Genomic DNA, 144,179 nt, shown 5'->3' with positions numbered 1-144,179 from the left:
AGGAGAGATGGGATTGCAAGTGAGAGAGAGTGGACAGAGAGAAAGAGGGGCAAGGATACCAAGAGAGTCAAGACGATGCAATAAAGAAGGGGAGGGAGGAGAGACAGCAGGATGTGCAGAGAGATGGGCTGAGGAGTAAACCAGAGAACGGACAGGGTCTATGGCCCCTGGTCCCGGCCCATCGCAGACGGGCGCAGACGGGCTTGCCTTAGGCGCGCCTTCGGCACGCAAACGGCGCGCCCGCTGCGCCCGTCCGCTGCGCGTACGTGGAAAGCACATGTTTTTATGGGGGTGTTCAGGGCGTGGCCTCGTACAGGTGGGCGTGGCCTGAGGAGAGGCTCGCTGATGGCGGCAAGTCGGGAGAGCCTGTCCCGCGGCAGCGTTTAGCTCGGCTGCACCGGGGTCAGGGAAGCAAGCAAAAGCCCCAGGAACAAGGTAGGAATGGGCAGAAGTTAAAACAAACACGTTATCACAATTTTTAAAAAAAGATCGATTTTGTAGATTTTAAGCTATGCTCCCGGCTGTGCCTCAGGAGTGTCTGATTCAAGGGCCGGGTTCGTAGTCAGCTCGGTTAAGAAGGCGGGTGGGCGTGGCCTGGTACAGGTGAGCGTGGCCTGAGGAGAGGCTCGCTGATGGCGGCAAGTGGGGAGAGCCTGTCCCGCGGCAGCGTTTAGCTCGGCTGCGCGGGGGTCAGGGCAGCAAACAAAAGCCCCAGGAACAAGGTAGGAATGGGCAGAAGTTAAAACAAACACGTTATCACAATTTTTAAAAAAAGATCGATTTTGTAGATTTTAAGCTATGCTCCCGGCTGTGCCTCAGGAGTGTCTGATTCAAGGGCCGGGCTCGTAGTCAGCTCGGTTAAGAAGGCGGGTGGGCGTGGCCTCGTACAGGTGGGCGTGGCCTGAGGAGAGGCTCGCTGATGGCGGCAAGTGGGGAGAGCCTGTCCTGCGGCAGCGTTTAGCTCGGCTGCGCGGGGGTCAGGGAAGCAAGCAAAAGCCCCAGGAACAAGGTAGGAATGGGCGGAAGTTAAAACAAACACGTTATCACAATTTTAAAAAAAAGATCGATTTTGTAGATTTTAAGCTATGCTCCCGGCTGTGCCTCAGGAGTGTCTGATTCAAGGGCCGGGCTCGTAGTCAGCTCGGTTAAGAAGGCGGGTGGGCGTGGCCTCGTACAGGTGGGCGTGGCCTGAGGAGAGGCTCGCTGATGGCGGCAAGTGGGGAGAGCCTGTCCCGCGGCAGCGTTTAGCTCGGCTGCACGGGGGTCAGGGAAGCAAGCAAAAGCCCCAGGAACAAGGTAGGAATGGGCAGAAGTTAAAACAAACACGTTATCACAATTTTAAAAAAAAGATCGATTTTGTAAATTTTAAGCTATGCCTCAGGAGTGTCTGATTCGATAGGATTTAGGAAACAACTGGCTTGGTTGAATAATGAGAAAAACATAATCTGTAGCAATTTACTCATTTTCAAAGAGGGTGAATGACATATTTTTATTGAACCAACAGCATATTATACAATAAAATAGCACATAAAACCACATGCAATAAACAAAACCCAACACCCGGAAGCTCTGTTTCCGCACTGAGGCACCTTTGAAAGCAGTCTAACAGGCCCTCATACAAAAAAAAATATATATATATGTATATATATATATATATATATATATATATATATATATATATATATATATATATATATATATATATATATATATATATATATATATATATATATATATATATATATATTTATATATAATTGTGCAATCTCCAATTTTGCAATATAAAATGGCTGATGTAATAATAACTCAATTGAAATTAAGAAACAAACATTTAGCATTATTTCAAGGAATGCTAACTTTTGTTTCTTATATACACAATTTGACCAGTAGGTGGCAGCAATGGTCCTCTGATCTTTCTTCAGTCTGCCTGGGAACATCAATTGTTCTCTTTACTTTTTGAATATTAGTAAATTACAATTTTTTTTTAAAGTATCGAATTTAAACGGACGGGTGATACAGCAAGAAGAAGCAGAGGCGATCTGGATGGGTAGTCTTCATGCTCCAAGAGAACATTCGGGTCTTCATACAACATTGTTGTGCAGAGAATACTGAGAAAAAGAAAATCTTTATCTTGAGGCTTGAGCTGAAAGACAGATCTCAGAGGGCAGGTTTATGGAACACCATCATGAAACACAGTCCAGGTTACAGATGTACATTGCAATTCATATGGCCTAATGTGGAGGATACTGGTCTCTTTGCTGGTTGCAAGCCTTCATGGAGGCCAGGGGTGTTGGGGGAGGAAGGGAGGGGGGGGTGAATAAGGAACAACTGGGCTTTAGGAGCCACATGGTAGAAATGGGGTGGTGTCTGGCCTGAGCGCTACTGATACTGGTTGATGTTACCATCCCATTACTGGTTCACTGTGAGTTTTGGGGCTCGGAATATGATGTGACCGTCAAATTGACAAGATGGTTAAAATATGTTCTTTTTCTCAATTTCCGGGAGTTTTTCCAGTTCAATATTGCATCTGCATCCAGGGATGGGCTTATGAAAAGCAGCCGTATTGCGGTGTGAGATCCTACAGGGCGCAGGATCTCTCACATAGGGGCCCATTAGGATAGTGAGCAGATCGCCACCGCCGGGCCGTCGGTAGCCACCGCTGGCCCGGAGGGGGTGATACGCCCGGCATCCATGCCTAATTGACCCCCGCCATATTAGTATGGCTGGGATGTCCACGGTGGACAGGAAGAACGTCTGCCGCTTTTCTGCCGGTCGACTCGCTTGCCGGGTGGAAAAGGGTCACAATATGGTGGCGGTGTCTGCAAGACACCGCCCTCCATATTATGATGCATGCGGAGATTCGCCTTTCCATGGCGGCATTGCCGCCATGGAAAGGCATGCAGTGTCTGGTGTTGGGGGCCCATTGTGGGCCCCCAGGGTGTCGGGGGTGGGGCGTGCACATGGGGGGTACGCGCATACCTATTGCATTGAGGGCCGATCTGTGGCCAGCAGATCCACCCGCAATGTAATAGGCCTAGGATGCGCTGGCCAGTGTGGCGGGCGCATCATAATATGCATTGCGGGACCGCCACAACTTCAGCGGTCGGTCTCTGGCACCATTGCGATGGGGGGCCGACAAAGTCCGCCCGCCATCGAAATGGACCCCATATGGTGTCGTTCCTATGATGGAATAGGCATGAGCAGTCCCGGACTGGGGTAAAGTTCAAATGTGCCCCTGAGACAGTGTTAAGCAATGGTTTGGTTGCAGAGCATGTGACCTAGTTAATGAAAGGGAGAACTCGTGGATGTGACACAGAAACGCGCATATGCGGGAGCTCAATAGTCACTCACCACTTTCTCCGAGTCTTTTGAGCAGCATGGAGTGTCGCATGCATCAATCGCAACGTTACATTGGCGACGAGATGGGCAGCTGGATCCCACGTCTTCTCTTTGGCGGCCGGAGTGCTGCTGAAATGCACACGGTCTTTGAAGGAGGTCCTCTTGGCCGCCCTGATGAGGTGGTGGTGGTGGTTGCGGATGGCGTCCTTGTGTGCTGCGTGGCTGTCCAGAATTTGTTCCCTGTGCCATTCCTTCTCTAGTTTCCGGCACTCTTGCTTGGAGGCAAGGAGTTCTGGGGTGAACCAGCTGGCCCTCTTGCTGGTGTCTCTGTGAGGGGGTTTCTTAAGCGGGGCGAGGGTGTTGGTGAAGTCCTCGATCCAGCGTCTGAGGCTGTGGGCAGCTTCGTCAGTGTAGGAGGGTTCGGTGGGTGGGCTGAGCAAGGTTTGCATGTAGTTGGTCTTCAGTGATTTTACTTCAGCAGCGGTGGGGGATTTGTTGGGGCGGTGGTGTGAGGTTAGTTTCTGGAAGGCGAAGTGGATGCAGTGGTGGTCGGTCCAGAGGAGTTCGGTAATGTGGCTGACGGAGACATGCAGGCTTGAGGAGAAGACGGGGTTGAGCGTGTGGCCAGTGGCCAGCGGAGTGGGTGGGCATTGTGACGAGTTGCTTAAGTCCGAGGTTATCAATCAGGGTTGTGGAGTTATTGTCGTTGTTGTTCTCAAGGTGAAAGTTCAGGTCTCCGAGGAGGATGTAGTCAGTGAAGGTCAGCGCGTGCGTGCTGATGAAGTCGGCGATAGAGTCGCTGAACTGGGGAAAGGGTCTGGTGGGTCGGTAGATGAGGGTGCCTCTCAGGGTGGAGTTAGGGTCTGTGTGGATCTGGAAGTGCATGTGTTCGGCGGTGCTGAGTGCGTCGTCGGTGCTAGTCTAGACCCTGATGCTGTTCTTGTGGACGATGGCGATTCCTCCTCCGACTCCGTTGGTGCGGTCTCTGCGAGTGATCTTGTAGCCGTCTGGGATGGCTATGGCGATATCGGGTGCGAAGGAGTCGTTCAACCAGGTCTCTGTCAGGAAGGCGACGTCCGGGGATGTTGTGTTGAGCAGGTCTCAGAGCTCGACGGCGTGTTTGCGTGCGGAGCGGGTGTTCAGTAGTATGCATCGTGAGTGGTTGAGGTCTTTCTTGGCAGGTGAAGGGACCGTCTGTGTGTTTTGGGGTGGCCTTGAAGCAGGTGTGTGTTCGTCCGGAGTTGAGAGCGTGCAGAGTGCTGGCGTCGTAGTGGCAGCGGTTGTCATGGCGGGGGCAGGGGCCAGGGTTTCAGGCGCTGGGTGCGGTCCAGGCGCGGATGGGCGCAGACGGGCTTGACTTAGGTGGCCTCTCAGTGGCCTGCATATATGGGGAGGTGGTAGGGAGGAGGAGCTGGGAGGTGGGAGGCGGGGGCATCGAGTGGGCAGTCAGGGGGTGGGGCCGCAGGAGAAGCAGCTGCGGGGGCGGTGAGGGACGATGAAGGGAAGAGAAGGCAAAAGGACACAAAAAACGAGGGAAAACGAGTGCCACAGAAGGCAAGAGGGCACAGAAATACAGGAAAAAATTAGTAGCACAGAAGGCAAAAAGGGCACAGAAATACAGGAAAAACAAGTGTCACAGAAGGCAAGAGGGCACAGAAATACAGGGAAAAAACGAGTGGCACAGAAGGCAAAAAGGACACAAGAATACAGGGGCAGCTGAGAAACAGAAGGCAAAAACAGGCAGAAAGGCACGGGGGCAGCGAGGGGAACAGAAGGGAAAACCGGGCTGAGAGAGACGGGGGACAGCGAGGGGAACAGAAGGGAAAAACGGGCAGAGACATGGGGCAGCTAGGGGTACAGAAGGGAAAAACCGGGCTGAGAGACACGGCGGCAGTGAGGGGAACAGAAGGGAAAACCGGGCAAAGACACGGGGACAGCGAGGGGAACAGAGGGAGTAAAACAGGCACAGATCATGAACAGGCAGTGGGGGAAGACAGAATAACACCAGTCACAGACACAACAATGAAATACAGGCAATACAATAAAACGATAAAGCGGAAGATGGACAAACCTACGGCCTACCACTGGCCAGCAGGGATGAGGTGCAGGTGGTAGCCTGCGGGTGGAGGAGGGCCTTGAAACTCCTCAGCAGCGGCAGCTGGGGCAGGGACACACAGGCGGTGCTGTGTGGAGGGGGAGCGACCTACGTGGTGCGTTCAAGGGTCGCTTGGGAAGTTCTGGCTCAGTCAAGTGTGTCTCCTGGAGAACAATGACCCGCACATCACAATCACGCAGATATTGTAAAATCTTATCCCTTCGGGGACTGGTGCAGAGGCCTTTGATATTCCAGGAGAGAAAGTGCCAGCTATTCATAAATGGGTTACGATTCTACTACTACATTCCCTGAGCCTGTCAACTCTGAAGGGACCCCCACCAAAAACAGTAAGATCATGCCAAAGACCACTTCAAAACTAATTAACAAAATAACAGAAGCAACCAGGAAAAAAAGAGGAACTTTTTTACTTTTACCCCCAACCACACCCACCCGCTAACCCCATTCCCATTCCTACCCTATCACTCACCCTGGGAAACCCTTGCCCTATTCAACCGGAACATGTCCAGAAGATAGTGCCCCACCCTCCAGGCTCCCACAGTGTGTTTAAAAAAAAAAAAAAAAAAAAATATATATATATATATATATATATATATATATATATATATATATATATATATATATATATATATTCACTGAAAAAACCATAGGTTTCACACCAGTTATAGTTAGGAATTAGCATTTAAAAAACCTATGAAATTCACTGAAAAAACCATAGGTTTCACATCAGTTACAGTTAGCTGGAAATTTTACTGATATAAAACCATTGAAATTCCCACGTTATAGTTAGTCGGACTCACTATAACTTGCGCGTACAATGCACTGCTGATGACGTCACATATTACATCACTCATGACATGGTCAGTGACATCACTCATGACATCACTGATGACACCATCCAGTGAATATGTGTCTTTCTGAAAAATAAATATTAGTGAGTTATTTTTAAATATTTGAATACATATATTAGTGTTTCACTTTGTGTATAAGTGGCTACATGTGTTGATAAGTAGCTACATGCGTATGTATATGGGTTATTTGATATTTTTATTAGTATCAGTATGAATGTCTATATGGTTTGGTGGGGGTATTACTTAGCACATAGATGCATGAGTGACTGACTCTTTGTTTGTATGTGTTTTCAAGACAGCATATGTACAGGTCTGTATGGGTGGATGAGTGTCTATATGTGTTTGTTAGTGAGTGAATGACTGTCTCACTAGTGTCTTTATCAGTAACTACATATGTTTTAATCTAGTATATATGAATCTTGATTTATATAAGTGAGTATATGTGAGAGTAAGAGATTGTAAGATTTCCTGTTTAAATAAGTATGTGTTTCTATAAGTGATTGTTTAAGAGAATAAATATGTGTAATTTTCAATAGAAGTAAGGTGGAAGTGTGTGTATAACTCTATATTCAAATAAATGGTTGTTCAATAGTTTATTTGCACGTGTGAATATGTGTGTGAGTAACTTTTGGATGAATGTCGGTGTGTAACAGGATGTATAGGTGTATCTCTTCATATGATGAGTGAGTATATGTATGAGTGACTATATAGAACTGTTGGTGAATGAGTGGATGTGTATATAGATAGTGGAAGTACAGAATTGCTTGTTGTAACTGATATAGGTATGTCCATTTTTTAAAAATTTCAGTTTCTATTTTTGAATATGTGTCTCAAGGGTTACTTTACACTGAGAGGAGGTCTGTCACTGTGTCACAAGGATGGTGTCATCAGTGATGTCATGAGTGATGTCACTGACCATGTCATGAGTGATGTAATATGTGACGTCATCAGCAGTGCATTGTACGCGCAAGTTATAGTGAGTCCGACTAACTATAACGTGGGAATTTCAATGGTTTTATATCAGTAAAATTTCCAGCTAACTGTAACTGATGTGAAACCTATGGTTTTTTCAGTGAATTTCATAGGTTTTTTAAATGCTAATTCCTAACTATAACTGGTGTGAAACCTATGGTTTTTTCAGTGAATTTCATAGTTTTTTTAAATGCTAATTCCTTTGTATATCGAGTTTCTAACCTTTTTTTTTTTACAATTTGCTGTTTTTTTTAAAGTATTCATGATTTTTTTATATAATTTTTTTCTTTTGCGCTCTGGGTGCGCGCTCCGGGAAGCTTTCACCTAAGCTCTCCGGTAAGCTTTTCCGTGAGCTCATCTGAAAGCGCACCCAGAGCGCAACTGTCGTTCGCGAAAAAAAATATGAATGAAAAGTTAATAATAATGCAAAACATTTCGTACCATACAAATAAAATTAGTTTTTTTTAATAAGGAAAATGATTATGCATTTCTGTAAAAGTTTGATGGCGTCACTTCGGCGCGCAACGTAAGTGCCCTCGGAAGCGTCTACGTTCGCGGCGCATAAACGCACGCAAAAGCGCCTACGATCGCGTCACGTTTGCGCCCCGGAAGCGCCTACGATCACGCTGCGTAAACGCATCCCGGAAGTGCACCGGAGCGCGCAGCGTAAACGCGTCGGGTCATGTGACCCTAAAATAACACTTTTCATTGGTTGCTAACAGATTTTTTTTACAATGAATGAAATCCCCACCCATTTCCTTCACTTCTTCTTTCACTTTTGTGACTGAAAGACCTGCCTTTTTTGCTGTTACATATTTCTTGGATAATCATGGCTGCCAGACCATCCAGCAGTGAAGATGACTCCAATGATTTCATTGATGAAGAGCCTCCTCAGCCGAAGGTCAAAGAGCATTTCATCTGGAAATTTTTTAAGTTTCCAGCAGACCAGAAAAAGGTGAATGCACCAAAAGTAGAGTGCAGGATCTGCAAACAGGTCCTGTCACGGGGTAACCCCCAAAAAAAGTACTCTTTTGGGAACTTTACCATGATCCGACATGTGGAGAGGAGGCACCCCCAGAATTTTTCCCGGGAAAGTGTCAGGGCTCTGGCACAAGAGGTTCCCAGAGATGGGGCCTCGACATCAACCGGAGGAGCAACTTCTTCTGGGAGAGAGCAATCGCAGGAGCAGGTGCCAAACATACAACCTGCATTTAACCATGGGGTCGTCAGATGCAGATACTGCAATCAACTCCTCACCTATGGGGAGCAAAGTGTCCTGCTCATGGTTCGAGCATTGGAGAGCCATCGCTGCCCTTCCCACCCCTAATTTTTTTGTTTTCTTTTTGCTCCTGTTGAGCAGTTTCCATTCCCTGTTTTTGTTCCTGTTCAGTTAAAAGAAGAAAACCAAAAGTTCTTTTCAGAACTACCTCCAATTCTCATCAAAGAGCTATATTCTTAAAAAAATGAAGAATAAGTGAAATATAGTGCATTGATAATTGAAAGGAGAATGAGTAAGAAAAAACAGAAAGGTATGAGAGGTGAAAGGAAGTGAAGTAGGAGGAATGAAAGAAGGTGAGTGTTAGAAAAGAAAGTTATGACACAGTGAATAAACTGGAGGCCTCATTTCTGAAAAGTGACGCATCGCTATGTGAAAACAGCGATGCGTCACTTTTCTGGACGCACTCCTTATGACATTCCAGATATGTCATATTTAATATATGACTAATCAATTTGCAAGGAGTTACAGATATGTCAGTATTTCTGACGTATCTGTAAACACAAAAGTAAAGCATTGCTGGAGTGCGTCACAAAAGTGACGCAACTCCAGTAATGTGTCCTTTCACATGGAAAAAGCACCATGTGAAAGGTTTGCTGTGAAGCAGGCGCAAGATTTTGGCGCAACAGCATCCTAAAAGTGACGCACTGCGTCATTATTACCAAGCTTTTTGCAGGGGAACACCCCCTCTGCATGCATTATACCTAACACTATTTTTTAAAAAGTGACGCATCTAGGTACATGGGTCACTTTTTAAAACTCTGCGCCACATTATATCTGCATCAGGTATAATGTATGCAGAGGGGGCAATCCCTCGCAAAAAGCTTGGTAATAGCGACGCAGTGAAATCTATGAGATTTCTCTGCATCACTTTTAGGATGCTGTTGCGTCAAAATCTTGCGCCTGCCTCGCGTCACTTTCATGTTTACAGATATGTCAGAAATACTGACGTATCTGTAACTCCTTGCAACATGATTCATCATACATTAAATATGACACATCTGGAATGTCATAAGGACTGTGGACAGAAAAGTGACGCATCACACCAGCAGTGTAATAAAATGTGCCTCGTTGCACTATATTTAAAGGATGCAACAGCATCCTAAAAGTGACGCAGTGAAATCTCAAACATTTCACTGCGTCGCTATTACAAAGCTTTTTGTGGGGGAACACCCCCTCTGCATGCATTATACCTCACGCAGATATAATGTGGCGCTTGATTTTAAAAAGTGACCCATCTACCTAGATACGTCACTTTTTAAATATAACGCAACGAGGCACATTTTTTTACACCACTGGTGCGATGCGTCACTTTTCTGTGCGCACTCCTTATGACATTCCAAGTAACGCATTGCTGGAGTGCGTCACAAAAGTGACGCAACTCCAGTAATGCGTCCTTTCTAATGGGGAAATCAGCATGTGAAAGGTCTTGCCTCAGTCTAACACCTGCTGTAAAGCAGGCACAAGATTTTGACACAACAGCATCCTAAAAGTGACGCAGTGAAATCTCAAAGATTTCACTGCGTCACTATTACAAAGCTTTTTGCGGGAGAACACCCCCTCTGCATGCATTATACCTGACGCTATTTTTAAAAAGTGACGCATCTAGGTACATGGGTCACTTTTTAAAACTCTGCGCCACATTATATCTGCGTCAGGTATAATGTATGCAAAGGGGGCATTCCCCCGCAAAAAGCTTGGTAATAACGATGTACTGAAATCTATAAGATTTCTCTGCGTCACTTTTAGGATGCTGTTGCGTCAAAATCTTGCACCTGCCTCGCATCACTTTTATGTTTACAGATATATCAGAAATACTGACGTATCTGTAACTCCTTGCAACATGATTCGTCATACATTAAATATGACACATCTGGAATGTCATAAGGAGTGCGCACAGAAAAGTGACGCATAACACCAGCAGTGTAATAAAATGTGCCTCGTTGCACTATATTTAAAAAGTGACGCATCTAGATAGATGCGTCACTTTTTAAATATTGCATAACAATGCGCATTTTTTTACACCGCTGGTGCGTCACAAAAATTGACGCACAGGAGGCGCAAAACTAGCAGCGCAAGGCCTTCATAAATATGGTCCTGGATTCTCCCCGTGCTTCGCCGGTGCGCGTACAATGCGCTTCCCCCGCGCAAAACGAAAAAAAAAAAAAAAATGTAATGCCCTGCAGGACCCTATTTTAGCCCCTACATCAAACCTAGGGGGTCAGAGGGGGTCTACTCTTCCCCCTTATGGTCATTGGCCCCTTTTTTTTTCAAACCCATTGTGTCTCGATTTTACCGAGACACAAGATGGCGGCCGCTCCAGACTGTTTAGAATGTTTACAGACACCCAAGAGCCAATCAGCTTCCTGCGCGCAAGTCGCGTGTCGCGCCTGGAGCGCTCTCCTGTGCGCGCACCGGAGAGCGCATATAGATATATATATTTTTTTGAACCTAAATTACTCAAAATCCACTGGAGCACATATCTTGAGACATAGCAAAGGCACATCGGGCTACCAGTCCCTACAATTTTGCCAAGTTTGGTGGAAATCCATTCAGCCGTTCGGGCTAAAAGTGAAATCGACCGCCCTATGGAAATTAACATGGGGAAAACGCGTCTTGGGATCCCCCTTTTATCTCGGCCCCCGCTTGACGTATCCCCCCCAAACTATCAAGGAAGGACCGGAGCTCGACGAGGCCATTTTCAGGAAATTTTCAGGCAGATTCGTCAACCGGTGCCAAAGTTATTCCAAATAGAATTTTGAGATTTAACATTGAAAAAAATCCTAACTATAACTACCTACTGGCGACCGCCAGTAGGTAATATATATATATATATATATATATATATATATATATATATATATATATATGCTCCAAAACTCCCAGGAAATGACTCCAAAGGAAAGTAGCACACGCAGGGGAGGTTTCCACAGGTGTTTAATGAAGAAACCAACAGCAACGACGCGTTTCGCCTTGGGGCTTCGTCAAGTTGGGCACAACTCGACGAAGCCCCAAGGCGAAACGCGTCGTTGCTGTTGGTTTCTTCATTAAACACCTGTGGAAACCTCCCCTGCGTGTGCTACTTTCCTTTGGAGTCATTTTCCTGGGAGTTTTGGAGCGCTAATTAAAAAACGGGTACACCCCCGTTTTCGTGTGCACCCACTCGTGTGTGCAATTGGTTGGTGTCTGGGAGCTATTATATATATATATATATATATAAATATATATATATATATTTTTTTTAAAGAGTAACCCATGGTACACAGGAGTTAACATAATTAAAGAATGTAACCTCTTTTTGTGGTTAATACTTAAAGTGTGTAACCTACCATATTGTTTATATATATATTGCCCTTTTCTTTTTTTTCCTATCAAATCTTATCTTTATTGTGTTTTTTTTCTTTTATTATTATCATCTAACCATTCTCACTTTTCCTCTCTCTCTTTTTTTCTTTCCCCTTTTACTATTAACCCAAAAAAATTAATTGAAAGCCTACGGACACGGGTCCAAACCAACAAACCACCAAGAAAGCCCAAACTAGGGTGACGGTGCAGTCCTATTAAAGTAATGTATCGGGACCTTAGTTAACCCGACGACCCAAACTTGCCACCCAAGGTCAACACTAATTCATCTGCTGCTTGTACAGATCTAACATTGTACATTTTGTTGTTGTGCATAATCTTCAATGCAGCCGGAAACTTAAGTTGAGGATTAGCACCTAGCTGCCTGAAGGCGTCTAATCTCCTTCCCAACTCCCACTGCTTGTCTAGTGTTGACCTGGATAGATCTGACCTAACCTGGAAAGTGAAACCTTTAAACTTTAAGGACTTTTGCTTCAATACTTGTGTGAGAATCAACTCTTTAAGGCTATAGGTATGAAAATTGACAAGTATTTTCCTTGGTTTAGTTCTTTGAGGACTTTTCCTAACAGGGTCCCTATGAATCCTTTGGATATCGACACTCAGGAGTTCCTCCAATTGCTCAAGCTCCAAAGACTCTCTTAATAGCATGATTACAAATTGCTTTATGTCCGTACCCTCACTTCCTTCCGGTACGTTCAAGATTCGTAAGTTGCAGCGCCGGGCATTATTTTCCAAGGTCTCCATTCGGTCAGAAAGGACCATCTCTTCCTTTCTAATTGCTATAATGTCCACCTTGGCCTGATCCAAATCGGGTCGTGGTTCTAGAATTGAGACCATCAATTTTATTATCTAGCGACTCACAAAAGCTCCTTATTTCCGACTGGTTAGCAGCAGAGACCTCGAAACCCTTTTTTATGTCCGATGTCAGAGATAAGAACATAGATTTCAGTGAAATTTCTGAAGAAGAATAGACTCCTCCTGTACCCAATCCGATCCTGAGGCCTGATTCCCCAGAAGAGTCTCTACTGAGTTTGACCGCTCTAAAGCCACTGCTACCGCTGCTGCCTCTACTGGCAGCCGCAGTTGTTGCTGTTGTTGCTGAGGGTCACTGACATTATTTGAGACTGGGCCTTGCAAGGAAAGATGTTCTAAAGGATCAGATTCTGATTCTAATTCTAAATCTCCCTGCTCAACCCGTTCGTCAGCCTGTTCGTCAGAATTGCTCTCAACCAACATTACATTGCCTTTCACCAGCTGTAGCTCGCTGCTAGCCAACATATTGCTCGTGTCAGATGGCCTTCCCTCTGCGGAACCCTCTGAGTGTATCATGAAAGGAGAGGCCGAAACAGGAGGAGGAACAGGGGCAGGAAAAGGTGACCACTAATAGGGGGTTCCTGTGTGTATTCAACTCAACATAACCTATGATGTCAGCCCTACTGGGGCAATACATACAACCACACACAAAGAGTCAAAACAGAAAAAATGTGTGGCGGAGAGGAAGGCACCTCACGGGCGAACACCCTCGGGGAAATTGGCAGATGTTACCAATACTTTGCCCCTTTCTCATCATTGGTTGCCATTCCTTTTCCAATAGACAAACGTGTCACAACACAAAAAAATGTGAAACAGATAATGAAAGTAAAGGTGCAGAACAAGGAGCTCAGAGCATAGCTCTCTGACGTGACAGACAATACAGAGTGAAAGTAAAATCAGCAGTCACACCAACTGTACCACTTTATTACCGAATAAGGTATGCACTGCTGAGTTAAAAAGGCTGGTAGCTTACTGTTGCATACCACTACCTGTAACCAACATGTTTCACTGCCCAATAAATGTTATGGCAGATTCATCAGGGTTAACACTCTGTTGCTGCACCAGCGTTGGACATCTTTAAATCAGGAAACTGAAAAAACACACATTTAAAACCAATTAGAACCCATTATGAACCATATTTTTCTCCACATATTTCTCATAACGCGAATGAAAATTAAGGGTCACATTACCCTGAACCAGCCATGTTCACTCGTACCAGCCGGTCAGGCAATTCTCCGCCCTACTGTAGATTGTAGTATCAATCTGCAAGTAATTCAGATGTAATTAGTGCGGGAATGCCCACCCAGAAACTACCACTCACATGATGTGTACTACTGTTTTATTTAAAAACAGGGGGATCCAAATCATCATTATACTTTTAATTCTCATCGGTTTCATCCAATTTATGCCCCAAAGAAAAATTTCAACATGGGTTGTTACACACACATCCAATCCAATTACGAGATGGATTTTGTATAGATAGGCATCAGACACGGTTATGCCAGGAAATGATATCCGACACACCCACTCTCTGCCGTGGTTTGTTTGCATACAAAAACCCCTTCGTGTCACAATGCATAGCGTTGTTAAATAAAAAATTCTGCAGTACGCTTTTAACACCAATACCCTCACCGTGGTTTTTTTCATACCAAAGCACTGCGTGTCACAATGCAAAGCGATGTTGAGTAAAAGTACTGCAGTGCGCTCTTAAAAACAACAGCACCCTCGCCAAATATGTAAATACCATATGAACTTCCCCTCAATGGAAATATTATCTCAACACATGGGGAGCCTAACGTATCCACAGAATGCCCACTCCTTACCGTACAGATATCGTAACGGGACCTTAAATCATCCCAGGAACGCCTACAAACAGTTGTTCGCGCCTTTTAAAGTCTGTGCGCGATGTGCAGATTCATGGACCAACCGATCATGTGATTGGGAAAGTGGTCACATGGTCATGTAATGGGAGGAGCGCGTGACCATGGTGACCAGCTGATCCAGCTCTCTTCTCATACTCACTAATACGGGCGCCATCTTAAAGTGGGCATATATTACGTATCAACCTGCTCTTTTTCTTGGTTATAACTGTGGAGTCCCATTGTTATTAAAAGTAGAGGCAAGCAAATATGTTCGAACATCCCGCTCGAGCCTGTCACAATAGATCCCCTTTAATTTAAGAAGATGTCACAACATCCTGGAAGGCAAAACCACTGTAGTAATGCCAAATGCTATGTTTTGGTGGTCACGAAGTTCAGTGCTGAGAAAGGCGCATCACATTAACAACGAGCCGATTCTACTCTCATCCCGTATACACCAGTTCGAGTGCCATAATTGAGTAGTAATCTGGAAAGAATCTACCTACTCTCTCATGGTTATCACAGTGAAGCCCCATGACTTTAAGATACAGGCATGAAAATTTATTAAAAACAACACGCCCCGGGCACACAACATTTGTTCCCATTTACTATAAGATGGTATAATAGCAACCGTTAAAAGCACAACCAATGTTATAATGCCTAATGCTTTATTGTACCGCAAATGATGGCCCTATCTCGACCGACCTTTAATGCTCATGTCTACAGTTTTACCATTCTCATATTAGCGCCACAAAAAAGAGAAATGCATAATTGTTGGTCCTTACAGCATTATAATTTAGAGGGACAGTAAGGGTACCAGTCAGAGGTGGACATATTAGAAAGGCAAGCAAACTATTTGACTTTGTTCCATTCAATAATTTCATTTAGGCCCCGCCTGTCACTACCCTCTCTAAAAATCCATTTCGCTTCTTTTGTGATCAGGACTGATTCAATGTTATTCGGATTGCCCTTCACTGTCTCCATAACTGTCCATGTGAAGCTGTGTTTTTCTTGGTGGCAATGTTGAACCAGTTTGGTTGTCAATTTTCCTGCCCTGATAGTACTTAAATGTTCCTGTATGCGGACCTTTATTTTCCTCGTAGTGAGTCCAATATATTGTAGGCCGCAGCTACATAGTAACCCATAAACCACATTAGTGGTGTTGCAGTTACTGAATTGGTTCAAGAACCATTCCTTTCCTGTAGACAACATAACGCTACTGCATTTCTTGGTCAGGGGGCACACCGAGCACATCCCACACGGGTAATGTCCATTGGGTACGGTTGTAGATTCGTTTCTTGAAGGCACCCGGTCCCGGGTGTGGACAAGCCTATCCTTAAGATTGCCTGACCGTTTGAAGGCAAATCTAGGTGGGGGCATAGAAAACTCTTTATTACTCAGTAAATTCCAATGTTTTCTGATTGACTGCCTGATCTTGGTGGCCATGGGTTCATAAGTCATCACTACTGGTAAGCAATCCTTTTTTTCTTTATTAGTATGTTCAAGTAGGGCACTGCGGGGGGTATTGAGTGCCCTCTTCCTCATGTTCTTAACAACCTTACGAGGATAATTTCGCTGTTCCAGTTTCTTAGTAAGGTCACAGGACTGCTCAACAAACGTATCTGTGGCTGAGCAATTTCTCCGGTATCTGAGAAATTGACCCACCGGGAGATTATCCCGAAGGGCCCTCGGGTGATATGAATTGTACAGTAGGAGAGAGTTCCTGTCAGTGAGTTTTTGATGTACCCGCGTACTGAGCGACCCCTCTCCACAGGCCTCAATGTCTAAGTCTAAATAGGTAGCATTGGTGCGGCTGTAAGACCTGGGGCATAAATTGGATGAAACCGATGAGAATTAAAAGTTTAATGATGATTTGGGTCCCCCTGTTTTTAAATAAAACAGTAGTACACATCATGTGAGTGGTACTTTCTGGGTGGGGCATTCCCGCACTAATTACATATGAATTACTTGAAGATTGATACTACAATCTACAGTAGGGCGGAGAATTGCCTGACCGGCTGGTACGAGTGAACATGGCTGGTTCAGGGTAATGTGACCCTTAATTTTCATTCGCGGTTATGAGAAATATGTGGAGTAAAATATGGTTCATAATGGGTTCTAATTGGTTTTTAATGTGTGTTTTTTCAACTCAACAGTTTCCTTAAAGATGTCCAACGCTGGTGCAGCAACAGAGTGTTAACCCTGATGAATCTGCCATAACATTTATTGGACAGTGAAACATGTTGGTTACAGGTAGTGGTATGCGACAGTAAGCTACCAGCCTTTTTAACTCAGCAGTGCATACCTTATTCGGTAATAAAGTGGTACAGTTGGTGTGACTGCCTATTTTACTTTCACTCTGTATTGTCTGTCACGTCAGGGAGCTATGCTCTGAGCTCCTTGTTCTGCACCTTTACTTTCATTATCTGTTTCACATTTTTTTGTGTTGTGACACGTTTGTCTATTGGAAAAGGAATGGCAACCAATGATGAGAAAGGGGCAAAGTATTGGTAACATCTGCCAATTTCCCCGAGGGTGTTCGCCCGTGAGGTGCCTTCCTCTCCGCCACACATTTTTTCTGTTTTGACTGTTTGTGTGTGGTTGTATGTATTGCCCCAGTAGGGCTGACATCATAGGTTATGTCGAGTTGAATACACACTGGAACCCCCTATTAGTAGTCACAAACAGTGGTTTGGCATGGACAGTAGGGTATTAGAGACAATAGATACCCAATCACAGAATTAAGAGGGGGTAGATCTAGAATTTTACGATAGAAGATTCTAGTATAGGATGTTCTCATGCCTGTTAGATGATGGCTAACTAAAGTCCTGGGTACAGGGATTGCTTGTGTTTGAATTTCATTGATGTGAGGGCTTTCCCTATGGTACCCGTCTTTCCCTCTAAGCTCCCCTTGTTATTGTATTGCAGGAAAAGGTGAGGCAGGAGAGGAGATAACCTGTACCTCTTTAGCCAAATCTAAAATTTGAGGGACTACTTTAAAGTAGGATCTCAGAGAAGGTGTTATTTTCGAACCAAGAATAGCCGCCTTGAAAGCCTTGGTGGTTTTAGCTGACTTATCCCCCTTAGAGCGTTTAGCTTTGACTTCAACGCACAAAAAAGGTGACGCTTTATTATTGCTGCTATTGCGAGCGCGGCTCAAACCTTGTGTCCAGGTAACAATACTTGCATTAACGCCCTTAGGTGACTGTGGTGTAGAGAAACACCCATTTACACTCTTAACCTGGGGGTCGCCCTTACTTTAACTTTCTCCAAGGTACTTAATTCCTTGCGGCACAGTGGGTATTTTCTCTGCCAATTTACTTTTGGCCTCTCGCTTAACCCTTAATTTCCACCTCACCCCCATACCCACAAGCATAGAGTCTGAAAGGGCTGAATAAAGCTGTTCCTGCCCTTGGTCCTGCTCCTGCTGCTCCTGCAGCTGTTTTGGACCCACACTCACCTTTGCAGTGGGGGTCTCCACCCTTTGCCGCCTCCCAATAGCTGTCTGGCTCATCTCACCTCTTCCTGCAACGGAGCCGATAAAACTACCTAGCGTGTCCCGGAGAAGACTCCGGATCTTGAGCCCCCATCGGAGCTCCAGGGTGGCTGAGTTCCAGTGCAGCAGTCCGCGCTGCGATCCCGAAAGCAGCCGCGTGGGAACAAACTCTACCTCCGGCCAGCACATGGGCGAAACGGGAAAAAAAACAAAATAAAAAATGGCTAAAACACCAAAGAGACTGGCAGGACTTGCAACGGGGCACCGAGAGGCTCAGAGAACAAAAGCACCCTCAGAAAGACCCTCACAGCAGCTTAAAAAGGGTAAGCCGACTCCTTTTCATGCAACTTAGTGAAAGCTGGGCACTGATGCGGCACACTAACACTCCACAGACGCCTGGATTCCGGGACCGCCATGTTTCCCCCGCCGTTTACCCTTTTGGTTGACTTTTATATTTCCACAACACAATCTACACATAACAGGGGAGTTGCGATTTTGTTTAAAAAATCGCTAAAAGCCTGTTTAATATCTATGTTAACAGATCCAGGTGGCAGATGGGTTATCTCTACAGTTATTATTGCAGGGGCCCAAATTACTATCGTAGGATACTACGGCACCAACTTGGATGATCCCTCTGACCTGGAATCTCTTTTTCTTCACTTACTCTTTTTTTCCAGAGCCTATTATTTTTGCTGGGGATTTTAATTTAGTTCCTGATCCCTTGCTAGATAAGTCATTAAGCAGTCGAGCCATGAATCACTCGAAGTCTAGAACTCTCCTACTGGCCAATATGAAATTATATGGCTATGTAGATATATGGAGAATAAGGTCGGGGAAACAAATGGGAATCTCATTTCGCAATTATAAGTACCATCATCAATCCAGGATTGACTATGTTTTAATAAGCCGGTCACTGGAAAGTGTAGTGAAGAGCATCACTTATCTCCCCTTACATTTAATTGACTCTTCTGCCGTTTTGATGACATTGGCTATGACAGTTTTGCCTAGAGTGGCTCCCAGAAGTTGGTCCTTTGATCGTTCATTGCTTGCTATACCAGAGGAGATTTCTTTTTTGTTAAAAGAAAGTGAGAGTTTTATGAATGTTAATATTGGTTCTGCTAACTCTGTAACAATCTGGGATTCTTTTAAGGCCTTTCTTAGGGGTCAAATTACAAGCAGGGCTTCTCATTGGAGTAAGGTGTACAAAAGGGAGGTTTCCTCTAGCGAGGTCGAAATAGCTAGACTTCAAAGGGAAATAGATTTGTATTCAGCTGCCTCCCCTTTCCTCTTACAAGAATTAAAGAATAAATTGGTTCATGCAAGGGGGGAGTTATGAAATGAAATGAAATGAAATGAAAAAGAGACTTAATAAAGCGCTCTGCGGCCAAACGGCTTCCTGGCGCTGAGAAACACATCAGTATCTACAGAAGTTTTAAGAGCTTTGCGAAAGTGAGAAAAAATAGGGATGGAGCGGATAGAAAGAGGGATACTATTCCAGATCTGGGGGGCCAGCACAGAGAATCGAGTACCCCCGGTGCGTGATTTGCGGAAGCGAGGGACGTGAAGGAGAGAAAGTGATGACGAGCGAAGGGTGCGGCTAGGGGCGTGAGAAGTGATAAGAGAGTTGATGAAGTGTGGGGCAGAGCGGGCGTGCGCCCGGAAGGCCAAGCAAGCTAGTTTGAAGTGAGATCTAAGACGGACCGGAAGCCAGTGGAGGAACTTGAGGGCGGGGGTGATGTGAGAGGATTTGGGAAGGCGAAGGATAAGACGGGCCGCCTGGTTTTGGATAGCCTGGAGGCGGCGAGTTTCGTAGGCAGGGATACCTACGTACAAGCCATTTCCGTAATCCAAGCGGGATGTAATAAGGGCTGTGATGATGGTCTTGAGAGCGTCAACAGAAAAAAACCGGGAGATCTTGCGGAGTTAGAGTCAGTGTTGACCGCCCGTGTCCTACAAAAGTGGGAAGCTAGTAAAATTGCCCATTTTCAAATCAGCGAAGGCGCAGGGAAGCTTTTATCATGGAAAACGAAGACCGATTGGGTACGGAACAACATTAGTTTAATTAAGTAGGACAATGTGTCTTATTCTTCAGATGAGGATATCAGGACAATTTTCCGATCATTTTTCGAAGAAATCTATACTGAGGATAAGATTATCAGCCAGGATTCCGTTGAGGAATGGCTAAATGAGATTTCTTTGCCTTCATTGACCCTACAACAATCGATCTTCTTAGACCAAATGATCACACAGGAAGAAGCTAAAAAAGCTATTCAGAGTAGCAGGTCCGGGAAGGCGGCACGCCCGGATGGCCTTCCTGCTGAGATTTATAGGGTTCTTGAACAGGTGGTTGCGCCTCTTCTAACTATATTATTCAATCAGATCATTCAGCAAGGGATGTCACCACCAAAATCCTGGGATAACGCCTCAGTAACCTTAATCTTAAAGCAAGCCAAACCAGCATCATCATGCGGGTCATATCGACCAATTTTGATTTTAAACGCTGACTATAAGCTATTTGCTTTCATCTTGGCTTATAGGTTGGGTTCAGTTGCAGGGGGTATTTTACATCAGGACCAGAGAGGCTTTGTTAAGGGCCGACAACTCTTTGAGTTGTCTTACGACCTCATAGGGGCCATTGATATTGCCTATCATGCCTGTTTACCATTGGCTGTTCTCACACTCTATGCTACCAAGGCCTTTGACAGGGTGAATTGGTCATATCTGTCGGGGGTCTCTGCTAAGTTCAACATTGGAGAGGGTTTCCGCCGAGCAGTGAGACTACTCTATCAGAACCCCACAGCCTCTCTTTTGGTGAATGGATCATTGACTGACCCCTTCAGAATTTCGCGGGGAACACGGCAGGGCTGCCCTCTTTCCCCTCTTCCATTCGACCTGTAAATTGAGCCCTCCGCGCAGTGGTTGAGGAACGATATTAACATCAAATCTTTTAGTTACCGGGGTTGGGATAAGAGGGTGGCTCTGTACGCGGATGACATCCTGATTTTTTCTTCAGAACTTAGCTCTGCCCTGCCTGCCGTTATCAAGTTGGCTCAGAATGTTGGCAAAATCTCTGGATATGAGGTTAACGCCTCCAAAACGGAGATGATGACCTGGAACCATAAGCACTTACCAGTTGGGGCTCAACCCAGTTCACAAATGCAATACTTGGGGTTGGAAATTGTTCAGGACATTAATAAAATTGTCGACATTAACTTTTATCGCATTGCAAAGGAGTGTCAGCAACTCATGAGATCCTGGGCCTCGTTGCCATTGTCAGTCATAGGAAGGGTTAACCTCATAAAGATGACGGTCTTGCCAAAGATCCCATTTTTGTTTAATACCATCCCTCTTTATTTCAAACCTTTATTGTTTGTTAAATTACAGAGCGATATTAATTCTTTCATTTGGGCCCAGTACGCATCGAGAATAAGTTGGAAAAAGTTAAGACGCCGTAGAGAAAAGGGAGGGTTAGCAGCCCCAGACCTTCAACTATATGCATGGGCATTCCAACTTAGTCACTCTCAAATGTTACTAAAAGCACCTACTATTTGTGGGATTGGGGGTATGTTTAGTGCCATGCTCAGCGGGGAAGGTTTTGCACAGGAAGGGTTTCTTTTCAAGTTTGGAAATCCCAAATTTTTCAAAAACATTAAACTGAAGGTTCTGCAGGGCCTGGCCAGAACATGGGCCAAGGTCAATACTATTACAAAGATGGGTTACTTCTCAAGCAAGGCGCCCTTATGGGATTTACCAGGGAGCCCAGGTTTGCTCATGGACAGTCTTGCTCTGCCCTTGAGAGAGGCCGGCTTGGCAGTCTGGGGTGATTTGTTCCTTGATGGAGTACCAATCCCATGGGAATCCTTGAGTGCTACAGTCGGCCCTAATCTTTCTAGATTTTTAATTATATACTAATAGCTAGCTGGACTTGTACACAGGCCACCGCTAGGTCTAAATTCCAACTAGGTGTGGGTACTTGGTTAGAATCTCAACTTGTTGACAAAACTCCAGCTAAAAAGGAGGTATCACTTTGGTATCATTTAATCTTGGAGGAGATGGATGGCGATTTCCAACTGGCCGAAACTCTCTGGGCGACATCTTTTCCAGACCTGGAGGTGGGAAGCCTTTGAATTGACTCTTTTAAATTGTTATGGGGCATTGTCAAACCAGCCTGGCTTCGAAGAAACCATCTTTTTGTACTGCATAAGGCCTACTATTTGCCTCAAAGGCTCTCTAAATTTTCGACAGACCGTCCAGTTTCCTGTGCAAGGTGTGGCGCAATTGCAGCATCGGATTTACATATGTTTTATGAATGTCCACTCTTAACTCAATTTTGGCACTCTATAAGTATTTTACTTACAGCTAGTTTGGGTTGCCCGGTTATTTTGAATCCGGCTTTAATAATCTTTGGAGTTATGGAGGGGGTCGTGGGCCTCTCAAAAAGTCTGCTTTTTTATTCCATCCTTCTGGCCAGGATGGAAATCTGTAGGAAATGGAAGGATTCGGTACCTCCCTCTTTTTTTGACTGGCAGGTTTCAATATTGCAGGTTTCGAGACTCGATCTACTAAAATCTGGCAATCCAAATAAAAGAGCGTTTTGGCATGTGGGCATAGTTTATGACTAACTAAGTGTTTTTTTTGTTGTTTTTTTTTCCCCGGTTGGTCCAATGATTACGCTGCTTTTGGTTATCCCCTTTACCTCTGCTGGCAGAGCCCAGACCTGTTAGGTTGCGGTTACTCCCGTGCAGCAAAACATTACCCCTAAGGTCTCTGTGTGTGGGTCTGGGAGAGTTTGACCTCACTAATTGGTAGGCAGGTTCAAATCATGCCTTCCAACCAGATGTCTGAGGTAGTGTGTCACTCGCGATGGATTCTAACAACGTGACCAGGGTAGAAAATGAGGACCCAAAAAAAAAAAAAGTGTCGCTTGGGACAGTCGAGGTCCGCTACTATCATTCTGGTCCCAAAAAGGACTTCATATGGAGTGAAATCCCCTAGAGAACTTCTTGCCAGATTTTTAAGACTACATTGGACACTTATTAGATGTTTGACTTACCCATCAACCGAGCCTAATACCCTTGCTGTTATAGATTGCTTTATGTCCCGTTTTTTTTCTCTCCACAACCGCATTTCCCTCAGGATGGAATGGACTAGAGTACCGCAATGCAACGCCCAATTTGGCCATGGCCTGCTTGTAAGCTCGAGAGCTAAACGCAGGACCCTGGTCAGAATGTAGTGTGCTGACTGCATATATGCCGATAAAGATCGCAAATCTTTTATAAAAGTTCGAGCGTCAGTTGAGCACTGAGGCCACATCCAAATGAACCTTGAACACGAAATCCACTGCGACCATGATATATTTATAGTTTCCATCCCTCTGTAAGGGACCGTAGTGTTCAAGGTAAAAGCAAGCTAATGGTTTATCTGAAATTAACAGGGTCGTCTGCGCAGGACGTTTCACTGTAGAGACTTTCATCTTTTGGCAGATTTCACATTCCAAAACATAGTTTCTGGTCTATTTCCTCATGCGCGGCCACCAGTATCTCTGTTTTAATAATGATACTGTGGCGGAAACACCTACGTGTGCAGAAGCAAGCCCTTTTTGTGCTGCTAAGATTAGTCCTAATCTATGTTCCATGTTTGGAATTACTCTATCCCCCACTCCAGGAATTCGAGCAAACTGAACATTATTTGCATCAGTTATGTATGAGTATTTGAGTGAAACCCTTTTGGCAATATTTTACCACTGTCTTTGCTTGCGACATTGACAGCTTGCATTATTTCGCTGTCTATTTTTGTTTTTGAATGAGTGATTTCAGCTACGGAAGCCATTTGCACAGCTGCCTTCGCGGCTTCATCAACCAATGAATTCCCTTCAATGTGAACGTCATCATGTTGATGACTCAGCGTATGTATCACATGAGTGTTTTGTAGTCCCTGTCGTAACTGAACTACTTGTCCCCAAAGCCTTTTATGCTTGATCGTGCCTCCTTTTGCATCTTTGTAACCGTTTTGAATCCAGTTCTGCAAGTATTCATTGTAAGATTGAACACAATAATATGAATCGCACACTATGAGTGTGGGGAATTCGCGGTCCGTATTCTCAAGCGCCATCTTGAATGCTTGTAGTTCAGCTCGCTGAGCTGTACAATCTCCTAGAGATTGAGTTTTAGTGACCATTGGTCAGAATTTGCCATCGCGCCAGCAACCTTTAACAATCACGCACAGCACACTATAGGCTTCTTAACCACCCATAGCGGATTGAGCTAATCCGTCAGTATAAATTATACATTAATACTGATCTAGAGGCAGATTTTCAGTAGGTAGAGGACATTCTTTTTCGTATTGTAGAAATGCTTGTGTTTTCAAATAAGGATCAAAAACATATTCAACGTCTGTTGCAGCAAGGGAATTAACCCATTGTATCCATCCTGGATGTGCATTTGGAATGCTCGCTTTTGTCACTGCCTCTACGGCAGGTTCAGGTGTAATGACCATAATGCGCTTACCCTGTGCGAGGGCTCTCTCTTTTGCTACTGCCGTTTGAAACGTCAGAATTTTTTCTGTTGAAGTAAACTTCATTTCTGCTTGTGTGTACAAATGTGATTTGTAAACTATTGGTACCTTTCCACCTTTGTTAAAAGTTAAGTACGTAAATACGTAAGTACGTAAGTATGTAAATCTGCATTGTCCTGGAAAGATTCGGATCACTAAGTTATGTACGTTTACGCGTGTTTGCAAATGTTTTGTTGCTAACATGTCTGTTTGAAATTAACTCAGAATTTCTGTGTGTTTTTGTGTCCAATTAACTGATTTAAAATCTCGTAGAGAGGTTTAACCCTTTCTGCGTAGTTTAGAATGTATGTTCTTCCGAAATTTAGGAAACCTAGAATCAACTGTAAGTTTTTCAGTGTTTTTAGAGGTTGGAGCAGCACACATTTCTCTAGAAAGTTTGCTGCCAGGCTTTTGCCTTCACTTGAAAGTTCATATCCTAGAAAGAGGATGTTTAAATGGGCAATTCTAGAATTTTTTTAATTGAATGTGTACCCTTATGAGGCGAATCCCAATATAATTGTATTCAACCTATTCAAGTGCCTTTCCAAGTCATTGTCTATTAGATAGATGTCATCGACATATGACAATGCTTCATCATCATAAGTTTGTAGTAGCTCTGTTACCCTTGCTGAGAATAACCCCAGACTATTCTTGAATCCCTGAGGGAGACAACAGAAGGGAGGCTGTGTCCCCATAATTGAGAAAGCGGTCAAATACCTACTTTCTAGTGCAATTTTTTGACAGAAAAAAACATTAGAAATACCTAATGTGGTTTTATACTTTTTACGCATAATGTTATTCATTAATGCTGCACTGTGTGCATTTTGTACTGCAAAGGTTTTGCAATAAGAGTTTAGATGTCTGTAATCCACTACTAGATGATACGTACTGTCTGGTTTGGAGAAAGGAAACAAAGGATTGTTCATTGACGTGGTACATGTTTCAATCACCCCTTGGTATTCAAGTTGATCTAATATCTCCCTGACCTGTTTTTTAACTTCTTGCTTAACTGGGTACTGCCTTTGTGCAGTTGGTTGATTTTTCAACTGGATTTTATGGTGAGGAGAATCCTCATCCCATCCCACATGATTTTTATATAATGCAGCAGCTTGGGCCAGGGCGCAAAACTCCAGAAAAAACTCCAAAGCATCCAGAACGCATCAGCCAGACTCATACTAGACATCCAGCGTAAAGACCACATCTCCAGTCACTTGAAAAACCTCCACTGGCTTCCCGTCAATAAGAGGATCACTTTCCGCCTCCTAACCCACGCACACAAAGCACTTTACGAACTTGGACCCGAATGCCTCAACACACGACTTTCCTTCTATACCCCCTACCGTACCTAGCATCAACAAAACCACCATGGGAGGTGGATCCTTCTCCTACCTCGCAGCTAAAACCTGGAACTCACTCCCCACTCATCTTCGTCTCACTCAGAACCACCTAGCATTCAGAAAGCAACTTAAAACTTGGATATTCGACAAGTAATTCCCCACCCTCTTCAAGCGCCTTGAGACCCTACGGGTATGTAGCGCGCTATATAAATCTTTTGACTTGACTTGACTTGACTTGACTGCCCATTTCCTGGCATAAGTATACTTTAAATGAATTGGAATGTGGTTGGAGAAGGCTGGCCTAATGATGTTGTCACCATGTGGGCACTCCCTGACAAATTCTGGTGGCCAGTCTTGTTCAGCTAGAAGAATGTCATAATCCTTAGAAAGTCGCTCCCAAAAGAGTGCTCTCACTGATTAATTCATTCAAGTCCACTGTCTCTAGATGATCCTTCAAGTTCTTACGAACTATGGTGACTTCTGTTGTGCGGTCCAACATTGTCTGAGCACATTCCCCGTTCTTGAGTTGTGTCCTCAAGAACCTCGGCATGTCTGATTTTTAGACCTGCTACCTTCTTTTTGGTGAATTGAGGTTTCTTGTTTTTCTGAACGTGCTGATCGTCTTTGGACTTCACGCGTTCTTCCTTGTTGTCTGACCGTCCTCTTCTTTTGGATTTCTGTGTCGAAGTCTGAAAGGTACGAGATGAACGTGTATCAGTGTCTTGATATCTATCAGGTTTTCTAAAATGATCCCTGTTCCTGAGGTTATACCTCCTTTCAGAGGGCTCCTTTTGAGGAGACCTACCTCTGCAATGGCAACGCTTCTCTTTAGAAGTTTGTTTGCTATTTTCCCACTTCTTTTTATTAGGTGGAGAAGTGGTTTTAGTAAAGACCTTTTTAGGACTATCAGACAGGTGGGGTTTAACTGGTTTCCCACCCAAGCTGTCTCTGCCTAATTCTTCATAAGATTTTTCAATTATTCTGGCCAGTTCTTGTGGTTGCTCAGTTACATCAAATTCCCTTAACTTTTGGCGGATTGCCACGGATGCTGCTTCACCTTTAATATTAGCTAATATTATTGTTGAGACCTGTTTGAAATCTTTCAGTAATTTCATACCTAGATTTAAAGCAGGCTCTGCCCCGTATTCATTTTGAATTTGTTTCAGGACGAATGGTATTTCCCCCATAGACAGAACACCATGTGTTTTAGTGTAAATTGCAGCAAAGACTGTACCCCAAGTGTCGCAGTCCTCCAGATGTGGTGCGATCCCTATTGGTAAACAGATTGTTAAAATTCTGTGTTTCTCATGAGGGGTAGTATTAGGAAACACTGCCTTGATTTGAGTAATTTTTTTAACTATCCAGAATGGAATTTGTTCGCGTTTTGCGGGTAATTTACCAACGACCGAATGTAGAGTCTGTGGTGTAATTTTATTTGTGTTCCCCTGGTGGGGGGATGCTGTGGAATCATTATTACTGGTTGGACTGTAAGAGTCCGCATGACATAATTAACCAATTGTCTATATAGATTGTGATTAGCTCTTTGAGTTGAGCTCGTAGTTCCACATCTGTAATTTTATTAATTTCAGGATGTGGAGTATAGCTGGCTAAAACCGGCCATGTTGCTCCTGGTCTACCTAGTGGACCGAGCCTGGTAATGTGATTTAAATGTTTTAGGGCACCTTTAAACCAGATCGCATGCTCCAGGTAAGTTAGAGGAATATCAATATCCTCGAAAGGAATGAATTCCTCCGGTGGTTCATCTTCTTTGTAGAAGTGAAACACATTTGTTCTTGGATTTGCTCTGGGGAAGATTATCCATGAGTAGAATACCACTGTAAGATGATATTCATGTGCCTCTATCACAAAAACTACCCTACCACCTCTCGATGTTAGGCCATTTTTTATAAGTTTTATAGTGATGGTTTTCCTTAAATTTGGAGGAATGATTATAGCATCATTGTCGGTTTCTTGTAAACCTTGTATGTTAAAAGCTGCTGGATTAGCTGCATCTCCACCGTTCTCGGTGTTGCTATCCAACATTTTGTTGATTGAAAGTTTGCAGAGCCAGTTTCAAGGAAACAAAAATAAGGTGCACAATATTTTGGAACACTGTATCCTTCAACGTTGAACAAACCAAAAACTAATACATAGGATTTTTATCCTACTCAGCTATGGTGGATATTATCCTTTTACCCACTCCAGACGTCTATTGGAGTATTTACGGAAAAGGGGTTTCTGAGAAAAGCACAACTGAGTTACTTAGTATCTAGCATTAAAATGAGTGCCTTACCAAACATTGGGCGCCATGTAGTGTAGTTCCTATATTCCCAATAGGCTCTACGCAGAATAATATATCCTATAGATATCACGTAGGACTTAAGTCAGTAGGTCTCTATCGAATATACTAAACTTAATTGTGAGTGCCAGCTAGCTAAGAGGTCACTAGAAACGTTCTCGAATTCATAAGAAGGGATTTGTTTCTGACAACCGCATAACCATGACAACTTTGTTTCCCTAGGATTGGAATAACTATCTTCAGAGTCTTGGAAACAATAGATCAGTATTTCACTTAGTCAATTGTGCATGCTTTGTTTCTACAGAGTTTGCAGAGAAATAGTGAGACAGGCGTTTTCAATAAAAGGTTTATTGAACAGTCTTCTTTCTCATGCAAGAGAGGTGAACTGCTACAATCGTTAGACAAAATGCAAAGTATAATGTGTACAGCGAGAATAGTATTATAAAATAATACCGTAATAGCATTGTATGGTTTCTAAGCCGTATAAAAATACATACATAAGTAACACAGGCTAAAATACTCAACTGGTGCTTCTAAAATATGCCTACCCCAATGTACCTAACCTAGGTCTAGTATGAGGGAAGAAGTAATGATGGTCTTTAGCATAGGTTTAGTTTGTGCCAAGAATCTGCCAAAGGTTTATCTAGGTTCTAATCAGCTCCATACCTTAGAATGAAGGAGGTCTGGTATCTCTGTCTTGGGACTTGATTTCCCAACACCCCGCAAGGGGAGTCAGAAACACTGTAGCTGGATTTCTCAGCAGAGGAGGGCAGCTTCCGAATCAGTGCGTCAGCTGGAGAGTCGGCTTCCTTCGGCACTTGCTGTAGCGAGCTGTGTCGGGCAAGTAGGTTTTCAAACTGCTCCAAACTACCGTGCTTTACCATAGCAAGTGAAGGTATATTTAAACCTTGAAGGTGTTTAGGAATGCCATGTTTGACGTAAAGTCGGGCATATGAATGTCATGAATGAATCCCTAAGGAATAGATATTCATTGTAAAACTAACTGAGTTCTTGTAGAAATCAATATTCAAGCAAGGGGAATTCCCTAACGGCTTATGCTGGTTTTCCCAAAAATCGTTGTGACGTTTGGTGAACGGATGGAAGTAGCCATGCCTGTATTTGGGTTGCATGGGCTATGCCTAAATGGGAGCTTGATTTCTATGCCTATATAAGGGCAACGTGAACTGTACCTATATAAGGGCAAGAATCGGGAAAATCCATTCGGAATCTAAAACTCCATACAACATGGGTGTTGAAGCTGCTGTGGATGTCTGCTATCTTGCGGTTGAAGGAGGTGGGGAGGGAGTCGCACAGGGCTTGTGACGGCGGGATGTTGTTGGTGTTGGAGGTGGGTTTGGAAAGTTCCTTCACGATGTTGAAGAGCTCCTTGCTGTTGCGTGCGTTGTTGTCGAGGCGGTGTTTGTACGAGGTTCTTTTGGCGGCCCTGATGAGGTGGTGGTGGTGGTTGCGGATGGCGTCCTTGTGTGCTGCGTGGTTGTCCGGAGTTTGTTCGCTGTGCCATTTCTTACCTAGTTTCTGGCAGGCTTGCTTGGAGGCTAGGAGTTCTGGGGTGAACCTAATGGCTCTCTTGCTGGTGTCTCTGTGGGGGGTTTCTTCAGCGGCTCGAGGGTGTTGTTGCAGTCTTTGATCCAGCGTCTGAGGCTGTTGGCAGTGTCGTCGGTGTTGGAGGGTTCAGTGGGTGGGCTGAGAGCGAGGTTTGCATGTAGTTGGTCTTTGGTGATTTTGCTCCAGCAGTGGCGGGGGATCTGTTGTGTGCGGTGGTGTGTGGTGGGTTTCTGGAAGGTGAAGTGGATGCAGCGGTGGTCGGTCCAGAGGAGTTCGGTGGTGAGGCTGATGGAGACGTGCGGGCTTGAGGAGAAGACGAAGTCGAGTGTTTGGCCGGTAGAGTGGATGGGCATTGTGATGAGTTGCTTTAGTCTGAGGTTGGCAAGGTTATCGATCAGGGTTGTGGAGTTGTTGTCGTTGTTGTTCTCAAGGTGAAAGTTCAGGTCTCCAAGGAGGAGGTAGTCGGTGGAAGTCAGGGTGTGCGTACTAATGAAGTCGGCGATGGAGTCATGGAAATGGGGGCGGGGCCGGGGGAGTCAGTAGACAAGGGTGCCTCTGAGGGTGGAGTTGGGGTCTGTGTGGATCTGGAAGTGCATGTGTTCGGCGGTGCTGAGCGCGTCGTCTGTGCTAGTCGAGACCCTGATGCTGTTCTTGTGGAAGATGGCGATTCCTTCCCTGACTCCGTTTGTGGGGTCTCTGCGGGTGATCTTGTAGCCGTCTGGGATGGCTATGGAGATGTTGGCTGCGGAGGAGTTGGTCAACCAGGTCTCTGTCAGGAAGGTGACGTCAGGGGATGTTATGTTGAGCAGCTCCCAGAGCTCGACGGTGTGTTTGCGCGCAGAGCGGGTGTTCAGTAGTATGCATCGCCGGTGGGTGCGGTCATTCTTGGCGGGTGATTAATCGGTTCTGAGGCTGGTGTAGCTGCCGTTCCAGCAGGTGAAGGAACCGTGTGTGCGTTTCGGGGTGGTCTTGAAGCAGGTGTGGGTCCGTCTGGGGTTGAGTGCGTGGAGTATGCTGGCATCATAGCGGCGGCGGTCGTCGTCGCGTGGGCTAGGGGTTCTGGCTCTGGGTGCGGTCCAGGCATGGACGGACGCAGACGGGCTTGCCTTAGGCATGACTTCTGCATGCCGGCGGTGCGGACGCGCAGCTGCCGGCATATATGGGGAGGTAGGAGGGAGGAGCAGCTGGGAGGCAGGAGGAGGGGGCAGCGAATGGGCTGTGGGCAGTCCGGGGTGGGGCCGCAGGGGACAAAGTGGCGGGGGCAGTGAGGGATGATGGAGGGAACAGAAGGAAAAATGGAACAGAATAGGGCAAAAGGGCACAAAATTCAATAAAAAAACGAGTGGCACAGAAGGCAAAAGGGGCACAAACATGAGGGGGAAACGAGTGGCACAGAGAGCAAAGGGCACAGAAGTCAGTGAAAAACGAGTGGCACAAAAATGAGGGGGAAACGAGGGGCACAGAAAGCAAAGCGCATAGAAGTCAGTGAAAAATAAGTGGCACAGAAGGCAAAAAGGACACAGAAATACGGGGCAGCTGGGAAACAAAAGGGAAGAACCGGGCAGAGGGACACGGGGGCAGTGAGGGGTACAGAAAAGGAAACCTGGCAGAGACACGGGGGCAGCAAGGGGTACAGAAGGAAAGAAAACGGGCAGCACCACGTACAGGCAGCTGGGGAAGACAGACAACAGCAGTCACAGACACAACAAAGAAAATACAGGCAATGCAGTAAAACAGTAAGGCGGAGGATGAACAAACCTACGATTCCTCAGCAGCGGCAGCTGGGGCAGGAGCACACAGGCGGAGCTGTGCGGAGGGGGAGCGACCTACCTGGTGGGTCAAGGGTCGCTCTCACCACCGCGCTGCGGCCGGCATATATGGGGATGTGGGAGGGAGGAGCAGCTGGAAGGCGGGAGGTGGGGGCAGCGAATGGGCAGTAGGCAGTCAGGGGGGTGGGGCAGCAGGGAACACATCGGCGGGGGCAGTGAGGGAAGACAGAGGGAACAGAAGGAAAAAGTGCACAGAATAGGGCAAAAGGGCACAAAAATCAATAAAAAAACGAGTGGCACAGAAGGCAAAAGGGGCACAAAAACGAGGGGACCTACCTGGTGGGTCAAGGGTCGCTCTCCTCACCGCGCAGCGGCCAGCATATATGGACTATGATGGCTATGATGGAATAGGCGCAACAGGAGACTGTGCCATGAGTGGTCCCGGACTGGGGTAAAGTTCGGATGCTCCCCTGAGACACTGTTAAGCAATAGTATGGTCACGGAGAACGTGACCTAGTTAATAAAAGTGAGCTCTTGTGGATGTGACGCAGTAGCGTGCATTTGCGGGAGCACAATAGTCACTCACCACTGTCTCCGAGTCTTTTGAGCATGCCCACACCTGGAGTGTTGCATGCATCAAGCGTGACATTACACATAGCTCAAAATCCCCATATTCAGGAACCATAAGTAACGGCCTGTACATCATGTGATTAAGATCATTGCAAACTTTTACCAATAGAAGCAAAACGTCACCTTAATACGAATGCCCATGCGCTCATACTTCTTCATGTGCTCACTTGTCTCCATGCGTTCACTCGTCTCCATCAGTGACACTATCTCACGCATCACTGACCGGCAGTCTCTCTGGACCTGTTTATTTGTATTTAAAAGAGTTGATTGGGTGTTCTCCTTAACCCAGCTGTGGCGTTTCAGCAAAAGGTAGGCCGCACAGTTGAACAGTGCACTGCACAGAGGGTACACCACACAGCAGCTCGAGTCTCGGCTCAAGGTCCTGTGCGACCTGGGGCCCGCTTATTTATCCCCTTCGACCGCACCCGGTCACGAGGGGTGAAACATGCAACAATGTTGTGTGCAGGCCAAGTGGCCACTCTACATCCCTCCTTTCCTTCAGATGAAAGATCATCAGGAGGGAAAAAGGAAAACAAGAGGATAGGAACACAAGAGCAAATGTAAATCACATAATAGAGTCTTGGTCAATAATCTTCCACTGCAAACAAATCTAACGGGTGTGCATCTCGTTCAGCACTCCTAGTCCCTTAGTCTCTGGCTGGGTACCGGATTGGGTCTAAGCAGGTACCGTTGGCTTCGAGAAGGCTCTTGCTGCGAGTTCTCAGCTGTGTTTTCCAAAGACCTCACAGGCTCTCTGGGCATGGATGGACGCTCAGAGCTCTCCGGACTGGGGCCTCCTCCACACGGTACGGGGACAGGCATGTGGCCTGATGGGACACTGGTAGTATCTTCTTCTGGCAAACTTTCCAGATCAGCACTTTCCTCCTGCAATGGGTGCTCAGCAGTCGGGATACCCTGGGCTGTCTTTGAACCACAATACGTTTCTCACCACTGTGTGTCGGACTCGTTGCGCTGTGATCATGGTGCCATCCACTTGAGTGACAGTCCACACCTCTGGCTCATAAGGAGTACGAAATTTCCTGCCTGGGTGCCGATCCTTGAGGACCACCTCGGATCCTATGCCCAAACCGGAGGCTTTTGCCCCTCTACTTGAAGTCGCCTTTTCAGTAGTCATTCTCCGCTTTTGTTGTGCTCTTTCGGGATCCAACTCTGGTGGCACCCACTCTGGGTCTTCGGGGATGAGGTATTGTGGCAAACGCTTCAGCAGGAGCAAGGCTAGGGCGTATCCGGTTGTGGAGTGTGGTGTTTGCAGATAAGCAATTAGGAATTGCTACAGACATGATTCGAGATCTTGATGTTGATCTACACAAATTCGGAGAGCCCTGTTGAGGGTTATCATGAACCGCTCCACCTCACCGTTAGTTTGAGGCAACTGCGGGGTGATGCCATGGTGTTGGACGGGTCTCTTTTCCAGGAAATCATGGAATTCCTGCCCCTGGAATAGTGGCGCATTGTCTGATTTTATTAAGCTGGGCATCCCAAACATGGCGAAGATCCTTTCCAGGGCCGGTTGCACATGGATGAACTCCATGGACGGCACCAGCTCCACTACTGGGAACATTGAGAAAGAGTCCATGATGACCATGCAGTGTCTCCCATTGGGAAAGCCCCCAAAATCTACACTTATCTTCGTCCAGGGTGCACGGCTCAGTTCATCTGCGATCACCGGCGTTGGGGCATGGTCGGCTCCGGTGATGGTGCACGGGTGGTTGCATCAGACTTCTGTGTCTACCATGTCGTCCATGCTGGGGGACCAGACCTTTGCCCTCATTCTGGCTTGATCCTGGCGGTGTCTTGATGTCTTTGATGGGCGATCGCGACCATCCGCTGGCAGAGGTTCTGTGGCACGACAATTTGCTGTTCCCCGTAGGACCAGCCCAGATCCAATGACACTGAGTTCATGCCGCTCTTTCTAGAGTTAGCGGTGGGAGTTCTGTTCCTCCGCAGTTAACAGAGAGATTACGTCCAGTAAGCAATGCCACCGTCCCTTTCCCAGGGCCTCTTTGGCCCTTTTTAGTGTGTAGTCCTCGTCTGTGGCATTGCGGATGTCTTCTTTTCATCACAGCCACAGGCAGGCATTGTCTTCCACCATGTTCACGAAGGCTACAGTGGCGGTGTCCTCATCCTGCGGTGATGCACCATTCATCGCCGTGGGGTGCCGGGATAGAAAATCGGCCCGGGTCTGTATATCGGTTGAAGAGAATATGCTTGCAGATGGACCGCCCATCTCTCGATCCTCGGGAGTGCAAGCAGTGTCGACCCGCTGAACAGCGGTAGTAGGGATTTGTGGTCTGTTACCACACGGAAGGGATGACCGCACCGGTACAGGTGGAAGGGTTGGCATGCCCACCTGATGGCCAGGGCCTCCTGCTCTATTTGAGCATACCTGGTCTCGGTCAGGGACAGCGCCTGGCTGGCATATGCCACGGGGTGCAGGCTCCTTTGATGTCTTCTAGTAGGAGCACTGCCCCTAGCCCGACTGGGCTGGCGTCAATCACTAGCTCCGTCTTCCGATTGGGGTGGAAGTATGCCATGGTCATCTGATCCAGCAAGGCTTTCTTGATGTTTTGAAATGCCACTTCCTTCCCTGGCGTCCACTCCCAGGGCATGCTACCGGAGGGGTTCCACCACACTGGCGAGAATCAGGATGAATCTTCCACAGTATGTCGCCATCCTGAGGAAGCTCCTTATTTCTGTAGGATTTCTGTAGGATTCTGGCGCTCCTGATGGCGTTGAATTTGTGTGGGTCCACTCAGAGTCCGTCTCTCGAAAAGACATATCCGAAAAAGTCGATTGAACTTTTGTAGAAGGTGCACTTTTTCTTGTGGAGCCTGAGCCCACAGTCAGCCAGCCTATGTAGGGATGCTCTGAGCTGGACGTGGTGTTCTTCTTGACTTTGCTAGTAGATCAGGATGAAATCACTTAGGTTGATTACTCCTATTAGGACTGAGAGGGCTTCTTTGATGGCATTTTGAAACAACTCTGCGGCGGATGATACGCCAAAGTTGAGCCAGGTATATCTCCTGAGGCCGACATGTGTGGACAATGTGGCGATGCAGCAGCTTTCTGGTGCCAACTCAGACTGGTAGTATCCAGAGTTCAGATCGAGTTTTGAGAACCACTGTGCCCTGTTCAGGTCTGCCACAATGACGTCCATGGTCGGGTGGGGGGGGGTCACATGTCTCGCCTCCGAATGGCCTGATTTGGGAGCCTTATGTCGACACACAGTCAAATGGCGCCAGGTTATTTCGGCTGCGGCGCCACCACCAGCGGTGTCACCCACAGTTTGGGTCCAGAAAGCTTTTCTATGACACCTATGTATTCAAGGTCATGCAGCTCTTTCTCTACCATGGTGCGTAGATGAAAGGGTATGCACCTGTGCCTCAGCCCCCTCGTCTGGACAACCTTGTCAATATGCAGCTTTACTTGGCTTCCTCGCAGCTTGCCTAGCCCTCGGAAGAGCTGGGGAATCTCACTCATCACGTCTTCGGCATGGCTCTCATGAACCTGCTTGGCGAAGAACACCAATTCTAGGTCTGCCACCATGTGTCATCTCAGTAGCGTCCCTTTCTTCCCTTCTGTCACATGGAACCTCATCTTCACAGAATGTTCTGTGCTGGATGTCTCGACCTCCATCATCCCCTGGAGCGGTATAGGCTCTGTGACACCATATGTGTAGATTTTGGCCATGCTCGGTGTCTGGCACGGTTTGGGCGACAGCCGCTCATACTGGTCGGAGTCCATCACGTTAAGCAATGCGCCTCTCTCTATTACAGTTTGAACCGATGTTCCATTTACCATGATGTTGCACATCAGTGGTGGAAGTCTCCTCTGTCCTGACCTTCCTGCAAACGATATAACAAACGAGTCATCGTCGTCTTTGTAGTAGGCTGTTGCACCTTGTCCTCGGGGTGCTCCTGGGTGTTCATGATCTTCCAATGTGAGATTCCTCAGGGATGTCGAGCACCCTCTTGACACTCCCCCTTGTGCATGTCCTACTACACTGTGGCAGACACTGGTGTAGTGATTGGTCTTGCCACATTTTGAGCAGGTTTTCCCTCTCGCCGGACACCTGTCCTCCTCCTTGTGGTCGTACCCACACTGCCCACATTTGCTGTTTGGCCAATTTCATGTACCTCACCTCTGGCCTGGATCGGGTCATCTCTGCACTACCTCTACTGTCTCTTCCTTGACTTGGACTACTTTCTGAGTCGCATTGGCCGGAGTGTTCCTCACTCGGACAACCACAATCTCATAGGCACACTTGTCTGACAGTTTGTGCAAATGGGCAAGCACCAGGATTTCATCCAGTGATATCCCTGTTTGTCGGAGTTTCTGGTGCCGCAGCATGAGGGACTTACATCCCTTGATGATTTGTTGCCTGATCTGCTCATTTTGGTCAATGGTTGTGCATGATCGGGCCAACTTCCGGAGCCGGCATAGAACATGTCCAATTTCACCGCCTCTATTTGCCAGGCTTGGCATAACTTGAAACGCTCCTACTCCGGGTTTATCTGTGGGTCAAAATACCTATTGAGGGCTGCAATAGCAGCATCATATTCGTGGGCAGCTCTGGTGTTGGGCAGCGTTTCAAAGAGCTCATAGAGCTCTTACCCTCTGTAAGTGCATCAGCAGGGAGTGCTTCACTGTTCCATCCATTTTTTGGGTCCAAGTGAAATAATGATTGAGCCGCCCCATCCATAGCTTCCATCTGGGCGCGGTCAGCTAGCTGACTGAACTGGGGTATGGGTGTCACTGATGCGTGCATGTGTGGCATAGATGGTGGTGGGCCCTGTGGTGGTGGTGGAGGGTCTCCCATGACGCACGTGGTTCGATCTCTCCCTGTATGCGGTGACGCCTCTCTACTCTGGGGACGGGGTGGCCTATTGACTTTATCCCTTCTGGGACACTATGCCCCTTGACTTTGTGCGCCTGGTGTTGGCCCCTTCTGGACTCTTGACTGACCTTGACTACCATCTTCTTCGTGGTGTAGGCCTTCTTTGACTTGGTGGTTGCAGATCTCTGATGATCAGTTGTTCCTTTTTTCCTGTTTCCTGTAAAGTCCTTATTTTATTTTTGCACTGGGTATTATTTTGTTATTATTTTTTCTCTTCTTACTACTCCATGTGCAGCTGTTGCTCGCGCTCCTTCAGTACCGAGGCACTCATAGGATCCGGAGGCCTCTAAGACACCACGCAGTCTCTTCCTTGGCCCGTGTGGAGATCTGCCGATGCAGGCCCTGGAGACCAGACCTTGCGCAGGGTGATACACAGGGGCAGGTTCTTCTTTGGCAGGCAGGAGCGCCATCCGCTCGGGCACGGAGCATGGCACACCGCTGCAGGGGCTACAAACAGCGGTTGCCACAGCGTGCACTCGTGCACCACATAGACATCACAGCGATGGCAAGTGGACCGGAGGATGGTGCAGGCAGTGCGGAGTTTCCAGGCAGATACGGCTACACTCCGGCAGCCGTAGCAGCTTTCGTAGTGCAGGGGGGGAAAGACGCAAAGGTTCGTTCACCCCTCATCGCCAGTGTGGCACTGCAGCAAAAGGTAGGCCGTGCAGTTTAACAGTGCGCTGCACAGAGGGCACACCAGACAGCAGCTTGAGTCTGGGCCCAAGGGCACATGCTACCTGGGGCCCGTTTATTTATCCTCTCTGACCGAGCCGGTCATGAAGGGTGAAACATGTAACAATGTTGTGTGCAGGCCAGCTGGCCTCTCTACACCAGCGATCATGTGGTTTCTGAAAAAGATAAGAGAATCTTTAAAGCAACAAGCTGTTCTACCTTGAGTAATTCTGAGAAACAGAGCATCCACTAGAGTCTGCACCGAGGTCCTTTGGTGGGGTCAGGGCAGTGCCTCCTTGCCCACAGAGCACAGCAAGCCTCGGGTCCCAGAAGAGCTGGAAGGTATCTTGTCTCTGATCCAGCCTTTTGGGCAGTTCATGTAGCGCCTGAGGCCTTTGGCACACTTCGGCCTTTCACTTGCAGGCCTCCTTGGTTTGTCACCCAGGCGATGTCCTTGTGCTTGTTGATCAGTCTTCTTGGGGTGATTATCAGTCTTCTTGAGGGGATGTTCTTCCACATGCAGTGCGCTGTGGCTGACAACAGGGAGCTGAGCTGTCCACTGATGGTATGTTATGTTATGTAATGTTATGTTGCATTAAATGTTTTATAGAGCACATAGCCACCCAAGACAGGCTTCCTGGCACTGACAGGACAAGTACCAACCCTGGGCGTAGTTCGCGAAGTAGCGCTATGCTTAGCTACGCGAAGTGCACTTCGCGAGCTACACGTAGCACTACGCGAACTGCGGAGTGCACTGTTCGCGATGATTGCACAGTGCCGGATGCTTGTCCTCACTGTGCAACCATTGAAAACGGCATCTTGCACAGTGCGAGCTGTCTTTTACTGCAGCTCGAGTAGATTTTTACTTGAGCAGCAGCTTTCTCAACACAGACTAGTAGTTTCTCATTGCGAGCGGTCACGAGCATATGCGACCACTCGCAATGAGAAACCTGAACTCCCCAAGTTGAGAAGCTCGCCGGGAGGTTTATTTTCCACGCTCGTGATTGTCAACTTGATGTTGCCGCTCGCGAACGAAGAAAAAGTTTTCATTTTGCTTGCTCGCGGTCGCCAACTTGAGGTTGAGGACCGCAAGCAAAAAATTACCGCTGCACTACGCTACGCTATGCGTTTTTGCACTGTGCTACGTGGAATTCTCGTAGTGCGAAGTAGTGCAAACTTCGCAAACTTCACGAGCATAGAGTAGGGCTTTGCCCAGGCTTAACCATAATTCACAAAGTTATCTAAAAAGATGAGTTTTTAATCGCTTCCTAAAACTTAGCAGATTTTTGTTTGATCTGAGCTGCACAGGGATAGAATTTCAAAGTTTAGAGGATAGTTAAGCAAAGGAGTGACCCCCACTTCTCGCTCTCCTAATTCTAGCGACAGCAAGAAGGGACAGGCCGTTCTCAGGTCGAGATCTGATTCAGGTGTGGATGCTCTTTGGAGGCTGAGGTTGCTGCTTCCGCCAGAGCCCTTTTATGAATTTATCATAATTGGTGGCTTGGGACCATTGTTGGGCTGGCACTCTCTCATTGTGCCCTCCTCAATGATCTCCATGTTATTTGGAGGAAGAAGCAATCTGTTTTCCTCCTGTCCTCGCCTTTTGGGGTGCTGTTCACACAGGTATACACGAAGAAGTCTCTCAGAATGAGGGCAATGTCAAGCACATCATTTCTCCTTTGAGTCCTGGATCTCCATCCTCCTCTTCTGTCTGCTCATCTTCGAGCTACCGATGAACTAGAGCATCACAGGCAGAGACCTGCATCTTTCAGAATTCTACAACTTCTAGGATCCATCCATAACCCAATTATAAAAGAAGGGCGCGATAAGTGTCTTAAAATGTCTTTATAAATAAGGGCTATCTGGCTGTTGCCTTGCCTATTCTTGAAGTTCCATGAATGGGGGCCACGTGACAGGGGGTGCCTTGAATACCACATGGAAAAGTAATTTGTTCCCTTTTTGGATAATTTATTTGACCATTTTCGCTATTTGGGACCAGTAATCAGTTAGCGAGGAACACCTGCAAATTATATGTTGCAAGGTGCAAGCATTACCCTTACAATTCCAACAAGTTGGTGAGCGTGTTTGGTTTTGATAATATTTTGGATGTCCATGGAGCTCCCTGTTCTATTAAGGTTATTTATAAGTTCTTCTTGTCTCTTCCGAGACTTATCTGGCTAGTGCATACATATTTATTCTGAAATAGAGTTGGCAACGTCTGTTGGCTTCCATGTCGTCTATATAGGATTTTTACATGGGAGAAAGGATGAGGCTTTGTAATGTAGCTGAGCTACACAACTTAGTAAATATTTGTCAGGTGACAGGTGTTTCCCTCTTGTTCGGTCTAGTGACTTTTCCCACTTTTTACATAGGTTAAGGCCATTTCCAAAAATCTTCACGAGCAATGTTGAATTCAGTTTGGAAGGCAGACAAGAAAAGCTTATGTAGGGTTTATTAATCATCATTTGCCAAATATTAAACATTTTGCTATCAATGTCTATTTTTTATTTTTGTTGTTAAACCAAATTCAACTTTAGGCTAAGTTCACCCAAAAGCACCAGTCCTTTTTAGAATGCTTTTCAAGACGTTATGGTCTGCCCTGACAGCTTCACCTATCTGTAAACCTCATGTTTGTACACAAATTATATTATGCTACATGTATAAACAGGGAATTTAGGTCATCCTCCTTCAGCCATTTCTCGTTGTAAGCATTAACCTTTTTTGTCCAGGCCACAGCATTCTGGATCAGCTGTCTTCACCCATTGCCTTGTAGGCAATGCCAGGCACAGGTTGGTCAATGCCACAGGACAGTTAATCACTATTTTGAGTGCCAGATATTATGAGTAGTAGCATTTTGCCACTTTTACATCAGTTTCCACACAGGAATGGAGCAGCAATCTCCAGCAAAGCAGTGTAAGGTGACACCAGTCATGTTGATGGGATCAGAATATCCCCCACAGGGTGCAGCCATGTTCCCCTGCCCTCACTGCCCAATGGAAGAACATGGTATCCTGGTTTTAGATTTTGGCACCAGCCACACAATCCAGCATGTGTGTGTAGGCTCAGGACTGTCCATTGACATAACCATAGGTCCTGCATCTGTCCAGGACCTGGGGCGCGGCATAAAACATTCTCCCATTGGTTAGGCAATGGACTGCTGTCCCTCTCATTAGTTTAGTATGTATAACATTGGTGGCAGTGAACCGTGTTTTGTGAATCTACTTGTGACCAAACCTTTTTGTTTGTGTTGTGGGAGTGGAGGCCTACAGTTCCACTGATGTAAAGTTCTATTGCTACAGGATGCGCTAGCACTAATATCCCCATGCATGTTTGCTTGTTTGTCTGTATGCAAAGTGCATGATGCATTCATCATTTCTATCTGGTTCCATTTTGGAAGCCCCTGGCCTGTTCATGTATACAATATTGAGGCAAGGTTGCTTTTTCAGACAGTAAAAGTGTATTACTGGCATTTATGAAGCAGGAAGGGGGAAACCCAAACACTGAAGTGGGGAAAAAGGGAAACAGGCTTCTGTTTTGAAGTTTGATTAAGTCATTTTGTTGCAGGACCGGATGATGAGTCTTCCTGGGCTCTGCATTTAGTTGATGGTGCGCTTGAAGGGTGGGACTGCAGTCTCTGTTGTTCAGAATGTGATGGGTCCTTAAGGTGAGACCTTAAAGTGTGCCTAAAGTGGACTGCACCACAGTGTTTCTGAAATGAAAAGATTGCAGTACCAAGTGCACTGCATCCCTGTGATACTGAACATGGCCGTATTGTGGCGCTATTCTCAAGTGTGACAGAAGCAGACTGCACCGCTATTATTCTGAAGTGGCAGGATTATTGCACAGCCAAAGTGAGCCTGAGCAGATTGTGCCACTGTGATGATGGACATTGTGCCCCAAGGCAGGCCGAGAGGCTGGTCACAGTAGAGAGTGGAGTCAGAGCTGGCTTGCTACCTGGAGATTTCTGATGGTGGTCCTGTGACCTTTAATCCTGCTTAATTCACTGTGGGCTCGATGTAGGTGGCCTTTACCGGTCGGTAACGGCCGATTTCGGCCGTTACCGACCGGTAAATGGGTCAATGAGATGTAGGGGGACCTTGTTTACCGATTCGGTATATTTACCGAATCGGTAAAGTTACCGAATCTGTAAAATACCGAATCGGTATTCATACCGATTCGGTATTTTACATATGTAGGTGGGACTCTTCTGAGTCCCAGAGGCCTTACAGAATCGGTATTTTACCATGAAATAAAACCTCATGGTAAAATACCGATTCCGGTGTGCATGCACATGTGTGCATGCACACCTATGCCATATGACAGGCAGACCTGCCCTTAGGGCAGGTATGCCTGCCACATGGCCCCCGAAGCTTTTTTGGGGGTGCTAGAGGGTGTCAAAGTGACACCCCCTGCACCCTTGTCAGAATCGGTATTTACCGATTCGGTAAATACCGACCGGTAATGCCCCATTCATTCCTATGGGCTTCAAAGCCCATAGGAATGAATGGGGCATTACCGGTCGGTATTTACCGAATCGGTAAATACCGAATTTTACCGATTCGGTAAAAGGGAACATCAGGATTCCCTACATACCAACCCCTCACATTTACCGAATCTTAATTACCGAATCGGTAAAATTCGGTAATTTTCGGTAATTAAGATTCGGTAAATGTTACTTACCTACATCTGGCCCTGTGTTCCCAAAAGAGGACATGAAACGATAGAGGACAGCCAGCAACACCAGAGGCTGCCAACAAGCAGTGTGGGGATCAAATTTGACGATACCCTATCCTTCAAACAGCAAGCCAGGGAAGTGGCCGGTGCATGTTTCAACATCATTAAGGGCCTTGGAAAATTCTTTGATATGCTCCCTCTGAGTGCCAGACGAACGGTTGCAGTTGCATTGATAACATCTAGACTGGATTACTGTAATAGCCTGTATGCAGGATCAAATAAATCGGTCCTGCTCAGACTTCAGATGGTTCAGCATGCAGCAGCCAGACTGGTACTCAGATGGCCGAGAAAAACCTCGGCCTCTGCTGCATTGGATGCCTTGCATTGGCTCCCGATTCATAAGCGCATCCTGTTTAAGGTCCTAACTATTACTTATAGGGCCTTTCATTATCAGGGTCCACTATATCTGTGCAAACACTTCACGGGATACCACCCATCTCGGGAACTCAGGTCATCCACAGCCAACCTGCTCATTGTCCCCAAATTCAAGATGGCGACAAAGGGAGGTAAATCCCTAGCAGAGATTGGCGCAAAAGCCTGGAACAAACTACCCCACCAGCTTCGTGAGGTCACTACTGAGCAAAGCTTCAGAAAACTGCTGAAAACGTGGATTTATACACTGTCAGACACAGGATGCAAAGCACTGATATGAAATTCATCGACAGCTAAGGACAGTCCAGCTGTACTCATATGCTGGCAGGCGGGTAGTCAAAGCGCCAAGATGCTCCCTGGAGTGGTAGTGCGCTATATAAATATATTCTCACTTCACTTCACTTCACTTCACTTCAGCTGCAACATTTCAGACCAGAACCAGAGCATACTCACAGTCAGTGGGGGTTCTCCTGTGATGAGCTTCATGCACCCCCTACACTTAACTTCCCTGAGACGCCTGTGACTGCTCGCTATCGCTACCTCTGAGAGTCAAGCGCTGAAGTGGATGTACTTGTCTCAGTTTCCAGAGCCATAGAAGGATGGACCCTGGGATATATCAGAAGCAACGGACCCCAGTCCCAATGGCGGAGGCCAAGTGGTTCCTGCTTACCCCATTGGCTCCCAAGCAGAGGATAACCACTTGTAATTTTGAGTGATGTGATTCTGGTGGAAACTCTTGTTTCTGCTTAAATCAGAATTATGAGATCCTTAGTGGTGCTTTGTGGTTTCAGTTTCTAAACGATCAATATGTGTGCATGTGTGTGCGTGTGTGTTATGTGTGTATGTGGAATGGGACGAATGTATAGTGTGAGCCTAGCCAAAAGGTTTCAGAACATTGTACATTTTCAAAGGCAAAGATACAAGATTAGGAAATGATTGGCGATTTGGCAGGCTTCGAGGAACAGAAGTAGTGTGTTATGGAATTGTGACGTAGTGTTTGTTAAAGAGGTGCATCGTCAATTGTTTCATGTACTGAAACATGGCTGTCGTTCCAGATATAGGGGGGATAGATGTGTATGGCCTACTCTCTTGTTTTTGTACCTTTATATACTTTTTTCTGCTCTAGTCTGATGGTGTCCTGGCTGCGGGTGTGCCAAGAGGCACCACAGATGATGAACTTGTCAATCAGGCAGGCTGCTCCTCATTCCGACTTTGCAAAGGAAGCAGATGGTTGTTTTGTAAACAATGCAGCTGTTTTTGTAGGTCGGCAGGGGTAGCCAAAGGAGTTCCATCAGAAGTGGCATAATGTTGTCTTATTTCTACAAGTCATGATGGAGAAGTTGTGCCATAGAAGTTATTAAAGGTTGATAGCATTTCTCTTTCTTTTAATCTAATTGCACCTTCATTGTCTTTCAGCACACACATTTCTATCCTTTCTTTCCGGTTTTCAGGTAGTTAGCTAATTGTTTTTTTGATTAATTACTTTCGCTCTAGTGTTTCAATTTAAATTAAAGAAAGTGAAGTTGGCAGCCAGATTTCTTCTTTTACTGCAGTCCCATTTTAGTGTCAGAAGCATTTTTATTGCTTTCTCACCATAAGCTTTGATGATATTTTTAGCTACTTGATATTGGTTAGAAATTAGTGTTGTACTGTTTTCTGCCATTTTTAGGTTGAGCCTTGAGTCCGCGTGCATACGTTGCTCTGCAAGTCTGTTGTAGTCGGTATGAGCAGTTTGGCCACGCCCATCATTTTTAATTGATTCTTTCCTGTGTTTTTTTAACTGATTATATCTTTTGTGTGGTGAATTTGACATTTGACATGTGTTTGTGATGCCCATGGTGATTGGCCCTGTAACAAGGGTCAATTTGCTTAAGGGATTTCATATTTGCAGTGCACTCCTTTTTAACATGCACTTTCTCGTGTTTGCATTCCCTGCGTGCCTGTTTGGGCACAGTGTTCCTGAAGAGACCAACAACGTGCAGCCCCTCTCACCCAGGACACACCCTGCGCTCCACCAACACACCATCCCTCCCCGGCAGCTCACCCTGTATCTTTTGATAATGGTTTGAGCACGCCGGAATCGGCTTTCCTTTCATGCTTGCTGGACTGAGCGAGCACGATCTTGTGATGTCATCCTGATACCACTGTTTCAGCTGTCTACACATGTTAAAACAGGATTTTTGCACACCTCTTCATGCTGCCATGGTCGCACAAATGTCCGAGAGATGACCCCAAAGGCACGAATACTTTCTGTTAGACCTGTCTTGTACAGTGGGTTTATCCTCAGATTTCTTGCTTTGTGGCCTTCTATTTCTGACCTTTTTTTGTTAGTTTATTACTCTGGGCACTTTACCACTGCTGATCAGTGCTAAAGTACATATTCTCTCCCTGTAAATTTTTGTTAAGGATTGCTGTTTCCATAATTGCCTTTTTTTATTTACTAGGCAGTCCCTAGTACAGTGCACTGTGCGTGCCCAGAGCCTGTAAATCAAATGCTGCTAGTGGGCATGCGGCACTGGTTGTGCCGCCCACATAAGCAGCTTGTAAATGTAACTCAGTCCAGCCATTGCAGTGCCTATGTGCAGTCTAATACTGCCATGTCAGCTTGGCAAGTGCACCCACTTGCCAAGCCCTAACCTTCCCTTTTCTTAAATGTTTGTTACCCCTAAGGGAGGCACAAGGTACCCCTGTGGGCTTGGTGCAGTGTATGTGAAAGGTAGGACATGCCCTGGTGTGTGTGTGGCTTTCCCTGATCATGAAATACTGCAAATTTTGTTTTTCACTGTTGCAAGGCTATCTGTTCCCATAAGTTAGAATGGGAAGTTTGCTTACAACATTTTATAAGCCTAACTACCCCTGGGAACAAGGTAGGAAAATAAAGTTTAGTATGCCTGAACTCAGAATGTTAACATGCATCTTTTAGTGAGGGTGATTTTTACATTCTGTGTTTGAAAATACCACTTTCAGAAAGTAGGTATTTTCTTTCTTCGCCATCCAGTGTGCCTCTGCTAGGATGTGTATTGACTGTCTGGCTTTGGAGTGACAGGGGCTGGGGATGTGCAATGGCTCTTGAGAGTCTGGATGAGTCAGCACAAGGCTGAATAGGCCTAGTCTGCATTTGGAGTGGTGGGAGCAGTAACATCTGCCCTGAATAAGGCTGTGCCTGCCTTCCACAATGATGGCTCTACCCCCCACCCCCCATTGGTGTGTCTGGAGCCAGGGCTCACACTGACAGTGGAGGTTCTTGTGCACTTGCAGAGTGCCCCTCCGAGCTAGTTTGGACTGGGCTTAGAGCCCTGGGCCAGGAGAGAACAACGAGTTTTCCTGTATAAAAAGAGGGGTCCAAACCCTAGACTTTTAGATCACTTCTGGGAGAAACCTTTGTCAAGGAGAAGAGCTAGAGAAGCTGAAGAGGAATCCTGCCCCTGTGCTGTTTGCTGTATGGGGTTAGCCTGCAGTGGTTACTTGCTGCCAAGGAAAGGAGAAAGGGCTTTGCTGTTTGCTGTGTCCCCTGCTTGAGGAAGATCTCCAAGGGCTTGAAAACTGAGCTTTCCTCCTGTTCTGAAGTCTCAGGGACACAAAGACTTCACCGCCAGCTCCCCTGAACTTCATTGTTGGGAGGTCTGACCTGCAGAGAGGTGCCTGCTGCTGTTTTGGACCTCTAGAGACTGTTTTCCACTGGGAGCTGGAAAATCAACGCAACACAGAGAAGCGTGACACATCCGTACTTGTTTCTGACACATCACCGAAGAAACCATTGCAGTGCCTTGCGTGGCACGAAAAATCGCCACATGCTGCATCGAGTGCATAGATCTCCGAAGTCCGAGATCACAGCACCAATTTCGATGCAAGGCCTGCTGTGCAGCTGCAAGAATCCATGCATTGTTCTGGATCATCGCATCGCGGCGCATCGTTAAGGGATGCAGTCAGAAACTGATGCATCACCTCCCTACACAGTAAGAAACCAACTAATCACCTACTCTCCAGTAAGGAACCAATGCGTCACCTCCCCTGCGCAGCAGTAAGGAACCGACACATCACATTTGCCAGAGTAAGGAACCAACGCATCACCTTCCCCGAGCGTAAGGAATCGACACATCAAGGTACTTTGTGTGAATTGTGTTGCATCTGTAATTTTCCTTGAACTGAACTATTTCCACTATTTGAAAGACATATCTTTTTACTGTATAGTGTTTTTGTGTCGTTTTGGGTCTTTTTTGGTTTAGATAAAGATTATTTATTTTTCCAAACTGGTGTGGCATCCATTTGTAGTGCTTTCACTGTATCACTGTATGTGTTCACAAATGCTTTACACATTGCCTCTGAGATAAGCCTGTCTGCTCGTGCTAAGCTGCCAAGTTGCTGAGCAGGGGTTATTTTTGGAGTGTATTCCCCTTACCCTGACTTGAAGCAAAGGTCCCTATTTGGACAAAGGTATCTACCTCTGCCAACTGGAGATCCCCATTTCTTTTTAAAAAATTTTAAATTAATTTATTAATTTTAATATAATTACAAACAACAACATACAGTGCAGTACAATACAATCAGTTGGCCAGCTGGCTTAATCGGAGCATTGAGATACAGTGATCCTGCGTGCAAAACAGGCTATTACCACACCATGGGGAAAGAGTCATTGAACAGGTACTCCTTGAATATTAGGTTAATAAATCACTGCAATAGCTGTTCATAATTTACAACAGTACAACTCCTAATCAAGATCCGAGTGTCAGACATGGGTCCCGTCTAATTGCAATTACATCACAGGTCATCTGCTGCAGCAGAACTCAACCATCCCACAAATGGATCCCAGACATAAAATGGGCGAGAATGAGTGGGCATAAGCTCCCAGTAACAAGGCAGCTGTGCCCGACAGTAGGTCACGTCCCAGATCCACCCCTTTATAGTTGGGGAGGAGACAGCACCCCAATGCAAAGCCACCTGTCTTTTGGCTAATAATAATAACATTCCTTGGCCTTGGCATCCATTAGTGGGGGCAGCAGTGGGTTATCGGGCAGTGGCATGGAGGGCGCATAAAGTATATCTATCAGCGCACGTTTACAGAGACCTCCCTAAGGCCAACGCATAGCCTCGAATGTGTCCACTTCACCGGGCGGGCATTTGTAAGTTTGATAGAGTACTGTATTTATGAGACGAGGCACTGCTCTGTCAACTTCTATCACCACATGCGGCTAGAATCGTGTAGGGTGCACCCGGAAATGGAAATGCTGCGCCTGGGCGCTATACGAAAATAGGGTGAAATCCGGGGCTGTTAGACCACCTTGCGCTGAGGCAGCATTCGTACCGCCCAAGATAGTCTGGGTTGTTTCCCTGCCCAGAATATTTCAATTATGAGGGAACAGATGCACTTGAAGAATTGTATTGTGAGGGGAATAGGAACATTAACAAATAAATACAGTAATTTGGGCTTGACATCCATTTCTGCCACAGCATTGCGGGCCCAGAGAGAGGGGAAGATTTTTCCACTTCTTCACTCTGTTCTCTAATCAATCCACCACCCTGCCATAGTTTGCCGTCCAGATGTCCTGCATTTTGCCACTAATCCATATACCCAAATATCGCATTGGGCCTGTTGCCCAAGCTATCGGATATTTACGGCATAACGTTTTGGGGACTCAGGTGTGAGCGGGATAATTACAGATTTGCTCCAGTTATCTACCACACCAGACAGTCCACCAAACCTCACTAGTTCCCGTGTCATTAGCCCAAAATCCTCTTTAGAATCTGTCATGTACAATGTGATGTTATCTACATACATTGACACCGTGAGCCCCCTTGTTGTGAACCCTATTCCTCGGTTTGTGTGGTGTTGACTTATGCGGGCAGCTGGTGGCTCCGTTGCTATTGCGAACAACAACGGCGGTAGGGGACAACCTTGTCTGGTGCCCTGTGTGAGGAATCTAGGTTCGGAGACCAGGCCGTTGACTTTCAGGCCTGCCATGGGTAGTGTGTAGATCAGTCTCATTTGTTGAATAAAAAGTGGGCGGAGTAGTCTGAACAACGTCTGGTGGTTATGAGAGGTGGACCTTCCCGGTATGAAGCCGGATTGGTCCGGCCTAAATATCAGTGGGAGCAGCGGTTGAAGTCTGGTGGTCCAGAGCTTGGCAAACATTTTAGAAAAGAATCACATTGGGAGGGGTCTTTGTCTGGCTTTAATAGAGTGATGATAATGGCCTCACGCGTGGACCCGAGGAAGGTACCCAGCTGCAACGCCTCCTGATAAACTTCTAACAGGCAAGGGGCGAACAATTCTGAATATTCTTTATAAAATTTAGCCGTTGGCCGTCCGCGCCCATGGCTTGTCTGCTGGTAGGCTACCTATCACCCTGCGCAGGTCCTTCTCAGTAAACGGGCCATCTAAATACTCCCCATGCGCCCTGCTTAACCACAGTAACTCTATAGAAGCAAAGTAGTCACTCAATACAGAATATGGTGGGCTAGAGCAAGATGTATACAGCTGTTTATAGAAGGTTTTCATGGTGTCGAGAATGGCGGGTGTATTGGGCACTGTTTCTTTAGTAGAAGTGGTTAGGGCAGCTACAAATGAGGAAGCTCCTGGTGAATGTAAAAGATTTGCAAGCGTTTTGCCCGGCCTATCACCCTCGCTGTAGCGGCAATTCGGAGGCATGTTTGTGAAGGAAGTTGGTCTCACGTATTGCCTCGTCTTGAAAATCCGTGAGCTTGCTGCGAATGTGTCCCAGGGTTGTAGAGGATGGCGTGGTGTAATATTGTCTTTCCAGTGTATGTAAATAATTTTCTAGCTTATCTAAACTTCCACAGATGTATCAGAGCACCCCAGACTGGCCAGCTATACAAGCCCCCTGGATCACCATTTTGAATGCGTCTCAGAGCCTTCTGGCTGTTTCCACTGTTCCTGTATTGTGTACAAAATATTTGGTTATTTGTTCCCTGATACCTTCTCAGAAAGCTGTGTCTAGCAGCGCATTTGAGGGAAGGCACCACGTGAATGGCTGCCTATAAGGTTTGGGTACCATGAGAGTTAAGGTTACCGGGGCGTGGTCTGATAATGTGCGTGCGTGATGTGCACCCTTTATGACCAAAGAGTGTAAGTCCCTTGTAATAAGCCAGAAGTCTATCCTGGACCATGCAAGATGATGCTGCGTGATACACATGACCTCACAGGCATGTGGATGGAATACCCGCCATGTGTCTAGCAAGTGAGAATCTGCGATTAAGACCTTAAGAACTGCAGCTGCCTGTGAATGGTGTGTACCCGATAGTCCAGCTCTGTCAGCTGACAGCGACAAAACAGTGTTGAAATCACCCCCCCTCCCTCAAAGTTGTGCAGCGTCTATCAAGGTTTGTAAGTGATGTCATACCTGGTTGAAAAAGGAGGGATCGTCCACTTAGAATAACTAGACATGTGCACTTTGCTCCATCTACTAGATAACAGTCTAGATCGGGAGGCCTCTCTAAGGTGGGTCTCCTGTAGGAGGCAGATATCAACAGCATGTCTAGTGAGATATGATTGCACCTGTCATGACTTACGATTGTCATTAAGACCGCACACATTCCAAGTATTGCAGGGTAGCTTGGACAGTTGTGTCAAAAAATGCGAGAGTGCTTAACAATAAAAATAAAACAAGCCAGGATTCTAGCACCCCATGTTGGGACAACATAACCACCCACATGGAATCTGCCTTAAGGGTGACATCGTCGTCCTGGTCCAGTTCTGACTGTGTCTCTGGCACCATCGTTAGTGTCATCTGATGACTGTCCTGGACCCTGGCGGAGCGTTTTTCAAAGTGCAGTTTGGGATGTTTGTTGTCAGTTTTCCCCATCGTGGTTATTCTTTGTGCTGCTGGCACGTTGAGTGCGTGAGATCCAAGCACCCACAGCCCACCTGGGAGCACCAGAGTTGAAGAAGGGTGTTTGGCACGTGAACACCGACACCCGTTTCACAGACAAATGTACAACAGTCCCAATGACAACTAGCAGGGAGGCCCAGCTGCCTATGCTAGCTACGGGCACTGGTTGCCCTCACTTACCGCCAGCAGCTGAGTAGTCAACACACTGGAGGGCTAGAGCTGGCCGCAATGTCTGTGTTGCCGCAGAGGGGCCTGCAGGCATTCCACACCAAACTGAAAACAGCTGTCGTCGTGGCTGCCCGGTCAGATTAATGCAGGAGGACCAGCTGGAGAATTGTGTTTATGCTCTTTGCAAGGCACCAGGGCGCTTATGAGGTAATATATACACTGGATTCAGCCACCCTCTGTCCGATTTCAGCTTCACAGGAGGGGGGTGTCGGGCCGGCGATCACTTGCTCTCTTTACTGCCCAGCGGCAGATGAGAGTTGCACTGCAGTATCCATGACCCCTTTGGCCTGTGCATGACTGAATATTTGAGGTATTGTCCCATTCAGTGTGGAGCCACAGATAACCACTGTACCCCCGTAAGCCATGGGAGGCACCCCCTGCTGCAGTGCTGAGCTCGCAGCGAGTCCAATCCCACACGCTGCAGAATGCTGAAGTTCTGCTCCTTTGGCGCCGGGCATGCAAGCCTCAAGCAACTCCGCGTCGGGGGTGTCCACGCAGTACCTGCAGTGTGCGACTTATGGGGGAGCAGTTTAGGGGCCGCTGCTATGCTACCTTTTTTGGGAGTTAGGCTGCAACTGTCATCCACGGGTCTGCCAACAGACTTGTTCCGGCGCAGCCCGCTCTTTCACTGGTGCCAACCGCGCAGTTGTCATCGAGCCCCGCCGCCATGCGAAGCCAGCACTGATCTCCGAATTGGAGGCCCGACTTCCACTGTGGGAGGCCTCTGCTGGCTGCGGGTGCTGATAGAATTGCTGCTGCTGGTGTGGTCTGTCATGTTACCTTCAAGGATGTGAGCAGGTAGGATTGCTGCTGACGGGGTGATGAGGCATGGCATATTTATGGATGTGACCTGGTTGGATTGCTGCTGGTAAGGTGATCTGTCATGATGTCTTCAAGTACGTGAGCTGCTTGGATTGCTTCTGCAGAGGTAGGTTTATCATGGTGTCTTCAAGGATGTAGGCTGTTAGGATAGCTGATGCAGAGGTGATCTGTCATGGTGTATTCAAAGGTGTGAGCTGGTAGGATTTCTGCTGATCAGTTGATCTAGCATGGTGTATTTGTGGATGTGAGCTGGTTGGATTGCTGCTGGGGAGGTGATCTGTCATGGTGTCTTCAAGGATTTACACAGTTTGGATTGCTGCTGAGTGGGTGGTCTGTCATGGACTAAGCTGAGATGTGAGCTAGCTGGATTGCTGATGATAGGGTCGAATGTCATGGTGTCTTCGAGGATGAGAGTTGGTTGGATTTCTATTAATGGGGTGATCTGGCATAGCGTATTTGACAATGTGAGCTGGTTGGATTGCTGCTGCTGGGGTAGTATGTAATAGTATGTTCCAAGATGTGAGTTAGATTGATTACTGCTCAATGGGGTGGTCTGTCATGGCATATTCAAGGATGTGAGCTGGTAGGATTTCTGATGATGGGATGGTCTGGGTTTGTGGATCTGTGGATGTGAGCTGGCTGGATTGCTGCTCATCAAGTGGTCTGTCATAGTTCTTCAAGGATGTCACCTAGTTGGATTGCTGCTGGTGAGGTGATCTGTCAAGCATATCTTCGAGGATGTACATCGGTTGGATTGCTGCTGAATGTTCAAGTATGTGAATTGGCTGGATTAAAGGTAATGGGGTAGTATGTAATGGTGTCTTCAAGGATGTCACCTGGTTGGATTGCTGCAGGTGAGGTGATCTGTCAAGCGTGTCTTCAAGAATGTACATTGGTTGAATTGCTGCTGAATGGGTGGTCTGTAATGGACTGTGCAAGAAAGTGAATTGGCTGGATAGCAGGTGATGGGGTAGTATGACAAGGTGGGCTGGTTGGATTCTTACTAATAGGGAGATGTGGCATGACATATTCATGTATATGAGCTGGCTTAGTAAGACGTAACCCTGGGCTAACTGACCAAGTAGAAAACAAAACTCATATAGGCAGCCAAAGGGGATCTAACAGTGGTCAAGGCCAGTCCGGGGCTGTTCCTCGCAGCAAGGACAAAGACACAATAAATCCCATTATGACTGGTAAAGTACCAGAGCAGCACGAGCTCCAACTTTCAGCGGCTCAATGCTCCAAATTGAGCTCGAGCATCATGGGAAGCCTAATATTATCTGCCACTAAAAAGATAAAAAATAACACCGAACAAGACTCTCTACTGGCTTCCATAAATGCCACCTTAGCCAACGCAGTAAATGCCCTGACATGGCAGTCCGATAAATTGGAATTCCAACCTGATTTAATTCAAACCTTGGCCATCTCGATACTAAAGATTGAGGAAAAAGTCAGCTCCTTGAAAGAGAGTATAAAAAATGCTGAAGGTAAAAGAATCTCCTTGTGCATCATGCTCGTGCCACCAGATTGCAGAGAAACTATCCACCTTGCCTGACGCTCTGAATCTAATGATAATGGATATAAATTCGGCCCTACAACAACAAGTAGGTAGCACTGTCAGCAGGTCTGACCAAAAACCAAAAAAGAAGGAAGCCGGATGTATCGCAGAACGAGTGACCACTTCACCGGAGGCAGCCGACAGGGAAACCCCACAGTTGGGTGTAATGTTACCAAGGAAAGCTCTCACAAAATCTTCACCGCACGCCTTGGCAGGAAACCACACCCAGGGGGATGCCTCACCCTCTATAGTGCAAGAATCAGCCATAGAAGTGAAGGACAAAAAATTGCCAGGCTATCATAATGGAAAAAGTACACCTGGAGATAATAATTGGTCTGTTGCCTTATCAAAAAGAGCAAAAAAAGACAAGAGAACTCCAGAAACAAAGCAGAGAGAGAATATTTTTCAAATCAGCTTCCACCCAAACCAACAAAACCAGATAACAATTCCCGTAACGAATCCCCACTGTTCAAAGGCAGTGAATAAAACAAAGAACGCACTACGATTCGCTCAAACACCTGCTTCTTCATCTCATGCAACCTCGGCTTTGTTACCGACTTTACCCAAACCAAATACAGACTCTATCACGGTACAAAATCCAGCAACACAACCCATCATACTTGGAACACACCTTCTGGGGATACAGCCCTTAACCACGCAAGACCAGAAAGAATCCCTGCCCAGTAATAGGGGTAACAAGTTAAAAGACCTAGAATCAAGACAATTAACTGCTCCTCCACCTGAAAGTACTGCTACATCGTCTCTTTCTTCATTCAAGAAAAAACGACATTCCAGCACGGACCAAAGCCCTCTCTCTCGACACTCAGCATCGTCTATCCAAATGCAGAGTGTGCAGCATCCCCTAGGACGGGCAGCGTCTTCTGTCCTGCAGGAAGTCTTCTCATCAGCGACAAATAGCATGGATCCACTGTCAGGGTGTAATCAGATCAGACCAATCACTAATGATCATCTTCCCTTCACCATTCCTCATAGCGGGGAAACAGCGTTTACAACGTTGTCAATACCACGCGGGTAGGTTACAATGTAGACATTACATCGTCCACGTTTTTTACCACGCATGGCATTACATCGCAAGTTGTTTCTACGCATTGCGCTAGATGGCGCGAACACCAGGGAATGGGTTGGATTTTAAATCTAACACATTACCTGCTGTTGCGCTAACTGGAGTAGGAATAGTAATTTATACTATTTCTAAGTCCAGCGCGCCATCTAGTAAAAGTCGTAGAAACGACTTGAGATGTAAAGCCATGGGTGGTAACATCGTAGATGATGTAATGTCCGTGTTGTAACCTCCTGCGTGGTAATGTATGACGCAGTAACATCATACATTCCTCATAACGAGGGTCAACCTAAAAAGTGCCTATGTGAAGATCGACTGTCTAAGCTGGCCCTCATTCCACATTATCCCTTGGAAGGGAGCCATGATGTACTGAATCTATCCAACATATTAAGGTTGTTTTAGGCTACTCCCATTCAGTCAAAAATACCGTCGGACGGCATAATGAGTGTGGAATTTAAAACCACCCTAGAGTGCCGCAATGGGAGGGAAGCCATATTCTTTTTTATTTATTTTTTATTTTTATTTGAGCATATGGTTCATGATAGGTTATATACTTAAAAACAATAACAATAATACAGCTTTTGACACAAGTAGTTAACCTCATGATCATTTAGAAGACAACCTGCAAAGTGAAGATGTTACACTTTTAACATAGCAGCAATACAAGAGAAAAATTTCCAAATACGCCTAAAGTGCAAAGACCGACTACAATCATTCGTCCAATAAAGTGCCAAGTGAAGATCTGTAAAATGATACAGACAATAGTCCTAGAGTTATTCACTGAGCAAAACCTATGATCATTCGGCCTAGAAAGTGCAAAGTGCCAATTTATAAAGAGTTAAAGCAGCTAATCCTATGACTATTCATAAGACAAAGTGCAAAATGCAGTTTATCCAAATAACATAACAATAATATCAAGAAACCCCGCTAGGCCTAAAGTGCAATATCAATAAAGTGCTAGTGCTATTGTGTTCTTAACAATAAATTCCTGCTAATGTATTTATGTATTTATTTATTACATTTGTAGAGCGCTCTGTTACCCGGGGGTGTCCTGGCGCTAGCATAATTGAACCAGTGTAGGTGGGTAGCTAAGGGATTAATGAGTAAAGAGCCAGGTCTTGAGTTCTTTCCTAAAGGCCATCAGGTCCAAAGATTGTCTAAGGTGGAGTGGCAGTTTGTTCCAAGCCTCTGCCGCCCGAGGGAGAAGATCCTGCCTCCCCAGCGTGCTCTTTTAACTCTGGGGACCGTAACCAGTGCCAGTTCCCCAGATCTCAGGGTTCTTGCTGGTTTATGCCAACGGAAGAGCAGTTTCATGTATCTAGGACCCATGTCATGTAGGGCCTTGAAGACCATGCATAGCGCTTTAAAAGCAATTCTCTTGCGAATTGGCAACCAATGAAGGTTCACCAAGTCCTGAGCTACCGATGCAAATTTGGGAGTGTCGGTGATCAGGCGGGCAGCCGCATTTTGCAGTAACTGGAGTTTATTAAGAACGCTCTGCTGGGCGTTTAACATCAGGCTGTTACAATAGTCCAAGCGTGAAAGGACTAGACCAGTAACGTTCTCCAAATACGGAAGAACTTTCCTGATAGTTTTGAGGGTGTACTGCATGGAGGAGGATAGTGCATTAATCTGGGGTTTGAAGGACAGAGAGTCGTCCACCAGTATGCCCAGATTTTTAACTTTTTCCACCGGGGAGGGGAGAGGTCCCATTTCATCTGGCCACCATTTCGGGGACCAGAAGTTGTCCCTGGCACCAAAGAGCAGCACTTCTGTCTTAGTGGGATTTAGTTTTAGACAGTTTTGAGCCATCCAACAGCCCACCTCATGCATGCAACCTTTAAATCTGTCTGCTGTACTGTCTGTGTTGCCGGGTAGTAATGACACCACTATCTGTGTGTCATCCACATATGCTGTAAGGTGAAAACCGAACGATCGAATCACCGGGGCAAGGGTCGCAACATAAACATTAAAAAGGGTGGGACTAAGTGAGGACCCCTGGGGAACTCCACAGGGCAACACAAACGGACGCGAATCAAAGTCTCCCAGGGCCACCGACTGAGTTCTGTTGGAGAGGAAGGCCTGTAAGATCTTTAGTGCCTTTCCCTGAATTCAACAGGCCCTCAACCGGTCCACTAATAACTTATGGTGGACCGTGTCGAAGGCCGCGGAAAGATCCAACAGAATTAGGGCCGCTCTGCCTCCTGCGCCCATCACCTGTCTGATGTCTTCCACTGATTTGATCAGAGCGGATTCCGTGTTATATTCCGCACGAAAGCCGTTACACCTTTAATACAATCAACTGAAAATACAAATGTCTCCTGAAAAAAGAAAATAGCTGCTATAATTGTTAAATTCTTCCAGTATTATGATCTCTCTTTTATCTTTTTCAACTCATTAAAAAACTTCCAATTATTTTCAAATCTCTTAGTAGCTCCTACCCTCCTGGCGTATGGTTCTTTCAAATTTTCGAGTCCTTTTCATTTTATTGAACCATTTCAGATGGGAAGGAGCTTCCCTAGATCTCCAATTTTGTAAAATCAGGGAACGGGCTACCAAGCTTGAAATGAATATAAAAGCTGTTTCGGAATCAGATTGACTTATTCCCCCTTTACAAATTCCGAATAGGGCAGTTTCAGCCTCGATCGGAATTCTTTTCCCGATTGCTTGCTCGATATCTAAAAAAACGGTCTCCCAGAAAATCTTTAGGCCTGGACAGTTAAAAGAGGTGTGGTGCCACCCACCTTGCCCCTCAGCTTGACATCGGAAGCATTTGTTTTCAACCCCCGGGAATCTTTTACTTAAGGTAGCCAGAGTTAGGTAGGTGAGCCATCAGGATAAAAAGGCCATCCTTTTATAATTTGCGGCACATAATGATTTACTTCCCAGGAGGCAAACAGACTCCCACTCCTTCCCGGACAGCTCACATCCGGTTTCCCAATTTATTTTCTCCAAATGATTATTTAGCACAGGAGCTTGTCCTGGTTTGTGCAACAGCCTATACCAATTTCCTACACCTCTTATTTTAGCCACGTAAAGAGCTACCACCAAGGGGTCGGGGGAATTCAGCAAACCACTAGTATTTTTTAGCAAGGAAACAATTCATAGATATTCGAGGAAGGTCGGCTTCTGATGGTTCTCTGCCCTTGCCAATACCTCTTGCCAGGAGATCGGTCTGTTTTGTATTATAAAATGCCTTAGATTAGACAATCCACAACCTTCCCAAATAGTTATGTGCCTCAATTGTAGCTGGAGACCAAGACTAGCGCATTCTCTAATTTTTAAGTACTGGAGACCCGACATGCTCGTCTTTTTATAAAAGGACTGAAGTCTAAAAAGATAATCTTTTAATATTTTGTAACGTGTTTTTTTGGGAAGTTTTGAGGTTTTTAAAAATACTGGGGTTAGTAATCTAATTTCATGTGTCATTTTATCTATAAAAAAGCAGTCTCTAGCAAAATTTGATCCTATCAAACCCGAAACCAGCTCTAAAAAGGCAGCTTCATAATATGTTCTTAAATGCGGCAGCGCCAAACCCCCTAGCTCTATAGGCAACTGCAAGACATTTAGTTTGACCCTTGGAGCTTTCTTACCCCAAATGAATGGTCTAAATCAGGTATCTATTTCCCCCAAATATGACTGGTTTATTTTTATCAGGATATTAGAGAATAGGAAGACTAGCAGCGGTAATATGGACATTTTAATTAGTGATATTCGACCCACTATCGATAATAATAGGGGTAACAAGTTAAAAGACCTAGAATCAGGACAATTAACTGCTCCTCCACCTGAAAGTACTGCAACATCGGCTCTTTCTTCATTCAAGAAAAAACTAAGTTCCAGCACTGACCAAAGCCCTCTCTCTCGACACTCAGTATCTTCTATCCAAATCCAGAGTGCGCAGCATCTCCTAGGACGGGCAGCGTCTTCTGTCCTGCAAGAAGTCTTCTCATCAGCGACAAATAGCATGGATCCACTGTCGGGGTGTAATCAAATCAGACCATTCACTAATGATCATCTTCCCTTCACCATTCATCATAGCAGGGAAACAGCATTTACAACGCTGTCAATACCACGCAGGTAGGTTACAACGTAGACATTACATCGTCCACATTTTTACCATGCATGGCATTACATCAATCAACACCTTTAAGTTAAAACACAGCAAAATCACTGCTAACGGCATAGGACATTCTCTGTTTCCAAAGAAATATGGTAATTAACTCCACTAACAATCGCCGGCTTCCAAGGGGTCTACCAAGCAGCAAAGAAAAAAAACATCTTTGGGAGGTCCTCTGAAGGCTTTCAATATACCTCAATCTGAACATGAAAATAATAACACATTTATTTCCAACTCAAGAGGGGATGCTCCAAGCGCTCGTACTGGAGAGCCCCAAGACATCTGCTCTCAAATTAAGATCCTCTTGATCAACGTCTACTTCAATAGCTTTGGATGATTACGAGCAACAAGACTGAACCAGCTGAGCAGTAATTTGGATCAAATCCTTTGCGATCACGTTAATCATGAAATAAAAATCTGCGGCTAATTCAATCTGAGACACCTTGGATCATTTAACGTCAGCCCACCTTTAAATCCCTCAAATAAACAAAACCTTAAGTAAACATGGATTCAAATCTGCACAGACTACAGTCAACAACCTTGAACCATCTACCCAGCTCATAAAAATCTCAGGCATAAGCACTATTGATTACGTTTTTGCCTCAGAAAATCTCATGGACCATCTTGTGAGTTTCAAAGTGTATCCCTCAAATGATAGTGACCACATCCCTCTTTGTACAACCTTGAATGTCTACCTACCTAAATGCATAGGCCATACAATTCTGGGCACTTCCTGCAATGACAAATCAGTACATCTCATTTGGAGAATAACATGGGGCCACGTCAACCCTCGGGAATTAGCTTCATGGAAAGCTGACATCGAAAAGTCTCTGCAGGCCCAAATTGGCGAATACCTACGAGTCCACTGGGCCTCTGTATGTATGTATGTATAGGCATTTATATAGCGCACTACTTACTCGGAGGGTCCCAAGGCGCTTCGACCGCTGCGAAACCCTTCCTGGCTTCCCTGAGAGATGGTCCCTTAATGGGTATCTCCAGGGTGAGACCAGGCATCCCCGGCGGTCTGGTGGGGCCGTTAGTGAAGATGAGGCAAGCTAATGCCCAGAGTTGCCGAGTGTGAACGCTGATCAGAGTGGGCACCGAGGCGAGAGAATTATCGAGTCCGCTGACCCTGGTCCAGAAACCTGCCGCGCCGGGAATCGAACCCTGGTCCCGGGCCGTCCTCTGCTCTCGGGTCTGCCGCCTCTAACCAGTGAGCCACACTACTTCACCTCTATAACCAGGGGCATCCACGAAACAATGTATTCCCGCACAGGCAGTAGGTGACATCAGATAAAATCCTCTAACAAAAATCAACTTATACTGACTAGCTCACGGCTCATCTGAAAGTTGACGAGGGCATGTAAGAAAACCCGGAATGAACAAGCCAACGTTGTGTTGTTATTGGAACTTCAAGTTGCAGGAAAACAACATAAGCAACTGATATGGCAGGAAAAAAACAAGCAGAGGGAAAAAGGATTGGAAATATGTCTACTCCATAACGAGCAAGCATAATCGGGCCGATTTATGGATGCAAATCAAAAACAAAAGAGCCAGGAAGTTACAAGGAGTAAAGCCATCAATAAAACCATGTGGTCCTTGCATGTAAAAAAGCAATACGTAGTCGATCATCCGAGAATTTTCCCGCTTCAACATTCAGACCCCGCTGATGATACAAAAGACTGTGTCTCCATACATACAAACAACAGCATTCAAAAAGCACTATGTAAAATAAGAGCTTGAGGTGCACCTGGCCCAAATGGTCTCCCGGCCCAACTATTTAAAGAAGATTTAGCTCTATGGCCCGCAAAACTTTCCCCATTGTTTACCACCAGCGCCAAGCTCCATCAAGTGAATGGCAGTTGAAGAGGTTCAATACTGTACTCAATGTTTAAAAAGGGTGACAGAAAGAACCCTATTAACTACCCTCTGATAGCCCTATGGATATCGAGGCCAAGATCTACACAGCTGCACTTTTAACCCCTTCTTTGTTCATGACAGAACCCAGCCCTCGTGAGCCACAGGTGTCCTGTGTGCATGACGGCTGGTTCTGTCACAACCACGCCAGCAATTGGAATGTCCAGCACCGGGCTGGAATTCCTGCCGCAGGCAACGTGTTAAACGAGTTTGAGACTTAGGCAACAACAAACAAGATAATTCCTTTCTGCCAAACAGGCTTTCGACCCAACTCCTCCACACTGGACAACATAATTACCCAATCTTATTTTGCCCACCAGGCAATCAGACGGAAATCCTCAGTTCTTTAAGCATGCTTTGTGAACTATTCATCTGTATTCGACATGGTGGACAGAGGTATTTTATGGAGAAAACTCCAGGAGTGGGGAATCCCAAGTGGTCAGCCTAACGCCATTATATCACTATATTCATCAACTTGTGTCAAGCTGTCAGACCCTGCATTAACCAGGAAGATCACTACCAACCAAGTTCTAAAGGCTAAGGTCCTTGCTCCAATGTTGTTTAACTTATATATGGCGGACAGGTCCCGGGCACTCAACAACGCTAATATAATCCAAAAATTGGCAAAACTAAGATCACAACACTGCACTAGGCGGATGACATATCTCTGCTAGACAACTCAAAAATAGGACTCCAGAGAGCATTAAACTCTCTGCACCTATACAACATAGCAAACAAGATGACAGTAACTGTCTCTAAAACAAAGGTGTTATCCTTCGGGAGTCACTGACAGAATATCGAGGAGAAGAATATTGAGCTGCAACAATATCGAGGTAAAAATATTGAGTGACAGAATATCGACTTCCTATCTACAAACAGGAAAGTACAAAAATATTGAATCCTAAATATCGTTATTATTAATATAGGTTGCTAAAATAGCGACTTTTTTAAATGTCTTAAAAGTAATATAAAATTAATGAAATAATTAATATAATTAAGTAAAACATACTTAAAAAATATTAAATAAGATTACAATGAATAAATAATTAATGTAATGTCAACAAAAATAATAACCATGTATTTTTTTATCTATATTAACTTATTAATATAAAAATGTATTCATATCTTTAATTATAAAATGTTAAAAGCATAATTTTAAATATAATTACCTATATATGTACAAATAAACCTATAATATAAATATAAAAATAAATGTTATATTATAAGTTAAAACAATAAAATAATTTTTTTTTTAAAAAAGAATATTTTACACTACATTAAATATAACAATACTTAAAACGTTGCATAGCGTAGGGTGTAAAATTACTATTTCCACTCCAACGAGTGGTACAGTAGGGAAAGTGTTAAATAGCGGGTGGATAAAAATTTCTATTCCCACTACAGTGAGTTGAACAGTAAGGAAAATGTTGGATAATGGGTGGGTAAAAATGACTATTCCCACTTCAGCGAGTGCAACAGTAGGGAAAGTGTTGGATAGCAGGTGAGTAAAAATTACTATTCCCTCTTCAGCGAGTGCAACATAATGGGAAAGTCTTGGAAAGCAGGTGGGTAAAAATTACTATTCCCACTCCAGCGAGTGCAACAGTAGGGTAAGTGTTGGATAGCGGGTAGGTAAAAATTACTTTTCCGAGTCCAGCGGATACAACAGTAGGGAAAGTGTTGGATAGCGGGAGGGTAACAATTACTATTCCCACTCCAGTGAGTGCAACAGTAGGGAAAGTGTTGGATAGCGGGTGAGTAAAAATTACTATCCCCACTCCAGTGAGGGCAACAGTAGGTACATTTTTGGATAGCTGTGCAGGACCTTCTTAAAAACACACAACAAATCATAGAGATGTCTGTAGATTGATAATTCCTAGTTTCTGTATCCTGGACATTAGGCATTGTAGTGTTTTACCCCCTTGAAATGGAGTTTTAACATTTGCAATGTATTTTGTGGTTGATTTTAAATTATTTTTACTTTCTTTATAAAAAAATCCAAACCGGCTTTCATAACAGATTTTAAATAGTCAAACACCCTAAATTTCATCAAAAAATGTTTGCATCCTTGAATATTATCTTTGGGCACTAAGTGCCAGCTATTGCAAGAACCCATTGTTCTCTTTTTTTCTCAGCCTAATATGCATTTTAAATGTTTTATATTGTCATTGTTTTAACTAATCTACACAATAAACTTTGTATTGACTGACTGACTATATGAGCTTGCTGAATTGCTGCTGAGTGGGTCGTCTGTCATGGAATGTGGAAGGATGTGAGCTGCTTGGTTTGCTGCTGCTGGGGTAGTGTGTCATTGTGTGTTCCAGTGTTAGATTTGGGGGCTCTAATTGGCAACGGTAGGTGCCTTTGACCAAATAGGGACCCTTGCGTCTAGTCAGGGTAAGGGGCTACACTCCGAAACAACCACTGCTCACCCCCTTGGTAGCTTGGCACAAGCAGACAGGCTTATCTCAGAGGCAGTGTGTAAAGCATTTGTGAACACATACAGTAACCCAGTGACAACACTACAAATGGACACCACATAAGTTGTAGTATAAAAATAAGTATTTTTATATAGACTTTACACAAGACCCAAACAACAAAAATCCACAATACTGTACTTTAAAAATGGTAGAAATAGCTTAGTTCTCTTTAGATGTAAAATGTGACACTTTGAGTTCAATGTTCCTTTGGATGCCTAACGCTATACAACAAAAATGTTGCAGTGAAGGTGATGTGTTGGTTCCTTACAGGCAAGAACGGTGTTGTGTCGGGTCCCTACTGCTGCGTAGGTGATGCGTCGATTCTTCTCTGTGTGGGGAGGTGATGCGTTGGTTTCTTACAGTGCTTCCGTGGTGATGCGAACAGCAGCGCCGTGATGCGATGAAGATCTGGTGCAATGAAACAGAATGGCGTTTTCTTCTTGATGCGACAACGATGCATGCACGCCCGACGGACGTGCGGCGACGCAACGATTCTTCTGAGCCGCGACAGGCCCTGAGACACGCTTCTCTGGTGATGTGATGGCGTCTGCTGCGATGGCGACACTCTCCTCCGGTGATGCAATGGCGACAGAGGCAGTGGCGGCACGCTTCTCCGGTGATGCAACAGAGTCTGCTGCAACATCAACACTCTTCTCTGGTGATGCGATGACAATGGCTGCGGCGGCGACACCCTTCTTCGTCGTGAGTCGCGCTTCCAGCTCCCAGTGACACGCAGTCTCTCAGAAGGCCTAGCTCAGCAGCAGGCTCTTCAATTCCCAGAAAGGGAATGCAAGGGAGCTGGTTGATAAAGTATGTTGTCCATGAGACTTCAGCAGGAGACAAGCTCTATCTCAAGCCCTTGGAGACCCTTTACAAGTTGATTTGAAAGTAGCTAAAAGTCCTTTCTCCTTTCCTTGGCAGTCAGGCAACCACTGCAGGCCAATACCCCAAACAGCACTCAGTTTAGGGATAGTCGTCTCCTCCTCAGTTTCTCTGGTTCCTCTTCTCAGCAAAGGTTCTTCTTGTTTCCCAAAAGTGATCTAAAGTTCTGGGGTTTGGGTCCCTATATTATAATAGCAAATTGTTTGTCCTCTGAAGGCAGAGGGTCCTGTACCCAGTCCAAACCAGTTCTGTGCAGTCCTGGAGCACTTTGTTGACAAGACTCCTTCTTTCCTTTGACATTGTGGGCCAGGGACATCAGACACAGCAAAGGAGGTGGAGCCAGCATTGTGGAAGGTCCCAGGTGCAACTCTTCCCACCCATTTACATGCAGATAGCTCTATTCAGCCCTGTGATGACTCACACTGTCTCCTGGAATCCCCCAGCCCCTGTCACTCATACTCCAGACAAGGAATACACACATTAGCAGAGGCATGATTAGATAGTTAGGCAAGAAAATACCTACTTTCTCAAAGTGGTATTTTCAAACACAGAATGTTAAAACCAACTTCACTAAAAGATGTATTTTATCATTCTGAGTTCAGGCATACTAAGCTCGAATTTCTACCTGATTCCATGAGTCAGTTAGGATTATAAAATGCTATAATCAAGCTGCCCATTCTGGCCTATGAGGAAAAGGTAGCCTTGAAATAGTGAAAAACGAAAATGTTGTAATTCACCATCAGGACATGCCACACACATCAGGGCATGTACTACCTTTTACCTACAATGCACCCTGTGCTTGGTTGACTAATATGCAGAAAAGGGAAGGTTTAGGGACTGGCAAGTGGGTGCACTTGCCCAGTCAACATGGCAGTACCAGACTGCACACAGGCTCTGCAATAGCAGGCCTGAGACACACTTTACAGGCTGCTTCTGTAGGTGGCACAACCAGTGCTGCAAGCCCACCAGCAGCATTTGATTTACAAGCCCTGGGCACACTCTGTGCACTGTACTAGGGTCTGCCAAGTAAACCAAACCAGCTAATCATGGAGTCACTAATCCATACATCAATTTACCATACGGAGCATTTTGGCACTGATCAGCAGTGGTAAAGTGCCTAAAGTTAAAAAACCAACAAAAACAGGTCAGACAAAATACAGAAGGAAGGCGAAAGGTTCAGGGATGACCCTGCAAAAAGGGCCAAGTCCAACATCAAGGATCTGAGCTGGTTGGATTCCTGCTTAGTGGATGGCTTGTAATGGCATCGTCACTGAGCCTCGTAGAGCATTGTCATTGAGCTGCACAGAGCATCGTCATCAAACCGCTCATGCTGTGGAACTGCTGTCATTGGGCAGGTTGAAGTGCAATGTGGCCGCATCCCTCACATAGTCAATACAATGCATTGGTTTTTGATGAAAACAGCTTCAGGGTCACATTTCTGAATCCCATAACTTGGAGGGGGCACCTCAGGCCCCACAGGACTTACAGAAGTCAGAGTCTAGCAGCACCAGCAGAATTGTAGGAAGTTGTTTCTGCCCTGAAACTTCAGAAAGCAGGAGGCAAACCAGCAAGCCCGGGAGATCACTTGGAGGGAAGGCATATTCATTCTAGCAGAGTCATGGAGCAGTAGGCAGCAGGGCAGCAAAAGGAAAAGTGGTCCTTCCAGAAAAACAGTCCAGTTGAGTCTTTTAAGCAGCACAGCAGTCCTTTTGACAGAGGTTCAGTTCAAGATCCACGAGTGTCTGATTTTAGGGGGTAAGAGACCCAGTACTTGTACCAAAGTGCCTTTGATGTAGGGGGTGACTTCAAATGAATTCTCTGAAGTGCAACAGGATCCCATTCAACTCAGTCCTGTCTGCCAGGCTAACCCTGGGGAGAAAATCAGTGCTTTGTGTGTGGACAGGACAATACCTATTGAAGTGTGAATGCATAAAGTGTAGCTGTCACCCAACTGAGACATTTATTGGAGACAGGCTATTAGGTACATAGAAAAGCAAGTATGGAGAAATGTTCACTTTCTTAAAGTGGCATTTCTAAAACAGCAATTTTAAATCCAACTTCACCACTAAGGAGGATTTATCATGACCATTCCAACTATATCAATCATGAAAAAGCTACTCCTCTCTGATCATGAATTACAGTTTCAATTGTATTAAGGAATTTCAAATGCTGGCCTATGAGAGGGGTAGGCCTCACAATAGTGAAAATAAAATAGGATGTTTGACACTACTAGGAAATGCAAACAATACAGGTATATGTCCTACAATTTACTGACATGGTACCCTCCCCTTAGGGTTATCAGGACCTACCTTAGGGGTGACATATATGTAATAAAAGAGGATTTTAAGGCTTGGCAAGTAGTTTAAAATTCCAAATCGAAATGGCAGTAAACTGGACACATAAGCACTACAGTGGCATGCCTGAGCCAGGTTTAAAAGGCTACTGCTGTGGGTGGCACAGCCAGTGCTGCAGACCCACTAGTATCATGTAGATTACAGGCCCTGGGTATTTGGTATACCACTTTACAATGAACTTATAAGTGTATACCTGACTGGGTATACACCAGTGTCACCATGTTTAGGGGAGAAACACATGCACTTTAGTACTAGTCAGCAGTGGTAAAGAGTTCAGTGTCCAAAGGTCAACAAACAGATAGAGGAAAAAGAGGAGGTACGCAGGCAAAACATTTGGGGGAAGAATACCTTAAGGGTGGTAGGTCTAACACAGCTTATTGAAAGTAATAAAGTAACTTGAATGTTATCTTATGGTAGAGGTAGTCCTTGCAGTAGTAAAATAGTAAACAATGAATTTAAGAGATTTCACTACCAAGACATGTAAAACGTCAAAGTACATTTCCAATTTTTTAAATACTAAAGCCGTTTGGGCTTTTTAGGGCATACCCTAAGGGTGTCTTATATGAATTAAAAAGCAAGGTTTGAGCCTCCCTGGTTGAAATGGCAGTTTAAGTCTGTACACACAGTCTGTAGTGGCAGACCTGAGACATGTTTAAAGGGGTGGCACAATCAGTTCTACAGGCCCACTAGTAGCATTTCATTTCCAGGCGCAGTGCACAGGTAGTGCCACTTTGCTAGGGACTTTCAAGTAAACTAAATATGCCATTTTGGTATAAGACAATTATACCATGGTTTAAGGAGCGAGCGCAAGCACTTTAGTACTAGATAACAGTAGTAAAGTGCAAAGAATCCAAAAGGCAGCAAAATTAATGTCAGCAGGAGGGTTGATGGCAAAAGGTTAGGAGAAAAAACACACCAACGATACCAGGTCTAACACACAGCATTAGATAAATGTCATAGCTTAACAAATAAAGTATATAAAGTAACCAAGATAGCTGTCACAATAACTATTTTAAATAGAGGGAGAGGCAGGGGTTTCATTGCCATATGAAAAGGTTCATGACGTGGATATAGCTCAGGGGAAGATGGTAAGGGTTTAAAAAGAAATGCGGCAACAAGTCAGAAGATGTGCACATGAGAAGCCTACTTTGTGGTGCTTATCAGGTGGACTGACAAGGAAGGAAATAGACATAGATCTCCAACAGATGCAGCTCTCCAGTAGCCTTTATCATGGATTTGTTAATAGGTCTTTTTTATCTGAAGAATCAGAATAACTCTGGTCTCTGACAAGTTAGTTAAGGTTATCATTATATGAGGTTATCATCATCTATGTACAATAATGTAGACGTATGCCCCCCTGCCAATGGCTAAAATATTTTTAAAGGCCCTGTACCCGAGTGGCAATGGCCTATAATGAGGGAGAGAGCCTTTAATGTTTTAATAGCCTTACAGCCGAAAGCAGAAGAGCTATATGGCCTGAAGTAGAAGGGCTCGAAACAGAAGATCTATAAGGCTATTGAGCTATTCACCCACGTTCTAAATTAAAAAGGTAGAAACAGTACGACAAACCACGAGAATCATGGAGCATAAGGGTTATACCAGCTATTAGCCTTGAGCCACTTAATATTGGACAATGGTGCTCCGCCAGTTCAGTGTTCTAAAAATGTTAACAATGAAGTAGGTTGGATAACATTACGTTACGTTAAATTTGTTGAAAAATAAATCAATCCAGGGGAACAGCTAAAAAAGCATTCCAAGATATACCTATTATATTGGCAATTGGTAAATTGGTACTTTGTTTATAGATAAATTGTGCACTTGGTATTTCATTTACTTAATTTTCATTTTTTATGTAACATTTCTGCACTACAGGGGTGTTAAGTGTTTTAGTAGAACCAAACAAATAGCAAACATTTAGTCAAACATAACACTTTATGTAAGTAAGACAAATGTAATATAAGTTAATGATCCACCCTTGAAAATTATTATACCGGACGTCTAAACCTTAACCCTGAAACTAATTGAAAACAATTGTAATTCTGGCTACTTGAAATGAAAGCATTTCTTCATTGAATTGCAAGTTCTTGTGTAAGGTTATGTGGTCGGGAGAGGGCATGAGTTCAAGGAGGAGGCAATGGATGAGTGAGTTCATGGAAGAATGAGTGAGTGATTGGGTGCGTGGTTAGTTGACGGGTGAGTTCTGCCTTCTTATAAGCCAGCAAAAGTGCGGCACTGCAGAGCGAGCTTTAGGAAACTTAAAGAGAATAAATTACAAAAAATAATAATGCACAAACAAACAATCGGCACATGCAGAGTTAACTGACCACTCAAAGCAGACAGAGACTGACTACATACCCATTTGAGCAGATCTCTAAACAATGCAATATTAATCTTACAGGAGCTAAAACTGTTTCTTATACACAGTGCTAGACATGAAGTAACAAGCAGACATGTCTGAGTTTCCAACGAGAACATTAAACATTTAAAACGTAAGCTGTGAACTAAAATGAACAGTTCCTTTCCCTTAGCAGTATATAATGTATAAATAATATCTAAAAATGTAAAAGGAATAAACAACCAAGGTTTTAAATACTTTCACATTTAGTCATGCCAATAGTACATTTTTGTATTCCACAGTACACCAGAAATGCGTGCAGGCTGCAGAATGCTAACTTGTAATAAGCATGCTATGTCATTTATTTAACATTTTTGTAAGGTGCCCATGTGAACAGGAGAAGCTAGAGTGTTTGGAAGCAGACATGAGGTGTGGGAAACCAATTCAATGACACTATTTGGATGCAAACACTCTTCAGAAGACATGAGTTTTACGGTGTTTGCAGAATGACAGGGAGTTGGTTTGCTGGCAGAGATGAGATGGGAGAGATTCCAGCGGGAGGAGCCTTGTTGGTGCAGTGATCTTTCCCATAACCATTTCAGTGTTGTCATTGTTTTAGAGAGATCATATTGGATTCTGAGGGGCTGTTGTCAAAACGCTTCCGGTTATAGATGAGGTGCATTTTCATACTTTTGACTTCTTTGTAATTTGGACATTTGGCCAGGAAACTCACCTATTCCAATGCTCCGAGGAGTGCACCAACTAGGTTGGGGAGAGTTACTCTTGATTTTGCAGTAGTGGGAATATCCAGCAGAAGTGGCAAAGGTGGAAGAAGACACCTTTGGACACAGTATTGACTTTAGTGGAAAAGGATAGTTTATCGATTTTAGAACGATTGAGGCATTATCAGTTGTTTAACACCCATGTTTGTGCTTTTTTAAGGCATTCAAGGCCTTACCTGCGCTTTTCTATGTACTTAGGGATCTTGCTGTGAATTTAGGCATCATCAACACACATATTGTAGTGTCTGAGGATCCGAGTAAAAGAGACTATGTATGTGCTAATAAGTGCTATGGAGAAAAGTAACTACAATGACTGTTATGCAGCAGTGATTCAAGGCTGTAAAGGCAATCTAGTAACAGCAAGTGGCAATGTACCCTTTACATTCAGTGATGACAGCTAGAACTCCACCTGTGGTACTCAAACTTTGGAATCTAGCGATACTGCTGTCCACCACCTAGTAGCAGCCTATTAGCAGCACCCTATTCTTGTACACTTTTGTAATTCAGCAATGCTGGCAGCAGGCAAAAGACCATAATGGCTTGTGGTACTGGATTCCCACTCATACAGTGATGCTTGTAGAAAAAGATGCAAACTTATCTGTGAAAAAACTGGTACACGGTTAATTATGAATATTTAACAAGAAGATTTGGGCAGCAGTGTATGCGTTGAAATATTTAATAGAGAGTAGAATGATCCTGTGCCCCACAAACTAAAACAATACATTTCAGTCTTTTTGAGTTTTTGGGGGATAGTTGTATGTTATGTTATGTGAATTTGTACAGCGCAGCTAATTTCCTATGAGGGTATCCATGTGCTGAGTAGAGCAGGCCTTTGGGGGGAGGAGGAGATCATGCCTGTTTCGTCTGGTAGAGCCATGGTATGAGGTTCCTTCAGAAGTCCATGAGAAAGGGGAAGCTTCTGAGGTGTTTTGGGATGTCATTACAGGTCTTGGCTGCAAGGTATGAAGGAACGTCCTCTGTTCTGGCCATCTTGATATGAGGGAGGTATACTCTTGCCAGGGAGGTATACTTTTGCCAGGGATGCAGATGGAAAGTGTCTGGTGGGTTAGTAGAAGTTAAGGCAGTGGCTGAGGTGAGCTGGACTGGTGTTGTGGAGAGCTTTGTAACTTGAACTTACATCTTTCCTCGACTGTGACGAGGTGGAGATTGTTGAGGTGTGGAGAGATGTGGTTATGTCTTGGTATGTTAAGGATAAGTCTGGCGGTGGCGTTTTGGGTGGTTTGGAGTCAGTGTAGGACATTGGCTGGGATTGCGATGTAACAGGCATTTCCGTAATCAAGTCTACTTGTGATAAGAACCTGGGTAACTGTTCATCTGGTGTAAAGTGGGATCCACTTGAAAACCTTGCGTAGCATTTGCAGGATGTGGAATCATTATGAGGAGATAGAGTAGATTTGCTGCTCGTGGAAAGGTTGGTGTCGAGGATGATACCAACGTTCTTGGCATGGTCTACAGGAGTTGGTGGGGGGCCAAGTTTTAAGGGCCACCAAGAGGCATTACAAAGGGAGTGGTTGTTGCCGAAGATTAGGACTTTGGTTTTGTTGAGCTAGAGGAAGTTGTTTTTCACCTAAGCAATGATGTTTCTCATGTAGTTAGCAAAGTTTGCTTTTGCAGTGCTGTTTGAATCAGTAAGGGAAAGGATGAGCTGTGTGCCATTAGCATAGGATACTATGTTGATACTGTGGGATCTGAAGATATCCACGAGGGACGTCATTTTGAAATTGAAGTGTGGAGGGCTGAGCGACGATCCTTGAGTGACTCCTCTGATGAGTTTCTTGAGTTCTGAGGTATACTGGGACATTCTAACTCATTGAGTTCTGCCCATGAGGAAGGAGTATATCCACTTGCGGGCCAGTCCCCAGATACCCAAGTACTAAAACTTTCTAATGAGTAACTTGTGGGAGACCATATCAAAAGCTGTGGAGAGGTCGAGGAGGATGAGTGTGGCTATTTCTCCTCGGCTAGGATGCTTCTGATGTCATCATTGACTGCATTGATGGCCATCTATATGCTGTAGTTAGTGCAAAAGCCTGATTGAGAGCTGTCTAGGAATTGATGGAGTTCCAGGTGGTCAAGTTGGGTATTGAGGGCTTTCTGAATGACTTTAGCTGGAAAAGGCAGGAGCGAGATGGGTCTGTAGCCGCTGAGGGTGCTGGTGTCTACTGTTGGTGTCTTCAGTTGGAAGCTGACTTCTGAATTTTCCCATCAAGATGGGAAGGCGGCAGTGGTTATGGAGGTTTCGATGACAGCTGTGAGCACTGGGAGATGAGGGTTTTTCCAAGGTTGTGTATGAAGTGGGGGCATGGGTCAGAGGGGGCTGCTGAATGGACGGTATTCATTAGGGCAGTGGTTTCTTCATTCAAGAGGGGCTTCCAGTTGCTTAGCTGGTATATGGCGATGAAAGAGGTGTCCAGCTAGTCGGCTGAGTTTGTATTGGTATGCTGTGGGTCGAATGTGTTGTAGATTTTGGCAATCTTCTGTTTGAAGAAGTTTGGGAGGTAATTGCAGAGTGCTTGGGATGGGATGATGTTGTTGTTGGCAGCCGCGGGATTCCTTGATGATGGTGATTAGTTTCTTGCCATTGCCGGAGCTGGCTTTGAGTCTGAGAGTTAGGGCCTTTTTTTCTTTGCATCTCGTAGTTGTTGGTGGTAGAGGTTGAGAGCAACTTTGTATGTGGAGCTTGCGGTAGTATTTTTGTCGAGCCTTCATTTTCTCTCAAGTTGTTTGCAGTGATGCTTGGCCTCCCTGAGGTAGTTCATGTACTAGCTGGGTCTCTAGTTGTTTTTGTAGGTCTTGTTTCTGGTGTGAGCTGTGCGGTTGGCACAGTCGGTGAGTCATTTATTTTCAATTGACATCGAGGTTCCAACTGTGCTTGGGTGGGTGTTCCTGTAGGATTTTGGTCCAGTTATTTTCGACTATTTCGCTCCTGTGTCTTGATGATACTTTGGGTTTTTCTGGTGGGGTGGACTGGCTTGGTGGATGGGTTTGTTGAAATGTACAATGTAGTGGTCAAACCATGTGTGCGGGGTCTAGTGGGGGTGGTGTTCCTGTTGTTCTAGGAGAAAAGAGGGTCAAGGGTGTGGCATGCTGTGTAGGTTGACGAGCTGGGTAAGTCCGAGTTTGCTGAAGCTGTCTAGGAGTGCCGTAGAGTTAGGGTCTGTGGTGTTTTCTAAGTGGAAATGGAAGTCCCCGAGAAGTATGTAGTTGGTTGATCTGATGGAGAGGAGAGTGATAAAGTCTACAATGTGGTTGCTGAATTCCACTTGAGGGCAGAGGGCACAGTAGGTTCCCTTAAGGGTGACATTGTAGTCCATTCGTATTTTTGAATTGGAATTGTTTCATGAGGTTGGTGTCAGAGTCCTTGTGGGTGGTGCAGTTAATCGTGTTTGTGTCTATGATCGCAAGTTCTCTACCTGGTTAATGGGTTCGGACCTGGTGTATGATTGTGTAGGCGGGCTGGATGGTTGCGGCGATCTCCGGGTTGGAGGCTGTGTTAAGCCATGTTTTGGTCGGGAAGAATAGGTCGGGTGTGTTGCTGTTGAGGAGGTCCCAGTTTTTTGGTGGAGTGTTTCTTGAGGGATCGGACATTGAGGAGCATACAGGACAGTTTGTGTGGGTTGGTTGTGGTGTATGTTGGTTGTTTGGAGGTGGTGGTGTCTGTGTCTGAGGTGTCGCAGGAGAAATCTCAATGGGTGCTGGAGAAAGGTCCTACCGTGGTGCTAGGAGATGTACGTCACAAGCATTTTTGCCAGTGTGTGTTGCTGAGGTCACAGAGGATGGTGGAGGATAATGGCGTCATTCTTTAGGTCCAGTAGAGGCTGTGGTGTTGCACTGTATGGTTTTGGGGCCAGGATTCTTGGCACTGGCCACTGACGGAGCAGATGGGCATGCCCTAGATAAGTCTCTGGTGCGGCAACAAGGTGCCTGCTGCACGCATCACTGCATTGCGGCCTACCTTAAGTAGTTCCTGGGATTCATGGGGGCTTCTCTTGATGGAAAGAATGGGGATTGGGAAAATCCTGGGCACCAAAACCCAGGCAGCGGCTGTGTCACTTGGCCATAAAGCGGTAACTGGATCAGGCTGTAACAAGCTGGAACAAGCAGGAACTGGAGGCCACTGGGAAGTGACAAGCTAGGTGCCCAGGTGTCTACTGATGCCATTGTGCTGTGGCCGGAATCTTGCATTAAGTAGGTCCTGGGGTGGGTAGGGCATCTGTTGGCAGGAAGAACAGTGAGTGGAAAAACCCAGGTGGGAAAACCCAGACAGCGGCTGCGTCACTTGGTCAAAAGTTGGCAACTGGATCAGGCTGCAACAAGTGGAGATCTCTGCTGGATCAGTTCCACTGCACAGGCTTGCTCTAAAGATTACAACTTGTCACGAGCATGTGCGCTACCATCACGGCAGCAATGATTCTAGACTGTGAAAATGTCAGTTAGTAATGGCATGCATAACTCTATTCTTGAAGTTCAGCATTGTTGCTGGGCTGAATGGCGCTTCATGTGGGCCGGTGGTATTACAACTTTGTTAACCATTGCTGGAACGCCATCTAGTAATGTCCTCCTGCAATGCACCCTCATAAGTCAATAAGAAATAGCCTATATAATTGACTATATATTTTCTAAGCCAAAGAATAGCTTAGCATTCTCTTGCCGTTGGTTGAAGTGAAGGAGACCCTAGTGGAATATTGAGGTGGTGTCAAAGCAGAAGAGACGAGCAGGAGAACCAAAACAGCAGAAGGTTTCCTAGTGAGGCATGTAGTGTTTGGAAAAGTGCAATTTCTCAGACTGCAGGGAAGTGGTGATCTGCAATAGATCAATTCAGCAGCTCATGCAGTCCATTGAAGTATAGCTGAAATTACACAACAAAGGCAATATTTCTGTCTTTTAATTAACAAATTCACTCACAGGGCACTCATACATGTACTGTGGCAATGATATACCCACATAATAGTGAAGGGAGCATACTCCTCTGAGATGATTGAAATGTAATTTATACTTGTAAAAGCCAGTGACCTTATAAACGGATTCAAAGCCTGTCTAAAATAATAACAATAATAATAATAATAATGACATTTATAAAGCGCTTGGTTACACTATACTAGTGTGTCCCCGCGCTACGGTACAGTTAAGAAAGAACATCATTATCAGGCCACCCCCCAGCCAAAGTCCAGCACCAGAGATCTACTCAGAGGAGAAAAGAAAAGTTTTCAGCTTTTTACAAAAGGTCAACTCCAAGGCCTCCATCCGTAGCCCCCATGGGAGTCTCTTCCATTGCTGAGCTGCAACAAAACTAAAGGATCGCCCGCCCATCCTTACCCTGACTCTGGGAACAATAACCTGTCCCATCCCGCTAGACCTTAATTGTCGGAAGAGGACGTACGGACTCAGAAGGTAATGTAGGTATACGGGCCCCTTTCTTTGTAGAATACGATGGCTCACACAAAGAGCTTTGAACAGGATTTGCTCCTTAATTGGGAGCCAGTGAAGGACGTCTATAGCCTTCCTGGAAGAGGCTCTCCTGGGCATCATCAGAACGAGGCGGGCTGCTGCGTTCTGAATACATTGAAGCCTGTGTACACAGCTGACATTGGCCCCCCCGATTGAGCACATTTCCATAGTCCAGCCTTAAAGTTACTAAGGCATGAACCATGATCTTCCTGGCTACGGAAGGCAAGAGGTCCAAGGTCTTGCATAATCCGTGCAATATTCCAAAACACGTTCCTGCCACTCGCCTTGCCTGATGCTCAAACGAGAGCTTGGGGTCAAGCCACACCCTTAGGTTCTTAACCTGTTCACTAGGCACAGGGGTGGGGCCCAGGGTCTTTAGCCACCATGCCGATGTCCACACAGAAGGTGCCTAACCAATAACCATCACTTCTGTCTTACTCCCGTTCAATTTGAGGCAGTTATTAGCCATCCATACAGCTAGTTCTTGCAGGCAGGAATTGAAATTAATGTCTGCCTTCTCGTTCGACTGTGTTAAGGACACCACCAACTGCGTGTCATCAGCATAGGACATGACTTTTACCCCATACTTTCCAATGATATCTGCCACTGGGGCAATATAAAGGTTAAACAGGGTCGGCCTGAGGGTAGACCCCTGTGGCACCCCCTGATTAAGCCTGATGCTCTTAGATAGATACGGTCCCCGTGCCACCCGAAAGCTGCGATCCTGCAGAAAGGATTCCATCCATGTCAATACCTTCCCACCCACCCCTCCCTTCCTGAGACACTGGAGCAAAGTATGATGAGCAACCGTGTCAAAGGCGGCACTCAGATCTAATAGAATTAGGCCGCCATCTGACCGTCATCAGCCTACTTCCGTATGGTCTCAGAGGAGAGGAGCAAAGCTGATTCAGTCGAGTACAGTGCTCGAAAACCGGATTGAGTGGGATGGAGAAGATCATGTTCACTGATATGTGACGTTATCTGGATGTTCACTGACTTCTCTGTAATTTTCGCAAAATAGGGGAGTAGCGAGATGGGACGCAAATTGTCTAGCTGGTCCATATTGACATTCGGCTTCTTCCTCAATGGGAGGACCACAGCCTCCTTCTATTTTTTAGGTACAGTGCCGGAGCTCAAAGAAAGCTTTAACAGATGTCTAATGCAGGGTTCAAGGACTTACATACTCCCTCTCAGCACCCTAGGCTTTGCAGGGTCACTTGGAGAACCAGATTTGATGTTACTAGCTATCCTCGTTAGGATCTCTTGCTACAAGTATCGAGATATTCTTCTCCCTTTATGTTGGTGGGAGCATTAGCCTCAGCACGCCCCTCCCTTGCTGAGACCTGGAAGGTGGAATCGATTTTCACTACCTTCTCTGCGAAAAACTCTGCAACCCGATTACTGGATTCCATTTCCACTGAACCTGCAGTCGGGGCTGCGATCTTATCCAAGGATGAGATCTCTTTATAGACAGTAAACAGCTCTTTGACTGAATTTTCTGCTCCCTCAATTCTCTCTTTATAATAGGAAGCCTGCGCTTTCCTGAAAAGGGTATGTAAGAGCTTGAGACTCACTTTATATTCAGTCTTCATCTGGGCAGAAAAATCCCTTCTTCACCTTCTTTCAAGACATTTATAGGCCGCTTTTGCCCATCTCAGTTCGTCTCCGAACCAGGGGGCAGATTTAGCTTGCCTTTTGGATGCCTTTATGGCCCAGGGTGCAAAACTGTCAAGCACTTCGAGAATGCGCCTGTCTAGGGCCTCGCACGCCGTGTCAATTTCCTGACCAACCGGAGGTCCCCCCTGTAGAAGGGCCTTACTACAACTGTCTTGCAAGAAAGTCGGCCACCTCCTATAATTCTGTCAGGTTCAGCTTTCACTTTTGTCTTTTGAGCCGGCATCCACATCTTGAAGGGGATCACAAAATGATCCGATCAGGGGACTGGAAGCGGCTGCTCAATTTCTAGAGCAACCCAATTAGCAAAAATTGGGTCAAGTAGGTGACCTCGTATATACGTAGGGTGCTCCGAATTGAGTGTCACCTGAAGTGCTTCTAGTTCCTGGCAGATCCCCTGCACCCCAGAATCAAATGCATCATCAAATTGCAGATTCAAGTCTCCTAGTAACAGTATTTTCTCATACCGGAGTGCCGGATGGACTAGGTACTCAATTAGTTTAGACACAAACTGTGTGGAGGGACCTGGGGGTCTGTAGACCAGCATCCCTTTTATCACATAGTTAGATACAGATATGGAGAAAAGGCCAGCTTCACTGCCCACAATGTTAGTGGGCTCAAGGGAGCACTGTATGGAATGTTTAATTATCTCAATCCCCCCCCTCCCTGTGGGTCTGTCAACCCTGATGATACCATAGCTGTTAAGAAGGGCTCCCAGAATATCAGGGGCTGCATCCTCATTAAGCCACTTTTCCGTGAGGAACAGGACATCTATCTGACCCTCTGATAGAAGGTCATGAATGTCCAGTTTATGCTTCTTCATGGATTGGTAGTTGATTAGGGAGAGACTCAATCTCAGGCCAACCTCCCTAGATTTTAACTCTGGGCTGACAATGTATGAACAGTGTTTGCACTTCATGCTGCTACCATCTACCTTTCAACTATGCATGCGCTTCTCTCCCAGCACGGGGCACAGGGCATACAATTGTTGAAAGCTATACTGCACCCCTTGGGCTGACACGGAAGGGGTTCTGGCTCCAGGCCCCGGCGGGCTGCGGACGGGCACAGACGGGCTTTCCTTTGTGCGCCCGCTGCGAGCGTCCGCTGCGCAGTCGCCGGGGCATAAGAGTTAATTAGTCACACTCTGCCTCCAACTAGAGTGCTAACAGTTCCGATGCGGGAATGCCTGGCTCTCCCTGACCCGCCCTCCGCGCAACGGTACTGGCTACCGCATCGGACCGGGCGGGGGTGAGCAAACACTGAGCCCAAGCTTCCACACACTCAGTAAGTGACAGCAGCCCCCCTTGTAATTCCCCAGAATAAAAATTGCACAATTAAAAGTTATTCAACTCGGGCAGAAGCCTTAATCGGCTGTACCGCACAATGGATCGTGAGGGACACTGCCACCGTCCTTCCTACTGTCTATCCATTTTTTTTGTTGATCACATGTTTTGGCAAACAGCTAATGTTGTATCAAACCAGATCTAAAAAGAGAATATTTGGGGGTATATGTATAAGAACTGCCACTAACTACCTCTAACGCCCTATTAGCGATGTATTTACAAAATGTCGCTACATCGCAATAGTTTTAGGTAGCCGCAGCGAAAACTGCCTCTAACACTAGCGTGAAGGCGATACAAATTCCGACGTTAGTGGGCAAAAAATGATGAAAGGCACATTAGTGGCAAAAAACTCACGCTAGTCAGCCCAGCGTGACTTTTTTTGCCTCTAGAGGCAAATGAACAATAGGAAACCAAACCAATGGAATGCAGAATGGATCAGACAGGGCGAAGTGCAGCACAGATCAACAACCCCCAAGCACCCTAAAAGCCAGCATAACCAGCCAGAGTCCCAGGGAAAGAGGAATTTCAGGACAACAATCATAAAAAGAGGTGCATCGTTAGGCAAAACCAGTGATACACCACATATCATGGCACACTCCTTGCAACATCATGGCATCCAAAACCTTGAAAGCACGGACAGTCCCCGGGGCCTGGAGGCATCGCTGGGCCTGGGTCTGGGACCCTGAGTGAAACACAGATGTGCTGTGGAGTTGCTGGGCCATGGCGGTAGACATTGAGGTGTCTTCGATCATCCTTTCCCGGTAGTGAAGTCTGCCAGGTCGCATGGAGGCACGTTGCTGACCTGTGTGAGAAGACCACCTGGTGCCCCTTGGTGCTGTGAATGGTAGAGGTGATCCTGCGCACCCATATAGGGAGGTCTGCATCGCATACCAAGCGCCACCACTACACCGTGGTGCATGAAGGAGATTTCCAATGGTGGACGTGCCTATCTGCATCACAAGCCAGAGGATGCTGCGCTGGCCGGACGCTGTGGAGGGTGAGGACCCTGTGCTGTGCCGAACTTGTGTGGTGGGAGCGCTGCCACTTCACACCTAAGGGGGCCCATTTGCATCACCTGCATCATGAGGTCCCACAGCGGACTTGGCAGCGACAGCTGTACCCAGGCTTTTGAAATCCCACCTGGCTGAGGCAGCTACTGGCTGGACTGTTCCCATTGGGTCAAGACTGATTTGCATATGGCTGGGTCCAAACTGGAATGGCATGGCGAGCAAAACAATGATGAATTTAGGCCCTGATCTCTGTACTGGGATGAATGTATGACATTGTTCTGCATTCTGTCCATCAATTGTTGTTTTTGCATTTGTCACCCCGAGTGGGACGGGTATGCCCAGACGTGGGTCTCGTGCTCTCCATGCCTCTGGAGTCAAGCAATCCTGGCTGATGAGGGCTGAAAGCCCGAAACCAGTCCTAGGATGCTTGTCTCCAGTCCAGGGAGGACCTGGCCTGGCAGTTCGGGCTGGACTGTTCCCATTGGGTGCAGGTTCAAGACTGATTTGCATATGGCTGGGTCCAAATTGGAATGGCATGGTGAGCAATAAAATGATGGATTTAGGCCCAGATCTCTGTACTGGGGTGAATGTATGACATTGTTCTGTATTCTGTCCATCAATTGTTGGTTTTGCAATTGTCACCCAGAGTGGGACGGGTATGCCCAGACGTGGGTCTTGTCCTCTCCATGCCACTGGAGTCAAGCTATCCTGGCTGCTGAGGGCTAAAAGCCCAAAACAGGTCCTATTATGCTTGTTTCCAGTCCAGGGAGGACCTAGCCTGGCAGTTCGGGCTGGACTGTTCCCATTGGCTGCAGGATCAAGACTCCTTTGGATATGGCTGTGTCCAAACTGGAATGGCATGGTGAGCAAAAAAACGATGGATTTAGGCCCAGATCCTTGTACTGGGGTGAATGTATGACATTGTTCTACATTCTATCCATCAACTGTGTTTTTTGCAATTTTCACCCCGAGTGTGCTGGGTATACTCAGACTAAAGTCCCAGGTTCTCCACACCACTGGAGTCAAGCTATCCAGGCTGAAGAAGGCTGATAGCCAGAAACAGGTCCTTGGATGCTTGATTCCTGTCTGGGAAAGACATGGCTTGGTAGTTCGGACTGGACTGTTCCCATGAGGCACAGGGTCAGAGCTGATTTGCATATAGCCAGTGTCTAACCCAGGGTGGTGTGGAGTGCAAAAAAACGATGGATTTAGGCCCAGATCCTTGTACTGGGGTGAATGTATGACATTGTTCTACATTCTGTCCATCAACTGTGTTTTTTGCAATTTTCACCCCGAGTGTGCTGGGTATACTCAGACGTGAGTCCCAGGCTCTCCACACCACTGGAGTCAAGCTATCCAGGCTGAAGAAGGCTGATAGCCAGAAACCGGTCCTTGGATGCTTGATTCCGGTCTGGGAAAGACATGGCTTGGTAGTTCGGACTGGACTGTTCCCATGAGGCACAGGGTCAGAGCTGATTTGCATATAGCCAGTGTCTAACCCAGGGTGGTGTGGAGTGCAAAAAAACGATGGATTTAGGCCCAGATCCTTGTACTGGGGTGAATGTATGACATTGTTCTACATTCTGTCCATCAACTGTGTTTTTTGCAATTTTCACGTACAGTGAATACAGCACATCCATGGTGTCGCAAGAAGGGCGCAGTGAAAAATGTTGCAACGCTGTTTTGTTGCATGAATGGGCCCAGGAATGCGTCTTATCTTATTGATGGTGTGCCTTCCTGCCCTGTAGTTTTGTTGCATGGCGGCGCAACAACATTCCTTGCAGTGCTGTCCAGCACCAACATCTTACGAAATGAGGCCCCAAGTGTTTGCACCATTTTTAAGACCAGCTATTTTCCGGTTTTGGAAAACTGCCTTTAACTGGAGTTAGAGGCTTTTTGGGGGTTTTGCAGCATACAAGGAAATCTTTGTAAATATCGCAAAGTGGGGTTAGCGGCAGTTTTTGCATGGGAACACCTTCCTTGCATCTCATTTTCATTAAGTCCAGCTAACAGAAGTGACGATCAAAAAATGCAAATATATGCAGGAAAAATGCAGGTAACTGGGGTTAGCGGCAACTTGAGCATACGGCGATAAAGAGAAGCCGCCGTAACGTCAAAAAATTGATGCTGCGGTGGCATTAACTCCTTGTACATATGCCCCTTGCTGTTTTTAAATGTGTTTTAAAACACAGTAGGGTAGGCAAGGTTCTATTAGATGGTTGCTGATACAGTGAAGGGCTGTTTATCTGTTTGCAAAGGTTTGAACATCAGTGGTTCCAAATGGTGTGTATGTGCTTTGGAAACATTTTAGGACACTACAACGGAGAGCAGATTGGCCTACTGCCTTTGTATCTTTTGAGAATGCCTTGTATGCCTTGTATGCTAAACAGTAGAATGTAATCCTCACCCTGATTGGAAGGCAGTGGAGGATTTTTAGGATTGGTTAGATGTGGTCGACTTTTATTGTAGCTCTAATGAGTCTGGTTGTAAAATGTAGAATAGCTATGAATGGGTGTTGCTTATGTAGAGATGTTTTAAGGCATGGGTAAAGTGGGCTCTGGCCCAGGGCCCCAACCCTTTTAATGGCCCCTTCATTAAGCTTTTGGGACAGTCCCAGACTGTCACTGACTGTTTTACCATGCTGTTTTTTTTCTTACTTTTTTTTATTTTTGAGACAGCTCAGGCTGTCTGGCCAGTTTACCCCTGCCTGAGAGATAGATGTGGTTAAAGGAAAATACCTGTTTTCTCTGGTTATATTCAGCAAGCGCCCTAACCTTTTAAAGTGCATAGGCCTAGCCCAGCTGCACAGGCCTTTGCATTTTTCAACTTGTGCCAATTATGTAAAGATAGTCATTGTGTGCTCCCTCTGTGATTGCATCCCCCTTGTGAGCTGTTGCCAGCAGTTTCGATCACAGCTTGCTGCCTTCTAACTCTTAAGATCTGTTTCACGCAGCACAGTTTGTGTAGTACACAAAAGCAACCATCCGCACTGTTGGTCCAAATGGTGATGACAGACTACCTACAGCACACATTGTGGGTAGAAGACACTTAGTCGTACCACAAGCCTTTCTGCTTTTCTAGAGGGTAGACCACATGTCATTGTGCAGTGCAGAGTGGCAATATTTGCTCTTTCCATGGCTGCACTATTGACATGAAGCAGCAGATGGCTGGTGCAATCACAGTTTAGTGCCACCTGACTCCGGAACCCTGTCCCTTACGGAGCAGTGACTAAAGTGCAGTAAACAAAAAAAGCACTCTCCATATGCATAGGCCCAAAGGGTGAAATACCAATACATTGCACCTCGCGCCACATGCAGCAGTATTTTATAACCCACTAGTCTTTCTGTTTCTCTGGTGCTGAGCAACACCGTTTGCTCCAAGGTTGTGCCCAGATGTAGGCTGGCCAAGGAAGAGGGTTGTCAATGATCTGACCATAGTCACTGATAGCGTGAATGAGTCTATAGTAGAAATACATTCAAAGTGTTTTGCCCAGTGCCAGAAATCCTTAAGATGTCCCTAGGCTTGTGGCATAGTCGAGTTGGATGTTATGATGACTAGAAAATACATGACTGTTTTTAGGTTGGATGGTAAAATGAGGTGTTTTAACTTCTTAAAACAATGCAGGTAAAAGTTAGTGTATATAGCAATAATGTTAAAGTGAAGGATCAGGTTCAAGATAAAATTCAAGGTTTTGCCTATTGAGGGAGAAGGATGGAGTGTCTTTCTCCCCATTGAGATCATTAGATACTGATGGATTAGATGCATGTTTGGTATGGACTGGAAAGCTTTTCACGTTGTTTTGAAATGACCATTTGAAAGGTGTTTGACATCAGGAACTGAAGTTGTGAAGTGATGAGGTTTTGCGGTATGAGTGTTCGTAATTTGCTGAATGGCAACTCCAGTATTATTGAATATAGCCCTCAGTGTCTAGGTAGAAGAAGATGAGAGTCTCAACTTGATGCAATATGTGCTCCCACCCTTCACCAACTATTGATGGTTGGTGAGAAAGGAGCAAAAACACATGAGGACAAATTTGAACAAAAAAGACCAAACAGTGGTCAACCCTATTGAAGGCTCCTGAGAAATAAAAGAGCACAAGGAGACAGGAGTACCCCTTATACAAAATCCAGTGTACTTCATTCAGAACTTTTAAGGTGGCTATTTCAGTACTGTTCTCCAAGTGAAATTTAGCTAGAAGGTGTTAATCTTCAATTTGTGATTGGATAATATTACCCCTGATTGCTTCTACAATCAAAACAAATTGTACACATTCCAAAATTTAAGATTTGTTTTGCTCTGCATGTAGGTAATTTGGCATGTGTTGAGATTATGGGAAAAGACTATGGCTACCAAAGCATTGAACAGGGTACTTAAAAAATAATCAAAAAGAATCTAAGAGCTAGAGTTTGGTTTTTGTTGTTGTTTTTTTTGTCCTCATTTTGCCAACATTCTTGTTTGGGTGTGATCTTGATCCCTCTAGGTCTTACAGAGGGGAGGGGGGGACTTGACCGGTGACCAACAAGGTGATCTTCAGTAGTGACCCACAAGCGTAGCACTGTATCTACTTCCCTCTCCTGTGCCAGCCGATAGAAGACAATAGTAACCCACAGCAGGATGGCTTCAATCATAGGACTCATGTTTCCTTTTCTCTCCACCTCACTAACGGAGCCTAAACGTTCCTCTCGCTCGAAGGGTCACATGCCAAGTCAGACTCACTAGTATATATTATATTTCTAAGGCACTCTATAAATAGTGGTGGGCTTCCTGAATTCCATAGCTTGCATATCTCCCTCCGGGCCAAGAGAATCAGATAAAACAAATAATTTTTGTTACAGCCTGAGGGCTGTGCATTTTTCTCCAAACTTAACCCCCCATAAAATCAAGCGTGTACAAACATTGAAGTGCATCCCAGTTGTTTCCCTAATAAAATCACAGAATGAGTTCCAATTGAGAGATATTTTCGGACAAGTCATGAATAGATAAATATCATCTGCTGCTATCTATGGCAGTTGTATGAGTTACTTGTAATCTTACTCAATTTCGCTGGTGACCAAAGCACTCTATAGGTAGTGAATATGTGATTTGTTTTAAGTGATGCCGGTTTAACTATTGTTCGTAGAATGCCATAAGAGTCCCACCACATTTTCATCAGATCTTTTCTTCCAAACTAATGACCCCAAAGTTTTGTAATTTCAGATTCCATATTATTATCTGTTTCCAAAAAGGACCAATACCAGAATGACATCTCTGCTTTCCAGTAATCCGTTCTCTTAACTTTTTTTTTTTTAAAACCTTTTTATTGGAAGACAAGCAAAAAGACAGTAGTGACGTATATACACAGCATACGAAGATTCAGGGATAGTGCAATGCAGTAGCGCAGATGAATAGTCCAGGTGCTAAGTCCAAGCGGGTAACAGGTAGGCAGGTGTGGTATCACAATATTAGCAAACACATGAAAGGCAGCATATCTGTACAGAACATACAAGTACATCAGCAGTGTGGGTACAAAGCATACATCTTTACATGAAGGAGAACAACAGCAGCACGGTGGGTGCATACCCATAGTGCGACAGTCCCTGAGTTGAGGTATTCTAAGCAGAGTCGCAGAAGAGTAGGCAGTGATCCCCCGCTTCACCCCCGGTGACCATACAGTGCAACCCACGTAAGGGACCTAACAGTAGTAGAGAGAGACCTCCCTGGTCGCCGTGTCATACGGCGTTTAGTAGACAGAGGCGGAGTCCCATCAAACGGTATCCCGTCAACCCACCCCAACCCGATCTTCACTGTCCGAATCAGTGTCCTGCACAGCCCTGGTAAGTAGGTACACCTGCAGCGGGCTCCAAAAGTCTTTAGGCCTACAGCGCACAGGCATTATTTCTGCGTATACATTATATTGATCCTGACAATAAAGGACATCTTTCAGCCAGTCCCCGAACCGCGGTACCCTGCCCCGCCCCCTACAACAGGCCACTCGCCGTTTCGCCAACAGTAGAGTCACATCCACAAATCTACGATAGAGTGCCGGCACCTCCTTGGTATATCCCAGTAATAGGACCATAGGGTCGAACAATACCCCATCCTCAGTCATGACCTGAAGGGCGTCATGGACCTGCACCCAGTACTCTGAAATAGCTCCACATTCCCATGCCAGGTGAAGAAAATCGGCACCCGTCGCATGACAACGAGCACATCTATCGTCTTCCGCTAACCGGAACCTGAGTTTCCTAGCTGGAGTGTAATAGAATCGTTGTATGAATTTATAGTGTATGATTTTTAAATGGCAACTAGAGGAGATATTGGCAGTCACACCACAACAGTATTTCCACTGCTCATCAGAGATAGATATTCCGAGCTCAACATTCCATTGTTCACGTACCCGACTAGATGGTGCAACCCGCTGTTTCCTGATGGCACCATACAACCTAGACACCAAATGACGCCCATTGGAGAGCAACATCACGTGAAGCGGTAAAGCAACGCCTGGCTCCTTGGGGAACTCAGGCAGCAGCGCCCTCAGACCTTGCCGTAATCGGACATAATAGAACATTTCCAACGGAGAGTATACCCCACCTCCAAAAAATTGCTCAAGTGTACGGAAGGTGCCCCCATGAAAAAGGTCCCCCCAAGTAACTATCATAAGACGTTTGCACAGGCGATGGAATCCCGTCTCCTGCAACAAGGACAGAGCAGGGTGATATACCAGAGGTAGCGCAGGTGAGTAGAGGAATGCAAGACCCAGTGCCCTCGCAACTCGTTTCCAAGCATCAATCGTACATGTCACTGTTGTCTGGGGTGTATCTATGTCCCCAACATTCCCCAGTACCATGCCCTCCAATGGGAGAGGATGAGCAACCCACTGTTCAGCAGCTACCTGAGGCATAAACGGCGTGGGGCGCATCCAGTGGTACGCATAGTGCGCCTGGGCACCAACATAATAGAGTTCAAAATCAGGGACGTCAAATCCCCCATCAACATAAGGTAACGTCAATGTAGACCATGCCACTCGCGGCTGTTTGCCCCCCCAAACAGTCGAATCAGCTCCGAACGGAGACGTGTGAAAAAATACGCCCCAGGGTGATACGGAATATTCTGAAACAGGTACAGGAAGCGGGGCAACACCACCATTTTTATCAGAGATGCTCTACCCGCCATGGACAGAGGTAAAGTCATCCATCTCGTAATGTTGTCTGCCAGTTTAGTGATGGCGACGCCATAATTAAGCCTGATCGTCTCTTCCTTGTGCAAAGCCACTACAATACCAAGATACCGTAGCTCTGAATCACACCACTCCAGAGGGTAGTCAAGTGGGAATCGACGAACCCCTGCAGTTAGCGGAAAGAATTGGGATTTCTGCCAATTGATATGTATTCCAGAAATACCGCCAACGGCAACAAACTCACGTAGTATCGCGTTAAGATTCAACTGCGGATCTTTCACATAAAGCGTAACATCATCAGCATACAGAGATATCCCAATTTGACGCTGAAAACAATTAAACACACTCTGCTGATGTAATTGGCGAACCCTACAAGCAAGAGGCTCTATGGCAATTGCAAACAGGAGGGGAGAAAGAGGACACCCCTGCCGAGTCCCCCTCGTGATTGGAAAAGGGGAGGAAAGCACTCCATTCACAACCACCCTCGCCACCGGGTCAGTATACAGCAATTTGACCCAGGAGATAAATATCCGAGGAAACCCCATTCTGCATAAAACATCTACCAAGTAACCCCATTCCACTGAGTCAAACGCTTTCGTAGCGTCTAAAAAAACAGCAGCCACCGGGAGCTCTGGTGCTATTGTCGGAATTAAGGAGAACAGTGTTCGAAGATTATGAGACGTTGCCCGGCCAGGCACAAATCCGGACGGGTCCGGTAAGACTATAACAGGCATAAGCTCCGAGAGCCGCGTCGCCAACACTTTCCCCAATATTTTAACATCGCAGTTAAGTAATGACAGAGGCCTATAGGACCCTACGTCCAGAGGATCTTTTCCAGGTTTGAGCAACGAGGTGATAGCAACTTCCCTCATAGACCCCGGCAATCTCCCCACCTCAAGGGATTCCTCGAATACCTCCCAGAGCACCGGAGCCATAATATCCACGTAGCATTTATAGAATTCGGCGGGGAGACCATCCAGTCCTGTAGCCTTTCCATTATTGAGAGACATAATGGCACTTCTGATTTCTTCCACCTCAAGGGGTCTAACCAGAAACGCCCTATGATCGTCAGATAGCCAACAGAGCGCCAGATCGTCCAGAAACCCCCCGTACCTTACATCCCCCGATTGCTGTGAAGTGTATAAGTGTGTGTAATGGCGTTTAAACGTGTCTTGAATTTCCTTCGTGTCCCTACAGCGCGTGCCATCAGGCAAAACCAGTTCCAACACATCTGAACTATGCCTCTGATGTCTCGTAAGTGCGGCAAGAACCTTTCCAGGTCTCTCACCCTCGCAGTACCTCCTTGCCGTCCAGTATTTCCCCCTATGCTTCGCCTCCCTGGTTGCCTCCTCCTCGTACTCTGAGAGTTTACCCCTAAACTGATGCATGAGGTCAGGATCAGGGCCATCCAGCATCCCGCGCTCTAGCTGTTGTAAATCAGCCTCCAGGCTGGTGAGCGTACGAACAATAGTCCTAAGTACCCCACAGCTCTTGGATATTGTGACCCCACAAATTGTAACTTTAAATGCCTCCCATATCACTTACACACTATCCACAGAACCCGTATTCCTCGGGAAAAAAGCCTCCACTTCCTCGCCTAGCTCCGCCTTAAAGATGGGGTCCAACAGGGCAGAAGGGAAAAGTCTCCAAGGAGGCCTCGGCCTGTGCAGGCCAGGCACCCGTTCTCTTAACTTGACTAAATTTTGATTCTTCATCTTCCGCCCAGTCCTGTGCAGCCCACCAAGAGCTTAATTGATAATATTTGAATCTAGTTAACTGCCCCTTACACAAATTATTAATAGTATCCCAACTTATCATGTTCGATCTGTGCTTAAGATCACCCCAATAATATATGCCCCCTAATTTCAAAGGCTGGCTAAGTTGATCCCTCAAGCATTCAGGGATTCCAGGAGAATCCCATATTGAGGCATAGTTCGAAAAATAGTTAACTTTCAAAATCTTCCGAACATACATTCATGTACTCAGGGCAGAATTCAAAACCTTTAGTCTTACTTTCTTAAAAAACTTGGATCTTCCAAATTTAAAAAGAAAATGTTGTTGACCTTAAGGAATATCCTCTAGCATAGCCTCAAAAAGTAAGCCTATGAAAGACTTGTCAATCTTATTTGCCAACATACGCACATTTTTAAAAATGAACGGCATAACTATATGCAAACAAATTAGCGAGTGCCAATCCGCCCACTTCTAATCTGCTCCTCAACTATTTCCAGGAAATCCTAGAACCCTTTGATGCTCAAATGAAGCTACCTATTTTACCCTGGAGTTTAGTTATATTGTCTTTCTTGAAAATGAACAGAATAGAATTAAAAATAAAAGTACGTTTTGGGAGAATAATAATGTTTATCAAATTTACCCGGCCGTATATGTTTAAGGGAAGATTTGCCCATTTTGACAATAGCCCTACCGCTTCCTGACTGGTTTTTGTCAATTAACTTTTGTAATATCTTCAACCCTCTGTGTGATTAAAATTCCTAAATATAATATTTGAGGTTTTACCCCATGGCTCTGTATGTCCTGATTCCACTCCATTATCTCGGTTTTGTCTATATTTACTTCATATCCGGATACCTGACCAAATATCTCCGCCTTACTCATTAAGTTCGGAATTGCATCCTGCGGATTTAGTGTATACAACAATAAATCGTCTGCATACAGAGATAATTTAACATCAAAATTATTTGATCTAAAAGGAAGGATAGTGGTGTCTGCTCTAATCAAATTCGCCAAAGGCTCTATATACAAGTTAAAAAGAAGTGGGGACAGAGGGCAGCCCTGCCTGGTCCCCCTAAAAATGTCAAACCAGTCTGACAACTCACCGTTCACTAGAACCCTAGCCTTTTGAGCCATAATACAACTTTTGCACTGCTGTAACCATATTCTGTGGAAATCCAAAGCTACATAAAGCCTCCCATAAATATGTCCAATGCACCTGATCAAACGCTTTTGCTGCGTCGACTGCAACTATGGTAAGAGGTACTTTCCTTGTCTCTGCTCTGTCTACTACTCCCACCAACTGAAAAGTTAAATCTTTAAGTTGTTTCCCAGGAATAAAACATGTTTTATTAGGATGGATAACCTGTTTTATAACTTTAGCAACCCGTGCTGCTATGACACCAGTAAATATTTTGTAATCCGAGTTCAATAGGGAAATGGGTCTGTACGAATCGACTCTCGTTGGGTCTTTATTTAGTTTTAACATCAAAGTCACTATAGCCTCCGATCAAGACCCAGGAGAATTTTCCCCACTAATATAGATTGCATTAAACAAAACTTTTAAAAGTGGAATTACTATATCGATCATACATAGAAAAATCTCCACTGGGAGGCCATCTGGCCCTGCAGCTTTCCCCTTTGCCATTCTCTTGCACTGGGCTCTAGTCTCTCCCTTCATAATTTTTCCTTCTAAGGCTTTCTGTTGTTCGTTGGTTAGCTGAGGGAGAATTGGTAATCTTAATAATTCATTATTAGCCTCTAGGTCATGTTGGATATCCTCCTTATATAAATCTCTCATAAAACCACAGGCCTCTCCACAGATATTGACATTGGTATGCAGTAATTCTCCTGAGTTTCTACTAGTTAGCCCTTGAATCGTATTTCTAGCCCTATCCCCCTTAGCCTTCCAGGCTAGTGGAGAGCTACACTTTTCTGCGTAAGCGAAATGCCGGAGCTTACTGACTTTCCATTTATCCGACGTTTTCCTATCTATCTTCCCTTGAAATACTGCATTTAGCCCCTTGAGCTCTTTACTCAGGGCTTGAACTTGACCTGTAGTATCCATTCAGGCCCTCTGTAGTACCCTTTCCTTGCCTCAATCTCTTCCAGAATAAGCTCAACCTCTCGCTTCTCCTCCCTTTTTTCCCCTACCATTATGGATCTTATGACCCCCTTAAGTAGGCCTTATAAGCATTCCAGACTACTTGGTATCCAGCCGATACTATATTTACATGAAAATAAGTCTCTGATTTTTCTCTTAAATCTGCAACTACCCCCTCATCTAAAAAGATAGTGTATCTACAGTCCATGTTCTCGTCCCTCCTTTTGTTGTATCGTCAGTGCCAAAGTGACAGCAGAATGATCCGGAGGAGTATCTACTACCTAAATTACATCTCCACACAACTCTTGATCTAATAGAAAATAATCAATACGGGAGTGATGTCTGTGTTTTTATAATAGAAGGTAAACTCCCTGACCTCCCTCCACTTAGTACGCCAGATGTAAATCAAATTAAACTCCCTCATCGTACTTTTTAGTCTGGAGAATGATCTCGGAGGATTTATGTATTTTACTTTTGAAGTCCTGTCTAATACTTTATCCATAACTAAGTTAAAATCCCCTCCCATCACAATGGATACTGTTTTCTCTAATAGAATGGATTCCATCTTAATTAGAGCCTCAGGATTATCATTATTTGGCCCAGAGTATACTGCACACACTAAAGGGCTGTTTTGAATTACAAGGGTTGCCACTAACCATCTGCCTGAACAATCAGTTTAAAATCTTACTAGTCTTATGCCATTATTACTTTTAATAATGATAGCAACTCCTCTAGTACTCCCCCTCTGATCAGAGCATACTACTTCCTGAATCTATCTACATTTATCAAAACTTTGTCTACATTCAATACTCTCAAATGTGTTTCCTGTAATAAAATGATTTGGGCAGTGCTATATTTAAGAGTTTCAATAATCGTGGACATTTTCCTCCTTGATCTCAGCCTGTTCACATTCCAGGTAAAAAAAATTAACTACCTTTAGCTTTTCCATTCTCTAAACCCAGGTTATCGATTCTTGCTCTAGGATCTTGGTTCCGGCCCATAATCAGACCTACTCTTATCACTACCCCTTCAATGCAAAGCAAATGAGGACTATTTTTTTTGTTTTTCTCCCACTGCTCCCCACACCCAGTGACCCCAACCCCCCTCCCCCTGGGAAACCCCCTCTCCAGACCTGGGGAGAAACAGTACGCCCTTTGCGATTGCCCCCATTCCTCCCAGAGAGAAGAGACTGAACAGAACAATAGAAATAGAAAGAAAGAAAGAAAACAGCCTATCTATAACATTCATCAATACCGTAATACAAATTCCTTATGGGCCCAAGCCCTAATATCATAATCTCATAATCTATTTTATGATGTCATCTGTGATAGGAAAATATCCACTTCTTCTGGGTTACTTATATTATGCATTTTGTTACGCCACATAATTTTTAACATAGCTGGGAATTTTAGCTGAACCTGAGCACCCTTGCTCCACAACTCGTTCATTCTCGTACCCAGCTACCACTGCCTCTGGCAGTTCTCTTACTAAGATCTGACCTAATTTGATATGAGAACCCATCATGATTAAAGGTCCCCCCCTTCAGGGCCCGCTCCAGTACTAACTCTCTTTCAGCGAAAGTTAGGAAATTAATCAAAATCTTTCTGGGGGTCTTCCGATCCGGGTTTAACCTGAAGGGATCCCTATGAACCCTCTGGATCTCCTTCCCCCAATCAATATCTGGCCTGTCCTTTAAGATTTCCTCCCTCAGGAGACCACACATAAAAGCCTTAACATCCCCTTTCTCAGGTATTTTGAGGAATCTTAGGTTGTTACGTCGGGATTGAGTTTCTAGCCTTTCCAAGTCATCTTGCAATGCTTGATTCAGTTTTTTAAGGACTCAATTTCTTTTGAGGTACCCATTGCCACTGCTGATAATACTTTAACCTCCCCTTCTAGTATACCAGTACGCTGTGCAAGATCATCAAGCTTCTCCTCCAGTACCTCACATTTATCATGAATCCCCTTGTGATTCATTTCCGATATCTCAAATTTTGTGAGAATATCTTGGCGTAAGACTGAAAACATCTTCTCAATCAAGAGTTCACCTTCATTGCCACCATTAAATCCATTACCTTTATTTCCACTTATCTCACTCTGCTTGGGGTTCTCCGCCTGTGCAGATAACTCAGATAACTCAACAGCACAACCTGGGCTAAAATCAAGATTAGAATTAGGGGTTGTCTCAAGACTTACATTTTCAACTTGTGGCTCTGCGCTCTGTGTAAGCTCTGCTAGCAGAGCAAACTGGTTCTCTAGGGGAAGTGGAGTAGTTTGTGGCTTATTATGTAGCTTATTTTGTGGCTTTTTCCCCCCTTACCTGCAAACTTTCAACATGCTTCATAATTTTAAAGTAAGATCTCAAAGAGGGTGCAGGTTTAGCAGACACATGCACCCCCTTGGGGCCACAGCTTCTAGGCTTTCCTCCTAACTTTGGCGCCTTCTTTTTGGGGGAAATTACTACAGTGTCTGCACCAATCTCTGCACCATCCAACAGCTCCCTACCACCTGTTCCCTTGCCCCCCTTTCCTTTACTCTTCCCCTCCAGCAGAGAACAAAGCTGATAACAACTCTTTTTTTTTTATATTTCTTTTTATTGAAACAAGGCATCAAAAATAAAACAAAGGCATAACATGGGGGAGACACCCTCCCATATTGCATATCATCTCGTCAGGAGAAAGAGGGGGCAAGGGGGGGAAGCGGGAAACGTGATACATAAATAAAGAACAGTCAAGGAGAGGTAGGAACATCAATGGGAGAAGCAACAGGTGGCACACATATGTCTCCCCTGTATCGATTCCACAGCCCCCACACAGATGCCCACTTACGCTGGCGGCCCCGTGCCACATAAACAGTTTTTTTGTGGAACATACACCAATCCATGTTCTCTTTTCATTCTTCGACAGTCGGTAACCTCTCTGACCCCCACCTCTGTGCTATATTCCTTTTCGCTATCATATCACCCAGAGTTACCCAGGCAGTTTGCACTGCATTAAGATAAGTGGGCTCCCAAATATTTAGGAGGCATCTCCCAGCTTCTGGTAACACAGCCACCCTCAAAACCTCTTGCATGATATCGTGAACCCCTCTCCAATATTCGGCTACAGAAGGACACTCCCAAATATTATGGAGGAAAGTACCCACAAGACCACACCCTTGTCTGCACGAGTCCGTGTCCGACAGCCCCATCCAAACCAGGCGGAGTCTCGTGACATAAACTCTATGCAATATTTTCAACTGAACAAGCCGAAGGCGTGCTGGGATCATGACTACCTTTGGCAAAGACATAGCCGCATGCCAGTCCTCATCATCTAATTCAACAGCATCTTGCGACCACTTGTCCCTAAATGCAACCAGGAGATCTGCCCTATGACTGATCAACGTTTTTTATAAATAAGGGAAATAGTGTTTTCGGGCAGATGTCCATCTAAAATCCTATCTTCAAGAGGTGACGCCTCGGGCAGGTCCGCCGCCTCCGGCAGGGTCGCCGTCAACGCATGTCTGACCTGCGCGTAACGAAAGTACTCAGTACTTCCCAATTTGTATTCAGTTTGCAATTCCAACGTTTTGAGCCTCCCCTTAGCCCAGACATCGCCGATAGTCGAGATCCCAATCAAGTCCCATTTATCAAAACCCTTCGTGTTCCAAAGCTTGCCTAACCTGTCAGAATCAAATAGTGGGGTGGCCTGCGTCAAACGACCTTTACATCCCAAAGAGCTAGTGGCATCAAGCCAGATCTGCACCGCAGGCTTAGTCGGCCCCGTCAAACTGATACCGGCCGTCCTAGTATACAATGCTCTGTTATAGTTGCCTCCAGGAAGAAGCCATCTATCCATCGCATATCCAGGGTCAGAGGGGGGCTCATAAGTGCTAAGGTTAATTGCTGTCAACTGAGAGGCCCAATAGTAGCGCCGTATATCAGGGAGAGCAATCCCGCCATCATACCACGGAAGCGTCAATTTGGCTAATGCAATCCGGGGTCCACCCTCCCACAACAGACCGCGTTGTAACCCTTCGACCTCTCGAAAATAGCTAGCGGGCACTACATCTAAAGTGTTTGGTAGGACGTAAAGAAAATGAGGCAGAGACTTCATTTTAAAGAGGGTTGCACGTCCCAGCAGGGAGAGAGGGAGCTTCTTTCAACCCGCCCCATCGCTTCTAAGTCTGACCAAGGGGGGAAGGAGATTCCTTTCGTCACAAGCTATTGGGTCCAATGAAACAAATATTCCACAATATGTAAATCCACCAGTAGCTATTTGAATCGGACAATTTCGCAGGGGAAGCGGAGTGTCCCCACTAAGAACGAACAAAAGCGATTTGCCCCAGTTTATAGTTAACCCTGATTTCCAGCCAAAGGAGGTCAACACATCACAAACCGAATCCAGGGATTTCCTAGGTGAGGCCAAATACAGTAAAATATCATCCGCATACAGAGAGATCCTGTCCTCCCACTGCGGTGACCATCGGAGACCTCCAACCGAGGGCTCCCAGTGGATCCAGGCAGCCAACGGCTCCAGAGCCAGTGAGAACAAAAGGGGAAAAAGGGGACACACCTGCCTGGTGCCGCGACCAAGACAAAATGTAGACGAGACTCGGTTATTCCTCACCACCTGGGCAAGGGGTTCAGTATACAGCAATTGGACCCAGTGGATAAAATCCGGGCCAAAACCAAATTTTGCTAAAACCGCCCACAAATAAGGCCACTCTACAGCATCAAAGGCCATCGTTGCATCAAGCGATGCAATGACGGTGGGTTCCATCAGGGTATTGGCTGTAGCAATCACACCATGCAATCTACGCAAATTGAGGGCCGTGTTTCTGTGAGGGATGAAACCTGATTGGTCGGGATGTATCAACCCGCTGATCACGTTTATCAATCTAATAGAAAGGATCTTAGCAAGGATCTTGGGTTCCGCATTAAAAAATGAAATAGGCCTATAGAAAGCGCAACTCGATTTTGGTTTGCCCTCTTTATGTATAACTACTATAGAAGCTACTCTCTGATCGTAGGGCAATATCCCCTTCTCCCGGGCTTCAATAAACATGCGCCTCAAGTAGGGGGCAATTTTATCAGGCTGAAGCTTGTACAGCTGATTTGGGATCCCATTAGGCCCCAACGCCTTACCAGAACTCAAGGAGCTTGTGCTACTTCATCCACAGTGAAGTCGCTGTCCATAAACTCACGGTCCTCCTCTTTCAAACACGGAAGCTGCAAGTCTCACAGCATCAATTGGGAGTCTTCCTCCGGAAGATCCGAAACCGAAGTGCATACCGTGAGAAAATAATCTGCACAACTATCCACTATATTCTGGGGGTCTGTGAGCTATATTCTGTTTTCTTTCACAAGCTCTGGGACCACATGATCCGCCCTATCCTTCTTGTCCAACCAAGCAAAAAGTTTCCCTGTTTTATCACCGACGTCATATAGCCGACCCTGCTATTCTCTACTCAAGGCTTTTGCGCTGTCAGTGACCAGCGATCTATACTCATGCTGCTTGAGATTAAGGACATGTAGCTTAACACGAGTAACCTCCCGCTCCAATTCCACCTCTAGGTCACCTATCTCAGTTTCCAACTCTACAACTTCTTTATTGCGGTCTCTTCTAGCTCCTGCTATCAATGAAAGAGCCTGGCCCCTTAGAACCGTCTTAAAGGCTTCCCAGAGTGTAACTGCCGAGGACACCGACCGTTCGTTTTCTAGGAAATAGTGTTCTAAATCAGGTCCCCCTAATTTTGGGATTGCGCAAATGCCATGGATTAATGGGGGCCACCCTACCCTCAGACTTCGAGGCAACACCGAAATGGAACCAGAGCGGGGAATGATCCGATATATCCCTAGCAAGATGCGTCGCCTCCACCACGTAAGAAGCGTGAGCTGCAGAAACAAGACAGTAATCCAATCTAGATAGACTACCGTGAGCCCCAGAATGAAAAGTGTACTGCTTTTGGTCCGGATGTAGCAATCTCCAGCCATCAACCAAACCCATCACCTCAAGGAATTCAGCCAACCATCTCTGAGCTCGTCCCATATCCTGTCCATAACTCCCGAGACCACAGCGTTAAAGCCCCCCACCCCCAAAATCAATAGGCCACGTAGGAGATCAAGCAAAGCGTTTCCCAAATTGACGAAAGTAAGAGCCTGCATGTCCGGAGGTACATAAACCGACAACAAGGAGAGAACATAGCCCTCCCACTCCAACATACCTGCCCCTGTCATCCTCAAGAACAGAATCAATAACCAAAGGGAGTGTCTTACGGGCAAGATTCCCAACCCTCTGGAGCCCGAAGTGAAGCCCGCACGTGCCACCGATCTGTATCCCATTCTATGCAGTGCCTTACATGTGTTCTCAATCAAATGAGTTTCCTGTAAGAGAACAACATCGGGGCGTATCGTTTCAAATATTGAAGAACCACACTACGCTTGATTTTATCACCTAACCCATTCACATTCCAACTCAATACTTTCAGTTCCCTACCCCCCATCACCCAAGATGCTAATGGAGGGTCCGTACCCCACCCACTGATACATAGTCAGGCCACCTTCCATTTCGATGCCCTGATAAACAAAACGAATAATATGAAAACACAACAAACCCCCCCCAACAAACCCCACTGACCACCCCCCTCCCTGCACCCCTACTCACGGTGTACATCCGCCCCCAACTCGCAGTGTGCCTGTCTCCCCATGGTCTAACTACCTAACTATCGAAAAGGAAATCTGAGGAGGAGTGTGACCCTCCGATTCCCGGCCTAACCCCTAAATTATCGTCGGACCTATTAAAACCATTACTACAATTAACATTTCAATGAACCCTCTTCAGCCAGGGCCCACACCCCCAAATTGGCCCAGCCCCACCTGCAACAAAGTCAATTATTATTCTTGCTCTTGCACGCCCTCATCATCAGCACCGCTCTGTCGTCGCTGCTCATCCCAGGAGGAAAGACTCTCCAGCCAGTCCGAGGCAATTTTGAGATTATCGAAGAAAAACGTCTTACATTCATGTTCAACACGCAACTTGGCAGGGTACATCATGGCGTACTTCAGTCCTTTATCACTGAGTTTCTGTTTGACACCTATGAAAGTTTGCCGTTGTTTCTGTACCGCCCGCGTAAAATCCGGGAAGAAACTGAGGGTGGAGTTGTCATACTTCAAGGGGCTTCCAGTCCTGGAGGCGTCCACTGTAAAAAAGTTTCCCAGTCCTCTGTGTTTCAAATGATTGAGTATAATGTCTTCAACAAAGAGGTCCGCTGCCTGCCCTTCGGCTTTCTCGGGTACACCAATAATGCCCACATTGTTTCTACGGGCCCGCCCTTCATATTCTTCCAACTTACGACCTGCGGCTGCGCTAGAGGCTTTGAGATCACGTACGTCTTGTTGCAACTGCGCCACATCATCGGTAAGACTGGACATCTTGATGTCTAGCAACTTTACCTTCTCACTAGTTTTGGTGAGGTCTGCCCGGATTAAGTTAACTTCTATAGTGACCGTGTCCAGTTTATGATCTAAAGACTCCATCTTTTGACCGAGAGAGGTTTTCACCCCGTCGATCGCGGTCATCACATCTTGCAGCGTAAGGTCCGTTGCGGCGGCCGATGTGTCGACACTTCCATCTTGCGGCTTCCCAATTCCGGAAGGCGACACTCTGGGATGCGTGTAGCGATCCAGCTTGTTAGCTTGAGTGTACCTAGCCCCTCTAGTTGTCTTAGACTGTTGTTTCTCCGGTTCAGGTCTGGTCGCCATGTTGAAGGCCAGGGAAGAGCTAATCCTGCAGTTGCCGAAATCCTGTGACCACGACAATAGACAACGGGCAGAGCTGCGTGGGCGACACCGTAGTCACATCCGTCCGGTCAGCACAGCACCCAAAAATCAAGCAGACCAGTGGGTCAGGAGGACGGTTAGTCTCTAGACCTCACCACACGCCCGATGACAATGTTGTCTAACTATCTCGGATATCTCCGATACATTGGCAAGGCAATAGGCCTCTGCTACACAAGTGACACTGCAGAGTCAACACAGTGGTCTGTAGCACAGGACTCCCATGCTGATCTTATGCCCATTCATTTCTGTGCATGCCAGCCCCCCCCGGCGTCACATCCACCTCACCCAGTCGGGGCACCACATCTCTCCCAAACGAACCGGGGGCTTCCAGTGCAATGCAGCACCCACCAGGGGTTACTGCAGAATCTTGTGGGCCCGCAACTGTCGGTAGAGCGCTGGTCTTCCCCGCAGCAATCAATGCGCGCACTATCCACGGGCCGGTGCATAACACAATACAGGGGTAGTATGTCACGATGAGAGAGGCCAGGACGTCCGCGGGACCGAGCCGGCGACTTCCGGTTTCGGCCCCGATGTTGTTGAACTCCGGCCGGGCTCGGTGGGCAACTTGAGACCCTGGCCTCAGCTCGAGCAGGCCACAAGCTTTCCGGCCCTCTCTCTCCGCCGGTGCGCAGTCGCACAGGACACAAGTTACAGCGTCCGGCGCCGCTTCACTCCGCTACCAGGATTCACGGTCCAGCAACACGATTGTGTACAGGATGAAGCCGAGGGGTAGAGAGGGTCTCGGGAGCCCTCGGCTTACGCTGCCATTTTGGACGTGCCCAAAGCTCCTCCCCCCTGATAACAACTCTTGATTAAATTTACAGACTTCTTTTTCGCCGTATTTTCTACTCCCACCTCTAGACTAGCTGTAGCTCCCGGCTCAATTGGGAGAGTGGTTTGGGGGAGGTCTGTGCTCACTTCCACACTGCTCTTGACCCTACAGTTCCCCCACTCTCTCTGACCTCTTGATACGGCCGTAGCTGTGGCTGTAGCTGTATCGTTGGTAAAAGGGGCTCGCTTTCCATTGACCTTGACCTCAACTGCCCCCACACACAGCCCTGTAGCTGAAGTCTATCGTTCTCCTCACAGCCCCACCTCCAGATGGAACACACTGCTCCCCCTCGATCCGTACAACACCAGGCATACACTTCATCGATTTCCACGTCAATTTTGTCAGTTTCACCTTGGAGTCTTCCGCCCAGCTACCGGGTGCACTCACGAGTCTGCTCCTCCCCAATGAGCTGCACACTGTGCTCCCTCTACCTCTCCTAGCCCAGAAGCCCACAATTGCAAACGCGGCTCGAGCCTTCAGGAAGAGACGTGCAGCATTAGACCAAACACTCCACTTCAGTTCCGCATCCAGAGCCATAGGCAGTGACCGCTCGAACAGACCGGGTGAGCATGTTTTTTTAAAAATCACATACATTAACTTATCACAACAGCTTCTCAAAAAAAGAATCTATAAATTAAATTAAATCGCTTATCTGCTCCTTTGAAAAGTTTCCTTTTGAAGAAGCACGCAAGTTCCAAACAAATTTAGAGCCTATTTCTAGTTCCTCTCCTCTCTTTGGCCGGGAGCTCGCGCGACCAGCGTCAGCCAGTCGCCATGTTCCCCCCTCCCCCAAATTCAACTGCCGGCAGGCGATACAGTTTTGGTTTGATGGCATTTACCGGTAGGATATCACTGGTATGTCTCATAAACCTGAGGATTGTATGGTAATCAGAGTATTTTACTGCTGGTGTGGCAATAATGGCTAGAGTAAAATTGGCTTTTGATTGCAGCAATCACGGGTCATAGAGAAGAAACAAACTGTCTTTTGGAGATCCGATTTTAATTGTAAATCAGAAGAGAATGTGCTGCATTTAGAGACTGAGGAAAAATAAATGATTTTAACAGGACAATTGAAGTTGGAGTACAATTAATGAAATACGGTCCTCATTGGATTGAGGAAGCCACAATTTGCACATTTAAGCAATTGACTTTGGTACTGACAAATTTCCTTTTTCTTTTAATTTCTCAAGTATTTACATGGTCATATCATCACTGTTAGAACTGGGGGTCTCTAGTTGGCAGAGGTAGGTACCAATGTCCAAATAGGGACCCTTGCTTCTAGTCAGGACGAGGAGATAACCCTCTTAGATAACCCCTGCTCGCCCTCAAGGTAGCTTGGCCGGAGCAGTCTAGGCTAACCAGAGGCAATGCGTTAAGTATTTGTACCAACACTCACAGTAACACAGTGAAAACACCACAAACTGATTCTACAACAGTTTAGGAAAATAAAGATATTTATTCTAAACTACACAAGACCAAAACGGCAGAAATCCAACATGCACAATGCAAGGTTACGGTTTCAAATGAGTTCTTCAGGTTGTAATCAAAGTTCTTTAAGTTACGATCAAATAATCCACAGATGCGTGAAAAGTTCACAGTTGCGTCACGTTGACTCACAGTACCTTTTAGATGCAACAAAGTTCCACAAGCAGGAAGCTGGTGCGGTGGAAACAAGCAACACGTTACTCCTGAGACCCTGGGGAGGCGATGCGACAGCCCCGCTGCAGCAGCGGGCGTGCAGCGACGAATCCGGTCTGTAAGGGGAGGAAGGCAGCTTGCGTAGATTCCGGTGCGTAGGTTCCGTGGGAAGTTTGTTCTCGCAAAGGCACGATGCGATGATCTCGTAGGGGCTGCGACGATCTCCGGGGCGACGATGCGCAGTCCAGCGGTGACCCTCTCTCTCGCAGCTCCTCGATGTGATGTTTTCTGCGACGATGTTCGCAGTGACGTGATGCGGTCCGCAAGCAAGCGGCGCGGTGATCTCACCCAGCGACAGGCTCTGCGACGACACTCGCAGCGATGTTCGATTCCCCTGCACCGGCCTGGTGCGTCCCGCAGACGAAGGGTGCGACGGCCTCGGCAGCGATGTCAGACGCTGCGCCGATCTTGACCTTCGTAGCGGTGGGGACTTCTCGCACTGTCGGGGTTGCGCTCCGCAAGCGAGCGATGCGACACTTTTCAGCTTCACAAGTTTCTCAGCTTAGTCTCAAGCTTCCCAGCTCAGGTTCGACTTCTAGAGGCCCCACAACTGGATCAAGCACTCTACGAAGGACAGAACTCTCTCAGCAGAGTTCAGGGAGACTGGGGGTGAAGTCCTTTTGTTCCTGGGACTTCGGAAACAGGGAGCCAGCTCTTCTCAGGCCCTTGGAGATTCCTACAAGACAGAGGACACAGCTCACAGCAAAGTCCTTCCCCTCTCCTTGGCAGCAAAGCAACAGCAGGTCAGTCCAGCAGAGCAACAGCAGGACAGTCTTCCTTCTTCCACGTCAGCTTTCTCCTCGGCAGAGGTTCCTTCTTGATTTCCAGGATGATCTCATTTTCTGTTGTCAGGGGTCCTGTACTTATACCCCTAAAGTCTTTGTTCTTTCTGTGCATGTGGGCCCTGAGCCCGGTCTGAACCAGTTCTGGGTGGATCCTGAGCACCTTGATGTGCTGGCTGCATCTTTCCTTTCAGAGTGAGGGGCAGAGTCCTCAGCCGCCCAGCAGGAGGTGGAGCCAGCCTTGTGGCAGGCAGGCACAGCCCTATTCAGCCCAGGTGCTAACTCCTCCCACCACTCAGGTAGCAACTGCTCCACTCAGTCTAGCGCTGACTCATCCAGCCTCTGGGGCATTCCCCCGCTCCTGTCACTCACAAACCAGACAGTCAATACACAAAGAGTCTCAGGCACACAGAAGGGTCAGACAAGAGAACAGCAACTTTCTAAAAGTGCGGTTCTCAAACACAGGATCTAAAAACCACCTTTCCTAAAAGATGCGTTATTAAATTCTGAGTTCAGGGATACTAGATACTTATGTCCTATCTTGTTCCTATGGGAAGAAATGCCGTTAACCACTGTAGTCAGCATCCCCCATGTTAACCTATGGAGCAAGATAGCCTTACAATAGTGAAAGACGAAAAGGCTGTAATTCACTACCAGAGCATGGCACCTGCACCAGTACATGCTCTACCTTTCACATACACGGCACCCTGCCCAGGGGGGTACCTTGGGCCTTCCATAGGGGTGACTGATGTGCACGAAAAGGGAAGGGTTCGGCCTGGTCAGCGGGGACGCGGACCAGGAGGACATGGCAGTTCTAAACTGCCCGTAGGCGCTGCAGTGGCAGGCCCGAGACACCATTTTAGGGCTACTCCTGTGGGTGGCACAATCAGTGCTGCAGGCCCACGAGTAGCATCTGTCATCACCGGCCCTGGCACACCCAGTGCACTTTACGAGGGACTTCATGGTGATACAAATATGCCAAACATGTATATCCAATCAGAATAACACTTTATATAGGGAGCACTTACACTCTGGCACTGATCAGCAGCGGCAGAGTGTCCAAAGCATCTAAACCAGCAAAAACAAATCCAGGACAGCATCGAAAAATACAGGAGGCAGAGGCAAAAAGATAGGGGTAATCACGCCAAAAGATGTCAGGTCTAACAATCACCCTTTGCACAAACCGCTTAAATCATTGGTGTCCTGCTCTTTCATTTTTAGTGCAGACTAGAAGAACAAAAAGAGAACCTGTGCTGTGAAATTAAAACACCAAAAAGAAGTTTGTTTTTTTGCAACAAATATATTAGAATCAGTGTAATGCAAGGCAGGTTAAAAATGCTGTGGCTCAGATTGTGCAGAAACAAGCAGAGATTCTGTCATTTCTGCAATGATTTACAGCTCAGACCAAATAAAAGTGGTGCATAAATATCTCCTTTCTGCTGATCAATTTTTCTTTTCAGAAAAACAGATAAAAAGGTAAAACCAGGTCCGTTTCTCCTTGTTTAAGCTGCAGCTTAAATTGTGCCCCATCACCTACCTTTGGCACTCAACTGTTATAACCTAGTGAAGTTGAACTTTATCTGTCAAATTATGGCAGTAGTAGTAGTAGTAATAGCGGTAGTAGTAGTGGTAGTGGTAGTAGTAGGAGTAGTAGTATTTTGGAATACGGAAATTAGAGATGGACTTTTTGAAAAGGTTTTTTTAAGGTTCCTTAGTATTATAATTGCTTTTTTCTGCATTTGAGGACTATTCAGCACCAGATTTACATTTTTTCCACACAATACAGCGCAGCAGCTCACTTTCTGCACTGCATTGCACAAGAGCAAAAACACAGAGCACAGCCATGTCTACTAAGGTCAGTTTGCTGCTGCTGTCATCCCCTGCGCTTGTGCTGTCTTGTTGCAGCTCACACCCTCACACTCCGATACAGAGGTATATTTGCACTGTCTACCACAGGACTTGCACTGGATGTATAGCCTTCCAATACAAATTCTTACACCTCGACAAACTCAGATTGGCCTCATGCATTGGATGTGTGAGATGCACTGTAGAACACATGCAATGTGTAATTGTTTTTGAAAAATGAAAGCATTTCTTTTTGTTAATGCTTGATTCAAGTAATTTTATATATTGACCCTAAGTTCGGTCTGACGTTATTAGTAGATCGGGCTTTGCATTAAAATCTATAGGTGTTATACTGATCTGGCTCAGTAGTAACCCTTTCATGCAAAGCAGCACAAACTGTTATTTTGTAATGAGTAAAGGACACATTTCAAGCACAAAATATATTTCGCGCTGGATAGTACATACAATAAAAATCCAGTCACGGCTCCTCCGCTATGGTGTGGGGAGTGTCACCCCTTGCCACCCTCAAAAGTTGAAAAATAAAACCATAACAAGTTATTATAATTTAATTTTTCAACTTGTACATGCTGGGACTTGGGGGCGGGGCCATCGCGGGGCAGTAAGGAGAGGGAGTGGTAGGCAGCAGTGGGCAACAGTGCGTATGTGGGTTTGGCCGGCCACCTCAGGACGGCCAAACCCACATGTGCACTGAGCTGTCTGCAACCCAAGCTGAATTGCTGGTTTGGAGACAGCAAAGCACACTCTCCCAGTCTCTCTGTGAGCACAAATTCCCTGCGCTCAGGTCAATCCTGACGCTGCTTTCTAACATGAAATCAGCATCAGGATTGGCCACACGGGAGGCTTGGAGCCTGTGCTGCAGCAAGCGAGAAGAGGAGACAGAGAAGAGTGTCAGGAAAAGGTACGTTCTTTTTTTATTTTTTTTAATGTTTGTTATCATTTCCCCTCCCTTCAAACCACCTCCCTGTCATCCGTTGGCCCACCAGCCTCCACCCCGCTCTGTCACTATGCCCCCACAGCACCAGCTACTGTCAAAATCCACTGTGTTTCTTTATATTTTCATATGTTACATTTTGCTGACTTTGCCATCAAGTTCAGTGGAACATTTTACATACAGCAATAAATATATTTCTAGCATAAATATTGAAGTGAAGAGTAGGTGGGGTCACAATATTTCAGAAGATAGTAGTACAGAAGGTACATTATCAGAGCTATGTAAAAGGTGAGGAGAGTGGGTGAATGGTGAATATATTCTAGGATGGAGTTCCAGATCTTCGTTATTGCAAAAGAGAAGAATCGTTCACAGTCTTGAGGGTTATTTAATATATAGAGGATACAGGATATCCCTCTTCCCTATTTAGAATGCATGCTCATGGGGATACAGCCTAAACTGGGCAAATGGGATAGACACCTACTTTTGGTGTGTTGCCCACATTTACCAAATTCTAAATAACCCCCTTTATTTTCAGTGCTTGAGAATGAGGTCAAGACACAGTTGACATTGGTTGATGGTCAATGGGATTTACCAGCAATAGTTACTTTCTAATGGAGCTAAATGGGTGTAGAATTTTAACTTTAGGTGTAATGCAAGTAATAAGCAATTATGTCTATGTCTGAGCTACCATGGGCTGAGAGTGCAGAGAAGTGAGTTTATGGGTGATGTTAGGCCTTTTGACTCCCATCATCAGACTGGCCTTTGAGGTGAGGATGGCTCTGATGAGTTCTGCGGCTACTTAGGGTTGGCCAATGAGCACCACTTTGTTGCCTTTCAAGGGCCCAAACTCAAGTTAAACCATAATACCACAGATCTGTACTTCCCGGTTCGTGGAATATCAGCCAAAGAATTAGATAGGAATTAGCACTCCTAGCAAATCTTCATCTGTTCAACTGCCGACAAGTAAATTTGATAGGCACAATGAAGTTGACTGGGTGTTAGAAAATATAGCAATTGACAGGACGAATGGGTATTCTTTGCCCTGGTCAATGGTGGACCCACCAGTGATAGCTAAACAAGTTGTAGCTAAGTGTAAAATGGCTTTTGAGACGTGCCGGAGTGAAAATGCTTCCCCAGATACTAGTTTATCTTCCTTTCAACTAATATCAGCTGCTATAAAGGAGGCTTTATTCACTGAGAATCATTCCAAAGGCAAGTCCCAGGGATGGTTTGATTCAAAGTGCACACAGGCCTACACAAATTTAAAACATGAACTACATAAGGCTGCTAGAAATTTAAATGGTGTGAGGCAGGCAAGAAGAGAGCACAAGTGTGCACTTAAGGGGAGAATCATTACCCTGAGAAATCAAGCCTGGGAATCTTTGCATAAATCCTCCTTAATTAAAAATAGCTCTGCCTTCTGGAAAGCAGTAAAAGCTCAATTTTTGACTTCCGTAGACGGCCCAGCAATTGAAATCGCTATAACTGAGGACCAATGGATCAAGCACTTTTCTAGGGTATATACTGGTGAGGGAAATCTTCCTGTGCAATTGAATAACAATCAGGGGGAACATACCCTGGATCCTTCGGTCTTTTATTTTGATCTCCAGTTTACACTGTAGGAAGTGACTCGGTCAATTTCTGCAAGTCGGGGTGGTAAGGCTTCTGGGCCGAATGGTGTCCCTGTAGATTTAATAAAGTCAAATATGGACCTATGGGAGCCAATCATTACGCAGGTAATTAGCGCTAGCTGCGTTGCCCCTTTTTTAGCAACCTGTGTGGAATCGATTATCGTCCCAATTTTTCAAAAATGGGGACCGCCAGGACCCCGGATGTTATAGGCCCATTCCTTTACAGTATTCTTTGACCAAAGTAGCTGGTCGAATCATCCTAGAACGCTTACATGAGTGGGCCGAGGATAATAAGGTTTTATCCGACCTTCAATACGGTTTTCGTGAGGGCTTGTGGACAACCGACCAGAGTTTAAATTTAGCTATTTTTGTGGGGAAATATACACAGGCACAGAAAGGGAGGTTGTTTTTACCGTTCATGGATCTCACCCCAGCCTTTGATTCCGTGATGCACAATAATCTGTGGGAGATCCTCGAGCTTATGGGGGTGGATAAAAAATATTTTATTTTCTCAGGCATCTTTATAGCAAAGCTAGGGCGCACGTAACATTCGGCCTGTCCAGTGATCATTTGGCCCCATTCCCAATAAGGATGGGGGTTAGGCAAGGATGTGTCCTAGCCCCCTTTATTTTTAATCTTTATATCAATGGTCTGGATGAGGCACTGCTTACAGGCAATCAAGATTTCCCCCAGGTAGCTGGTCACCCAATACCCGCCCTCCTGTATGCGGATGACACGGTTTTGATATCACGTATGCAGAGGGTGCTAGACAGCTTTTCCAGTTGTATGAGTAATTTAGGTCTCAGAGTCAATACTTCAAAGACCTACATAATGGGGTGTGGCTGTGGCAGTCAGAGGTGCAGGGACATTTCTGTGGAAGGCCAGAAGGTAGAAGCCATTAAGAGCTTTTAATATCTTGGTAAACTTTTTTATCATAATGACTCATGGTTCCAGGCTGATTCAGCAAAACAAATTGCGTTTTTAAGGACAACAACAGCCCTTGTCAATTTTTCGAAAAAGCTGGGCAGGAGACCACCAGTAGAGCTCATTCAGAAAAATAAATCAAAATGTATAGCCACTGCAAGAGTTTGGGGTTTTGCTGACAAATATCTGTTACAGGTGATGTAAACCCATTTTTTAAGATACATTCTGAGTGTACCAAACAGTGTCTCTTCATATGTTTGTCATGCGGAGTTGGGCCTACCATACATTTCTAATCTTATTAAAATGGAGCCAAGTCTTCTCTGGCATAGAATCTGGTCAAATGTAGAGACAAAGTTAAACAGGAACATCTTATTGGACAGTCGAAATTGAAGGGGACCCTAAAGATTCCATGGATTAGATATGTCGGAGATTTAATGTGTGATTTAGGTCACTTAGAGTATTTCACTGCCCCGAGTACCATCCAGACAATCTCGAGAAAGGAGTTAAAAAAGATGTCTCTTCTGTTGCTGGACAAATTGTGAATGTCGGCGGAGATAATCAAGATGTCTGTCCAGCATAATTAGTTGATTTCAACCACTTTCAGTATCCAACACTACATATAATTCCTTCCTAGGGGCTACAATTGACCAGATTCAGGCTGGGGTTCTTCCACAGACTTGTCAGCTTTCCAAAAATGAATGATTGAGCCCAAGAACAGCAAGTCTGCCCTTGTGATAATCTCTCAGAACAATCTACGGTACATGTAGTTTTATTTTGTAAATTTTACAGTGAATTAAGAAAAATATGGGTAATATCAATTTTAGAATCTATGGGGATTAGACAATGTCGCCCGGCGTTCATTGATCTACAGTTCTTAGTTATTGAACAAAGATTATGGAGGATATCTATGTTTTTAAAGAAAGTACTCTGGCAAAGGAAATCTATTGTGATCTAAGTTTTAAGGTCCTAAAAGCTGCATTGGACTGTTATTATTAATTTTAAGTTTCCTCTTGAATTTTATAATGAATTGTAAAATTGTTTGTTTTTATATGCTTTTATGATTGTATGTAACAGCAATCAAAGTTATTTTTGACTTTGAATTTGAGTTTAACATCAGTCTAAAAGATTGCAATTTCTGTGTTGCGTCAAGGACAGCTTTCAATTCCAATTTGGCAGTGCTAAGAAAAGAAAGCTGTGGTGTTATGTTGGGAGAATCTACATTTGTTTCTGTGTTGATATAGTGTTGGTTCTTGTAATATTTCCATTTGTATTTCAGAGTGACACATAAGTGTGTGAGTTTCCCCACATTACCATTGCTTGAGAGAGTCAGTTTTTTTGTTTTGGTTTTGTTCATTTCAGAGGAGTGTTGCGTGTCATTGGCTTTAGAGCTCAAGGAAGCAGTTGCATCTGTTCGACCTTCTTTTAGTGATGTCACTCGAAGCTACTGATAAAATGCATATATGCCATTGATGGAGCGTCACGATTATTCCGAAATTTTGTAGGGGGTGCATTATAATCACCATTAGTCAGCCCCTGCATATGTAGAGGAATGTATTAACGTGTAGTTATTAGGAATGCAATCCTAAAACCAGCATATGTTAACGCGAGTAGAAATGTAATTATGTTATTCATGCACAATAATATTGTGTTGATCGAAAACATGTTTTAGAGGATGCCTAATGAATTACTTCATGTGTAAAGTGATGCATTAGATTTAAACGTGCATTATATTAAAGTCTGCACATGTAGTTTGTTTATTGTGTATGTAAAAATAACAAAGCAATGCTTATAAATTGATTTAGAAACGTATGTATAAACGTGTAAAGGCCTAGCTGATTCTCTATGCTTTACCATGAGAAAGCTTGTTCTTATGTTAGCTGAATATTGTAGGCCAGAAATTTATTTTTCCTTCGGAAAGAGTTCTCTATAATGGGAAGTTTGACAGTGGATTTTGTGTGTGTGCAAGGTTGCTGCGCACACATGCTTCTTGTTGCAGGTGCAAGGACGTACATCGCGTTAGGCAGAATAACTCTTTGTTTTGGGAGGTAGGAAGGTTGAAGAAGATGACATGTGAGTGCACAGGATGCTGATATTATACTTTCAGCTGAGAAAGTGCCTGGGACCCAAGGACATCCAAACGGCTGGTGGACGAAGTCAGAGTTTCGGTGGAAAAATACACAAGGAAGACTCTCCTAAGGAGAGTGATCAGGGCGTGTTTTACTGTTTTGTGATTTTGTATTAGGGATAGTGCCCAGAGGGAGGAGAGGCAGATCAGAGGAGAGGGGTACTGAGAGGAGAAGTAGAACAGGGGTAGGAGCATCTTAGAATGAGCTCCTTAGCTTTGGCTACCTACTTATGCAAGTGAGTGAACTTTTTAGGAAGTCCCCACTACTGACACCTTTTTATCTCTTGCCTGGGTATGATGTTAAGTAGGGAGGCCCCCTTAGTGATAGTGTAGGGATAGACTAACTCTTCTTTTCTAGTTTGATGAGCTCCAGGATAACGATTGGTATTGAAGTTGTGTGCTTAATGCTTCTAGAGTTAACAATCCTTTTGATATTGAGTCGGATGAGACTTTTGCAGAGGAATATGTTTGTGTTAGTGCCCATTTATTTCCTTAATCTCGTATTGAGGTGTTTGTACATTCAGCTATTTCTGGCCTGGTAATACATTTTCAAAATCTGTTTTGTAGTCAGTGTTCCTTGAAGTTGAACCGTATTGGCAATTGGGAATTTTAGAATGTAAAGATATCTCTCCTTTACACTTCTTAGAAGGAAAAAAGGTCCAAACAGATAAGATAAGAATTGGGTTCTATCACCATTTTCTTGTGATGTGTAATGGAGGATGAAGGGAGCCGTTTTTGGTGTTTATGAGATGTTTGTAGTGTCTGTGTTAGAAGGAGAAGGCCTTTTCAATCGCAAGTTGGTTGCAAGAGCTTTGATATGTATTGCTTTCCAGTTATTAAATTTTGCTTGCCTGCGTCTAGGAATTAGCAAAGTAAAAGATAAAGCTAAACCATAAAGAGATATGTTCAATAATATTTTAGAAATTCTCAAACAGTATACCTCACTTTTATACAATACACCCATTCCTTACTGGCATACAACACCAAACATGCTGCTCTCCTTTTCATATAACAAACAGCAAGCACACACAACCATTAGCATTTCAAAATTAAAAGAAGACAAAAACAGCGCAGAGCAAACGTAAGAGCCAAAAAGGAAAAAGAAAGGTTGAATTCGGAAGTCATTCACAAAAAAAATTGACAGTACATCCGAAAAGTACAATACATGCACCCTGAATATAAACTTCAGCATCACGAACATGCAGGTAACAGCTAGGCTCAGAAATGAAGCAAGAACTCCACCCAAGATTAGCAATACAGCACCCATCAGAAACGGGCAAGACAATCAAGCAAAATCCAGCATTTAAGTTGCAGATAAATCTTTGGTTCCTCTAATGTGCATTAACTGCACTGCATAATCTGTAAAATAATAAATGGTAGGGCCCTTGTCAGGAGGCCACTGTAGCTTATACCACCCATTGCCCCTGCTAATGACAGTACCAACAGAACTACTAACCCTCACAGACCTTCAAGTGTATCAATTCAGACTATTCCAGCCTCCCAAATCTATAGGAATGGCTTAGGTGGCAGATGTTGGTCATTAGGTTTCGCCTGCACAGCGCTTGCATTGTGCATGTGAAATGTATTTTTAATATATATGTTAAAGAGGCTTACATACTGCCCTTTGCTTTCCTACTTTTCATTGGTTCCTGTGCTTGCCACTTACTTTTCCTGTTTTTATTGGCTTTAGCATGTTCTTCCTTATGTGTTTGCTCTCATCAGTTTCCCCAGGCCCTATTTTAATCCGCTTTTGAAATTGAACTTTTAAAAAATGTTTTGCATGCACAGCGCTTGCGCGCAGAGCCGCCAGCTCTCAACGAGGCCCCCCTCTCATAAGGGACTGCATGTGCCCTTATACATAATGCCCGGGATAGATTTTTATTTACGCGTTTTAGGCTCAACCTTTTACATCATTTATTAGCCGAGCCGGCGGGTTTTACTAATTGAGTTGAGTCAAAGGGTCCCTGCGGCTGCGATCATCGATCTCGGCAGGATACCCTTCATTTTGTATTAATATGCCCATTTTATTCAATGTCCAGGCTTTTTAATATGTTTGCTCAAAAAGGCCAATCTTAGACATGCGAAAGAAGCTCTTGTTCTGTTACAAATGGCCCGAGATCCCCTGACTTTATTTTGTGTGATAAACTTTTTAAGAGCATCCGCTAAATTAAGAGACACTAGAGGAATTTGCTGAGTAATCTTACCACACTTCTGATAGAAAGGTGGAGAGGAGGATGTTTGTCTCACATATGATTTGTTTAACTAATAGCACTGTATCTCTTCTGATGTTTTCTTTTAATTATACATGTTCGTATTTTTTATAATGTACTTTTATGGTGTGAATGAAAAATGCTCAATAAAGAATATGACTGACTGACTTCTGTGGGCTTTGAGGCACATTAGTATGTGTGTTGTTTTATATATAGGTCTATGCTGTGTGTTATACAGGGTCTTTTCTACTGTGCGATGCCCATGTGTGTGTAGTGCAATGTGTAGTGCACTACACGCACATGTAGTTCAGGTATGAGCGGTGGGCCATTCGGGGCGGAGCAGTGGGAATTCGACATATGACAACAAGGGAAACATAAATAATCAGGAAAACCATGGTTTCTGTTTTCAAATATGTTTCCCTCGTCGTCGTATGTCGAATTCCCCCCACCCCCGCCCCACCTCTGTTACCTGCACGGGCAATGACTGCTTTAAGAAAACTTTCATTTTTGGGTACAAAATAGTTGCACTATGTACGTTTCCTAACTGAGCATGTAGGCAGAGTATTGGATGCACTGCAAGCAGGTGCAATACCTTGTCTCTTTTGTTAACACACTATCAACCTTCATTCATGCACCACTCACCCTGCTCAGAGAGCACTAGCACCATTCTTCCTGAACTCATATACAGCTCCCACACCTCTTATTATTAATCCCAGAGGCGAAACCTAATACATTTTTAATGAGCATTGGCTTAATAAGCAACTGTTGTAGTCATCTCGAAATTAGACAAGCAGTGCACCATGTTTTGCAATGTCATAAGTGCCTGTGTTGGCAATTAAGAGCAAGTGCCGAGCGCAGGAAACCACAGGCTCATTTTAAGCACTACTGAAATGGAGTTATTCTTTTTATATTCAATGTCCGCTTTGAGCATGGTCACATTTCCTTTATCACAGACGTTATCTCTTTCTCTTCAGAGAGCACATTTAGTCCTAAGCCATCATACAACATATATGATAACTTTTTGTAAGCAAGCAGCAACCATTTTAGTGACTGCATATTACAGAACAAACGTCCTTCTCTAAACCTTAACCGAAAACATAACGATCACGCAGTATTCCAGCAGGGACTACAACCCATGTGTAGTAAACACTATCTTCACTGTTCCTCTCTGGCTAGACAATACTTCTATACTTATGACATCATAGAATGCCAGGGTGTCTCTCTAGTTGATTGTACCTCTCTATTCCCTGTTGTGGCAGTTGGTCACCTGAGGCTGAGCTACCAACAGCGAGCTCCTGGTGGGGTTTCCTATCTATCTACATCATAAAGTAATCTATCTGTCTAACCTGGAAGGAACCTGAATAAAGGATCTTAACCTATCAAGTGGACTCCTGATCTTCCTTTACTACACCATGCACTTCATCTCCACAACAAACTTCCTCTCAGCAAGTGGCCTCAAAATGCAGAGTGTGAGCCACTTTGAACACTTCAATGCAAAGACAGCCCTCTTATGATGAGCACTATACCCCCCCATAATGACCGAAAAATGAATGCTGCTGCCAGTGTTAAAAGTGTACCAAAGCTGATTGCTGGGAGAGGAGTGTGGTCCTGGACCCAGAGGAAACACCGAATGCACTCTCCTCAGCGGAAGTGTACTACTGTCCCTGTCGCAGGTTCTAGCCTATAGAAAAGTGGTGGCTACATAGCATGGGCTCAATTCATGAAGGTAATTGTAGAACAAAAGTCTAACTTTACTACTTTTCGGTATTGACATGGTGAAGTTAGACCAAAAGTCTAACTTTACTACTTTTCACTTTTCACAAAGATAAGTTACTAACAGTAAAGTTAGACTTTTGGTCTAAATTTACCTTTGAGAATATCGAAAAGTAGTAAAGTTAGACTTTGGTCTAACTTTACCTATGTAAATACCGAAAAGTAGTAAACGTACACAAAAGTCTAAGTTTACCTTTGTGAATACCGAAAAGTAGTAAAGTTATACTTTTGGTCTAACTTTACATTTGTGAATACAGAAAAGTAGTAAACATACACAAAAGTGTAAGTTTACTTTTGTGATTCGGGCCCCAGGCTTTAGTGTTTCTATAGTTGTCGCCAGCCCTTTTTATCTGAGTTAGGGGAGTAGTAATGATGTAATTTGCAGGCTATATTGTAATGGTGTTGTTATTGTCCATCAAATGTACTCAAAGAGCACAACTTGGTAGAGAATGTGTTTAGGTAATAGATAGGCGGCATCACTTGTTTTGCAGTGACATCCCATGGTCTGTTGATGACCAGATAGTAGGATACATGTATAACTTCAGAAGAAATTAAAGATTACAGGCGACCCTTATAAAAACACGTGCATTTTGCTATATGGATGTGAAGTGGTCAACGAACTCATGATGAAAGAGAATTTCAAACCTATTTGATACAAACCCAAGATGTAATGACAGCCACACTCCGATATTTACAGAGCGGCTGAATTAACGTGAGAAAAAACGTATTCAGTTCCAGGTATAATGTTTGTAATACCCATATAAAAAAAATCTAAATATGTAAGGATTTGTTAATTAAAGAATACACAAAAATGCCACAAGAGCTAAAACAAATTGCTATCCGGGTCAATTAAAATCTTTGTTAGTTTTAGTGGGAAAAGTTTCAAAAACGCATGTTACAAATGTCAGAGGGTTACTAGAGGGAGAGCAGTCCACATCAATCTGTTCCATAGGACTGCAGCAAAGGCAAGACTGTGGCGAGTGAACAAAGATGGCACATGCAGAGCACATCCCAGGTTTCATGGAGGCAGCACACAGATATAGCCCCTGTAATGACGTAGAGTCAGCATTCTAGTGTTGCAGCATGGTGTAACCCACACCGAACACCCACCCACCACAGGCGTCATCAGTCAGATGACCCGGCTAATAAAAGGGGCTGAGCGCACGTGTTGATGGCCAGTTGTACCACCCCACTGAGAGAGCGCAAATTAAGTAAAATGTATAAGTGCACCATATGTACAACCCAGTTGCACGAATTCAGTTAAAGTATCTAAAGTGTTGAAAATGTATAACCGCATATACTCATGAGTGTTTAGTTAATATAGAAAACATATAGAGTGTGGAACTAATGTAGAAGAGTGTGGAAATGTTTAGAAATGTTAGAAGTGTTAATCAGATTCAATGTTGTGTAGCTGCTACTGAAGAAAATGTATTGCTGCAAAACGTAGAAATGTGCAGGCCTCATGGCAATGTATGAAGAACGAAAACGTGCATTTACATCTTTCACATAACATGGATTTACTAGTATTCAGTGATTTCTGCTCACATGTTAAGGATCATGTTTTATAGAAGTGTTTTATATAATCAGAGTATAGAAGTCTTTCATATAATCAGAGTGTATTAACAAGACTTGTTTTAGTTTTAGAAATAGAGGTTCATAGAGTGCAGGCCGCTACAAGATAATTTAGTAGGCCTGGAAAGATAAAGTGGCTTCTTTGATCTGCACGTGTTAGTTAGAATCGAGTCTCGTTAAAGCATAAATTGTCATTCTTGTGCAAAGTTTATGGCCGAACCCAGATAACTGGAGAGTGGAATTTGGGGCCCTATTCATGGGTGTCTGTTTGCAGGTGTGAGGGGGTTCCAATCAAGAGAGTGATGAATAGAGCTCTGTCCGGGGAGACAGGCACAGGCCTGGAGGAGGGTTCAGGAATGTTCTGGGGGGTACCGGCGAGCTGGAGAAGAAGCCTGGGAAGCAAGGTCAACGCTAACGAGAGGCCCAGAGGAGTGCCATCATGGAAGAAACCAGAACTGAAACCACGTGAGAGGTGTACGTGATGGGCATCTCAGAGGGGCGTTCCAATCACGATTGTGATTTTGTATTAGGGCTAGCACCCTGGGGAGGAGTTAGAGCAGATGGCCTGAGGACCCTTAGAGAGTGGATGGGTAGGCCATATCCTCGACCACATTTGGACTCATGGAGTCACGTCCTCTCGTCCGCTCATTACACCTTGTGTGTGGTCAGATCATTACCTGATCGACACTACATTCTCGGCGGCTGGTCAGATTAAGGTCCCCCCACGGGAGGGCGGCATGGCTCGTAAGTGGAAGGCTGTCGATTCTTCCAAACTATTGGACCATTTGTCCCAAACGTACCCCCTGCCACCTAATAATACGGGTACCAATGAGCTTTGTGGGCTTGTGGCAGACTGGCTTACCACCGCCAGTGACATCTTTGCCCCCCCCACTAAGTTCCCCCAATCCAGGCATAGCCATTCTCACAAATGGTTCACCCCCCACTTAAAAGCTCTCCATTTAGAACTTCGTCAGTATGAGCGTAAGTGGAGAAGGGACTACTGCCCTCCTAGCAGAGACGCCTATGTGGCTGCGCGTAACAGGTATAAACTCGCCATCTTGGCTGCCAAAAAAACCTACGCCTCTGGCAAAATTCTATCCGCCCCCTGTCACTCTAAGGAAATCTTTAAGGTGCTTAATGAATTCACTTCTGACCCCAGGACGCTCCCTACTCAGGCCCCCACACAGGAAGCATGTAATATTCTTAGCTCCTTTTTCATTGACAAAATTGTATTAATTAAGGACACCATCCCCGTTACACCTCCTGGCGCTGGATCTGTTTCCCCTCCTCACAATTCCTCCTCCTTCTCACAATTTCCTCTTCTAGACTCTTCATCTCTGGCCATTCTTGCGACCCGCATTAAATCGGGATCCCCAGATGACTGTTGCCCCCCCTCCATACTTCGGGACATCTGCCACTCTCTACCCAACTGCATCCTCCCCTTGCTAAACTCTTCTCTTTCTTCTGGTATCGTGCCGGGTCCCTTCAAGGAGGCCGTGCTGGTACCCCTCCTGAAGAAGCCGGGGGCCGACCCCGCCGTCCCGGCAAACTACCGCCCTATCTCCCTCTTACCTTTCTTCTCTAAGATCCTGGAAGCCCACGTCACCACCTGTCTCTCACAATTCATCGAGAGTTCCAACTTTCTCGAGGCCAACCAGGCAGGCTTCAGACCCGGCCACTCTACGGAGACAGTGATCTTGGCCGTGCTGGACGCCCTGAGAGACGGTGTTGACAAGGCTGTTCCCCAGGCCCTGGTATTATTAGACCTGTCAGCCGCCTTCGACACGGTGGACCATAACATCCTTCTCCACCGTGTCGAACAGGCTGGCGTCCAGGGCCTGGCGTTGGCCTGGGTCAGATCTTTCCTGACCGGTAGGTCTCAGACCCTCAGCCTGGGCGTTTTTAGGGCTCCCAGAGAGCACTCGCTCTGTGGGGTCCCCCAGGGTTCCTCTCTGTCCCCCCTTCTTTTCAATCTCTATCTTCGCCCCCTTCTTTTTTCTCTGAGGCAGTGGGACGTCACTGTGTTTAATTACGCAGACGACCTGCAACTCATCTTTTCTCTTAATTCCCCCTCTGCTATCTCCAACTTTCAGGCAGTCATGTCCCACATCCTCCAGTGGATGGGCCAAAATCAGTTAAAGCTGAACCCCGGAAAGACGGAGCTCCTCCTTCCCGGTAGGAGCGCTACCTTCTGGGGGCCCCAATTCTGGCCGGCGGACCTGGGCCCCTCTCCCACCCCTGTAGCCTCGGTGAAGAGCCTGGGGGTCACCATCGATTCCACCTTATCCCTAGGGCCGCAGATAGGGACCGTGGTTTCTTCCTGTATCTACCAACTGCGCAGGATCAGGAAAGTGGCATACCTCTTTACACCCGATGCCCTCCTGCAGGTTATCATGGCCCTCGTCCTCTCCCGCCTAGATTTTTCTAACTCGATCTACCACGGTCTGCCCAAAACATCGATGGCGAGACTGCAAGTGGTTCAGAATCAGGCGGCGAGATTGGCCTTAGGGATTCCAAAGTGGCAATCCGCCAGGCCCCTCCTTGTCAAACTCCACTGGCTCCCAGTCATCTCCAGGGCAGCCTTTAAGATCGGATGCCTTATCTTTAAGTCGCTAGCTGGCCCCTGCCCTGCCTTCATTAAATCCCTAATCAGACCCTACTGCTCATCCCGCAATCTAAGATCCTCCCACCTCCATCTCTTGACTGTTCCACCTTACAAGCTTTGTAGATCTGGTGGCCGGAGATTTGCTTACCTGGCCCCCAAGCTTTGGAACTCTTTCCCCCTCTCTCTAAAAACTTCTTACTCTTTAACTCTTTTTCGTAAATCTTTAAAAACTTGGCTCTTCCCCCAATCTGGCTAGTCTTTCTGTCCCCTCTACTTCCAACCAGCGCCAGGAAACCCATGGTGTCAGTGCGCTCTATAAGCACCCCTAAATAGAAAATAGAAATAGGCAGAGAGGGCATGTCTGCAATGCACAGATTTTCACCAAAGACTAAGAAAGAGTGAGTGAACTTCTTTGGAAGTCACCACGGCTGACACCTTTTTAGGAAGATTCTGCTAAGTAGGGATGTCACTTAGTCTAGTGCAGGGACAGTCTAACCTGATCCTTTCTTTTCTGTAAATGACTTCTAAGTTACATCTTGTGTCTATATTGGCAAACCTGCTAATCCTTGAACTGGCTTTAGTGGTATTCTTCTGTCGTTTAAGATCATTCAGAGAATTCATGTTTCCGTTGATGCCAGTGTACCTTTTGAACCTAATATTGAGATGCTTCTATCTTCAGTTAACTTTGGCTTTATAATAAAATCTTTAAAACTGAATGGTGGTAAGTGGTTCTTCAGAGTCGTGCCAAATTATTGGTTTGATTAACTTGGTAGTAGATTACTTTTACTCAATGACAGGCAACAAAGATTCAGTCGACCTGATCGGGGATTTAGATCTAGAGTGATCAGATAAGAGATCGAAAATCCTGTCTTCCCAGTTGGTAGCTATAGAGGATGGTTGCCTTCTTGAGGAAGGTGATCTAGACTAGGTTAAGATTACCCCGAGGCCCCTAGAGATCGAGAGATGACCAGCAGAAGAATCGCCTGCCGAAGAAGGTGCTGACGGTGCGAGATAGAAAAAGCAGCAGAGACAGTCGAGAATGAGTATAAAGGGTCATGCGTTGTTAGATTGCGGTGTTTTGTGTTGTACTTATGTTGTAATGTCATGCGGAGTTGAATGCCTGTAGTGTGATTGTGAGACGGTTGTGAGTGCGCGCAACCTGGTGAAAATCTTAAGTTCAGAGAAGAACTTAAGTGGTTCGGGTGTATCGGACATCCAGAGTAATTGTCAACCATTGTGAAGGGGGTCATGAGGTACCATTGATCACCCGCAGGACCGAGATAGGGGGAACGAAAGAGTGTGTGTGAGTAACGGACGCTGGTCGGAAGTTATTGTGTGTGAGTAACCTATCAGTTGAGGCGAGCGTCTAAGACGTTTTACGGAAGACGTTTCGTCAGTTGAGGTGACAATTACAGTTAGACTGTGGGCGTACAGTCAAGAAAAGTGATCGCTTGGTCGGAAGTAATCATTTTTCAGAGTATGAATGGGACGCATGCATGACCGGGAGACGAGCTGAGAAAGGAGGGGAACCGCTGCGAAGGGGAGACGAGTGACATCAGAGAGAGCCGCGCTGTGATAGGTCGGTTGGTGTAAGACCGCGCTGGGATAGGCCGGTTGTCAAGAGCCGCGCTGTTATAGGTCAGCTAGCAAGAACCGCGCTAGGATTGGTGGATTGTCATCAGGAAGTAAACAAACGTAACGCTGTAGAAAATTGTGAATTTGATCATGAAATGCTTTAGGCGCTTGAGAGCGGTCTTTAAGAGAGAAAATAGAGAATCGGTGGACGGGGAAGAGGCCCCGCCGGAGGGTACACAAGCCCATTACATGGCTACGAATGTTGGGTTGCATACTATACTGTGGATCTCTGAGTGGAGTAAGATGACAGAAGGGAATGAGGAATTGACGTTCCCGAAATACGGAACGTTTAGGTTAGAAGCATTGAACCAGTTGAAAGCAGTAATGCTTGCGACGAGACCTCTACCCAGACCAACACAGTTTGAAGCCCTTAATGCTTGGTTTAGGGCGGCGTACGACCGGAGCTTGAACAGGCGTCATGAAAGAGTGAAACGATCGGTAAGAGCAGTGCAGGATGCCAAATGGGATGAGGAAGCTAAAAAGTGGAGAGTGCAGAGAATCGAAGTAGATAAACTGTACCCAGTGATAGAAGTCACAGGAGAAAAGAAACCACTAGTGGAGGATGATGAGAGCGAGACAGAAGACGGTCTGATAAATAGGCTATTGATGGACAGACCACCTCCGTACAATAGAGAGATGGAAGGTCCCGAGCTCCAAAGGGGGGACGGGGCTGGTACAGGGGAATTTAGACCACCTCCTATAGCAGATAGAGAATATACCAAAGGTGAGGAGACATCTCAGCCTAGTCCAGTACAGAGGGTAGTCGGAAGGTTTGTGGTACAAAAGGTGCCAGAAATGGAGCGTGTTAAGTCCTACCAATTGCCAGACGCTCTCCAAGTACCTGTTACTATAGGTCCTATAGTGTCGATCTATGACCCAGAGAAGGCACGGGAAGAGGAACAGGCACGGTTGGACAGGGAGAGAGCAGAAATGGAGAATAGGAACAACATGATTAATTCTCAAAGGCAGTTGTCAGGCCCAAGAGATTGGAGCACTCTGTTAAATCAAGCAGGGGATCCCATAATAGATCAAGGGGGTCAGAGAGGACCGATGGATCTAAGGGGACCACAACCGAAGTCCTTTAAGGAATTGAGGGCTGACCTGAGAAAGTGGGATACCAGCACGGGAACCCAGAGTAACAGGTCAGGAGCGGAAGCTGAATGGGGAAGTCGAGGTGTCGGAACGTTGTCTCACTATGGGGCTAGCGAAAGCAGCCAGGAGTGCGACGGCAAAAGTCAAGAGAATAGAGGGGTCACATGTCATTCCCTTAATGGAAATGGACAGGACCGAGAGTATAGAAGTGCAGAATGTGGAAGGGTGTCTCGTCTCATTCACAGCGAGGAAGACCGAAGGACACAAGAGTACCGGGATAGCTTTAAGTGCACTCACCATGCACCTGGCGACAATAGACAACATTGGGATCGCGGGGACATGGGGAGTTGCGAAGGGTCTTACCATGTGTTGAGTGATACTAGGCAGCAAGGGAATTGTGAAAACAGGGAGGACAATGGAAGGTCCTATCATGCACCCAGAGAAAATGAGCAGAACAGACAAAGTGGGACCGTGGGAAACCGAGCAGTGTTTCACCACACGCCAAGGGAAGATGGAAGAGCATGGGACCTAGAAAGATGGGAACATGGGAGGACTCCCCATAATTCACCTGAGCCTAGGCGTAGGACTCGGAGCTGGGATGGGAGAGATGTCAATGGACACCCTAAGAAAGACATACTGAGAGCCGAGATAAAAGCAAGAAGGCTCGCTGTAACCAGTTTAAAATTGGATTTAGATGAAATAATTGATGGAACGTTGCCCTTGGAGAGGATTGACATGTACGAACAAGATGAGGTACTGTTTATAGCAAAGGATATCACTCGGAAAGCGAGAGCAGTACATGAAAAGTTATCTGAATTAGCGGACAGATACATGGTAGACTTATCGAGAACAAAGGCATTACAGGGTAACCATAGGTTGCATTATTCAGATCAGGACCTCGAAGAAAGGAGAACAATCGGATTAAAAACACACATCAGAGAAATGATTACAGGGATAAGGACATGGAGGGATCTGGATAAGTGGGAAGAAAGGTGGTCCAAGAAGGGAACCGTTAGATGGAGCACAATTGGGATGTCCCCAGAGGGAGGGCTACAGAGAATGGAAGCTTTCCCTTTGTGAGAAATAGCGAATGGGAGCTATGTGCATGTGCCATGGAGTAGGGGAGATTTAGCTGCATTTACAAATTCCTTTCCTAAGCTGAGGGATGATCCTGTGGAGTGGTATAAGCAGGTAGAGAGGTTCGTAAAAATCTCTAAGGTACTGTGGGTCGACCTGAACACCCTGTTTGACATCGTAGTACCAGGAGACCTGTGGACAGCATGTAAGGTTAGTGCTGAATGGCCCACATCGGAACCAGAGAGGGATGCTCAGACTAATGGACCGTCGGAAAAAATCATGGAAAAATATGAAAGGGTAATGACTTGGCTGAAGGATAAGGTGCCACTGCAGGACATAGATTGGGTCAAAATAGATCGAACCAGGCAAGAACCCAAGGAGACAGTCCATGCGTATTATGAGAGATTACTGAAGGCGTTCAAACAATACAGTGGACTAGATGTAATGGATCCTAAAGACATAGGACATCTCGTATCGAAATTTGTCTTGGGATTGAGACCTGATATTTATTTGATGATTCAGCAACATTTGATTTGTTGGCAAAACAAACCATTAGATGAAATTTTGAGATATGTAAGGTATTGCAGTGATGAGATAGATTCTAAAGCCAAGAAACTTAAGGAGAAGCTGATGATGGTGCAGATGCAGTCAGCTGGAAAGGGTGGACAGCAGCAACAGGGAACAGGAACCATGGGTAGGAGACAAAATAACCAGAATAGGGACAGTGAGGAAAATTCCAATTCGAGACCTAGGTTAGACATTGCGACATTGAAAAAGACGACCAGGTGTCACCAGTGTAACCAGGTGGGACATTGGAAATGCGAGTGCCCCTATAATCCTGAAAATGGAGAATTAGAAATAGAGGAGGAAGAGGTTCAAAGCAGTCCGGGAAAGGGGACAACAGTATACAAGGGAAAGGTGGTCAAAGGGGGGACTCCGGCTCCTCGAGCTCAGTTCCCTCAACCACCTAGAATTTCAGCAGGGGGAAAGACATATAGACAAATGCCTCTTTTTGTAGGAGGAGAAGAGTGTTACTATGTTGATCCTCTAACTGGACAGCGGGTGGATAGAGAGGAGGACTGTACCCTCGGGGCAGTTCTAGAGGTGGACCAAAGGGGACCATACGTGGAGCCTGAAGTGGCAGGGTGTCCTACGACCTTTTTGGTGGACACGGGGGCCACTCGATCCACTCTGAGATCAGCAGTAGTTCCAGGTCTGCCAATGTCAGGGGAAACAATACAAGTGGTAGGAGTTGCAAACAGAAGAATGACAAACCCTCTAACAGAACCAGTACTAGTGAAAATAGGGAAATACAGCGATAAGCATCAGTTTGTGGTCTGTGACTCTAGCCCTGTGTGTCTGTTGGGAAGAGACTTATTGTGCAAACTAAATTGTACGATATACTGCACACCTCAGGGAGTGGAGGTACTGACTAACGATGATGATGCTGACTTCAAAGTTGCCAATTCAAGGGTGTGCGTGGAGCTGTATCCCACCTTGACGGTGGAGGAGCTTCCATGGGACTTAAGAGGTGCGGTGCCATCAGAAGTGTGGGATTTCACTGGGGAAGAGATAGGACTGATCAAAGGAGTGGAACCAGTGAAAATCATGGTAAAACCGAATGTTGAATATCCGAGAACACCCCAATACAAGTTGACCCCAGAGACGATAGCAGGAATAAAGCCCTTGATTGACTCCATGATAAAACAGGGAATACTGAAAGAAATTGTGGGTAGTCCATGTAACTCCCCGATTATGGGTTTACAGAAACCTAGTGGGAAATTCAGAATAGTGCAGGACCTTCGAAAGATTAATAACATAGTTGTTTCATGTTGTCCAGTGGTACCGAATCCATCAGTGATATTGTTTCAGATACCATTCCAAGCTGAGTGGTTCACAGTGATAGACCTTTGCCAGGCCTTCTTTTCAATCCCATTAGATGAGGAGAGCCAATTTCTTTTCGCTTTTAAGCTGGAAAATCGCGTATTAACATGTTGTCGTATCCCACAGGGGTATACAGAAAGCCCATCGATCTTTAACCAGCTGCTGAAGAAAAATCTTGAAAGTCTAGTACTGCCACAGAACTCGCTTCTAGTCCAGTACATAGACAACCTACTTGTTGCGTCAGAGACTGAGGAAGCTTGCAAAATAGACACCATCGCCTTGCTGAATCACTTAGCTGAGAACGGACACAAGGTGTCCCCGAGCAAGTTACAGTACTGTTTGACAGAAGTACAGTACTTGGGTCACAGGATTGAAAAGGGGAAACGGAAAGTGTCACCAGACAGGATAGAGGCGATCATGAAAATGAATTCGCCAACGACACAAAGAGAAGTGAGGATGTTTCTAGGAATGGTTGGGTATTGCCGACAGTGGATAGCTAACTTTTCCCTGAAAGCAAAACCCTTACAAAAACTGATGCACAAGGAGGTGAGTGATCCGGTACCATGGGACAAGGACTGTTTGATGGCATTCTTGCAGCTGAGAGAGGACTTGTGTCGTGTTCCTGCTCTGGGAATGCCGGACAACGATAAACCATTCTTGCTTTACTGCTGTGAAAGAGAAGGTTGTGCTTTGTCAGTTTTGGTCCAAATCCATGGAAATGCCCATAGACCAGTTGCCTATTTCTCGGCTACTCTAGACCCAGTAGCCGCAGCGTTGCCCGGATGTCTCAAATCCATTGCTGCAACGGGTGTCAGCATTGAAAGGTGCGAGAATATTGTTATGGGGCACCAGTTAGTGGTGTATGTGCCGCATTCTGTTGAACTGTTAATGACCAGGACCAAGACACAGCATCTGACAAATAGCGGGCTCACGCGCTATGAGCAAGTCATTCTTGCTGCAGAGACGTGACCCTTAAGAGATGCTCTGTTTTGAATCCTGCCACTTTGATGCCACTTCCAAATGATATAGGAGATGATGAATGTGAAGATCACGATTGCCTTGATGTGACTGAACTATGCACCAAACCGAGACCAGATATCGTGGATGAGCCATTGACTGACCCCGATGAAATTTTCTTTGTTGATGGCTCATGTGTAAGGGACGATATTGGTCAGTTGAGAGCAGCTTACGCTGTTTGTACCATTACTGGAGTTTTGGAAGCCGCTTGCCTGGAAGGAGTACACTCCGCTCAGGTAGCCGAAATCATTGCATTGACACGCGCCTGTTTAGCAGGTAGCAAAATTCGAGTCACCATTTACACCGATAGCCAATATGGTTTCGGGGTAGTTCACGACTACGAGCAATTGTGGTCTCAAAGAGGTTACATGACCTCTTCAGGCTCACCTATTCGAAATGGGGAATTTGTACGCCTATTGTTGGAAGCATTACAATGTCCAGCAGCAATTGCCGTTGTCAAATGTACAGCTCATACAAAGAATACAGATTTTGTATCACAGGGAAATCAGTATGCTGAGGAAGTTGCACGTTACTGTGCAGAGCAAGGATACTCTTTCACAGAAGTGGAAGTGGGAGGGATACAGGAAAAAACAGAATTATCCATGTTGTTAGAAACTGTAGATACTTGGGATGAATTAAAAGTCATACAAGAAAATGCAACAGACTTTGAGAAAAAAACATGGGAAACTGCAGGATGTGTGAAGAGTGAGATGAATTTTTGGGTTTCAGCAGATGGAAGGGCAGTATTACCAAATGAATTAGTGAGTCCAATGGCAAGAAGAATACATGGTCCAGTACACCTAGGCAGAGATGCTATGTTGCGGGTATTCAGACAAACGTGGTACAACCCCAAGTTTAGAGTAGCAGCAGAAGCAGTGTGCCAGCGTTGTGTGACCTGTCAGCAACTGAATGTAGGAAAGAGAACACCAGTCACGTTGAGTCACATAGGGAGGTCTGGGGGTCCGTTCAATCGGATGCAACTAGACTTCATTGAAATGCCAAGATGCAACCGCCTTCGATACGTTCTGGTGGTTGTTTGCATATTTTCCAGATGGGTCGAGGCTTACCCTACACGCAGGTGTGACACACTCACAGTAGCAAAGTTATTGCTTAGGGAGTTAATACCGCGCTTCGGGGTGCCGGCCTCTTTGGAATCAGATAGGGGAACGCATTTCAACAGCGAAATTGTGAAGATGCTTTGCTCAGCCCTGAATATAGACCAGAAACTGCACTGTAGCTATCGACCAGAAGCTTCGGGAATTGTGGAGCAGATCAATGGCACAATTAAGTCCCGAATTGCCAAAGTTTGTTCATCAACGTCCTTAAGTTGGCCTGATGCCCTGCCACTGGTCCTTATGAGCATACGTAGCACACCAGACAGAAGGACAGGACTCTCTCCACATGAGGTGCTAATGGGGAGGGCCATGAGACTGCCGTCAGTGCCAACTGCAGCGTTGTTGAATATCACAGATGATCTGATCCTGGACTATTGTAAGGGACTCTCTGACGCCATTCATTCTGTGTCTCTTCAGGTGCAGGCTGCTGAAATCCCATCATCCCAAGACCTGTGCCACGACCTGTGCCCTGGGGATTGGGTCGTGGTGAAGAAACACGTCAGGAAGAATTGTCTAGACATGCGGTGGCGAGGGCCCTACCAGATCATCCTAACATCGAATACTGCTGTTAAGGTCGGAGGGCTGCCCAACTGGATTCACGCCTCCCATACGCGGAGAGTTCCAGCACCACTGGAAGAAACAGCTCCTCTCTCTGATGAAAATTCAGCTGTTGACGAAGAATATATAGAGGGGACCAACCCAGCTGTGGGGGTGTCGGAGGAAGCTGGGAGCGTGTCAGACCAAGTGGAAGAATGGCAAGACGACAGTGAAACCGAAGTCGCCACAGAAGGAGAAAATAGCTGTGAATACGAAACAGACACTGATCAAGCTGCAAGTGATCAAGAGTCAAGTGCAAGGACAAGGAGCAGGAGGACAAGGCGTGGAGAGGCTAGCTGGCCAGAAAGAAGGAGGAGGCCAAGCCTAAGATCAACTCCAGAGAGAACCCTCGCTCCCATATCCGAGGACTCAGACTTGGACGAAGGTGCACAGAGCTCAGAAGCGGAAGGTCCGAGGAGAACAAGGAGAGTGCGTGTGCCCTGCAGAAGATACGCCACCCCTGAGTGGACCTACTTGGCGGCAGATGTCTTGGGGACAGAGATCCGGGAGAGTGAGGGCAGTGATAGTGGTCAGCACTGACCCCATCATCAAAGTGGAAGTGCAGTTGTTGGTGCCTGGAGTCGAAGCCGAAGGGTTACTAACACTCAATATCCCTAACCCTCCCTACTTAAGCAGAATAAAGGACATGGTCTTGAACGGAGTGGAATTTCCAACCTTTGGAACAACAGTAACAGAACACGAGGAAACCATTCTCCGCCTAGAAATATTGGAATACGCCATTAGAGCTGCTGGAACACGGATCATCGTAGACACTTAAAGACTTTGTAAATAAACAAGAGTGAGAAGATAACCTAGCGCCTAGGGGAAGAAGAGAAAATTTAGGGACCTTTCCATTTAGTTGACGGAGAAGGGCTAGGGTTGTCTGTTGTTACAGTTCAAAAGACTGATTGCAAAAAGAGATTGCCAGCTTCCTACTGTGTGGTTTAAAAGACTGAATAAACAAAAGGAGACTGTAGAGGAAAATAAAGAGAAAGAACTTTGCTTTGAAAAGAAGAATAAGGAACCACACTGTCTGAGAAACATGGAGGCCGGTAACTCGAATCGCAAAGCGAAATGTATAATAGGTACACTTTTAGCAGGAGTTATTTTTCTTATAGTTTTAGTAGTTACTGTATCATATATAGTAGGACATGAAAACAAAATAAAGGTTACAGAAGCAAAGGCTGAAGTGATTACATCAAAACCTACCATTGCTAGTAAAAAGGAGGACAATGCAATTCAGGAGAAGTCGTTGCTAGTAGCAGAAGCTCGTAGATTACATGTAGATGAGTCGCAGGGCAACTTCAAGTCAGATGCTTATGCCAAACTACTATATGAGTACATTGACGTCATGGAGGCTAAGGATTGCTACGTCTGCATGAAATTGCCTGCTTCTGTAGATGAAGGCATCAGATATCATCATCTTCCATTGACTTATGGCATTACATGTAGTTTATTGCTTAGCATATTTTATGGACGAGATAGTTTTGAATATTATTTTTCAAATTTCGATTCAGTGTTACCAGAAGTCCCGAACTACACACAGATGAATAAGTGGGATTATTACAAGAGTGAGGATAGATTGGCGAAATTCTTCATTCCTTGGAATACCCTAGATACTTCACATGCTCGTAGAAATAATCTGACTTGCAAAGTGTCAGAAATTGAGAAGAAGTTTATAGGGCAAGTTGATGACCGTTACAGAAGGCAAAAGATTCTGAAAATGTCAGGACAATGGAAAACAGATTGGACCGAGGAGGAGAAGGCACACAAAAGGAAGAGTAGTAATGGTCCAATAGCTTTAGATCGAACTCAGAAAGGGAAGCTATGTATTCACAGGAGTCAAACTTACTATGAAAATGTGTTTGTAGGTGAAGTTAGTTGTGAACATGCCTTCCGATTAGAATACTACACGAAGGATTTCTTAAAGGGAATGCAAGTGATTCCTAATGTATATTTTGTATGTGGAAGAAACGGCTACGTGAAGCTGCCCGACAATTGGTATGGCTCATACTATTTGGCGATTGTCTTCCCCAAAATATATCATGCAAAGGATTTAGAGATCATCGAGGGAAAAACTTCAGCTAGGGGGAGAAGAGATGTAGGTAATGCTGAGGTAGTTGGAGATGTATTCGGTGCTATGTTCCCTCTTCTAGGATTGATACTAAATGATGTTAAGGTCAGGAGATTGGCAACAGTTGTAGACAGATTATCTGCCAGTACTGCAAGATCATTGATGCTGGTGGAAGGAGAGATGCAATCGATAAGGGCAATGGTTCTTCAGAACCGTCTTGCTTTAGACGTTCTGTTAGCCAAAGAGGGCGGAGTCTGTAAGGCTTTGATGGTCCAGGAATGCTGCACTTACATTCCAGACAATTCAAAACCTCTTGAGAAGTACATACGAAATATAACTGAGATACACCAAGAAATAGAGGATCTGTCCAAAGTAAACGTGTGGGAGAAAGTGGGTCATGGAATGGGTAAAGTTGGAGGTTGGTTTGCCAACCTAGGGAAGAGTTTTGTCTGGTACATACTAAAACCTATCCTCATAATAGTGATCTGCATAATCATTCTGTGGGGGTTAGTGAGGTTGTACAAATGGTATGGGTCAAATAGGTTGCAAAGATCCATGAGAGAGCAGGAACAGAGATTAGCTGTCATGCAAGATAGCCAATACAGGAGTCTGAGAGCTCTAGAAACGATCAAGAGAGGGAGACTTGCAACAAGTTCTGTCTAAAAATAATTTCAGATTGATGTTATGTTGGTGATGACCCCTAGAGGTCATCAAAGGGGGGAACTGAGAGAGCGCAAATTAAGTAAAATGTATAAGTGCACCATATGTACAACCCAGTTGCACGAATTCAGTTAAAGTATCTAAAGTGTTGAAAATGTATAACCGCATATACTCATGAGTGTTTAGTTAATATAGAAAACATAGAGTGTGGAACTAATGTAGAAGAGTGTGGAAATGTTTAGAAATGTTAGAAGTGTTAATCAGATTCCATGTTGTGTAGCTGCTACTGAAGAAAATGTATTGCTGCAAAACGTAGAAATGTGCAGGCCTCATGGCAATGTATGAAGAACGAAAACGTGCATTTACATCTTTCACATAACATGGATTTACTAGTATTCAGTGATTTCTGCTCACATGTTAAGGATCATGTTTTATAGAAGTGTTTTATTTAATCAGAGTATAGAAGTGTTTCATATAATCAGAGTGTATTAACAAGACTTGTTTTAGTTTTAGAAATAGAGGTTCATAGAGTGCAGGCCGCTACAAGATAATTTAGTAGGCCTGGAAAGATAAAGTGGCTTCTTTGATCTGCACGTGTTAGTTAGAATCGAGTCTCCTTAAAGCACAAATTGTCATTCTTGTGCAAAGTTTTTGGCCGAACCCAGATAACTGGAGAGTGGAATTTGGGGCCCTATTCATGGGTGTCTGTTTGCAGGTGTGAGGGGGTTCCAATCAAGAGAGTGATGAATAGAGCTCTGTCCGGGGAGACAGGCACAGGCCTGGAGGAGGGTTCAGGAATGTTCTGGGGGGTACCGGCGAGCTGGAGAAGAAGCCTGGGAAGCAAGGTCAACGCTAACGAGAGGCCCAGAGGAGTGCCATCATGGAAGAAACCAGAACTGAAACCACGTGAGAGGTGTACGTGATGGGCGTCTCAGAGGGGCGTTCCAATCACGATTGTGATTTTGTATTAGGGATAGCACCCTGGGGAGGAGTTAGAGCAGATGGCCTGAGGACCCTTAGAGAGCGGATGGGTAGGCAGAGAGGGCATGACTGCAATGCACAGGTTTTCACCAAAGACTAAGAAAGAGTGAGTGAACTTCTTTGGAAGTCACCACGGCTGACACCTTTTTAGGAAGATTCTGCTAAGTAGGGATGTCACTTAGTCTAGTGCAGGGACAGTCTAACCTGATCCTTTCTTTTCTGTAAATGACTTCTAAGTTACATCTTGTGTCTATATTGGCAAACCTGCTAATCCTTGAACTGGCTTTAGTGGTATTCTTCTGGCGTTTAAGATCATTCAGAGAATTCATGTTTCTGTTGATGCCAGTGTACCTTTTGAACCTAATATTGAGATGCTTGTATCTTCAGTTAACTTTGGCTTTATAATAAAATCTTTAAAACTGAATGGTGGTAAGTGGTTCTTCAGAGTCGTGCCAAATTATTGGTTTGATTAACTTGGTAGTAGATTACTTTTACTCAATGACAGGCAACAAAGATTCAGTCGACCTGATCGGGGATTTAGATCTAGAGTGATCAGATAAGAGATCGAAAATCCCGCCTTCCCACCACTACTGTGTCCTGTGTGTCCATTATTAGCGATGCGGGCCTAGGGCCCTCACATCACCACAGCCCCCTCCTTGAGAAGTTGAGTGATGGAAGTGTTGATACACTGTGGGTGTGCAGCTGCGCACAAGAAATTGAAGTAATAAAAAGATCAGTTCACAAAATCGCATATGTTTAATTGTGCATGTCACTTTAATACAGGCGCGACCCGTGCAGGTATGAGCAGTGGGCCATGGGAGGTGGAGGGGGGGGGTGGCGTGGGGGGATTCGACATACGACAACGAGGGAAACTTAAATAAAAAAATAAAGCATGGTTTCTTTTTTTAAATGTACGTTTCCCTCGTCGTCGCATGTCGAATGCCCCCTACACCACCCCACCCCACCCCCGCCACAACGCTGTTACCTGCACGGGTCACGCCAGCTTTAAGAAAACTTTCATGTTTGAGTACAAAATGGTTGCACCATGTACATTTCCTAACTGAGCATGTACTCCGAGTATTGGATGTACAGCAAGCAGGTGCAATATCTTGTCGAGCACAATGATGGTTTGCGGTTAGTGACATTGTTTCTGATGATGCACTTTTGAATTATCCGCATACAAGTGATTAAACTTAATGCAGTGCAGATGTACTAAAATGTCATTAAGCACAGTGCAGCAACTCATGGTACTGTACTGTGTTTCATGACAGGAGGAGAGCAGGACAGCACCAAATCTATTAATTCTCTTTTCCAAAGCACGATGCATAATTTATCTACCTTGCACCACACACACGCTTTTGCTCTTACTGATGTGTAGCATAGGATTTTACAGTGAGGCTAGCCATCCAGTACAAAGACTATGCTTATATATACCTTAACACTTTTCCCACTTATTAAGTGTGCTGTATAGTGCACCACACATACAAAGTTCAGAGAAAATAACACATTTCCCAAAGTTAACATCTGGCTCGAGGAAGTGATTTTTTTGTCACATATCCCTGTCTACAATTATCTACACATTTGTAGTAGATAGGGCGTTGCATTAAAACATTGGGTGGTTGTCTGGAAATGCCCAGGTACTACCTATGGGGCATGCCTCTGCTTGATGCAAAGTAACAGAAACAAACACAAACTTGTGAGTCTCCATTTTAGGGGCACTGAGTAACCTGAAGCTACTTGTCCTCTACTGCGAGTAAGGGGTTGTTTACCGCTGATCTGCTGGGTTTGTCCTACTTTGCCTCTGCAAACAGTACAAACCTATCAGCACTTGACTCTCAACGGTAGCAATGGTGAACAGTCGCAGTCTACCCAGGAGGTTAGTGTGGGGGAATACAACAGGCATAGGCCTCAGCAAACACCCAACAATGTAATAACTGATTATCCAGCCCAGTGCTTGTCTTTATAAAACAAAAGTGCTTTAATACATATAAAAATAATTTTAAGATTCTCTGGTACAGGGCCGCTCTTCCACAAGCAGTACCTTGAATGCTCACCCTCACCCTCCACCTCCCCACTCTCTCTTTTTGTGGTGGAATTTAATCATCTGGCGTTCAGGAAACGGTTGAAGACCTTTCTGTTCCGTTGAGTGGTTGAATACTTGTATGAAAGCGCTGGGATGCCTCCGCGTAGCCATGCGCTATGCAAGCATGTAATCATTCATTCATTCATTCATAGGGCAAATCAGGTGTAGGTCTCAGGCACAGGAGCAATTTTCCCCGTTCTCAGGCAGAATTCCAGGGTTTCAGACCTAGATATGCAAAAGAGCGCCATTTCATGCAAGCCAAGTGGAACCTAGGCACAGTGAACACGGCCCAGTTCAGAGATCTTAAGGAATGAGACGGATGGTGCAGCAGCACCAAGTCCTGGATGTAGTGTGGTCCAAGTTCAGTTTTCGTCTTGAACATGTAGCATACAGCTTTGAATTTAATGCTGTTAGAGATCGTGAGCCAACGCAGTTCATGGAAAAGATTTCAGTCCCAGGCAAATTTGGGAAGCTGGTAGAGTAGCCTAGTGGCAACATTCTGCTTTAACTGCCGCCGACAAATTGTAGGCCTTGGCTAGCCCTAGCACGTCGGTCCGTGCTCTCTCACTGCTGGGTGAAAATATGCAGTACTCCGTGCGCAGCCCCAATCCGATCACTGTAGCAGTTATGGGACAATGCAGTAAAGTCAGGAGGTGGCTGCACACAGAAGCACCGGCTATCTCGCAGCATTTGGCGCTTCCGGGCTCACTGTGAATCCGCATGATGTTGATGATAACAGGTTTTGGCAGGATCCTTTCTACAGTGCAGCTTGGCGAGTCAGTGGCTCAGCTGGACAGACTGGGGTTCAGAGTTGCGAGCCAGCCCGCAGCGGGTCTTGGGTCGAGTTGGAAACAGATGGGCTATACCTAGGTGCTTTAGTTGCAGCGGCATGGTCTGATTGGGTACACATCCAGTGAGAGAGTCAGAAAGCCCCACTCAGGATCATAGTGACACAGTTCACTTGGGCATATAGTGGCTTGAGGCCATATGTACAGATTTTAGGAATAGCGATTACCTAATTGTGATTTTCTGGGATGCATTTTAAAAGAAAAATGTAATTGTTTAGGTTTCATTTTTTTTTTTTTTGTAAAATTTTTATTTTGTGAAAAACAAGAAAACACAGGAAGGCCACCGAGGTGCCCCACATTTCCCCACGCAGGGGGCACAATCCGGAGTCATGAAGCATCAATATCTCATAATGACATAGGCATATCAAGACCGAAATCACGTCCTTATGGCTATACAGCCGTGTAGTAACAGGTTGGTGAGTCTATCAACTGGCTTGAGCGCTATAAAGGCCAAGCAGGAAAACCGGCAGGCCCATGTTCCACATGTCCAAGTCGATCAAGCTACGGACCCAGCTACATGCACCTCAGCGAACCACGAACCATGAAAATATAACTCCCCCCTCCCCTCCTCCCCCCATGGTGGCGACTCCATTCATACCAACTCACATTCTATCATTCAGACTAGACTTGAAACAGGTGTAGTGACCGTAAGGATGCAGGGCATACAGCTGATGGCAACCCCTTAGAGAGGAAGGTAACCAAGGGACCCCACTGATTCTGAAAGTTCTTGAAATTGCAGAGGAAGATGTCCGCCAATCTATCCAAGCTTAGGAGCGTCCAAAGTCTCGCGTGCCACAGAGAGATTGCTGGTGCCTATTTCTGTTTCCAGGCAGCGGCCAGCGTAAGCTTAGCAGCTCCTAGACAAAGCCACAAAATCTTCTTGTCTGCCCGGGTCTGATGTTCAAGGCCGGGTTCACGCAGGCCTAACAAGACAGAAGCCATAGAGTCCTCTATGGGGTATTGGAGAATATCCCTGATGTGTGAAAGGATTTCCTTCCAGTACGGCCGGATCACTGGGCAGTCCCACCAGATGTGGCGGAAGTCCCTGAGGGACCCACAGCCCATCCAACATTTATCGGAGGTGGCCGGGTAGATGCAGTGAAGCCTGGTTGGGCATAAATACCATTGTCATATAGTTAATGCTTTTCTATATATTGTGTTAAGTTAGCATGAGTTTATTAAATGTTTAAACGACATATTTTCCTTCGGCTTCAGTTTGCACACGGCACATAATTATTATTATAGCTTTCAACCTAGACGAAAGATGTGATTTATTGAGAATAATATGTTGTTGCTCTGATATCAGTCATGCCTGGTACACTTGGTACACTGTCTGCACACTGAGATCTATAGCCTCTAAGAATAACCTAACACAAAGTTGCTGGGAGGCCTGATCCTCTCACCACATTAGACATAACACAAATAATGTTGCTGCCAGCATTGGGCTCTACGCGGGTTTAAGATAGAGTTACTGAGAATGCAAAACACACTTGATGGTGCTTCGCATGCAGAGAGTTGGTAGCTAATGATGTGATCTTCTTCTGCTGACATTTAGAGGTATGGGCCCGCCCTGCTAAAACCCAAATGAGACCTTCTTAGATATAATATAGTATGCTAAATAGGGTGCGCTAAATATAGGTGATACAGATTTCTATAGAATTTTGCATTATAATATGCTATCACCGTTCACTTACTATGGACTAGTGACTATGCTGATAACTCTGATTTTTATAATATGTATGTTGGTATTATATAAGATACTGCGTTTGAGAACCTTGCATTGAAAAATAAATATTTCAAACTTGCACGTGTGTTCTTTGACTCCCCGTTGTGGTTTGGAATGATTATAGAGCGAAAGAGTGTTCATGTGTTCCACGATACCTGAGGTATTCCAAAGTTCATGTTCTGGTTTGTCTAAGTCATTGGGAGTTCGTTATGACCAATGAGACACTGTAGCTAGCTCGGTAAGGGGATTTCTGATACTAAGGTGAGTTTTGGGTCACCCTAATTCACTAAGGTTCTAGATCTCTATGCACAGCTCTGCGGGAGAACGGAAACCCTGCTCCATGGCGCCCAACGGTTGTTGGCCTTATATCATGACACTCGAGTAGTATATCATTCAAACCTTAACCCCTTCATTCCCGTTTCCGGAAAACGACGGTGTCGGAAAAACCTACCTATTTTTGAAATAGGTCTTTTCAAGCTTGAATCTATCTAAAATGGTTTCCTTGAATTACTACCCAGTTGTGGTCAGCCCCGCCCGCGCAACGGTGCAGACAAACAGGAGGGCTCTACGCCTCAGAGACCGCAGTTTGCCGAGAAGAAAGTCGCAGCCTTGACAGCGCATCGATATGCCCCAGATTGTGAGAATGAGGCTTCGGAATCTGACTTGGGCTCTGACCTTGCTGGACAGCGCGGCGGAGATTACCATAGTGAGAGAGGCCCTCCGTCCACTACTGAAGGTGACAGCGACTGACACTTATGTTGTGATTGAAACAGCAGATACAAGAGTTGCTCCCCCTGATAGACTTTTTGAAATTGTCCTGTTAATTGAAGGTGACATACAGCGTACGGTTAAAGGGGTATTTTGGGAAAATCTTTCGTCTACATATGACATTTTGCTTTCGGAGGCTGACTGGCCCCCACCTTTTGTGCTCGCAGCTCCACGAGGGGAGGAGGTAATCCTGCCCAGTTTCGCGAACACAGTTTCAAGAGTGGAAGTGCTGCACTTTGCAGAAGAGTGGGCTCTGGCGCTTGCACCGGCTGTGTACCGTAATCAGTGTGGCTGGGATAAATTGACCCCGAACCACAAGATTCCTTTACGGTCTCAGCCACAGCCTCAACCTCAATATCCCATACGACGTGAAGCGAAAGCTTCGGTCGCAGCGATCCTTGAACAATTGGAATATCAAGGTGTAATTGAAACGTGTGTGTCACCGATGAATAACCCCCTTTTTACTGTAAACAAACCGGACGGCTCTTACCGTTTAGTTTTGGATTACCGACATTTAAACTCGCATTGCCGTAACTGTGCAGTACAGAATACTCACGGCTCTGCCCTTGTAAATAGTCTTGTGCGTAAGCGGTTCAAAACCACGCTTGACATTTCCAATGGTTTTTATGCCCATTCATTGGACAGTCTAAGTTCCCATTGGACTTCTTTCACATGCGGCGGGGTCCAAAAAATGTTTCGGCGTCTTCCAATGGGCTATAAGAATAGTCCTGGCGTATTTTCCGCACGCATTGTCTCTCTGTTGGAGAGAATCGACCCAGATGCTTGTTCCTATGTGGATGATATCTATCTCACAGACGACAAACTTTGGGAGCATCTGTGTCGAGTGAACAGTATTATTTGTAACTTTGCAGACATGGGTTACAAGTTTAATTTTGCAAAATCGCACATTGCAGAATACAGTGTTGTTTCTAGGCTATGAACTAACTAATGAAGGAAAAGGCTTGGCTCCTCACTTCCTGGAGAAGTGCGCACAATTGCGCTCTCCGACAACACTGAAAAAATTACAATCTTTACTGGGCTTTTTGAATTTCGGGAGGACATACATTCCGGAATATGCCCAGCGTATCAAGCCTTTGTATGCCTTGATACAACCATCTTTTTCCAAATCATGCTGGCTGCCGGAGCATTCAGCTATTCTGCAATCATTGCAAGCTGATTTGCTCGCTTCTGAATACTTACAGACTCATGATAACCAGACCAACCTGGTGATAAGAATTGTCCGAGGGACGGTAGGTTTCACGCACCAAACTTTTAATGAAGGAGATACAGTACCTATGGCTTACAAGTCACACTTGTACACTTCGGCTGAATTGCGATTTTCCACAGTGGAGAAAGTTTTGACGGCTGTGCAGATGGCAATTCTCAAGGAACGTGCCCTGTCACAGGGAAAACGCATGTTGGTTGTTACCCCGTGTCCTGCCTTGGAGGCAGTTACGAAAGCCAGTGTACCGAATTCTAAAGCTTTGCACCCTCGGTGGATTCAATGGGCTGCATCCTTGTCATCCCAGGATGTCACGTTTATTTTTGACGCCACTTTACGGTCGCAGGAGTTCTTACAGTATGAATTTGTTCATCCTGCTCCTTTAGCAATGCGGCCGTTGGAGGATTTCCATTGCATCATTTACACTGATGGTTCAGCGCAGGTTGCGCATGGCTCTAAACATGCCTATGTTTCCGCTTGCGCCATTGTGGTCGGTGCCATGGTGAACGATGAGTTCAAGTCCATTGTCGTGCACACGCAGACGCTTGGGGACTGCACCGCACAATTGGCTGAGCTTCGTGCTCTGATGCTTGCATTGGAGTACGCAGATCCGAGTGTGACGACTTTGGTCGTAAGTGACTCTTACTACTGTGTCCAGTCTTACAATTAGAACTTGTTCTTTTGGATTCAGAAGGAATTTCGTGATTCCAAAGGTAGCACTATAAAACATAAAATGATCTGGGTCCGAGTGGCAGAACTCAAAGAGAAGTTGCCACTCGTGTTTCATACTCTTGGCCATCAGCGCGTGGGGGTCCATGCTGTCGGAAATTCGCTTGCTGATGAAGCAGCGAAGTCAGCAGTATCAAAATACTTAGTTGCAGCAGTCACGAGGTCAAAAAGTAAGATAGATGATGACATCTTAGCAGCGGTTGCTGCTACTGAGAAGGGAAGTAAATATCCTGCAGGGTTCCCTTCTAAATACACATACCACTTAAGTCCCGATAAGGTTCCTTATGTGAAAATTCCTGAAGTTGGCGAACGTTTAATTCCCAACTTGGATCTCAGGGCTTCTTTGATTACAGCGGCTCATGAAGGTGTGGCGTCTGAGCATGCGGGCGTCTCGGCCACTGTAACTCAGCTACAACAGAGGTTCTGGTGGCGGGGACTGTACAAACAGATGCGTGATTATGTCCTTCAATGTGACATTTGCCAGCAGATTAAACCTTCAACTGCTGCGCGTCCGCCTCAGACACAGTTGTACATTTCTAATAAACCACTGGGGTGCGTTTATTTAGATCACTGCAGTCCTTTTTCTTCTGATACTGCATATAAGTATATCTTAGTAGCAGTTGATTCATGCACACGCTTTGTGTGGGTTTGGCCCCATCGGAGCGCTGATTCACGGACTGTCATTAAGGATTTGCGAGTCTTTGTAGGGATTTTTGCCTGTGGCACCTTCCATTCGGACCAGGGTCCGGCTTTCGCCTCTAAGGCGTATAAGGATGCTATGGTTTCGTTGGGGGTCCAAGTCAAGTTTTCGTCTCCGTACAGATCCGAGAGAAATAGTGTAGTTGAACGAATGAACCGTGACTTAAAGCAATCTTTGACAGCTCGAGTTATAGGCACTGGCAGAAACTGGTTAGCCCACCTCAATGGCGTGCAGCGTGCGCTTAATATTCTCCCTAGAAGGTCTCTGGGTGGGCGGACCCCATACGAAATGCTCTTTGGTATCAAGATGTACGTCCCTGACCTCGACGGTCTAGACTGCAAGGCCCAGGCCACGGACTTTGACGTAGATGAACATTGCAATGTTTTACAGGATCTACAAAAGACCAGAGACAGTCTAGCAAAGGAACATTTGCCCTCCACATCGGATGATGCGTTGCAGATCCCGGTAGTTGGCTGGCTACCCCAAGTTGGAGAACTGGTTCGAGAGAAGATCGATAACAAGAAAGAGTTTGGTCCCTCATATCGTGCACCGGTTCGAGTTCTTGGAGTGAAGGGCACGAGAACAGTCATATTACCACCACTTCCAGGTCGTAAGGAAAACAGATTTATCTCTATTGACAATGTCAAGACACACAGGGTGGCCGATTCTTCATAGCATGACACCGGCTATATCCTGTCCTTCCATGGTGAGGCATTCTGTGCTAGCTATTACTTCTGGTGCAGAACAGGAGGTGTCCCTCGAGATGCCTGCCATATCCAGTCCTTTATTAAATACTATTCCTGTTACTAACATTGATGAGCTGAACTACACCTATCCTGCTGACTTATCTATGCCAGATTTGCAGACTTGTTTGGCCGACCAGTCAAGATCCTCTTTTGACTCTGTTTCGGAACTTTCAAAGAAACCCTCAACTATTGCAAAATATGCCACCTTATTTAAAAAACATTTTTTGATTCCCCCGTGGACATACATTTGGTTGATTCTATTTTCATTTTACCTTTTTATGTCAATTGGTTTTGTGTTTTATTTTTTCCGCCTGATCGATGGTCACTATGTTAAAGAAAGGACAGGAATTCGTACCTTAATGGAACATTGGCCCCTCTTTCCTCTTCACATTCAGCACACAGACTGAAACGAAACTTGAATACAGTCAACATTACTGCTTGGCCTGTCCTTGATGGGACTGTGTGGGATGCAGTTAGATTTCAAATACATGGGCCCACTGAAGTGATTAATGTTCCGAATGTGCTTAGAGTAAACATGGGGGATGTGATTAAACAAAATATACGTTCTGATGATTGGGATATTCAGGCCGTAGACGCATTATTCTCTGATTTGAAACATTATGCTGCCTTTGATGCTGAAGATTTATATTTAGATTCCATTTTTATGGTGATTTGTTTTGTTTTCAACATTATGGTAATCATTTTTTACATAAGACAAATTCCAAGAGGGTTGCTGTAAATTACACACAGTTGGAACATTGCCCTGCTCCATTGGGAGGCAGCTCCAGTACATTTCTGAAAAAATACACTTATTTTACAGACTTTAATCAATCAAGTCCTGGGTCATTTTATTTCAAAATGACACAAAAACCCATGTCCAAAGTTAGACTTACTGATACAAAATTGCTGTATTCAAAGTCCTTTCTAGACAGATTAGCTGTAGATGGCTACGAGTTTTGGAAAGGAACAATTGACCTTAAATCGGTTTGGGGTACCAAAGATTGGCAGGTACAAGGCACTGAGGCTTTGCACCGTGCATGTCTCATCCCGAATCACATGTTGTTTCTAAATTCATCCATTTTCCAAACAACATGCTTTGGATTGGCTACTTCTAAAAAATTAAATACACCAATTATCCCCGATTTGGAAGAATATTCAGGATGGGGTAATTATACTGAATTGTCCATTCATGAGTTGCAAGCTCTATTGCACAATTCATCCTTTAATATATCCAGTTTGGATTCGAAGGGTTGGCTGATGTGGCATAGGAGTGCTGATTCTTGCCAACGTCGTTTTCTGGGTTTTGGTGAAGGGTTCACTCAAGTCAGACCTGATCCCCGTTTTGAAACTGATTATACTGTCACCACTTATTCTGTGGGGAAACTGTGTCAGAATTTGTTACAACATTCCACTTTAGATGCAGTTAAACTACATCTGTCTCAGTTAACTGAAAACGTGGATTTGAATGATTTTATAAAAGGCCCAGCTAAGGGTAGATCTAAACGGTGGATTTATGCAGTTTACAATTAAATTTGGAATTTTTCGCAAATTGAGGCTGCTAAACGCCTAAGAGCGATTGACCAAGCAAATTTGGAAAAAGTGCTTGCAGTTGTCGATAACAGTATTAACATGCTTTCTTCCCGAATTTACACGTTGAACAATATTGTCTCTTCTGTAGTTGACATTGTAAATGATGAAGTCTCTGTATTGTACCATGGACAAAATCAATTGCGTTCTGTAATGCAGTTTGCATGGACACTACAGACTCTGAAAGCTGGTCGCGTTCCTTGGAGTTACATGAACGTGTCGTCCCTATTTGCCCCGTTTAATTTGACTGACAAGCAGAGCATGCTTTCCATGTGAGATGCATCATTTTCTATGTTGCACATTGAAAAGTTAGAATCTTTGACCTTTTCTGTAGCTGAGGCAGCTGCTGCTACATGGCTTATCCATGGTGATATTACTTTACCTTTTGCTTTATATAAATTTACAAATTGTTTGCGATATATTGCAATAGGGCGATATGAACCACTAGGCAGTGCTTTCCTGCATGAGGCATGGTCTTTACCATACACGTACAGATGCTTGAAGGATGGAAAGGAAGTGAATCTGAATGGTGAAGAATGCACACAGTCGCCTGACCGTTCACTGATATGCAGACATATCCAGTTGCATGGTTCTTGTAATCAGGACCGACCTAATTTGGCCTGTGTTTTAAAAGGCACACCAGTTCCTGCAATTGTTTCCACATTCACATTATTGACAAACTGTAGTTATTTGCTTTTGAAAAACGAGGAGTGTTGTGGGTTAATGGTCGGTATCGCCTATGTGGTTACTGTATCAGAACGTGTTGTGTGTTGCAAGAACGTGTTATATCCACCCACGCATGGGAATTCAGATGTTTCCATCTGGCCGCGCATCCCAACCTTGAAAGCGGAGTTCAATGGTATGAGCCGAATAAGGGCTCTTTTGTCTCAAAAAGAAGTGGCCCTGAGCTCGGCCCGTGAAACTTATGTCCTTCACATAGCTAACACACGCACAGAGGTGCAGGCACTTTTATATACTGACTTGCCGTTTCATTTCTGCGAATTAGTACATCAGATCTTTAATGCCTCCTCCACGTCTGGCTTAGCTCATTTTTTTAAATTGGTTAGCAGTGGTCTCGTGACTACATTTGAAAAGATTTTTGGTGTTATCCCTGCTTTCTTCCATTCAATATTTTCGAGCTTGTTTGGCGGATTTCCTGTTTTGCTGGCCTTAGCTGCAGGCGTGTTGATATTATTCTGCTTCCTAAAATATGGATGCCCATCCTGCGCAAGAAGCCGCTCAGCCCCTACTGACACTGTTTCGCAACCGGATGCTTGATTACTATGGCACCCTGCTGCTTGCGACTTTAAGCACAGCATTTGGATTATGGTTTCGATTTTCCTATTTCACATGTGTCCAGCCTGTGTTTCATTGCCTGAGCTGCGACTTTGACTGGGCCATTGATTTGTGTCTCTGCTTGCCGTTATCTCCTGGAGTCGATTTTAATCACCTGATGGGCCCCGTAGTTGCTCACGAGTTGGTTTGTTCTGGCGAAAGGATTATGGCCTTGGCAGCGATGCATGGACTAATGGGTCCGTGGGACATCCCCGCAGCGGCGCATGAGTTTCTGGCACATAGCGTTCTTGAGAACCCACCGAGTTGTCCTCTGATGTTGCTAGAGGGTCCGGTGTTGGAGGAGCACGTATGTTCTTTCCCATTGCTTAATTGGATGGCTGAACTGTTTTCGGATGATGACAGTGATTTCATGTTGGAAGCTGTGGCTACCTATTTTGCATATTCTATCCACCCATGAGTGGCTTTGGAGACTTTCACTATACGGGCACGTGACTTTTTAGTAATTCTGAATGGTGCCATTTTTCTTACGAACAATTGACTTCATATGTTCTAGGCCTGTGATTTTGTATTAGGCCTCAAGTTCGAGTATTTTTACATTTTTTGTTTTGCCACTATAGGCATTCATACATATTTTGTATTGTTATTTTTTATATACATATACATACATTTAGCTTGGCTCAATATTATTGAACTCTGCTTTCATGTTATGCCTTTATTATATTATTGGCTTGTTTCTTGACCGTCCTCGAATCATTGGGGGGGTGTCATATAGTTAATTCTTTTCTATATATTGTGTTAAGTTAGCATGAGTTTGTTAAATGTTTAAACAACATATTTTCCTTCAGTTTGCACACAGCACATAATTATTATTATAGCTTTCAACCTAGAGGAAAGATGTGATTTATTGAGAATAATATGTTATTGCTTGGGAATTCAGATGTTTCCATCTGGCCGTGCATCCCAACCTTGAAAGCGGAGTTCAATGGTATGAGCCGAATAAGGGCTCTTTTGTCTCAAAAAGAAGTGGCCCTGAGCTCGGCCCGTGAAACTTATGTCCTTCACATAGCTAACACACACACAGAGGTGCAGACACTTTTAAATACTGACTTGCAGTTTCATTTCTGCGAATTAGTACATCAGATCTTTAATGCCTCCTCCACGTCTGGCTTAGCTCATTTTTTTAAATTGGTTAGCAGTGGTCTCGTGACTACATTTGAAAAGATTTTTGGTGTTATCCCTGCTTTCTTCCATTCAATATTTTCGAGCTTGTTTGGCGGATTTCCTGTTTTGCTGGCCTTAGCTGCAGGCGTGTTGATATTATTCTGCTTCCTAAAATATGGATGCCCATCCTGCGCAAGAAGCCGCTCAGCCCCTACTGACACTGTTTCGCAACCGGATGCTTGATTACTATGGCACCCTGCCGCTTGTGACTTTAAGCACGGCATTTGGATTATGGTTTCGATTTTCCTATTTCACATGTGTCCAGCTAGTGTTTCATTGCCTGAGCTGCGATTTTGACTGGGCCATTGATTTGTGTCTCTGCTTGCTGTTATCTCCTGGAGTCGATTTTAATCACCTGATGGGCCCCGTAGTTGCTCACGAGTTGGTTTGTTCTGGCGAAAGGATTATGGCCTTGGCAGCGATGCATGGACTAATGGGTCCGTGGGACATCCCCGCAGCGGCGCATGAGTTTCTGGCACATAGCGTTCTTGAGAACCCACCGAGTTGTCCTCTGATGTTGCTAGAGGGTCCGGTGTTGGAGGAGCACGTATGTTCTTTCCCATGGCTTAATTGGATGGCTGAACTGTTTTCGGATGATGACAGTGATTTCATGTTGGAAGCTGTGGCTACCTATTTTGCATATTCTATCCACCCATGAGTGGCTTTGGAGACTTTCACTATACGGGCACGTGACTTTTTAGTAATTCTGAATGGTGCCATTTTTCTTACGAACAATTGACTTCATATGTTCTAGGCCTGTGATTTTATATTAGGCCTCAAGTTCGAGTATTTTTACATTTTTTGTTTGGCCACTATAGGCATTCATACATATTTTGTATTGTTATTTTTTATATACATATACATACATTTAGCTTGGCTCAATATTATTGAACTCTGCTTTCATGTTATGCCTTTATTATATTATTGGCTTGTTTCTTGACCGTCCTCGGATCATTGGGGGGGGTGTCATATAGTTAATGCTTTTCTATATATTGTGTTAAGTTAGCATGAGTTTGTTAAATGTTTAAACAACATATTTTCCTTCAGTTTGCACACGGCACATAATTATTATTATAGCTTTCAACCTAGACGAAAGATGTGATTTATTGAGAATAACATGTTATTGCTCTGATATCAGTCGTGACTGGTACACTTGGTACACTGTCTGCACACTGAGATCTATAGCCTCTAAGAATAACCTAACACAAGGTTGCTGGGAGGCCTGATCCTCGCACCACATTAGACATAACACAAATAATGTTGCTGCCAACATTGGGCTGATAGAGTTACTGAGAATGCAAAACACACTTGATGATGCTTCTCATGCAGAGAGTTGGTAGCTGATGATGTGATCTTCTTCTGCTGACATTTAGAGGTATGGGCCCGCTTTGCTAAAACCCAAATGAGACCTTCTTAGATATAATATAGTATGCTAAATAGGGTGCACTAAATATAGGTGATACAGATTTCTATAGAATTTTGCATTATAATATGCTATCACCGTTCGCTTACTATGGACTAGTGACTATGCTGATAACTCTGATTTTTATAATGTGTATGTTGGTATTATATAAGATACTGCGTTTGAGAACCTTGCATTGAAATATAAATATTTCAAACGTGCACATGTGTTCTTTGACTCCCCGTTGTGGTTTGGAATGATTAGAGAGCGAAAGAGTGTTCATGTGTTCCACGATACCTGAGGTATTCCAAAGTTTATGTTCTGGTTTGTCTAAGTCATTGGGAGTTCGTTATGACCAATGAGACACTGTAGCTAGCTCGTTAAGGGGATTTCTGATACTAAGGTGAGTTTTGGGCCACCCTAATTCACTAAGGTTCTAGATCTCTATGCACAGTTCTGTGGGAGAACGGAAACCCTGCTACACCATTGCATAAGGGTCTTGAGATGGGCTTCCCTTAGATGTAGCGAATGGTTAAACGCCGACAGATCCCGCCACAGCACCGACCACTCAATGTCGGAGATATCTCTCCCTAGCATCTCCTCCCATTGCTCCATGTAGCGAGGCCTAGGTGACACTGCTGATTTAAGCAAGAGCTGGTACAGGAAGGAGATGACACCCTTCATGGCAGATGTCCGCAGAAAAAAGGCCTCGAATGGCGACGGAGGTCTCGTCGCTGCCTCCAGTACCCCAGGCGACGTGGCCCAATGAAGCAGTTGTGCATGACGATATCGGTCGGACAAGGGGACCCCGTAGTCCCTCACGCAGTTAGCAAAAGTGAGGGGTATCCTGTCCGTGAAACAGGTGAGTCAAGGCCCTGCAGCCTCCCTCCCTCCAGGCGTCAAAGGCCCCCTCTCGACATGCCGGCGGGAAAGCCGGGTTAAAGTGCAAAGGCGTGAACGGCGAGAGGAATGTAGTCCAACGTTCGTCCGAGGCCAGGGTGTCCCATACCTTCAGAGTGGTACCCGTGGGGGTACTGATATAAGCGTTCAGAGGGCGGTCCTTCTTTGGCTTCCAGGCCAAGTCCCAGACCGATCTGCCAGCCACGCTCCGGTCCATGTGCAGCCAA

The sequence above is a fragment of the Lissotriton vulgaris genome, chromosome 3_1 (genome assembly GCF_964263255.1).
Source record: "Lissotriton vulgaris chromosome 3_1, aLisVul1.2, whole genome shotgun sequence".
In the NCBI taxonomy this organism is placed as follows: Eukaryota; Metazoa; Chordata; class Amphibia; order Caudata; family Salamandridae; genus Lissotriton; species Lissotriton vulgaris.
Note: the sequence above shows the minus strand (reverse complement) of the source record.